We start from the raw sequence: 144179 nt of genomic DNA, 5'->3' as shown, positions 1-144179 counted from the left end.
ACGCCACCCCATGTTCCTCCCTCTTATTAAAATACATATTCACCACAGCCATGTCCATCCTTTGGCAAAATCCACTATCCTCTGACCTTCTTCATTCTCTCCTTGACACCATACCTACCCATCACCTCCTCGTCTCCACTGTTCCCTTCACCAACATGTCCATTGAAATCCACTCCAGTCACCACTTTCTGTCTCTTGGGTACACTGTCCATCACTTCATCCAATTCACTCCAAAAATCTTTCTCACCCATTGCACACCCATCTTGCAGGGCATATGCACTAACAACATTCATCATCACATCTCCAATTTCCAGCTTCATAATCCTCACTCTGTCTGACACTATTTTCACTTCCAAAACACTCTTGACATGCTGTTCCTTCAGAATAACTTCTACTCCATTTCTCCTCCCATCCACACCATGATAGGACAATATGAATCCCCTCTGATCCACCAGGCCTTACTTCGCTTCCATTTAGTCTCTTGCATGCACATATACGAGCAACCTTCCTTCTGTCAATCATATCTGCTACCTCTCTCCCTTACCAGTCATATTGCCAACATTCAAAGTTCCTACCTTCATTTCCACTCTCTTTACCTCACGTTTCCCTCTCTGTTTTGGCCAACAGTAGCCCTGTTGGCTAACAGTACTGGTGCGTGTTGTTAACCCAAGGCTCACATTGTTGTCCGATATTGATCTGCCAAATTTTATATCACCTTCCTGATGTAACTCTCCCCATTTATACGGCTTGGGACTGGCATGAAGAAACATTCTTGTTTGTGCATTCCCCGCTGGGTTTTATAGAGGAGACATTGATGTGGCAAAATAAAATTGAAATGATCAAAATGGTAACAGAAGTGCAGCTCTTAGCTTTGACTGCATTGCTAAAACTGATTAAAGTCAAATTTTAGCATTCCTCGAACAGGCTTATTTTAAAACTTGCATTAAACTTCAAATATCATCCTTGTTGTTCACAATGATTTATGATTTGATTGATTACATATTGAACATTAGAACAACTTAATGAAGAAAAGGCCATGTAACCCTACAAACCCACCAGTCCTATCCACTAATAACTTGATCCACTGTACTAATTCCTTCATAATTTTAAACACGTCAATTAGGTCTCCTCTTAATCTTTTGCTTAAACTGTAAACTCATTCCCTGTAGCCCTATATCAGCCTAGTCGCTCTTCTCTGACCTTCTCTTGTGCTGCTATGTCCTTTTGTATCCTGGAGACCCAAACTGCACACAGGACTCCAGATGAGGCCTCACCAGTGTGTTATAAAGGTTGAGCAGAACCTCCTGTGACTTGTACTCCACACATCAAGGCGCTATATAACCTGGCATTCTGTTAGCCTTCTTAATGTCTTCTGAACACTGTCGGAAGTTGATAGCTTAGAGTCCACTATGACTCCTAAATCCTTCTCAAAGGTGGACTCTGATTTTCTGACCGCCCATTGTGTATTTAAACCTCACATTTTACTTCCTATGTGTAATTCTTTACATTTACTGACATTAAATTTCATCTGCCACAAATCTACCTAAGCCTGTCTGCTGTCCAAGTCCCTTTGTGATGATTCAACAGATTCACATTATCTGCCAAACTACTTAGCTTGATATTATCTGCAGACTTAACCAGCTTGCTATTTATATTCTTATCCAAATCATTTATAGATATTAAAAATAGCAACAGTCCTAGAACTAACCTCTACTAGACACCACTGTAAACATCACACATTTCTAATAAGTCCTTGCATCATAATTTAAAATGTATAAAAACTGTAAATGACAAAATAAACAAACAAACCACAATCAAATTAGAATGATAAAGAAGTCAATAACAGAAAAATGCCTGTCACAAAAAATATTGAAATAATCTCCTCAATTCTTGCATGTTTACAACTGCTCCAAAGATATCCATGTTCATTTTAGTCTCCCAAAATTGAATTATTAATAAAACATACCTTTCAGGCTCATAAAGACTGCTGAATATGAATCTTCGAGTTGTTGTAAAGCCTTTTGTACTGTGTAACTGTGACATTGTCTTGACGATATTGTTTAAGAAAACTGATGTCACTGAAGTCACCTTCATACATTCTTTCCATCTCTATCAAGGCACCTTGTTTGAAAAGGTGCAAATAAAGAGATGAGCTGTGGAAGGCTGCGTGTCCTTTCACTTCTTCATACTGATTAAATAAATGACACATGGCCCAAAATGTTCTTTCATTGAAGTCATTTAGAAAACTAAAAGAAAAAAAAAATTAGGACAGAAAATTTTATATCATATTTTCCTCCTAAAGAAGAAGAAAAGAAAGAATTACAATTACAAAGAGAAACAATAAATTAAAAAAATTATACAAATAAAGTAAGGCTGCTGTTGGGTTAAAAATTTAATAGCAATTAATCAAACAATTCAAATTTGTAACAAAAAATTTACTGCATAAGAATAACAATTTATCATATTTCCATATTTATAAGTATATTTCTATTTTCTATAAAGCATTAATAAGTTAGTGATTCATTTCTAATTTAAAAAAAAACGCTTAATCACTTGCCAATGCATATTATTTTATTTAACAGTTTTTGTAACAGAAAAATGCCAAATGACACCAAACACCCACCCCAAGGGCTTGCTATATTAATTAGGAAGACCAATACACATGGTTTAGAGGGCTTGCTGTAAGAAAACATACCAAAAGCAGTAACAATTACACAAAGAATTAAATATTCCAAAAAACAGAAACATCAAATTCTGGTTCAGCGTTTGTGTTAGAGCTCAGGTTGTGCTTAACTGTATGATCCACACAAGTCAACTACGGAGCTGTTACATGGAGAAAAGGAGTCATTCATTAGATTGAAAATGTATATAATTAGGCTGTTAAATAGCAAACAATAGACTTAAAACACTTCTAAACATGTATCTGATAGAGCTATTCAGATGTTTTAATTTGCATATTGTTCTATAATGTATCATTTATGAATTATAAAATAAGTCTAACTATCTTAAACTTCAGCCCAAATGTATGGGGATATTACCATGATCAGTATCATATCTGCTTTGGGGGACAACTGAGTGAGGCACGGGAATGAAGCAATTCCACTTTGTGTCATCTGCTCTTTAGTTGTTCGAAATGGGTAGCATCTGTCCCATTCTGCTTCAGGTCAGATATGCCCCGTCGCAAACGTATTCATCAACAGGGACTGGGCCGACCCACTGAAAACATTCTGTCTCACGCTGAGAACTATAAATTGACAGCCTTCTAAGTTTCAAAGGCAAACTTGCATTTACAGATATCACTGCATGTAGAATCTTGTTCTGGATGATTCCAACGTACAGTGCATTGTGACTTTTTATCATCAATAAGTAATGTAGCATAAAGGAAAGGTGTGCTTGTCCATCTGCAATATTAGCACAACACAAAATGAAAACTCATTCACCCGCTTGCATAACTGGATTGATTTTAATTGTTCCCATGTTTCTCCTGCACTTTGAAGAGCTATTTTATATGTGAAATGATGTGTACGAATATATGGGTCAAATCAAGCCCTTAAAGATTCAATACACTATACTGTGCATTAAAAACAGCAATAGTGTTTTATGTTCCAATATGGAAACAATCAAGTGCTATTAATAGACATGGATTTATTTGGTGCTGCTTCCTTAAGTGTGAAGCACCTTCAAATTTATCTGATTAAATAAATGCATTTAGGGTTGCATTAAAAATGTAATTGTTGAAGTTCTTAATGCACTAATGATACACCTTTATGTCGATTAATCAGCAGCTCTAAAACAAAGAAATAAATAAAAGGTAAAAGAAAGAGTCCCTAACAGAGCTACACATATCTTATATCTCTGTTACCTACATTACTTTATTCTCCCTCTTTCCTTTGCATGTTTCATTTTAATAAGAGATGCTAATGATGTTTCTCATCAACCTGCTCAACTGTGCTTTGTCTTTTACTGGACTGGTCTATCAATTATTGGACTGGTCTGTGTAAGAAATTTAAACTGGAGCTCAAAAATCATAACAATGGAGGGAAGACAACATGAAATAAATGGAGGTGCAGGAGCTACATGAACAACAGGAGTGCATCTGGAACAAGAAAACATCTGGTGAGTGTTGGAGGAAAACATGACACACAATGGTCACAATGCTGCCAGTCACACAACTAGAGAGCAACACTGAAAAGAATACAGTGAGATCTAATGAATCTATAAAGAGAGAGAGAGAAGAGTATTGAGACCACCATAAAAATATCAGGTTCATTACCGTATTGAAGATATCATATCCAGGCCGTCTGACAAGAAGTGAACAAATCTTTCATTAATTTCATTTGTACCACCGCAGTCCACTATGATGTCAACTTCACTTGAGGAGCATTTTATAAAGTCACTCATGGTCTTTAGTATCTCCTTTGTCCAGTCTGGGTCCACGTAGACTTTACTATTGCTCAGCCTCATTGATTCAGTGAAATCCTCCTGGTTTCCACAGTCCACAATACGTTTAAAATACCAAGTGTATGTTATCTGATTCTCTCTGTAGGGATATAAAGACATTACACACATTCTGTTATTTTCTGTCTACGTAACGTTTCTGTAAAACATCAGCACAGGTCACATTCAGTGATTGTAGTTTCCTTCTATAAAGCACTAGCTAGTTTTAAAATATTTGGCCATTTCGCACATTGAAAGCAACAACTGAACAATTCAGCGGCAGCCATCAACTCACATGCAGAACCATAGGTGAAGGGTTTAAGCATTTCACTCTTCTAGTGCTCCTGTAGTATAATTATCTCCTGTACGCATCAGTCCACACCTTGAACCTGTCCCAGTCATTCAATACATAAGACACAATGTTCCTCCGGATATCAAGAGTGAGCCTGATATGGTCGCAATATGTAACAAAGAGAATGGACAAGGTAGGTGGTATCTCTGGGTATGGAAACCACTCGGTAAGTGACAGTTCTTTGATCGATGGTGATCACCTCGATAGACATGTTAATGGGGTTGGAATGATAAAGGAAATGGGTACCTGAGCAATGTAAAGTAAGTGTAAAATACCTATACAATAACTATAATCGTAATAAACGAATAATAAAACAGCGGAGAAGCGTGGATTAAATAAAAAAGGCTGTAGTTATCAGCAGGGAGACGTGAATCCGTGGCAAAGCAAGGAAGATAATGTAGAGACTGGAGCGACTGACGGCCTTATATGGCAGGAGCAACAACGTGAGAGGCGTGGGATGGGGACCCAAGCCGCCTCACATGGTGACCGAGCTGCAGGCTATGGATGTATATATGTACTTAAGTAGGATTCAGTTAGCGTTGGGAACCCGTGTACCACATTATTTGAAGATGGGCCCATAAGTAACAAAGACCGTTGAAAGTTCAATATGGCGGCCGACAGTGGCATCATACCACGAAATAAGTACCAAATTTCAGCCTCTACCTACACGGAAGTTGGAGAATTAGTGACGTTGGAAAGTTCAATACGGCTGACAGTGGTGTCATACCACGAAATAAGTATCGAATTTATTTCGTTAGCACAGGGAAGCTGCCTACCAAATTTCGTGAAGATGGGGCCATAAATAAGAAAGTTCAACATGGCTACGTTGTCAACTGTTATGACCATAGCCGTAGTATTTGAAATGAAACCTGCTTAACTTTTGTAAGTAAGCTGCAAGGAATGACTACCAAATTTCAGCCTTCTACCTACACGGGAAGTTGGAGAATTTGTGACGTTGGAAAGTTCAATTTGGTGGCCTAAACAGTGGCGTCATACCACGAAATAAGTATGTACATCGGTTTTGGTTAACAGGAAGCCACCACCAAATTTCGTGAAGATGGGGTCAGCCTCTACCACAAGAAGTTGAAGAATTAGTGACGCTTGGAAAGTTCAATATGGCGGCCAACAGTGGCGCATACCATCGAAATAAGTATCGATAACGGTTTCGTTGCGCAGGAAGCGCCTACCAAATTCGTGAAGATGGGGCCATAAATAAGAAAGTTCAACATGGCGGACTTGTCAAACGTATCGACGTATGACCATTACGCATAGAATTTCGAAATGAAACCTGCTTAACTTTGTAAGTAAGCTGTAAGGAATAAGCCTGCCAAATTTCAGCCTTCTACCTACACGGAAGTTGGAGAATTAGTGATGAGTCAGTCAGTGAGTGAGTGAGTGAGTGAGTGATGGCTTTGCCTTTTAATTAGTATAGATAACATCAGTGAGATTAAAATATTTTATTCTACAAAGAGCCACATGTTCAACACCAAATATAAAATGAATAACATATTCAATTAAACCTGCAAACTATAACATGTTTATTAATGATTTTATGCAAAGAGTAATGTACAAAAGTCTGAGTATGCTGTCTGTCAGGTCATCACGCACAGGTTATTTCTGCATCTGATATGGCAAAATACCCGCTTTGTAGCGGAGAAGTAGTGTGTTAAAGAAGTAATGAAAAAGAAAAAGAAAACATTTTGAAAATAACGTGAACATGATTGTCACGTAATGAATGTAATTGTTTGTCACTGTTATAGATAGATAGATTATAGATATTAGATACTGTATGTGTATATACATATCTCCTTTGGGTGCGAGCAGCTGTTGCTGGGGTGCCAGAATCCAACGAGGAAGAAAATGAAAACATTATTTGTACAAAATCTTAATTTATCTATCCGCTCCTAATAATTAAATGGGCAGGCTTCATATCAGTGCAATGCTGCTTGTTAAAACGGATGACTCCCGCTTCTTTAGTGCTGGGCTAGTAAGTATTATGAACTATCGTGATCTGTTCAAGTTCTATTTAAATTTTTAAATATAAGTAATTTTTATTTAGTCGATAGAAATATGTTTGGTAGGAATGAAAGTTAAATTTAGTTCAGCATTGCATAAATTTTTCTTCACCTATAGAAATTTAAAGAGTAAATTCAACATACATTCTTACCAAAGATATTTCTGTCAACTAAATAGAATACTTATATCCAAATTGAAGCTATTGAGCTGTCGCTTCGCCTGCCTGGATAAGTCACCCTCGCTTAGCTCTTACTTTTTTACCGCTCATTTAATCATGGCTAGTCGCAAAAAATTAGAACATGGAAGGAGGATTACACTGAGTATGGCTTTACCAAAAACTACTTATTGATGGCTTAATAAAGTATCCATTATTCATAAAGCTTCAATTGGTGATCTTTTTTCTGCATTAACCTCATATATTTTTCATACTTCTCTCAAACCAAGAGTAGTGCGAGGTAAAATGAATCGGAAGTGCTGATTTATATATATTGAATATACTGAAATAGTTTTACTGTCAAATAATGCAAACAGTACACGCACGTGTTTCACCCCTAATTCTGGGCTCATGTATGCGCATACACTCACTGCACCCCTCTAGGAATGAACCTCGGACGCCAGCACTAGAGGTGAAGCCTCTCGTGTTTACCTGCAATTGTGTTTCGCTTTATTTGACAGTATGTAGATTGGGTGTATATATATATATATATATATATATATACTCCTGTAACTACAATAAATGCCTTTATTTTATAGACAAACCAGGGATGAACAAGTTCCTTTCTACTGCAGCCACAGCCGCAACACACATAAAAACATCAATAACAATTCATAAAGCTAATATCATTTAGGAAAATCGCAACATTTTACTCACAAAAATTTGGATTATTTGTAAACAAAATCCATCGCCCTCTCTTTTCCTCAAAACAGTTCAATTACTCTGTTGTAATGGATTATCTGAGCGCTTCAGTTCCATCAAAACCTCACTTTCTATCGCCATCGAAGCTACGCTGAAAGGCTTAACGCCGCTTTTATGGTATTCTCTGGCATAAGTTTGAATTCGCTTTAGGGCTGAAAATGTCCGGCCTGGCAGAAGTAGCGCTACACAGGAATGCTCACTGCCAAATATACCAATGTGAACAGCTGCCCCATGCTCTCATTCAGATTTTTCTGATGAAGGGAAGTCAAGGAGATCAGTGGGAGATTCTCCTGCAAAATCATCCATGGCATACATTACAGTCAGTTCTGTTTTAGTTGAGACAGATCAAAAAGCGCCCGCGGCTGTTGTGTTAAAGTGTAGAAGGCTGCATGTGTGAAACTTTTCTTGTATTCCTCTAAATTCTGGGGCTTGATGAGAATGACAAACATCAGGTTTTCATGGTTTTGAAATCTGGTCTGGTGTCTGGCAAATAATATTGTCCAGAATCCTGCCATGGAGTTGGCCGTAGTGCACGCTGGCGATCTTTCGCCGAGTGTTTGTGGTGTGTTCAATGGCGTCCAGACTTCCTCATATCGGCTTCTATCCAATCAATGGGTCTGAATACGTGACATTGCCGTGCACCTGCTAAAGGGCCCTACTGACACCAACTCAAAATCTGATTGGTTGAAGCAACAGGTTAATCGACATTTATTCTGTATTAGAGTGCCTCCACAACAGATTCTGAAAGCCTCTCTGCCTGGCAACAAATGATGGCTGAAATGTGATTGGTAAAATATTTTAATACGAAACTCCGCCTCCCACGCGGAAGCTGCATTCTATTACAGTATATATGGACAAGTACGTTCCAGTTATAACCATTACGCTGTAGAATTTAGAAATGAAACCTACCCAACTTTTGTAAGTAAGCTGTAAGGAATGAGCCTGCCAAATTTCAGCCTTCTACCTACACGGGAAGTTGGAGAATTAGTGATGAGTCAGTGAGTCAGTGAGGGCCATCCATCCATCCATCCATCCATCCTCTTCCGCTTATCCCAGGTCGGGTCGCTGGGGTAGCAGCTTAAGCAGAGAAGCTCCAGACCCTCTCCCTGGCCACTGCTTCCAGCTCTTCCTCCGAGAATCCAGCATGCTCCTTAGGCCAGCCGGGAGACATAGTCCCTCCAGCGCTGTCCTGGTCTTTCCCAGGCCTCCCACCAGGGAGGCCCAGGAGGCATCCTGATCAGATGCCCGAAGCCACCTCATTTGACTCCTCTCGATGCGGAGGAGCAGCTGCTGTACTCTGAGCCCTCCCGGATGACTGAGCTCCTCACCCTATCTTTAAGGGAAAGATCAGACACCCCAAGTGGAAACTCATTTCAGCCGCTTGTATTCGGGTGATCTCGCTCTTTCGGTCACTACCCATAGCTCATGACCATAGGTGAGTGGTAGGAACGTAGGATCGACTGGTAAATTGGAGAGCTTTGAGAATTGAGAGAGGAACCTCCTCTCCAAACCCCTCAATAGACTTTTCCAGGGAGGCTGAGGGAGTGTGATCCTCTATAGTTGGAACACACCTCCGTCCCCTTTTTTAAAGAGGGGGACCACCACCCCGGTCTGCCAATCCAGAGGCACTGTCCCTCGATGCAACTGTGGATGTTGCAGAGACATGTCAACCAAGACAGTCCTACAACATCTAGAGCCTTAAGGAACTCCGGGCGATCTCATCCACCCCGGCCCCTGCCACCAAGGAGTTTTTGACCACCTCGGGTGACTTCAATACCAGAGATGGGAGAGCCCACCTCAGAGTCCCCAGGCTCTGCTTCCTCATTGGAAGGCATGTTAGTGGGATTGAGGAGGTCTTCAAGTACTCCCACTGACCCACAACGCCCTGAAGTCGAGGTCAGCAGCAGCACCATCCCCACCATATACGTGTTGACACTGCACTGCTTCCCTTCCTGAGACGCCGGACGGTGGACCAGAATCTCCTCGGCCGTCCAAAGTCGCTCTCCATGGCCTCCCAAACTCCTCCCATGCCCGAGTTTTTGCCTCAGCAACAACTGAAGCCGCGTTCCGCTTTGGCCTGCCGGTACTATCAGCTGCCTCCAGAGACCCACAGGACAAAAAAGTCCTATAGGACTCTTCAGCTTGGCGGCATCCCTCACCGTGTCCACCAAAAGGTTTGGGGATTGCCGCCAGCGACAGGCACCGACCACCTTACGCCACAGCCCGTCAGCCGCTTCAACAGTAGAGGTATGGAACATGGCCCATTCGACTCAATGTCCCCACCTCCCTCGACATGGTCAAAGTTCTGCCAAGGTGGGAGTTGAAGCTACCGCTGACAGGGGACTCTGGCAGCCGCTCCCAGCAGACTCTCACAACACGCTTGGGCCTACCAGGCCTGACTGGCATCTTCCCCACCATCGAAGCCAACTCACCACCAGGTGGTGATCAGTTGACAGCTCCGCCTTCTTCACCCGAAAGTGTCCAAGACATATGGTCGCAAGTCCATCACACAACCACAAAGTCGCATCATCAACTGAGGCCTAGGGTGTCCTGGTGCCAAGTGCACATATGAACAGCCTTATGCTTGAACATGGTGTTCAAGTATGGACAATCCAATAACAAAACACCGCCGGGTTCAGATCGGGGCCATTCCTCCCAATCACGCCTTCCAGGTCTCACTGTCATTGCCACATGGGCATTGAAGTCTCCCAGCTAAATGAGGGAATCCGCAGGAGGTATGCCCTCTAGCACCCCTCCAGGGACTCCAAAAGGGTGGATACTCCAAACTGCTGTCTCGGGCGCATACACAAACAACAGTCAGGACCCTTCCCCACCGGCGTGAGGGAGGCCACCCTTCGCCCACCGGGTAAACCCCAACGCACAGGCTCCAAGTCAGGGGGCAATAAGTATGCCCACACTTGCTCGGCGCCTCACCGGGCAACTCCTAGCTGTCCGTCGAGGTGAGTCCGACCATATCTAGCCGAACCTCTCGACCTCGCCAAGACTATATATATATACCCTGTAGCCACAATAAATGCCTTTATTTTATAGACAAACCAGGGATGAACAAGTTCCTTTCTACTGCAGCCGCCGCAACACATACATAAAAACATCAATAATAATTCATAAACGTGCAATATCATTTAGGAAAATCGCAAATATTTTACTCACAAAAATTCAGATTATTTGTAAACAAAATCCATCGCCCTTCTTTCCTCAAAAACAGTTCAATTACTCTGTCGCATCGGATTATCTGAGCGCTTCAGTTCCATCAAAACCTCACTTTCTATCGCCATCGGTTGTAATGCTGAAAGGCTTAACCCGCTTTATGGTATTCCTGGCATAAGTTTGAATTCGCTTTTAGGGCTGAAAATGTCCGCCGACAGAAGCAGCGCATACAGGAATGCTCACTGCCAAATATACCAATGTAAACAGCTGCCCCATGCTCATTCAGATTTTTCTAATGAAGAAAGTCAAGGAGATCAGTGGAGATTCTCCTGCAAAATCATCCATGGCATACATTACAGTCAGTTCTGTTTTTAGTTGAGACAGATCAAAAGCGCCCGTGGCTGTTGTGTTAAAGTGTAGAAGGCTGCATGTGTGAAACTTTTCTTGTATTCCCTAAATTTCTCGGGCTTGATGAGAATGACAAACATCAGGTTTTCATGGTTTTGAAATCTGGTCTGTGTCTGGCAAATAATATTGTCCAGAATCCTGCCATGGAGTTGGCCGTAGAGTGCACGCTGGCGATCTTTCGCCGAGTGTTTGTGGTGTGTTCAATGGCGCCGTAGACTTCCTCATATCGCTTCTATCCAATCAATGGGTCTGAATACGTAACGCTGCCGCATATTCCTCCCAATCACGCCTTCCAGGTCTCACTGTCATTGCCTACATGGGCATTGAAGTCTCCCAGCAAATGAGGGAATCCCCAGAAGGTATGCCTCTAGCACCCTCCAGGGACTCCAAAAGGGTGGATACTCCAAACTGCTGTTCGGGCGACACGCGACAAACAACAGTCAGGACCCCTTCCCCACCCGGCGGAGGGAGGCCACCCTCTCGCTCACCAGGGTAAACCCCAACGCGACAGGCTCCAAGTCGGGGGCAATAAGTATGCCCACATTCTTGCTCGGGCGCCTCTCACCGAGCAACTCCAAGCTGTCCGTCGAGGTGAGTCCCACTATATCTAGCCAGAACCTCTCACCTCGCCAAGCACTAGCTCAGGCTCCTTCCCCACGGAGAGGTGACATTCCACGCCCCAAGAGCCAGTTTCTGTAGCCGGTGGATCAGACCGCCAAGGTCCCTCGCCCGCCACCACCCAACTCACACTGCACTTGATGACTCTGATTCTTTCATACACTAACACAATGTCTTACTGGTATTTCTGAATGGATGAATAGTAATTTCTCAAACTAAATAAAGAGAAAACTGAAATTTTAGAAATTGGCAATAATGGATTCAATGAGGTTATCAGAAATAAACTTGATACATTAGGATTAAAAAAGTTAAGGCGAAGTAAAAGCTTAGGGTTAACTGTTGACTGTAATCTGAATTTTAAATAGCATATTCATCAGACCACTAGGACAGCATTTTTTCACTTAACAAAACATAGCTAAAGTTAGACCTCTTATATCACTGAAAGATGCTGAGAAATTAGTTCACGGTTTGTTTTCAGTCGACTAGATTACTGTAACGCACTCCTCTGCAGGACTACCCAAAAAGACATAAATCACTTGCAACTAGTGCAGAATGCAGCTGCTAGAATCCTAACTGGGAAAAGAAAATCCAACACATTTCTCCAGTTTTGATGTCACTACACTGGTTACCTGTGTCATTCAGGATTGACTTTAAAATACTGCTTATGGTTTATAAAGCCTTAAATAATCTCGCCCATTTTATATATCGGAATGCCTGACGCTGCTATATTCCAAATCGTAACCTTAGATCCTCAAATGAGTGTCTCCTTATAATTCCAAAAGCTAAACTTAAAAGAAGTGGTGAGGCGGCCTTCTGCTGTTATGCACCTAAAATCTGGAATAGCCTGCCAGTAGGAATTCACCAGGCTGATACAGTAGAGCACTTTTAAAACACTGCTGAAAACACATTACTTTAACATGGCCTTCTCTCATAACTTCACTTTAACTTAATACTGATACTCTGTATGTTCAATTCTTCATAATAATTATTCACAGTGGCTCTAAAATCTGCACTGACCCTCTACTCTCTTCTGTTTCTTTTTCCGGTTTTTGAGGTGGCGGCCTGCGCCACCACCACCTACTCAAAGCATCACCCTGGCCATCGGACCTTACTCTTATTCTATGTTAATTAATGTTGACTTATGTTTATTTTTTATTGTGTTCTATTTTTCTATTCATTTTGTAAAGCACTTTCAGCTACAATTTTTGTATGAAAATGTGCTATATAAATAAATGTTGATTGATTGATTGATTGACTGCACCTGACCTCCTTGGCCCTCTCCCATAGGTGGTGAGCCCATGGGAAGGAGGACCCAAGCTTTCGCTGGCTGTGCCCGCCGAGCCCCATAGGTGCAGCCCCCGCCACCAGGCGCCGCCATCGAGCCCCACTCCCAGGCCTGGCTCCAGAGGCTGCCCGTGACCCGCATCCGGCAAGGGAAAATGTCGCCCACAGTTTTTATTCTTCATTGAGGGCTTTGCCTTTTATTAGTATAGATAATTTTTATAAGTAATGATAAATCTCGTAACGTTGTTTTACCAACATGTTCAGACAATCCTTCATGCTAAAGTGCATTCAGTTAACGTTCAAAACTGTATAAGTACATTCAGAAATGTTGCTTCTAATTAATATATAAGATCTTTAAGAAAATAGACTTGGTAATAGTTACTTAAGTAGTGATTTGTCTGAGTCTGTACAGTGCCAACGTATTTGGTAAGTTTTATTTAGTGCCTTTTGCTAACAACAGCATGTCATAGCGCCTGTTAATTTCTGTTGCCATCTACTGACCCTTTGGGCATTACCTGTTTTAGGTTCTCTGAGCCTTTATTTTGTGAGTTATTGTATTTGTTCTGTTTCAGAAACCACATATAAATATTTGTCTGCAAATAAACATTTAGTTCTACAAAGCCATTGCAACTATTCCTTCCTTTGCAACGCTCAGCAGTTAATTGTGATCTTTCTAACTTAATTCTGGTCTGCCTCATCCTTCTTATCGAGATTAGGATTTGGTGCCACAGACACACGCCAGTTTGATGCACACACTGTTTAACAAGTAATGTTTTTCTATTTTTTTTTATTTGTAAAAATTTTATAAAGGAGAGGACATGCAACAGTATGGGACAATGTTAACAGGCTACCAGTAGAACACAGAATGGTACTTCTACTTCTTTACTGACATTGAGAGAACTTAAAAGAAAGACTGCAGTGACGTTGCTATCAGTATTCAAAGTTCTAGATAATCCTGTACAATTTTTAAAGTGTTTCTAAGCTTTGAGTTCCAAACTTAGTTTTTCTGAATATTGATTAGCGGTTTGGTCATCTAGTGATTTTTGTCTCTTCTGTTTTCTCCCCGCCTACATGTTTGATTACAATTCTCTTTCTTCAGTCCATTTCTAAATTATTTTCTTCTCAGCCTTTCCCTGTCACACAAACCATAACATGAACATCTGTCACAATGAGTGACCCTAATGTAAAGAGGGTTTACACTGAAAAGTGTAAAAGATGTGACATCAACATTATTTGTCTATTAATTAGCTGAAGACAGGAACATTTCTGGAGAAAATAAAGCTTTGGGAGAGTCTATCATTAGTTAAAGATTAATTTGGACATTGTGACACCTTGGCTAACTAGCAGCACACCCCCTGATGGTCATTTTGTAGTAAAGTCTGTACTGGATATCCAATCTGATGAAATAATCTTTCTGTCTGGTAATTTCCATGCCCCTTTATCTGGGATGACATGTTATGGGCAGGAGAGTAGCTTGGCAGTAGGGCAGAGGCACCAAATGCCACATCAGAATACTGGCAAGAGAAACAGAATAGAGAAGGGTTAGTAACTGTTTATACACAATGTATTACTTATGTTTTGTACAATGATGTAACAAACAGAGATGCAGTCTGTACAGTTAATCGGCAGCTCTAGTCAGGGTGTGCTAAATGAAGTTGTAAATCTTTACAGATTAAAGGCTTTAATCGTTACAAGAAAGCTTGGTGGGATTATCTTGATTTGGAATCAGCAAGACGACCTATTCCACATGGCAATGACGTTCCCATAATAGTGTTTACCAGACAACCAAACCAGCCACTGTCAGACTCTGAAGAGAGGCAGGGATTGGAGTGAATGGAAGGTAGTAACATTGGAAGTGAATTTGAGGGAAGCTCTTCATGCCTCAACCATTAAGCCAAAAAGAACTCAATGACCTTATTCGAGACTTACATCTGTCCATGCCGCCTGAACTTTTAGCGCTCAGACTTAATGAACAAATTCTTATAAAGACAGAAGTTAAAATTACAGCCTATCAGACAAGAGAAGAGAGGCTTCTCCCATATTTCAACCAAGAGGAAGAACTTGTATACTGCAGTGATATCCCAGGAATTGTACTTCAAATGGGACTAACAGAATATTGACCAGAAGACTGGCGTGCATTTTATAGATAGGTCCATTAGAAACTTGAAATGTGTCTCTTGCACAATGGTAACTGTTATGCGTCTCTTCCTATTCCTCACCAACAAAACTTAAAGAAGAATATGAAAATGTGAAAATCGTATACAGAAAATCCAAGTATCATGAACATCCGTGGTCAATTTGTGTTGATCTGAAGATGGTGAACTTCTTGCTTGACAACAATCTGGATACATGAAATACCCATGCTTCATGTGCCTCTGGCATAGCAGGGCAAAGCAAGATCATTGGACAAAAGTGTCATGGCCCAAAAGGGAAGAAATGATTGTTGGCGCTGCAAATAATAGCAACAAGTCAGCTGGTGGACAAGAACAAAATCATTTTCCCACAGCTTGATATTAAGCTAGGATTGATTAAGCAATTTTTAGGGCTTTGGACAAAATGGGTAATTGCTTCAAGTGCATTTGTAGATCCCTGACTGAGTATGGAAAACTAAAAGCTGGAATCTTTGATGGTCCTCAGATTCGTGAAACTCATCAACCATTCCAATTTTACCAAATGTATGAATGACACTGAGGCTTTGGCCTGTTGTGAAGAACTACTTGGGTAATCACAGAGCAGACAATTACGAAGAATTGGTGCAAGATATGCTTGCTAACTTCAGAAGTTTGGGAGTTAATATGAGCATAAATTAAACAGATTTCCAGATAACCTTGGAGACTTCAGTGAGGAACAAGGCTAGAGGTTCCACCTGGATATGAAGGTGATGGAGGAGAGATATCAAGGCAGATGGGATATACATATGATGGCAGACTACTGTTGGAGTCTCCATCGGATTGTCCTGATGACACACATAAAAGAAAATCGCATAAACAGCGTTTTTTGAAGCATTAATATTGTATTAATCAAATCATACATAACTTTTTCCCTGTCACTTGTACTGTAGATATTTTTAATTTCTTTTTGTATGATGTTAGACTGTTTGCTTACTAGTTGTAACTAAAATAAAAAATATTCTTGCAATTCTGAATGCTATTCAAACGTGTTGCTAGTTAATTAATTAACTATTAAATATCTCAGAAGAACAAAGTCATATTCTTAATCAGCACCATAAACTTAATATAAAACCGCTCAGACATCATTGGCACCAAAATCACTGTATACCAGTGTTATCAAATGATTTTGAATCAAAACTAAACTTATAAGTTGCCCCAAAACTGAATACTGGGTGGCAGCTACAGGATTGAAAGAGGTTGGATAAATAACAGCCTGCATTAAAGATGTTTGAATGTTTAAACGACAGCAGATACCCAACCTATCACAAGGCCCTTAGCATCAAATACTCTAAGATGCAGTCTTAGAAAACAATAAAGAATGCACATTTATTTTAGGTAAAATACTCATTGGGGTCTAGCTGGCCTGTTTTTGACCCTTAAACCACTGTAAATGTTGCTTATTCCTCCAACTTAACAGGAAGTTTTTTTTTCTACCAACCCAGGCAAACTGACCTTATCACTGACTGTAATTTAGAGACTTTATGAAAACAATTGTATAGATAAGGACTTTATTTATGTTAATTACATATCTGTCTTATGTAAGTGTGCATTATTTACTTTTCTATATTATGTATGCATTATTATTCTTATCTGAATTTAATTTGTTTTTCTTTTGCATGTAGCTACTTCTTTGACTTTGTAAAACAATTTTGAGCATTTCCTTTATATAAAAATGTGCAACAGAAAGAAATGGTTCTGATGTTGTTGAATGATGCTCTGATCAGTCAGCCAGTCAGTTTTTCTGCCATATTTTGGGATGATACAAAAGATCCCGTCCAGTTAGGATGAAGACCATCTCTCTTGAACAATCCAGGCCTTTCCCAAAAATCATCCCAATTGTTCACAAATGCATGGTATGGGGCCACATACAATTAAATTCTGACTTTTATTTTATTGGTACATAGAGAAATGAAGTTCCCTTTAATACCTCAGATTGCAGTAAATAAATATTGATACTTCATTGTCGCCAGAAGATCCAATTTAACCTTAATATCAGATACATTTGCCCCAGAGAGGCATTTAACATTAACTGCTGGATTAACATAGTTTGGAATTCTAACATTCTACACTAGGGAATCGCTAATTATGAGCACTTTATTGTTCTCAGGATCCACAGGTGCTACCAAATGCTGAGAATTCTGGTCTGAATTGGTGACCTGGGCCAAATAACCAATTGTTTACTTTTTAGACCCCCATCCCACTGTTACATACTCATTGTGGTGCTGATTTGGAGCTACTGATTTTGGCCAAAAACTGACTACACTGTTTATTCTTCTCTCAGTGAAACCAGGAGCCTCATGCATAACACAATGCCTAGAATTCTACAGTAAAGCATGGTGTATAGACAAAAGCAGAACTGTTCAGACAAAGACAAAAAATCCAGATGTATAAATCTGTGCTTTCATCAACTTCCACATTCTTCCACCCATAAATCCCGTCAGCGGAAAAGCAATGCACGCACGCGCCTTCGCTGCCACTCCCCAGCTCCTCCCAAAATTACGCCTTTGAATATGCAAATCAATATAAATAACCCTTAAGCTCAACATTCTGTGAAAAGACAATGGCAAAAGCAAAGGGGAAAAATAGAAGAATTTCATCAATACCAAGTGGAGGCAAAGTAATACTTACTATTGGTTGGTTTAAACAGTGATATAAAGAACAAAAAGGAAGTTGATCGAGTGATATAGCTTAGCTGGAGGAACTTGAAAGCTCAAGTTCACAAAGTCGCACAGTGCCTGAAATAAAAAAGTAGTCGCCGTGGAAAAGTCGAATCATAGCCCACGCCCTGAGTGTCATATGAAAGCTTATTAGAGAACAGAGAAAAGAAAAAAAAATAGGGACACAGTGGGGAAAAAGATGGAAATGTCAACTTAAATCTTAAAATTTCTACTTTAATCACATAGTTTATTTTTCATTAAAGTAGAACATCATAAACGCCATCTTAAAATCATTTAATTTACTAGTTTCACAAATCCCATCAGAATTCAAAGTAGCACGCTAAATGCTTTGTTTTGTATTTGATCTTCTATGTGCTCTATGTGTGTGAATCACTACTTGCTTCTGTTCTTCTTTTCTCCCACAGGACAAAAGAATCCATTACATTCATGAAATTACAGCTCTCTGAATAAATTAAATACTGAGATGTATACTTGATATCATTTCAGTATTCATATCATATCGATTAAAGCATTTATTACACATGGGAACATGATGTGGAGCAGTGATAGTGACAAACTGGAGCCCCATTCAGAGATTGTTTCTGCCCCCTCTGCAAGATGCTTGGTGCGCACCTTTGATGAAATAATTTACTGCAGCAGTGCTGTCTCTTTCAAACGTACTAACCCCCTAATTCCTGTCGTTACTTTTCTTTCTCCAAATGCCCAATCGCCATACAATCAGCTCTGTAATAGACGCTAAGCCATCTGTAAACTTAGAACATCAATTCTTCAAAACTTTTAAGGAACATTGAAATATCCATAGTACATGTTTAATTATTCTATCAATCTATCCTTCCAGTGTCGTGTCAGCCCCAGCAAGAATACAGCGCCAGGCAGGAACAATCCCTGAAGGCACCAGCTCCTTGCTAGCGATGCAGCACTGTGTCCTAACATGTTTAATTATTAACAATATAGATCATTTAAATGATGTTAACATTTTATCTGTTTAATGTAATAAACATATTTTACTGCATTTCATCTTAATAATGATATTGTCATCATATGTAAATACGTTTTATAAAGTGGCTCAGGTTGTGCAATATTATAACTGTAGTGTAAGTTTACAGTGAGGTGATTGTACTTATAAGTCCCAACAGTTCTACAAGGAGCACTTGATGGACTGATGGAGTGCATTTATAGGTCTTGTGATGAAACTCTTCTGAACTGTGAGGTCCGTGCACAGGAAAGGCTTTGAAACGCTTGCTGTGTGAGAGCAGTTCAATAGATAGCATGCCGGAGGAAGCATGTGCTTGATGCTGTATACCAATAATTCTTTACAGCTGTGATTCCCCACTCAGATACAGTGATATAAATAATCCGAGTGGTGCAGTGAGAATAATATGGAAAACGATGATCCACTGTGGCATCCCCAACGGAAGCAGCTGAAAGAAGAAGAAGAAGGTGCAGTGAGAGTAACAAATGCTAAAGCAGCTATGGTATTTGGAATAGTGTGGCTATTCTGTGGACCATTATATTGTTACAGGTTAATTACAATCAGATGTATTAAACTAATAAACAATATGCTTAATTTCAGTGTATTTAATAAAGCCACGCCAGGGATGCGGATCTAAAAAGAAAGGGAAACCGCTTTGGAACAGTAGCACTGCTTTGACACTGGGTGCCGCCAGTTTGCAAAACTGGAGCCGAGAACTTTCGTGACGCCAGGATTTGTGCTGGTTTGAAAATGTGTGGCTTTTACACCAGGTTTAGGTTTTATATGTCGCAATTTGAGCTGGAAATGGGCGATGCAACATTTTTGTGCATACACACTGTTTATACATGATGCCCAATGAGAGACTGACGTTGAATCAGAAACAGCTGAATTGTCTAAATAGATTGGGTTGATCCAATTTTTCGTTTATACAATCACTAGCAATTTCCTAATGCAGTCCTTTAAATCACGCTTTTCCTGACTAACTCTATATTAATGATATATTTTGGCAGTTGAAGCTTCATGTACTGTTTACATACTATTTACATACTGGAAAACAAACAACAAATAAACATGCCATGACAGGCAAACAAACTTACATTCAGCACTGAGAACTGAGTTCATCATTGTCTAGGTGTTTTCAGTTGCTTCTCTGCCTTTGGATATCAGCTCTTTTCACTAGGAGACACTTGTATTCAGGCTTTCACCACTGGCTTGATAATTGACTTTGTACCGTTTGTTTCTTCTTCTAGTTGGATGCTGGCTTTCATTCCAACAGTAATTTTTGTTTTATTGATGGTTTTGGTTACTTTTTCACTCCTGATAAGTTATCAGGCATTCTCCTCAGCTGCTGTAAACATTTCTGTCCATTTCTTTTGAGTGTGTGAAATGCTCCCGTGCCTCTCCTACCACTCTGTAATACCATCATATCTCAACAATAATTTGAATGAACATATGGTATGTTGTCAGGAGATGTTTATGTTAGGCAATTTAAAAGTTTCTTTGTCTTACGGTGTTTTAACTGAATGTGTATTTTCTGTGTGCACATTTTGTAGATGTTAAATTTTATTTTACCTGTAAACATGTTCCACTGCTCCTGGTTGGTGCTCAATAAGGAATATCATATAAAAAGTCACTGAATGTAATTAAATTGAAATGTTTTATCAAAGTACCTGGCAATATAACTCAAATGCTGAAATCGACATGTACACTTCCTAAAACATCACTCTGCACCCCTTTGATACCAAGTAAGAATAAGTCACTTTCCATCTGCCCATCGTAAGGAGGGTGGTGGACAATAACCCACGGATGTTGAGATATAAGGGACAGCAACAAGAATTTAAGATAATAAAACGGGCAGGGGAGAACTGGAAGAGCCTCACAAGTTTTACCATCTCCATAAAGACAGAACAGTTGGGGAGAGACTGATGACTATAGCGACATAAAGAAATGATAAAACAGAAAATACTTTGACACTAGCATATCTGAAGCCTATGAAAACTCGTAATCCCGACCACCTTAAATCCATCGCACCTATCCAGATGTGTCTTTTGTTTTGTAAATGTGTCGATCAGCATAAGCAGCAGGCAGCCTGCTATCCCGCTCCCCAAATCCAACAGCTCAAGCCAAGGCTTTATCTGCATGGTGGTATCTTCAGTTGTATAGGGTAAATAATACAGTATATCGTTATTTGGAATACATGCATTTCATGTGTGTTCTGTATCTACAAAGATCTGTGTAGGTGTAGGATGAAATGAAATGCAAGGCAAGAAATTCTGAACACATACCTAAAGCAGAAAATTTTTCCATGTTATACTAATAATGACATGAAGTGTATAATGTGTGACTTTAGTCCAAATATCAAATATCCATCCATCCATCCATCCATCCTCTTCCGCTTATCTGAGTTCGGGTCCCGGGGGCAGCAGCTTGAGTAGAGGCCCAGACTTCCCTGGCCACTTCTTCCAGCTCTTCCGAGAGAATCCCAAGGCATTCCCAGGGTCAGCCAGGAGACATAGTCCCTCCAGCTGTCCTGGGTCTTCCCCGGGCCTCCTTCCAGTTGGACATGTCCGAACACCTCACCAGGGATGCATCCAGGAGGCATCCTGATCAGATGCCCGAGCCACCTCATCTGACTCTCTCGATGCGGAGGAGCAGTGGTTTACTCTGAGTTCCTCCTGGATGACTGAGCTTCACCCTATCTTTAAGGGAAGCCCAGACACCCCTGCGAGGAAACTCATTTCAGCCGCTTGTATTCACGATCTCGCTCTTTCGTCACTACCCATAGCTCATGACCATAGGTGAGGTAGGAGCGTAGATCGACTGGTAAATTGAGAACTTTGCCTTACGGTTCAGCTCCTTTTTCACCACGACAGACCGATGCAGAGCCAGCATCACTGCGGATGCCGCACCGATCCGCCTTCTGTCGATCTCACGGTCCATTCTTCCCTCACTCGTGAACAAGACCCCGAGATACTTGCACTCCTTCACTTGGGGCAGGATCTCTCCCCAACCCTGAGAGGGCACTCCACCCTTTTCCGGCTGAGGACCATGCTCTCGGATTTGAGGTGCTGATTCTCATCCCAGCCGCCACACTCAGCTGCGAACCGATCCAGAGAGAGCTGAAGATCACGGCCTGATGAAGCAAACAGGACAACATCATCTGCAAAAGCAGTGACCCAATCCTGAGTCCACCAAACGGACCCTTCAACACCCTGGCTGCGCTTAGAAATTCTGTCCATAAAAGATATGAACAGAATCGGTGACAAAGGGCACTCTCACTGGAAACAGGTTCGACTTACTGCCGGCAATGCGGACCAAGCTCTGACGGTTGTACAGGACCTAACAGCTCTTATCAGGGGTCCGTACCCCATACTCCCGAGCACCCCCAACAGGATTCCCCAAGGGACACAGTCAAACGCCTTTTCCAAGTCCACAAAACACATTTAGACTGGTTGGGCAAACTCCCATGCACCCTCCAGGACTCAAGGGCTAAGGGTGTAGAGCTGGTCCACTGTTCCACGACTCAGGATGAAAACCACACTGTTCCTCCTGAATCCGAGGTTCACTATCTGACAGACCCTCCTCTCCAGAACACCCAAATAGACTTTTCCAGGGAGGCTGAGGAGTGTGATCCCTCTGACGTTGAACACACCCTCCGTCCCCTTCTTAAAGAGGGGACCACCACCCCTGGTCTGCCAATCCAGAGGCACTGTCCTCCTGATGTCCATGCGATGTTGCAGAGACGGTCAACCAAGACAGTCCTACAACATCCAGAGCCTTGAGGAACTCTGGGCGATCTCATCCATCCCGGGCCCTGCCACCAAGGAGTTTTTGACCACCTCGGTGACCTCAGTCGCAGAGATGGGAGAGCCCACCTCAGAGTCCCCAGGCTCTGCTTCCTCATTGGAAGGCATGTTAGTGGGATTGAGGAGGTCTTCAAGTACTCCCCACTGACCCATTAACGCCCAAGTCGAGGTCAGCAGCACACCATCCCTACCATATACGGTGTTGACACTGCACTGCTTCCCTCCTGAGACGCCGGATGGTGGACCAGAATCTCCTCGAAGCCATCTGAAAGTCGCTCTCCATGGCCTCCCAAACTCCTCCCATGCCCGAAGTTTTGCCTCAGCAATCACTGAAGCCGATTCCGCTTGGCCTGTCGGTACCTATCAGCTGCCTCCAGAGACACACAGGACAAAAGGTCCTATAGGACTTCTTCTTCAGCTTGACGGCATCCTCACCGCCGTGTCCACCAACAGGTTCGGGATTTCCGCCACGACAGGCACGACCACCTACGGCCACAGCTCCGTCAGCCGCCTCAACAATAGAGGCATGGAACATGGGATGTGGTCGAGCCTCTGCCGGAGGTGGGAGTTGAAGCTACTTCTGACAGAGGGACTCTGCCAGCCGTACTCCAGCAGACCCTCACAACATGTTTGGGCCTACCAGGTCTGACCGCATCTTCCCCACCATCGAAGCCAACTCACCACCAGGTTGGGATCAGTTGACAGCTCGCCCCTCTCTTCACCCAAGTGTCCAAAATATACGCAAGTCCACACACAACCACAAAGTCGATCATCGAACTGAGGCCTAGGGTGCCCTGGTGCCAAGTGCACATATGAACACCCTTATGCTTGAACATGGTGTTCGTTATGGACAATCCGTGACGAGCACAAATCCAATAACAAAACACCGCCGGGTTCAGATCGGGGCCATTCCTCCCAATCACGCCTTCCAGGTCTCACTGTCATTGCCCACGTGAGCATTGAAGTCTCCCAGCAGAATGATAGAGTCCCCAGAAAGGATGCCCTCTAGCACCCCTTCAGAGACTCCAAAAAGGGTGGATACTCCAAACTGCTGTTCGGGCGATACGCGACAAACAACGGTCAGGACCTCTTCCCCACCCGGCATGGAGGGAAGCCACCCTCTCACCACCGGGTAAACCCCATGCACAGGCTCCAAGTCAGGGGCAATAAGTATGTCCACACCTGCTCAGAGCCTCTCACTGGGGCAACTCCAGAGTGGTATAGAGTCCAGCCCCTCAAGGAGATTGGTTCCAGAGTCCAAGCTGTGCGTCGAGGTGAGTCCGACTAAATCTAGCCGAACTTCTCACCTCGCACACTAGCTCAGGCTCCTTCCCCTTCAGAGAGGTGACATTCCACATCCCAAGAGCCAGCTTCTGTAGCCGAGGATCGACCGCCAAGGTCCCAGCCTTCGCCACCACCCAACTCACACTGCACCCACTCCTTGGCCCCTCTCATAGTAGGTGAGCCCATGGGAAGGAGGACCCACGCACCTCTTCAGGCTGTGCCCGCCGAGCCCCATGGGTGGAGGCCCGCCACCAGGCACTCACCATCGAGCCCCAACTCCAGGCCTGGCTCCAGAGGGGGCCCTGGTGACCCACGTCCGGCGAGGGAAAACATCGCCCAAGGTTTTATTCTTCATCAGAGGTTGGTTTGAACCGCTTTTGTCTCATCCTCACCTAGGTTTTGCCTTGGTGGTTCTACCAGGCATAAAGCCCCGACAACAGAGCTCCTAGGATCATTGGGAACGCAAAACCCTCCACCACGATAAGGTGACGGTTCAAGGCGGGTATCAAATAAACAAGTGACAAAAAGACATGATTCAGCAGAGTTTGTGTGTCTGCTTATATCCCTTCAGGGATATCTTTACAGGTAACAAAACTTTATACTGGCTGGTACAAACTTAAATCAAAGGCTTCTTTTGGGCATACACCGCCAGCATGGCACTGTCAGATCTAACTAGCGTGGTGAATTGCTAGCATACCAAAGTGACTTTAGCTACAGGTGGAAGTCCCGCTTTACTTTATCATATCAAGCAGAGTTGTGTTGCAGTGCAGGAGTCTATTAGCCAGTGAAAGTGCTATGAAGAAGCTGTCTGTTGTGACAGTTCTGCCTTTGTCCAGAAACAGCTCCATATGACCACAGAATCAGAATGTCTTTGCCTTGGATTGTAAGTCATAACACAGTTCTGAACAAAACGCTGCCAGATGTCTGAAATTGCAGCAAGTCTGTTGTTTTTCACATGCTCTGCATTGGTGTCTTTGTTGTTAAAGCGCAAATACCAAATTATAGTCAGTTAGCAGTCACAGGACGTCGTGATCTTTGATTGCCGCTACAACAAACAGTTCTCAGTGGGCATCAGCCCTAGTACTGCTCTTATGAAAAGAATGGAGATAAATGCCATCAACTCTTAGACGGACAGGCAAGTTCATTGTACCACGGAACGCCACTGAGAGAATAAAACTGAATAATAAAACAACAAGCGCCTAACTTTTACAAGTAGCCAAAATTTACATCGCTCTTATAACAGACTCAAATCAAATGTATGTTTTTATTATATTATAGTAATAATAATGACAGCAGCTCACCACTCAAAACACAGAATGCCGAGACTTGAACCAGCAACATTTTGGTTATAATGCAGCAGTTCTTACCTTGCACCATTCAAGAATATGTATTAGCTCTCTGTCAATTGACATTTGAGTTTGGGCTTGTAAGTCATTGACAGCAACAGGTAAATTGAATGATTTCTTTTCTTTGGTTATATTCTTGAATAAAAGCGCATGTGTTTATTTGATATTTGACCAAAGTCTTCACACATCATACACTTCACGCCATTATTAGTATAACATGGAAAAGTTTTTTCAGATGCTTCAAGTATTCTTTAAAAGATGAAAGAATAAAGAAACAAAGGAGAATAAAGTTAGAATGAAAATAAATCAATAACAAAGAGTAAAATATCTTTTTACTCTTTTACTGACACAAAACATATTGAAATGTTCTCTATAATCCCTGCATATCTAAGACTGCTCCAAAGATGCCCATCCTTATTTTAGTTTGCCTAAAGTTTATTGATAATTATAATAAAACATACCTTGCAACCTCCCAAAGACTGTTAAATATGAATTGCCGGGTTGTTGTAAAGCATCTTTGTGTTGTGGATCTGTAACATTGTCCTGACGATATCGTAAGAAAACTGAAGTCACTTTCATAAATCCTCTTGATGTTTGTCAAGGCACCATGTTTGGAAAAGATGCAAATGAAGAGATAAGGTGTAGAAGGTTGTTGTCTCCTTTCATTTCTTCATACTGCTTAAATAAACAACATGTGGCCCAAAATGTTTCTTCATTGAAACCATCTAGAAAACTAGAAGAAAGAAAAGGTAAGTAGGACAGAAAAACAACATAAATTTCAATATCACATTTTCATACAGAAGATGTAGTTCAAAGTACTCTAGAAGAAGTGAAAGAATAACTGTTACATAAAGAAAAAATATAAAAAGATAAGGAAATAATACAAATAAAGAAATAAAAGGTATTATTATAATTATTACATAATAATAAATACACCTTATTTCATATAGCACCTTTCCCATGCTCAAGGTGCTTTAATTAAATATTAAAAGGAAGAGTCCCTAACAGAGCTACACATATCTTATATCTCTGTTACGCATACAATACTTTTATTCTCCTCTTTCCTTTGCGTGTTTCATTTTAATAAGAGATGCTAATAGTGCTTCTCAGCAACCATTTTTATCTTTCACATGACTGACTCCATAAACAACTTTTGGTTGTCGATTACTGGACTGGTCTTTGTAAGAAATTTAAAGTTGAGGGGGCCCAAATAATCCTGACAGTTCACATATCAATGTAAAGGAGACAACTTGAAATAAATGGTGGTGCTGGAGCTATGTGAACAATACAAGTACATCTGGAACAAGAAAACACCTGGGCCTCATGTATAACGCTTTGCATAGAATTCACACTAAAACATGGCGTACGGACAAAACTAGAAATCTACATAAACAAAAAAATCAGATATATAAAGCATTATGTAAGCAAAGTTCTGACACTTTATAAATCCCAATGAATGTAAATTTTAATACACATGCATGCGCTTACAGCCACATACCCAACTCCTCCCAGAATTGGCCTATTTGAATATTCATATCAATATAAATAGCCTTTTCCATTCAGTGTTTTGTTAGCAAAAATGCAAAAGCACATGGAAAAAAGAATATCAGCAAATGTGAAATGGAGATGAGGAAAAAATATCATGTAGTGATTCAAGTAGTGGTATAAACAACAAAAGAAAATTGATGGACTGACACAGCATGCCATGGGCACCTAAAGTTCAAGATCAGTAAGTTGAACAGTGCCTGAAATAAAAAGTGGTTGCATATCAAAATCAACATGAAAAGACATGCTGCAAGTCACAACCCACCATCTGAGTGTCATATGGAAGCATATTAGGGCTACAGAGAAGAAAAAAAATACCAACACAGTGAAAAAGGGAGATGTTGAGATTAAAGTCAAAATGTCAACTTTAATCTTGAAATTTTCACTTTAATCTTGTAGTTAGTTTTTGCCAAGTAGAACACCATAAACTTTATCTTAAAATTGATGTTTAATTTCCTAGAGATTTTCAAGCCACATGATAACTAAAGTAGCATGTTAAATGCTTCATACTCTTAAGTGTTTCCTGACTCAGTTGTTAACCACTATGTGCTTCTGTAAACAGACTTTATCTTACACTGACAGGAGTGTGCAGGCAGTGATCACCACACAGAATATACTCTATTCATGATTTTACAGGTCTCTGAAATGCATTAAAGCAGGTATTAAACATGTGGGGCACAGTGGCACAACAATGGCGATGAGCTGGCCCAGTCCAGAGATTATTCCTGCCTCAGCATTATGATACTTTCTGGGATTGGGTGACCCTCATGGAATAATTTATAGCAACAGTACTGTCTCTGTCAAATGTACCAACTTCTCCTTCTGTTTTCTTTCTCCACTTAACCAGCTGCTACACAGTAAGTGTCTGTTATACATGTAAAAGCAGCTGTATCTAACATCAACGTAATCTTCAAAACTTTTAAGGAACATTGAAAAATCTTCATTATACATGTTTAATTATTCCATCTATCCATCTAGGATTGCACCAGCCCGAGCGAGGCAGGATCAATCCCTGGATGGGGTGCTAGCTCATTGCAGGGTGTATACAAGCACACATATAACACTATTAGTATCAATTTAGCATTACCAAATCCCCAATTCAACACTCTTTTGGAAGGAAACAGAAGCACACCGAAGAAACCCAACAGGAAAACATACAAACTTCAGGAAGGGGCTCCTGGGACATGACTCTCTAACAGCAAGGCGGCAGAACTTGACACACCATCATACCCCATATGTTTAATTATTAACTTTATACATTATTTAAATGAAGTTAACAATTTATCTGTAAAATTTAATATACATACTTTAATGCATCATAAAATGATATCAACTATACATCATAGTATTCTAACAGCACACAGCTTCAAGAGGATAGCTCTTGGAACTCAAAATCGACTTAGAAGCCAGTCATCATCATCTATAAATATGAGGCGCCTCTTCTAATTCTTCCATTTTATGATGTGTTCTAACAACACTAAAGCAATCATGGCAGTTAGAATAGTCTAGTCATTCCATGCAACATTATATTGTTACAGAATGATTGCAATCAAGTGAATAATATGTGTAAACAATATGGAATTAATTTTGGTGTATTTGATAAATCCCGGTCATGGATTAAATCTGAAAAGGAAAGGGAGACCACATAGAGACAGTAGCAGTGCTTTGTTGCTGGGTACTTCCTGTTAGCAAAACCAAGCAGAAACATGTATACACAAGGAGGGAGGCTGCCATGAAAATGTGCATGGCTTTATTGCAAGTTTAGTTTTAATACATTGTGAAGAGAGTGTAGAAATGGGCATACGCAACATTTTTGTGCATATGCACCATTTACACATGAGGCCCCTGGTGAGTGCTGAAGGGTGAACATGGTGATGGGACAATGTTGCCAGTCACACAACTAGAGGGAATGTTGAGGAAATAAAACTGAGATCTAATGAGATTAAATAAGAGGGACAGAATTGAAACCACCTTAAACAGGTTATTTACCGTATTGAAAATATCCAGTCCAGACAGTCTGACAAGAACTGAACAAAACTTTCAATTATGTCATTGTAGTCCAGTATGATGTTAACTTTATTTGAGAAACTTTTTATAAAGCCGCTCATTCTGTTTAGTGTCTCCTCTGTCCAGATTGGGTCTACGTGGAATTCATTTTACTGAGCCTCAAAGATTCAATGAAGTCCTCCTGGTTTCTACAGTCCACTATACATCTATAATGCCAAGTGTAGCTTATCCAGTCCTTTCTGTAAGGAGATAAAGACATTTCACATTACATTATTTTCTATCTAAATAACATTTCTGTAAAATGTCAGCATTGCATCTCTAACCTCTCTCTCTCTCATTTCTCCTAGGGCACGAAGTAGAAAATGGCCGACAGTGGGGTAACTCGCGTTGAAATCGTAATTGAGGAACTCCAAGCACTTGATGAAAAGATTCAGAAACTCCTGTCCCGACGGAAATACCTGAGAAATCTGAAGGCCCGGCTGTTGGATAAACCGTCCTTGCCATCTGGAACCGCGAAACATCAACCCAGCGTTGCCGACCTCACCCCCGCTCTCGTAGGAGCGCGCTGCTGACCTCGGTGGATTTCAGCTATGCAGGCGGGGTTCAAGGCCAGAGCACCTCCATCGCACAGGCGAGCATTTTATCTCAGAACCGGTTTGACCCTCTCCGCCCCCATTTCGCCTTCATCTCCTGGTGATGTATTAGTGGTAGGTGATTCCATCGTTAGAAACCTTAATGTCGCATGCCCTAATGCAAAATCGTTTGTTTCTTGTTTTCCGGTGCTCGTGTCCGAGATGTAATGAAACGTCGCCAGCAGTCTACGAGAAACACAAGGAGAGGGCAGTTGGATCAATCGTCTTGCATGCCGCGTAAACGATATAAGGCACCGACAATCAGAAATCCTGAAGGCTGACTTCGCAGCTTGATTAGAGACACGAAGGAGAGGACCCCATCGGCAAAGATCTTCGTTTCGGTCCACTACCTCTCGCCAGACGATCCAACGAGTACTACAGTCGTCTGCTAGGGTTGAACAACTGGCTACAGGGTTTCTGCAAGAAGAAGGATGTCGGTTTCATCAACAATTGGAATCTCTTTTTGGAAAAGCCGCGTCTCTTCAAGCGTGATGGCCTGCATCCGAACAGTTTCGCGCCGGGTCCTCTCCGAAAACATATCGAAGGTAATTCGTTTTTCTTGACTATCTATCTCTGCTCTTAACCCCTTCCGAAATAATACTGCTGTGCCAGGACATGATGAATGTTTAATAGAGTCTTCCGTTAAAGTTCACACCATTAATACTGTAATAAGCAATCTCAATGCACGTAGAAAACCTAGGAAATACGGCATAAACTCCAATAATCTAATTAAAATCACTATTTTAGAGGAACAATGTATTAAAACTATAAAACAGATCACAGATTAAACAAAAATATACACAGAGCGCTAATAATAATAATTTAGTTCCTATTCCAAATAACAATAACGCATAGTACTCATCTCTGCACCTCCAAACATTAAATATGGCACTATTAAATGTTAGAGCTTTAACTAACAAAACGTTTTTATCAACGATCTTATTAGTGATAAAAAATAGATCTTATTGCACTAAATGAAACATGGCTGAATTCAGATGCGCTCAGTTTTAATCGAATCTGCCTCCGGATTACAGTTTTACTCATTCAAACCGCCAGGGAAAAGGGGCGGATTGGCTAACATTTACTTGAGCCGATTAAAATGTAAAGATGTCAGTTTTGGTAAGTTCAAGTCCTTTGAGTATCTCGCCGTTGTTGTTCATGGAGATTCTCAAGTTCTAGTACTATCCGTGTATAGACCTCCTAAATATAACGCGCTTTTTGAGGAATTCTCTGACTTAATGTCAATTTTAATTACTAACTATGACACACTCCTAATAGTTGGCGACTTTAATTTTCATATAGATAATCAGTGTGATCTAAAAGTAAAAGAATTTATGAACCTCCTGGATTCTTTTGATTTGAGACAACTCATAAATCAGCCTACACATAAAGCAGGTCATACATTAGACTTAGTGATTACTAAAGGACTGAAAGTTGATATAAAACAGATCATTGATATTGGTCTATCAGACCATTTTCTTCTACTTTTTAATATAGAAATAATGATAAAAACACTCATGAGAAGCATATTGTTAAAAACGCTTCTTTGATTCGCAGCAGCTTTAAAACTTACAAACATTTTAAGCAATCAGTCCGTTTATAGTGCCAGCTATAATAGCGAGGACAATGTAAATAGTAAGGTGGAAAGATTTAATTCTAAAGTGAGAGCTGCTGTTGACATAGTTGCACCTGAAAAGACAGTGAAAAAATCTTCTAGCATTGTATACCATGGAAGACCCAAAGAGTGTCTGATTTAAAGAGAACATGCCGTAGAGCTGAGCGTCAATGGAGGAAGACTAAACTTACTATCCACCACGAAATATTAAAAGTCAAAATAACAGAATACAATAACACTGTCCGTCTTGAGAGACGCTGCTATTTCTCAAGATTATAAATAACAATGCTAGTAATCCCAGAGTCTTATTTTCAACAATTGATCACCTACTAAACCCAGGTAGCTCAAAGGAATGCCTCCTAAGTGCTTCCAGTGAAACCTGTGAGGCTGTCGCTGTATTTTCAATCAAAAATTAATGATATTAGAAATAACATAGTATATCTCCCCAACACTAAGGATCCCCTAAACCCCAACATCCTGTTATAAACAAATTAAACTCTTTCACTAGGATAGATTTACCTGATTTACAAAAAATAATATCTCAATTAAAACCCTCCACCTGCCCTTGACCCGATACCAACAAGGTTTTTCAAAGAAGTATCAGGCGTGCTAATTGATAATGTTCTTGACATAGTAAATTCGTCACTAGATACTGGGGTCTTCCCAGACTGTCTTAAGACTGCTGTAGTTAAACCCCTACTTAAGAAACATAATCTTGACCCTCGCTCTTGAAAATTTTAGACCCATCTCTAACCTGCCTTCTTAAGTAAAGTTCTAGAGAAGGCAGTCATTATGCAGTTAAATGACCACCTAAATAAACATGCTATTCTTGATAAATTTCAGTCAGGTTTTAGAACAAATCACAGCACAGAAACTGCACTCGTTAAAGTAGTAAATGACTTGGGGTAAATGCAGACAGAGGCCATTTATCTGTTCTCATCCTCTTAGATCTGAGTGCTGCATTTGACACCATTGATCACAACATTCTTAGAAATCGCCTTAGTCAATGGGTGGGCCTCTCTGGCAGTGTCTTAAATTGGTTTGAATCCTACCTGACAGGGAGAAAATATTTTGTTAGTTGTGGGATTTACAACTCAAGACACATGATATCCAATATGGTGTTCCACAAGGCTCTATCCTGGGTCCGCTGTTATTCTCAATCTACATGCTTCCGTTAGGTCAGATTATCTCAGGGCACAACGTGAGCTACCACAGCTATGCTGATGACACACAGCTGTACTTATCAATAGCACCTGATGACCCGATTCTATTGATTCACTAACACAATGTCTGACTAGTATCTCAGAATGGATGAATAGTAATTTTCTCAAGTTAAATAAAGAGAAAACTGAAATTTTAGTGATCAGCAATAATGGATACAATGAGGCTATTAGAAATAAACTGGATACATTAGGATTAAAAGTCAAGACGGAGGTAAAAAGCTTAGGGGTGATTGTTGACTGTAATCTGAATTTTAAATCACATATTAATCAGATCATTAGGACAGCATTTTTCACTTAAGAAACATAAGTAAAGTTAGACCTCTTATATCACTGAAAGATGCTGAGAAATTAGTTCACGCGCTTGTTTTCAGTCGACTAGATTACTGTAACGCACTCCTCTCAGGACTACCCAAAAAGATATAAATCGTTTGCAACTAGTGCAGAATGCAGCTGCTAGAATCCTAACTAGGAAAAGAAAATCAGAACACATTTCTCCAGTTTTGATGTCAGTACACTGGTTACCTGTGTCATTCAGAATTGACTTTAAAATTCTGCTTATGGTTTATAAAGCCTTAAATAATCTCCCCCATCTTATATATCGGAATGTCTGACACCTTATATTCCAAATCGTAACCTCAGATCCTCAAATGAGTGTCTCCTTAGAATTCCAAGAACAAAACTTAAAAGAAGTGGTGAGGCGGCCTTCTGCTGTTATGCACCTAAAATCTGGAATAGCCTGCCAATAGGAATTCGCCAGGCTGATACAGTAGAGCACTTTAAAACACTGCTGAAAACACATTACTTTAACATGGCCTTTTATAACTTCATTTTAATCGTAATTTAACTTAATCCTGATACTCTGTATGTTCAATTCATCATAACAACTATTCATGGTGGCTCTAAAATCGGTACTGACCCCTACTCTCTTTTCTGTTTCTTTTTCCGTTTCTTTGTGGTGGTGGCCTGCGCCACCTCCACCTACTCAAAGCTTCATGATGCTCCAACAATGATGGACGGATTAAAAGGAAGAAGTCTACGTGACCATCATCATCATCAAGCCCTTCCGTGAGAACCCTAAATCCAAAGAGGACTGTTTCATTTATGTTAGGTAGAATGCCCAGAGGGGACTGGGCGGTCTCATGGTCTGGAATCCCTACAGATTTTATTTTTCTCCAGCCGTCTGGAGTTTTTGTTTTTCTGTCCCCTGGCCATTGAACCTTACTCTTATTCGATGTTAATGTTGATTTATTTTTTATAATTATGTCTTTCATTTTTCTATTCTTTAATATGTAAAGCACTTTGAGCTACTGTTTGTATGAAAATGTGCTATATAAATAAATGTTGTTGTTGTTGTTGTTATTGGTCACACTGAGCCACTGCAGTTTCCTTTTAAAAAGTATAACATCAGTGTGCTTTAATTATTTTATTTTACAAAGGGACACATGTTCAAAACCAAATACAAACTGAATAATATACTGAATTAAACCTCCAAACTTGAAATTTTGTAAATAATTGTATGCAGACCGCTATGTTTTTCTGTTTTTTAATTTGTAAAAAGTTTACAAAGGAGAGATAAAGAGGACTTAAGGACAACATTAACAAGCTACCAGCAGAACACCAGATGTGTATTGTGGGCAAAAAGGCAGAATGTGGCAAGACATTCTATCCTTTACTTTATCTAAATTGGAAACGATTTGCTAAAATGCTAGCTGGCTCCATATCCATAGGTGTACATGTAAGATACAGATAATGGTAGCAGACTTGTTTTACTGAATATTACTATTTCAACTAGAACATTTCTTGCCTTTCAATTCCATGTCACTTATTTGTATATTTGTTGAAATCAAGTACAACTCTTAATTATTGTGGCATAATCTACTAATAAAAATATGTATTTACCATTTGTAGTTAATGCATTTACACTTCTGGGTTGTTCCCAGTTATTTAATACACTCCACTTATGCATATGCACACTGTGTATCAAAGCACAGCTCTATGGAAGTGGTGTCTACATAATCATCCATTCCATGGGGATAAGCCATTAATGGTTATAAGTTAAGGAAATTGGATTTTGTTTTTTAAATTATCCAGATACAATAACACTGTTTTAGTTGTAATATTTGAGGAGGAGTTTGTTTTCTTTTATTAAAGTAGGATAATTGTTTAATTAATATAAATTAGTTTGTCCTGGCAGGGTGGAGATAAAGACATAGAGAGAACTCCTATGGGAAAGAATGTGTTTAGTGAGACCTAACCCTCAGTGTGAGAGGTATTCTAATATATCTTATGTAAATATTCTGTTTTGTTAAGTCATGTTGTTTTTGTGAGAGCACCTGTAAACAAATCTTTCTGCACTGACGTGCTGGAGTGGTGAGGCCATATTTTTGAGAACTTACCAAACAAAACACTCAAGATTTTTAATAAATGTGACAGGAATAGTTACTGCATTTTATCAGACTATTTTCAAACAAAAACTCCCTCTCAGTTCAGTTGCTGTTTTCTGCAAAATGGAGCTTTTAATTTAGCTGCTGCTTTTCTAAAACTATTGCAAAGAACACCACTCAGATGCTGCCTGATAAAGTATGGACTTTTGCAAGAAGAGTTTCTGTCTGTCTCTTTCTAAAATGGACACTTTCATGAAGCTCTTGCTTAGCCTCTGAACTCCTGATAAAAAGTCTTTCTTTTCAAGAAGATTTTTGTTGTTGTTTTTGATTAAAGATATATAATCTGCAAATGAAGAACTGGACTATTTTAGGATTGTCATCAGGGATTGAATGAAGACTGCATGAACCCACCCAGTTTGTGCAATAATTTGTATTGTTTATATTTACTGCTATCGGTTTGATATAAATAAATATATCTTTAAGTGAAACCTTAACCTGGTGTATTTGTCTGATTGCATCTGATTAGATGATTAAACAGAATGCAGCCATGAGAGTTAAAAGCTCAAGGCACCTTCAGGCATCTTTGAAATACAAACCTCAGTTTTATCTGTTGATGGTGTCCCAACTAGAAAAAGATGTTTAAACATTTATTACCACCCATCAGGATTATGTTATTCCATTAAGTTAGGTTGTTATATAATGAAGCTCCTACCTTTTTTGTTTTTATCTGTGAAACACAATATCTTATTTTTCAGCTTCCTGGCATAAAAGACACAACTCAAGACCAGTTGGTCTGCTTGGAATGTGAATAACTGTTGTAAAAATTATATCTCTCATTCAATCTTGTGCTATACCTTTTGGCAGAAAGATTATCCCCACAGTATTATATTGTCTTTTACTTTTTGCAAGTATGAATACAATCAACAGCATGATCAGATTGACAACATGTAGCATCAACATTAACATTACAATGTAATTTAGATTACAAAACTAAACCTACTAAAGACACATCACACTTTGCTTGAAAGGAATTGAGATATTTGGCAGTTTCAAAATAGGGCAAAGTGATTATTGTAAAAGAAAAGACTACAAGTTGAAGGTGATGTTAAATGGAACAGAAAAAGTCAAAGTTGGGAAAAGGCATGGATCAAAACCAGAAATCTTTGAGTAGAAAACAGTTGTCAAAAAGCAAAACAAAGCTAATAGTTAAAAGGACAAGACAAAGAATCAAAACCAAAAAGTCTCTAACTCATATTTTTCCTTCTAAATTATACAAAGCAAATGTTTTTCAGACATTTTACTGATTCACTCAGAAACTGAGAATTGAAGTAACTGGGCACAGATGTTTTATAGATGATGTTCATGTACTACTGTATGTTATTTACAGTCGGAAATGGGATCCAGATGACAAATGACATTGTAGCCTGCAGAAATTAAAAGAAACAGAGAATGGCATCCAGAACATTAGATGAGCATATTTTAATGTTTATAATTTAAATAATTAATCATAGGGTGGCATGGTGGCACAGTGGTAGCACTGCTGCCTCACAGTTAGGAGACTCAGGTTCTCTTCCCGTGTCCTCTCTGTGTGAAGTTTGCATGTTCTCCCATGTTTGCATGGGTTTTCGACGGTGCTTCGGTTTCCTCCCACAGTCCAAAGACATGCAGGTTAGGTCAATTGGCGATTCTAAATTGGCCCTAGTGTGTGGCTGTGTGTGTGTGTGTGTGTGTGTGTCCTGTGGTGGGCTGGCCCTGCCCGAGATTGGTTCCCTGCCTTGCACCCTGTGTTGGCTCGGATTGGCTCCAGCAGACCCTCGTGACCCTGTAGTTAGGATATAGCAGGTTGGGAAATGGATGGATGGATAATTAATAATACAAAATAGCATAAAACTCTGTTATTCTGATTTTTTATATGCTTATCAGCACAAAAATATATGAATTAGATTTTCTGATTAAAACAGAGTAACAAATAAAAAGTCTTAGATAAAACATTTTAAGATTTCTACTTTCAAAAATATAATAATAATAATAATAATAATAATAATAATAATAATAATAATAATAATAATAATAAATTTCCAAGGTCTACCACCTTGTCATGGTAATGGGGCTTGCAAGTCCTTACAATCCTTAGAGTGATGCCAGTAGGAGCTTTATGCTCTTGATAGAGTCACCTGTGCAGAAAGGTTGTGGGGAAGAGGCCATACTAAAGATAGATCACTACCCACCCAGAAGAGATATTAAATATAAAAAATGTTTTTATCAATAGATGGTATTCATACTGTCTCAGTCATCACCTAGGATAAAAAGGAGGTGGAGGTCCACATTCAAAACTGAGCTACAGTCTCCCTTGGTTACTGGTGGTGAAAGCAGCACTGGCCCAAGTCTGGTTAATGCAATGGTCACACCATGGAGTGGTAGGCTAACTAGACCACCAGACACAAACTGTTGTCTGTTTCAGGGACCCCAAGTCCCTGACCACTAAAGAAGATAAGATTTGCCAGTGAATGCAATTAACAAAATATCGCAACAACTTCATCATATGTACATATTATACAGTTACAGAATTAAAAGAGAAATAACATATTACAGACACAAATCACACACAGCTTTTACATTGAACTATGTGAACATACAAGCCACAGAACAAAGATCAGTACTAAACTATCCTACAAATCACCTCATCTCACAGACAAGAATCGAACAAATAAAATAGGAACTTGCTGCTAACGCATAGAGACATATATAGGAAATACTGACGGTATAGCATATAGATTATATCATCCTCCGCTCCCACCTTCTCCTGGTATGCAAACTGGTCTTCATCACATGTGACATCAGAGCAACAGGCCAGAAGTCATTCAGCTCACTAGGTAGGACGTGATACCATTAACAATGTGGATACACCAACAACTGATACTGTCACCAATGAACTCACTGAGATACTTCTATACAAACTGACAGAGGACACAGAGAGAACACTCATTCAATGCACAGATAAAGACTCCACTCAGTGTCCTGTTATACCAAAACCACTGAACAACTCTGGGCACCAAGAAGGAAATCAAAATGGCACTATAGGAGAACTTGAACTGTTTTTAACAATGTCAAAAACACAACTAATCAAAGATCATTTGATTCCTTGGTCTCATAAATCCCAAAACAATACTCTAAAAAACTTTTAAAAGACCAAAAAAAAAAAAGCTGAAAAAATAAACATTTAAATAAATAAACATTTAAACTTGACTAAAAGTCAAATCATGGCATAAGCAGATCATAACCTGGTTCTGCTTCAGCCTCAATACAAACCAAGAGTGAGGGTCCTACCTACAACCACACGCCATTCAGGAAGTGGTCCCGGAGGCAGAGCAGGCTCTGAGAGACTGGAACTACAGACTGGGATATCCTGCTGGGGTCACATAGTGAGAACATTGAAGAGGCTGTTGAATGCACAACTGATTACATCAACTTCTGTATGGACATTGTGTTCAGCAATATAGGGGCACCGCAGAACTGTACTTTCTCCGTCCTGTTCAATCTATATACATCAGACTTCCAATATGACTTGGAGTCCTGCCACGCGTGCAAAAGTTTGCTGATGACGCTGCTATGGTGGGCTGCATCAGGAGTGGGCAGGAGGAGGAGTACAGGAAGCTAATCAAAGACTTTGTTAAATGGTGCGACTCAAACCACTTACACCTTAACACCAGCAAGACCAAGGAGCTGGTGGTGGATTTTAGGAGGCCCAGGCCCTCATGGACCCTGTGATCATCAGAGGTGACTGTGCAGAGGGTGCAGACCTATAAATATCTGGGAGTGCAGGTGGATGACAAATTGGACTGGACTGCCAATACTGATGCTCTATGTAAGAAAGGTCAGAGCAGAATATACTTTCTGAGAAGGTTGGTGTCCTTCAACATCTGTAGTAAGATGCTGTAGATGTTCTACCAGACGGTTGTGGCGACTGCCCTCTTCTACGCTGGTGGTGTGCTGGGGTGGCAGCATAAAGATGAAATACCTCACGCCTGACAAACTTGTTAAGAAGGCAAGCTCTATTGTAGGATTAAAGTTGGACAGTTTAACATCTGTGGCAGAGCGATGGGCATTAAGCAAACTCCTGTCAATCATGAAGAATCCACTGCATCCACTGAACAGTGTCATCTCCAGGCAGAGGAGTAGCTTCAGTGACAGACTTTTGTCACCGTCCTGCTCCACTGACAGACTGAGGAGATCGCTCCTCCCCACACTATGCGACTCTTCCATTCCACCCGGGGAGTAAATGTTAACATTACTCAAAGTTATTGTCTGCTTTTTATTTTTATTTTTTCATTTTTATTACTATTTAATTGAATATTGTTTCTTTGTATCAGTATACTGCTGCTGGATTATGTGAATTTCCCCATGGGATTAATAAAGTATCTATCTATCTATCTAAGCTGAATGCAAAAAATGTATACAATACAATACAATAAAAACACACATAAGCAGAGCATAATGCACAGATGAAGGCCTGATGTGAACAAGAAGATTTAACTTTTCTCAGCCATTGGAATGTCTTTCACTGTAAACATTTCCTTAACCAAGACATGAACCACATCACATAAGAGAAATGGACAAACATTCTAAGGGCTAGAATCTTCAGTAAAGTACGAGATATTCAAACTAGATTGTGTGGAGGTAAAAACTGAAGAAGATGCAATAAAACAGTCAACTCGACCTAATGAAAATTCATTATTTCCTCATTTAAAATGTTTACTCCTTAATGCAAGAAGCATTAGAAATAAAATGCATGAATTAGAGGTGACAATATTGACTTGGGACTCTGGTATTGTAAGAATGACAGAGTCATGGATAAATGAGAGTGATGGAGGGAACATGTCAGAATCACTACAGGTTAAGCTAGTAAGGAAGAAAGGCAAAGATCTGTGGCTCATGTATGAAGGGCTGCATTACACTCCATTTCCTTGCTCAAATCGCAATAAATAAACCTACACTTGGCGTAAAGCCATGCACATTTCCACGGTACTCGTACCCTGTCGCACGCAAGTTCTGCGCTCTGTGTTGCAAACTGGCGGCATCCAGCATCAAAGCAGTGCTACTGTTTCTGTGTAGTTACCCTTTCTTTTTAGATCCACATTCCTGATGCGGCTTTATAAATACACTGAAATTAACTGCATATCGCCTATTAGTTTAAAATCTGATTGTAATTAACCTGTAACAATATAATGGTCCACAGACTGGTCAAGCTACTCTAAATACAATAGCTACTTTAGCATTGTTACTCTTACTGCACCTTCTTCTTTCAGCTCCTCCGTTAGGGGTTGCCACATTGATTGTCTTTTCCATATTCCTCTCACTGCACCACTCGGAATATTTATATCACTGTATCCGAAAGTGGGAAATCACAGCTCAGAAGCTGATTGGAAAGAGAATTATCAGTATACAGCATCAAGCACACGCTGCCTCAGCTATGCTGCATATTGATCTGCTCTCATACAGCAAATGCTTCAGAGTCTTTCCTGTACGGACCTCAGAGTTCACAAACAATTTCATCTCAAGAACTCTAAACGCACTCCATCAGTCCATCAAGTGCTCCTTGTAGAACTGTTAGTACTTATTAGTAAAACCACATCACTGTAAACTTGCACTACAGTTATAATATTACACAACCTGAGCCACTTTATAAAGTGCGATTTACATATGATGACGATATCACTTTTAAGATGAAATGCAGCAAAATATGTTTATTATATTATACAGAAAAACTTTTACTTCATTTAAATAATCTATATTGTTAATAAATAAACATGTGAGGACACGGTGCAAGAGTGCTAGTGAGGAGCTGGCGTTCCATTCATGGATTATTCCTGCCTCACGCTGTATTCTTCTAAACATGTACTATGAAAATATTTCAATATTCCTTAAAAATTTTGAAGAATCGTGATCTAAGTTTACAGATGGCTTAACGCTCTATTACAGAGCTGATTGTGTGGTGATTGGGTATTTGGAGAAAGAAAAGGAAGGACAGGAATTGGAGGTTAGTACATTTGAAAAGACAGTACTGTTGCAATAAATTATTTCATCAAAGGTCGCACATGACGCAGCAAGCATCTTGCGTGAGGCAGGAACAATCACTGCGCCACCGTGTTTCCATGTGTGCTTTAACTCCTATCATCATGAAAATGATATCACGTATACATCTCAGTATTTTAATTATTCAGAGAGTTGTAATATCATGAATGTAATGGATTCTGTGTCCTGTCAGAGGAAGAGAAAGCCTGTTTAAGAAGCACGTAGTATTTCACACACATAGAGCACATAGAAGAACATGCACAACAGAATGATGTTACACTTGGCAGGGGAGAAGATGAAGTAACTCAGGTTGTTATCCCATGAAACCCTCATCAACCAGCTAAACAAGTTAATACCCACAATAAATCAGACTCAGTCCAAAATGGCCTATCTGATTAAACATCATCATTGTCCAGACCTACATTAAAGAAATCAAGATAACAATTAACAATACAGCAATATAAAGAATTAATATGCTGCTTTTACTATGCTAATAATGACAAAGATTAAAGGTGGCATTATGAAAGCTACAAATCCTGTTTAGAGCAAAAAACATAGACATCTTCACAAACATGAACCCTAAAACATTGGTCACTCAACCGGGTTCAAAGTCAACAAAAAGAGGATCACCAAGATTGAACTTGAACAAATTCAGGCTGATGTCAAATGAACACTCCAAACAGAAGCCTCAGATACCTGCAATACTCTGATATATACAGCCACAACCGTAACAGTTGAACTGGAACAGTAAGTAACATCAGTGAGCAACATTGATGAGAAAGCACTGGTGATGGAGCAGCATATCAATCAAAAACTGCTCGATATAAAGAGCTTAAGACTATGTAGTCATAACACAGCAACAGGATGCACAAACCAGTGTGTCTTTGGGCCGGTCCCAAGTCCGGATAAACGGGAGGTTATGTCAGGAATGGCATCCGTGTAAAATTTTGCCAAATCAATATGCGGACAACAATACAAATTTCCATACCGGATCAGTCGAGCCCCGGGTTAACAATGACCACCACCAGTACTGTTAGTCAACAGGGTGCTGGCGGAAATTGGGCTACTGTTGGCCGAAGAAGAAGGAGAAGAAGAGGGGGGAGATGTGTCTGGAGTCAGGAGGAGAGGAGGAAGGTAAAGAGAGTGGAACTGAGGGTAGGAACTTTGAATGTTGGCAGCATGACTGGCAAGGGGAGAGAGTTAGCAGATATGATGGAGAGAAGGAAGGTTGATATATTGTGCATGCAAGAGACTAAATGGAAGGAGAGTAAGGCCGGGTGGATCAGAGGTGGATTTAAATTGTTCTATTATGGTGTGGATGATAGGAGAAATGGGGTAGGATTTATTCTGAAGGATCAGCATGTCAAGAGTGTTTGGAGGTGAAAAGAGTGTCAAGCAGAGTGAGGATGATGAAGCTGGACATTGGAGGTGTGATGATGAATGTTGTTAGTGCATATGCCCTGCAAATTAGGTGTGCATTGGATGAGGAAGAAGATTTTTGGAGTGAGTTGGATGAAGTGATGAACAGTGTAACCAAGGGAGAAAGAGTGGTGATTGGAGCGGATTTCAATGGACATGTTAGGGAAGGAAACAGTGGAGACGAGGAAGTGGTGGGTAGGTGTCAAGGAGAAGAATGAAGAAGGTCAGAGGATAGTGGATTTTTCCAAAGAGATGGACATGGCTGTGGTGAATACGTATTTTAAGAAGAGGGAGGAACATAGGGTGACATACAAGAGTGGAGGAAGATACACACAGGTAGATGATATCCTAAGTAGAAGAGCCAATCTGAAGGAGATTGAAGACTGCAAAGTGGTGGCAGGGGAAATTGTAGTTAAGCAGCATAGGATGGTGGTCTGTAGGATGACGTTGGAGATCAAGAAGAGGCAGGGAGTGAGGGCAGAGCCAAGGAGCAAATGGTGGAAGTTGAAAAGGAAGACTGCAAGGCTGAGTTTAGGGAGGTGGTGAGACAAGAACTGGGTGGTAGTGAAGAGTTACCAGACAGCTGGGAAACTACAGCAGATGTAGTAAGGGTGACAGCAAGAAGGGTGCTTGGCGTGACATGTAGAAAGAGAAGGGAGGAAAAGGAAACCTGGTGGTGGAATGAGGAAATACAGGAGAGTATACGAGGAAAAGGATGGCAAAGAAGAAGTAGGATAGTCAGAGAGATGCAGAAAGTAGACAAGAGTACAAGAAGATAAGGTGTAAGGTGAAGAGAGAGAGATGGCGAAGGCTAAAGAAAAAGCGTATGATGAGTTGTATGAGAGGTTGGACACTAAGGAGGGAAAAAGGACCTGTGGGCTAGACAGAGGGCCTGAGCTGGAAAAATGACCAGCAGGTTAGGGTGATAAAGTATAAAGATGGAAACATACTCACAAGCGAGGAGAGTGTGTTGAGCAGATGGAAAGAGTACTTTGAGAGGCTTATGAATGAAAATAATGAGGTTGGATGATGTGGAGACAGTCAATCAGGAAGTGCAACAGATTAGCAAAGAGGAAGTAAGGACAGCTATGATGAGGATGAAGAATGGAAAAGCCATTGGTCCAGATGGCATGCCTGTGGAAGCATGGAGGTGTTTAGGAGAGATGGCAGTGAGGTTTTTAATCAGGTTGTTTAATGGAACCTTAAGAAGTGAGAGGATGCCTCAGGAGTGGAGAAGAAGTGTACTGGTGGGTCAATATTTAAGAATAAGGGGATGTGCAGGACTGTAGAAACTACAGGGGCATAAAATTGATGAGTCACAGCATCAAGTTATGAGAAAGAGTAGTGGAAGCTTGGTTAAGAAGTGAGGAGATGATTAGTGAGCAGCAGGATGGATTCATGCCAAGGAAGAGCACCACAGATGTGATGTTTGCTCTGAGGGTGTTGATGGAGAAGTAGAGCGAAGGCCAGAAGGAGTTGCATTGGACCTGGAGAAAGCAAATGACAGGGTGACTGAGAGGAGCTGTGATATCGTATGATGAAGATGGGAGTGGCAGAGAAATATGTAAGAGTTGTACAGGATATGTACGAGGGAAGTGTGACAGTGGTGTGGTCTGGGGTAGGAGTGACGGAGGTGGGATTACATCAGGGATTGACTGAGCCCTTTCTTATTTGCAATGGTGATGGACAGGCTGACAGATGAGATTAGACAGAGTCCCCGTGGACTGTGATGCTTGCTGATGACATTGTGATATGTAGCGATAGTAGGGAGCAGGTTGAGGAGACCCTGGAGAGGTGGAGATATGAGAGAAATGAAGGTCAGTAGGACCACCAAGACAGAATACATGTGTGTGAAATGGAATGGTGAGGATGAGGGGAGTAGAGTTGGTGAATGTGGATGAATTTAAATACTTGAGATCAACAGTACAGAGTAATTGGGATTGTGGACGAGAGGTGAAAAGAGATCGCAGGCAGAGTGGAGTGGGTTGAGAAGAGTGTCAGGAGTGATTTGTGAATGATGGGTATCAGCAAGAGTGAAAGGGAAGGTCTACAGGACGGTAGTGAGAGCAGCTATGTTATTTGGGTTGGAGACGGTTGTACTGACCAGAAAGCAGGAGACAGAGCTGGAGGTGGCAGAGTTAAAGATGCTAAGATTTGCATTGGGTGTGATGAGGTTGGACAGGATTAGAAATGGAGAACATTAGAGGGTCAGCTCAAGTTGGATGGTTGGGAGACAAAGTCAGAGAGGCAAGATTGCTTTGCTTTGGAGATGTGCAGAGGAGAGATGCTGAATATATTGGGAGAAGGATGCTAAGGATAGAGTTTCCAGGGAAGAGGAAAAGAGGAGGTTTATGGATGTGGTGAGAGAGGACATTCAGGTGATGGGTGTAACAGAACAAGATGACGAGGACAGAAAGATACTGTATGGAAGAAGATGATCTGCTGTGGCGACCTCTAACAGGGGCAGCCGAAAGAAGAAGAAGAAGACTATGTAATCATAAGAAACTGAACAAGGTTAAACTCACTAGAGCTGTAAGGTATCAGATCACTTTAGTCAACATCACTTTAGTGACAATTGCCCAAGGTATCTTCTTGAACCTCAGTTAAATCAACCAGCTTATTTATGCAGTGAGATTAAAGAGACAACAATGGAAAAGACTGCTCATAAAGAACCAGCATGGAAGAAAACTATTCAGGAAACAATAGAATCATACATGAAAGATCTTGCTGTGATAAATGAATCCAAAAAGTAGTGCCAACACACCAAGGGCCTCATGTATGCTGTATAATGTCTTGCATAGAATTCACACTAAAACATGGCAAACACACAGAAGTGGAAATGTGAGTACGCACAAAAAATTCAGATGCACAAAACCATATGCAAGCCAACTTCCACACAGTTCTGCTACATAAATTCTGGTCAGCATGAAAAGTAATGTTCATGCATGCCTGCCCCCACCCGACTCCTCCCGAATTTTGCATTCAGTGTTTGGTTGAAAGACAATGCCAAAATCATGTAAAAAAAATTTCAGCGAACCTGAAGTTGACGCAAGGAAAACTGTAATTTTGTTGGCTTAAGTGATGGTATAAACAACAAAAGGAACTTGATTGAGTGATACAGAGTGTTCAAGTTCATAAAGTCGCACAGTGCCGAAATGAAAAGATGTGGTCAGATATCAAAATCACCATAAAAAATCGAGTTGTTATCCACCATCTGAGTGTCTTGCAGAAGCGTATTAGGGTACAGAAAAAGAACAAAAATAGGGACAGTGAAAAAAAGGTCAAAATATCTACTTCAATCTTGTATAATATTTTGTCATTAAATTAGAATACCGTAATTTACTAGAGTTTCTCAGATCCCATCATAACTAAAGTAGCAATTTAAATGCTTTGTATTGTACATGTTCTTCTATGTGCTCTATGTGTGTGAATCAGTATGTGCTTCTTAAATGGCTTTGTCTTACGCTGAGAGGACACAGAATACATTACATTCATTATTTTACAGCTCTCTGAACAATTTAAATACTAAGAAATATACTTGATATCATTTTCATGATGAAATGAATTAACACTAGAACTCCTGAAGCCTATGAAAAACCCAGCACACCTTAAATCTCTTCACACTTCTACCATCAGCATCTTTTGCTTTGTAAATGTGTTGATCAGCACAAGCAGCCTGCTGTCCCATCCTCTGCCTTGACGGAGCTCAGCTCTCCCAGCTGAAGACTCCTTATCTGCATGTGATGTCACTGGTGTTGTATAGGTTAAATAATACAGTATATGTTATTTGGAACACATGCATTTCATGAGTGTTCCGTGTCTACAAAGATCTGGGTAAGTGTAAGATGACATGAAATGCGAGAAATGCAAGAAATGCTGAACAAATACCTAAAGCCAAAACTTTTTCCATGTTATACTAATAATGATGTGAAGAGTATAATGTGTGAAGACTTTAGTTCAAATATTAAATAAACGTGCGCTTTTATTCAAGAATATAACTAAAGAAAAAAAACATTTGATTTACATGTGGCTGTCAATGAGTTAAAAACTCAAGCACAAAAGTCAATGGACCAGGGGCCTCATGTATAAACGGTGCGTGCACGCACAGAAATGTTATGTAAGAACTTTTCCACGCTCAAATCGCGATGTATAAAACCTACACTTGGCGTAAAGCTACGCACTTTTCCACGGTACCTCATGTCTTGTCGACGCAAGTTCTCCGCCGGTTTTGCAGACTGGCGGCACCCAGCGCCAAAGCAGTGCTACTGTTCCTGTGTGGTTACTCATTATTTTCCTGACGCGGCTTTATAAATACACTGAAACTAACCGCATATTTTTATTATTGTAACGATCTGATTGTAATTAACTTGTAACAATATAATGGTCCAGGGAACAGCCATAGTATTCCAAATACCATAACTTCTTTAGTGTTGTTACTCTCACTTCTTTCTTCTTCTTCTTCTTCTTCTTTCAGCTCCTCCCGTTAGGAGTTGCCACAGCGGATCATCTTTTTCCATATTACTCTCACTGCACGACTCGGTATTTATATCGCTGTATCTGAGTGTGAATCACAGCAGCAGCTGATCGGAAAGAGAATTATCGGTATACAGCTTTAATGACACGCTGTCTCAGCCACTGCAAAACGCTTTAAAGCCTTTCCTGTACGGACCTCGCGTTCAGAAACAGTTTAATCCCAAGAACTTTAAATGCACTCAATCAATTGCTCCTTGTAGAACTGTTAGGACTTATAAGTACAATCACCTCACTGTAAACTTGCACTACAGTTATAATATCTCACAACCTGGGCCACTTTATAAAGCGCGTAGATTTACATATGATGATCTATATCATTTTTAAGGTGAAATGCAGCAAAATATGTTTGTTAAATTATACACATAAAACTTTAACTTCATTTAAATAATCTATATTCTTCACTGGGAGTGTCGTAGGATAGAATAATTAAACATGTACTACGAAGATATTTCAATGTTCTTTAAACGCTTTGAAGAATCGGCGCTAAGCTTACAGATGGCTTAACGCCTATTACAGAGCTGATTGTGTGGCGATCGGTTACTTGGGGAAAGAAAAGCAAGGACTCTTGGGGCGGCCACGCCAATATATATTGAATATAAAACAGAAAGAGAAAATAACAACACAGCTAAAACACAGCGACAAATTTCTAAAAGATAATGCTTGTCATGAGCACGAGGCTCATGAAACACATGTTTAATAATGTGCTTTAGCTCCTATCATCATGAAAATGACATCATGATACATCTCAGTATTTTAGTTATTCAGAGAGCTGTAATATCACGAATGTAATGGACTCTGTGTCCAGTCGGAGGAAGAGAGCCAGTTTAAGAAGCAAGTAGTGATTCACACACACAGATCACATACGAGTAGAAGATCAAATACAAAACAAAGCATTTAACGTGCTACTTTAATTACGATGTAATTTTGAGAAACTGGTTAATTAAACGATTTTAAGATTAAGTTTATAATGTTCTACTAAATGACAAAATAAACTACGGATTAAAGTGGAAAATTCGAGATTAAAGTTGACATTTCGTGCTTTTTCCCCACCGTGTGCCTTTTTTCTCTGTACCCTAATAAACTTTCATATGACACTCAGACAGTGGGCTACAACTCTTCTTTTCACGGCAACTTTGATATGTGACTTCTTTTTATTTCCAGCACTGTGCGATTTTGTGAATGTGAGCTTTCAAGTTTCTCCAACACGCTATGTCACTCGATCAACTTCATTTTGTTGATTATTCCACGGTTTATTTGAACAAATAGTATGTTTTTCCTTTGCCTCCACTTGGTATTCGCTGAAATTCTTATATTTTCCCGTGCTTTTCCCATTGTCTTTTCACAGAAGGCTGCGCTTAAGGGCGATTTATATTGATTTGCATATTCAAATAGGCGTAATTTGGGAGGATTTGGGCGCTATAATAATGCGCTGCACGGCGTAGTTTTCACGCTGATCGGGATTTATTTAACGGAAGAACGCGGAAGTTGGAGTACACAGATTCCTGCATCTGGATTTTTCTGTGCGTAAAGCACATTTCGCTTTTTGTGCTTACGCCATGTTATAGTGCGAAGTTCTACGCGACGGCGCTATACATGAGGCCCCAGGAGTTTACATATTCTTGAATGGGGCACAACGAACTTGTCTCTCCCTCTCTGAGTTGATCGAATTTATCTCCATTCTTTTCAGAAGGGCACATACACCATTAGCACGACGCTGTCAGATCTAAAGGCAGGACTGTAACTACAGAGAGCTTTACAGCGCTTTCGCTGGCTAATAGACTGCTGCACTCTGCTTGGCATCATAAGTAAAATGGGACTTCCACCTGCAGTTAAAGTCGCATTAGTATGACAGTAATTCGCCATGCTAGTGTTTAGATCTGACAGCCGTGCTAATGGTGTATGAGCCCAATCTTTACACTGGCTGTTACAGACTGAAATCAAAGGCTTCTTCTTTTGGACGCATACACAATCATCATGATATTGTCAGATCTAAATACTAGTGTGGTGAATTGCTTGTGTACTGAAGTGACTTTAGATGCAGGTGGAAGTCTCATTTTACTTTTATTGTGCCAAGCAGGGTTGCATTGTGGTGAAGAGCAGTCTATTAGCTATTAGCCAGCGAAAGTGCTGTGAAGAAGCTGTCTGTTGTTACGGTCCTGCCTTTGTCCAGTCTGATAGTTGTCACGGGACATTGTATCTTTGATTGCTGGTACAACAAATAGTTCTGAGCAAGCATATATGTTGTATTATTTACCTTCTGCTACTCCAGGCAGCACACACGCAGATAAGATGCCTTGGCTTGAGCTGTGAGAATGTTTTGCCATTGACCTGAGCCATGTCATGGCGGGGATTTGATAGCAGGCTGCTTGCTGCTTGTGCTGTTTGACGTATTTACAAAACAAAAAACGATGATGGTAGTGGTGGGAAGGGATTTAAGCTGCTCTGGGATTATTAGTTTTTGTAGGCTTCAGGAATTCTAATGTTAAAGCATGTATTAAACATGGGACACGGAGGTGCAGTGGTAGCAATGAGCTGAACCTTGTCCAGGGACTGTTCCTGCCTCCTGCAAGATGCTGCTGTGCCATGTGCGACCTTTGATGAAATAATTTATTGCAGCAGTACTGTCTCTTTCAAATGTACTAACCTTCAATTCCTGTTCTTCCTTTTCTTTCTCCACATAATCAATCACCACAAAATAACCTCTGTAATAAATGTCAAGCCATCTATAAGTTTAGAATTCTGATTTTCAAAACCTTTAAAGAACATTGAAATATCTTTATAGTACATTTTAATTAATCTATCCATCTATCCATCCAGTCCCAGAAAGCATATAGCCGAAGCAGGACCAATCCCTGGACGGGTGCGGCTTATCATTACTGCAGTGCCAACCGTGCCCACATGTTTAATCATTAACAGTATACATTATTTAAATGAAGTAAAAAATGTATCTATATAATAATATAATATGTATATAAAGTAATATATACCCTGGCGGTGGGCTGGCACCTGCCTGGGGTTTGTTTCCTGCCTTGCACTCTGTGTTGGCTGGGATTGGCTCCAACAGACACACGTGACCCTTTAGTTAGGATATAGCAGGTTGGATAATGGATGGATGGATGTAATATACAGACTTTTACTGTATTTCATCTTAAAATTATATCAAGAGCTCCAAGAAGATAGTGCTTGGAAATCTAAATCGACTTAGAAGTCAGTCGTCATCATCTGTAAATATATCGTTCTCTTCATGGAATTGAATTGAATTCTTTTATTGTTAGTGCATGATATAATGAGATTCAAAATGTAGTTTATATGTCAGTTTATTTAATAGACAGAAACAAACGAAATTCAGTCTTGGGCAGTTATACATTGCGTTGTCACCATGAAAGTCAAAACACAGAATCACAAGTCAATGCGGTGTTGCCGAAATTTATTTCAAAAAATTATTTTTACTGAAGTTTTACAATAAAAGTGTAACTTTAAAAAGTTTTTAGTATTCATTTCAAAGCTTCTAACAGAATGAAATCATATTATGCAACAAACAACTCTAACGCAACATGAAACATAATTTACTTTCAAAGTATTACGCTTTTCTATTTTTAATATTGTTAATTACTTGCTGTAATTCTGTGAGTGGCAGAAAGAGGCTAGCGAGGCAAGGGGTGGCGAACCAGCGAGCAGGGGCAAAGCCCCTAGTAATAATAATAATACAATAAATACAATGAAAAATATTTAATATGAAAGCATAAGTACAACACGTATATACATATAGTGTAGATGGTTCATAAAGTGACTCAGGTTTTGCAATATTACAGTTGTAGTGTAAGTTTACAGTGAAGTGATTGTACTAATAAGTACAAACAGTTCTACCAGCAACACTTGATGAACAGAGTGCATTAATAGCATCGTTACAGGATGATTATAGTTTATTATATTATAATCTGGTTCTTCTTATACCTTTTGGTTTGAGCCACCACCGTTAATATTTCTGTGCATATAACAACTGTCCAATCTGTTGTTTACAGGACATCTGGTGACTTCTTAGTCATCTCTTAGTCGTCTTTCAGTACATTGTGTTGTTCACTTGACCTTCATCTGGTTTCTGATGAGCCTGAACAGGTTTCTGATGTTTATTAACCCTTTATGCTATTTCTTTAAGATGAATGCTGTTACCCTAAAATTATTCTTCCACAACACGGATATTTATGGAGATGGAGTAGGAATGTTTATTAGTGTTGTTTATGTTGATTCTTACCAGAGGAAGGTCTGATTACATCATCCACAAAGGTGACTGAACTGGAGTTCATGTTTTAAGCAGAAATTTTAATGCCAATTAACATGACTTTAATTTTGTTGCAGTTTATTTTTAACGGCTTTATTCAGATTTAATTTTTAGTGAGGCAAGTTGTGAGCTGAGCTCTGAGCAGGGGCAGTTCTAGCTTATTAATGGAAACTTAGCCCAGGCATTGTTACATGGTAGAAAAGTGTGTGTGTGTGTGTGTAATTGGGGGGTCCCCTGTGGGATTTTGTGCTAATTCTTCATGCATATCAGAATGATGACCATGAGGATGAGGAACACTGGGTTTATGAAGATCACGGGCTGGATGCCTAAGATTATGGGAACTCTTCATGATGAGGAACTAAACCCTGGAATCCTTGTCCCCTTAACGACACCACTGGCTCTGAGGAACTTCAATTTTTAACACTCCAATAAATCTCAGTATAATCCACATAAAAACAATAACCCAATAGTCCAAAGTTATGAATAATAAGGCCAAGAGTAGAGGGCTGATGACAGAGCCTTGAGGAACTCCTTGTGTGACTGGAATTGATCTGGACCAGCTGTGGCCTATCAGTCAACTAAGATCTAAACCACTGGGGAGACACTGGGGATACCCAAGGTGTTCTCTTCTGGATAAGAAAACACTCGAGCTCTTAAATTAGAGTGTCAAAACTGGAGCGCAGATGGAGAACAACAAAGCTACATGTCTTTAAAAAATGCATGGACAGAGAGTGTTAATAAATATAAAAAGCCCTCTTTAAAGCTCGCTCAGAATACAATTCTACAATAATAGATAGCAATAATAAAAATCCTCGGTACTGTTTAGAATAGTGGCTAATTTAACAAAATGGAAATTCAGATCTACAGTGTAAAATATAAACAGATATTAGCAGAACAGACTTTATGAACTTCTTCAATGAGAAAATTAAAAATATAAGATCCCAGATTTCAGCATCACAGTACAAACCAAATAGTAGCTTGCAGACCCTGTCGCACATTGCATTCTGCACTTTAATAATTTTAATCCTGTAAATGAGCAGGAAGTCTTAACTTTAATTACTAAAATGAAGGCCACTACTTGTTCCCTAGATCCAGTGCCAACAAAACTAGTAAAAGTGCAATGGATGTTCTTGCAGCTCCTATTCTAATCGTTATCAATAGTTCATTATTGCATGGCACAGTACCTGATGCACTAAAAGTGTCAGTCATTAAACCATCACTTAAAAAGTCAGACCCACACATACTAAATAATTATAGGCCTATTTCAAATTTACGTTTCTCTCTAAAATACTAGAAAAGTAGTTGCCAGTCAGCTTCAGTCACACCTTACAATTTATTTGAGAAATTCCAGTCTGGTTTTCGACTGGTCATAGTACAGAAAGGGCACTAACACGGGTTGTAAATGACATTCTGATATCCTCTGATGAAGGAAACTCCACTGTAATTATGTTGTTGGACTTAAGTTCAGCAGTTTGACACCATTGACCATTCTATTTTACTGCACAGGCTAGAAAATGATGTTGGGCTTACAGGCCCGTGCTCACCTGGTTCAGTTCTTATTTATCAAATCGATTCCAGTATGTACAGAAATGTGCTGACAGTACTCCATCATTATACACAGAAGTTCAATATGGTGTCCGCAGGGCTCAGTACTGGGACCTTTACTGTTTTCACTTTACATGCTTCCACTGGGATCTCTCATTAGGAAACATAATGTTAATTTTCACTCGACTGCAGATGACACCCAGTTGAACCTTTCATTTAGATCAAATGAAGTACTGTCTTTAAACACAGATAAATCAGAGATGTTAATTGTTGGAGGGAATGACGCTGATCACAATATTTTGTCATCATTTAACTCAGTTGGAATCACCATTAATTTTACTGAATCAGCCCGCAATCTAGGAGTTATCTTTGATTCTAGCATGTCATTTAAAGTGCACTATTACAAAGATATCCAAATGATGTTTCTTCCCCTTAAAAATGTTAAGAAATTAAGGCTTTCTAAATAAACAGGATTCTGAGAAATTAATTCATGCATTTATTTATAGTAGAATTGACTACTGCAATGCGGTGTTCACTGGATGTTCAAGCTGTTCTTTATTTAGCCTCCAGTTAAATCAAAATGCGACTGCAAGAATAATTACAAGAACAAGAAAATATGATCACATAACTCCAGTTCTTAAATCTTTACACTGGCTCCCAGTTAAGTTTAGGGCAGATTTCAAAATCCTCCTTTTAACATATAAAAGCGTTTAATGGCCAAGGTCCGACATACTTGTCTGAACTTATCATGACTTACAAAGCTGAGCGCACATTAAGATCTCAAGATGCCGGTCTGCTTAGGATTCCAAGAATTAATAAAATAACAGTGGGAGGTCGAGCTTTTAGTTACAGGGCCCCTAAACTGTGGACTGGTCTTCCTGCTTCTATAAGAGATGCCCCTTCAGTCTCAGCCTTTAAATCCCGACTGAAGACTCACTACTTCAGTTTAGCATATCCTGACTAGAGCTGCTGATTAACTGTACAGACTGCATCTCTGTTGTCAGTCATTGGCAGTAAAACATAAGTAACATGATAGTTATAATTTGATACTAACCCTCACCTATTCTGTTTCTCTTCTCAGTACTCAAATGTGGCACTTGGTGCCACGCCCACCTGCCAAGTTGTTTTGCCTGCCTAAGGTAAAGTCATCCCTGATGGAGGATCGCAGGAATTGTAGGAAAGAGGGTCCTTTCATCGGATTGGCTGGCCCAGCACTGACTCAGCTGTAGAATGGCCAAATATGGGAGTCAGCTTGATGGCCAAGGTCTTCAGCACTCTAAACAAATCCAAATCTTATTATGGGATTTCATCTACTGTTAAATTCTGCTCTGTACTTCTAAAATTTTTATTTTTATACTGTATTTTGTATATTTGTTCTGTTCTGTGTATTGTATTGTATTGTATTGACCCCTTTTTCTTTTTGACACCCACTGCACGCCCAACCTACCTGATAAGGGTCTCTTTTCAATTGCCTTTCCGGAGGTTTCTTCCATTTTTCCCTACTGGGTTTTTTGGGGAGTTTTTCTTGTCTTCTTAGTGAGTCAAGGCTGGGGGCTGTCAAGAGTCAGGGCCTGTTAAAGCCAATTGCGGCACTTCCAGCGTGATTTTGGGCTATACAAAAATAAATTGTATTGTATTGTATAGTAGAATATCATGCTTGACCATATCAAATGCTGCACTGAGGTCTAACAGAATTAATATGGTGGTCTGCCAAGAGTCTACTATTGTAAAAATGTTAGTTACCCAAAGCAGAGCAGTTTCACAGTTATGTTGTGCTCTGAAACCAGACTGAAAGGACTCCATCAGCTTATTAAGTTAAGCAACTGGGTGAGTTGGAAGGTCATAATATGTTCAAGAACTTTAGACAGAAAAGGTATTCAACAGATGGGCCAAAAAGTGTTAGAATGTCAGCATCAAGACCAGACTATATTAATGCTAGGGATACAGAACAGATTTTAAATGTGGATGGCACAGTGTTGGTGTCAAGGGATGTATATATTATTGTTGTACCAGTCAAGATTGTAGCATGAAGGCAGGAATTGAGAAGTGTGGTGGGATGGGGCTCAGTGCACAAGTAGTCAACTTCATCTTACAGAATCAGTCATTAATAGATGGAGATGAAACTGGTGAAAATATGGAAAAGGAGCTGTATGGTGAATGAAAATAGAAAAGGGGATGAACATGTATCATTTGAATTATTTAGGTTTTAATTTTGACAGAAAAGTGAAAAAGAAATTTTTACAGTCTTCAGTGGGAAATATAGTTTATTGACCACAGGGAACACTACTCTTGGGTTATCATGAACACTCTCTATTATTTTCCTATAATGTGTATTCTTGGCTGCAGGCAGTGGATCTCTATAAGCCCTTCGTGCTTAGAGAAAGCTGGTGTGTTCAAAGATTCTGATATTTCAGACAATATATATTTTTAATCAAATAAGACATATGTGTGATAAAGAAGGTTGGTGGTCATGGGTGAGTTAAACTTTCCAAACAATGATTGGGAAGACTGAAGGAATTGGAATTGGGATTGTGAAGGAAACTGAAATGGTGCTGATGGCAAATGACCATTTTCCATCATTAAAAATGGCAAAAGAACTGAACAAATATTTCACTCAAGTATTTATAAAGGAAGAAACAAATCGAATTTCACATGAAAACTCTGAGTTCATAGATTTTAAAATAGAAGAATCAGATGTGTTTCAAATCCTTAATGCACTAAAGATTTACAATACTCTAATCTGATGAAATTTTACCAATTGTATTTTAAAAATGAAAGCACCATCACTAAACCCTTATTAGGCACATTAGAGCAGTCACTTGAGAAAGGAGAAGTACCTGAGAACTGGAAACTGCAAATATGACTACAGTCTTAAAGTAGGGAGAGAAAATGGGTCCTGGTAATTACAGACTAATAACTATATTTTTAATAATTACTTTAGTACCATGCCCAATTATGAAAACTATAACAAGAAAATATATTAGAAAAGTACCAATATGAAAGAAATATATTAATAAACTGATGCTGGCTGCTATGAAAGGATGAGTTTTGAACAGGTAACTGAAGACTTTGACAAAATCAAAGCAGACGACAAAATTTACATAGACTTCAAGAAGATTTTGATACAGTCCCACTCCTAAGATCAATTTTGAATCTAGAAGTTGTTGGCTCAAAGGTAACCTATAAAACTGGAGCTCAAGTTGGTTAACCACTAGGAGACAAAGAGCACAGATATCAGGAGAAAGGAGTGAGGGTTTGAATAGGGTATCTCAGGGGTGTGTCATTGGACCCATCATTATTTTAATTTATATTAGTGACATTGATCCTATTGTTGTTAGTATATTTTGAAATTTGCAGATACTTGGAGTAATTTTAGACACTGAGAAGGCAGAAAAAACACTTAAAAATCCAGTTTAACTTTAAATAATGCAAAATACGACATAACATGAACATCAATTCTAAATGCAAGATGGACAACCTCTGAAAAGGATTTAGTGTTTTATATTGACATAACATTGTCATCATCTAAGCAATGTGCAGAATCAATAGAAAATCCAAACAAAATGTTATGTTATATCATAAAACTGTTGAATATAAATTAAGGGAAATTATGCTCAAACTATATAATGCACTAGTGTGCCCACACCTCTCCACACTACAAGAAAGATGTAACAGCTCTTGAAGCTGTGCAGAGGAGAATAACCAAGTGTATCATGGGACACAAGGACATGTCATACTGTGACACACTCAGAGAATTAAACCTGTTTAGTCTTCAAAATTCTCAAAAGCACTGATAAAGCAGATGCAGTCAAATTCTTTCAACTTAAGGGGAATCACATACTCAAGGACATCAGTGCAAATTAATTAGACTTAGTTTTGGAAATCAGGAACAAACTACCTATTCATAGAGTTAAATCAGAATCCTTGATAACATTTAAATAGAATCTGGATGAGATACTGGGACAGGTAAAGTATTTGTTAAATAAATTAACAACAAATGGACTGAATGGCCTCCTCTCATTTGTCATGTTTCTTTGTTCATATATTAAAATGGGTTGGACATTTAAGAGTGCATGGAAGTGCTGGAATCTTTTCTTTTAGTTTATTTTCTGCACCACTGTATAGGAAAGTCCCTGCAAGGTTCTTTCCCATTAATTAGGAAGGAAACACCTTTTCAAAGCATTCCCAATCTGCTTGTCAGGATTCCCTAACTAATTGGGCCTACAAAGCAAGAAATGAAGTTACCACAATGAATGGCAACTCACCGATATGTCCACATTGTCCCTGCCTTACTCCATGCTAGACAATGATCTGGCATACCTTGATACAGAACACCAAGGGGAGACCAGGAGCCAACTCCTAGTTCTACAGCCGTACTGCCACAAGATATGTGACCTGGCCCACCCAAACCTCTTGGGAGCGCATTTGGGTGCTGAAAAACCCTGGTGCAAATCATACAATTATTCTGTTAGCTTGGATTGCAAAAGGAAGGGTGTTGTTTTGCAGGTCCAGTCCTAAGTATCAGTTGGCACCTATACTTCAGTGTGACTGCACACCCCTTGTTCCGCTTTGCATTAACTGATATTCACATTGAGCATGAACATCGTCATCCCACTTGAACCTTCATGGGCACAAATATCCTTGTCCTGGAGGACAATGCCATCCAGTACCCATAGGCAGTACCCATGAATGGCTAACTCAAAAATGATTAGGTGGGAACTAGTAGGTATCTTTTCATTTGGCAGCATCCCAAAGGAAGATCTGATGGACCAAGGGACACCTTCAGGGAAGTTACAAAACTGCTCTAGATCAAACATCTCGAGATGTCTATTTACCTTCCACAGACGGACAGTCTGGTTGAACGCTTTAACCAAATATTCAAACAGATGCTGAGGAAAGTAGTTTGAGCAGATGGAATAGACTGGGACCAGTTTCTGACTGTCATCTTGTTTGTCTTTGAGAGATACCACAGGCTTCAATGGGATTCTCCCCTGAGATGTTACATGTTCACCAACCATGTGGTCTACTCGACCTGATCCAGGAGGGCTGGAAAGAAGAGGCTGTCCTTCTCTCCCATAAAATATTAGAGTACATTGATTTCCTGCATGAATGTTTTTGTGGCTCTGCCCCTTGGTGAAAGGAGCATTTCAAGGGTGCTCAACATGCAAAGGCCCAGCTGTATAATAGAGGCTCCCACCTTCATGAGTTTTGTCTGAGGATAGAGTCATGGTCCTAATCCCCACAACCAAAACATACCCAAGCACCGAGCTCACTGGCAGGGATGGTATGAAATTTGGGAACACAAAAGGCTTATACATAGATTACTTGGCCTGCAGGCCCAATTGATGCCTGAGGGAAAGCATGTACCACATCAACCTTCTGAAGTCCTGGGTTGAATGTGATCCCAGTGATGCAAATGACTAAAAGAAGGAACTGAGAGCTATCATATCCTCTGTTTCTGGGGTCATGGACTCCTGCTGATAGCCCACAAGACAGTGACTGAGCTGGGTGTGTTGGTTTGCAAGGGGCCCTACTTTTTCCCGGAAGCAAAGAAGGCAGAGGTTGAGTTGGAAGTATGCCAGAAGCTAGAACTTGGGGAAAACTGAAGCTGCCCATTGCCAATGGTACAGCCCGATCATATTAGTCCTACAGCCGGACAGAAGTTGGTGCTTCTGTAATGATTTCTGCCAGTTTAACCAAGTCTCAAGGTTGCTGCCATATGCAATTGTCCCTGGTGGTGAACCAAAAGGCAGGTACAGGCTTTAGTCGAACTGGCAGGGTACTACCACTTCCTGTTTCTCGGAGTGAGCTGCACCTCCTCACATGACTGATTAAAAAGAAGGTGCCCAAAGTGGTGATGTGGACCCCACTACTGAGTCCACATTTTGTGACCTGAAGATGGTCCTTATGTGAGTTCTGGTGTTGCTTCCCCTAACATCTCTCTTCCTTCTATCTCTAGACTAATGCCTCGGACACTAGCCTTTGCTGCACTGAGTCAGGTCGTTGATGGAATAAAGCACAATGTTATTTATCACAGGTGGAAATTACTGGACTGGTGAGATGAGGTGCGTGGTGATTGAAAGGGAGAACCTCATCATCAAATGGACCTCCACTTTGATCACAGTCCACGACCCCCTGCAATGTCTATGCTCCTATTGTGAATCAAACATCACTATCACAAGATGGTTCCTAGGCCTCCAGCCCTAAAAATTCAAGGTGCTGTACCGCTGAGGCCTTTTCCTGGACTTTCTTCAATTAAACAATATGACCGGTAGGTGTCTCAGCTTTTCATCCTTTCTGAGACTTGTCATTCCTGAACCCAGCCACAACTGTGATAAGCTTTGAAGTGTGGAGACAGTTGAGAAGAAGTGGAACAGGTTTAGAAACATTTTAATGCAGGACAGGTACAAACCTAAATTTGGACTAAGTAGAAAATTTTTAAAAAGCCTTAGTGAGTTAATAGAGAGTTAAAAAATAAGCTGCAAAAATAGCACAGAGACAAATGAGGTGTATTATACAAATAATCCAAATGAATAGTGAAGCGTATGAAAACATGAGGGCAAACCATTAAGAAGGATATCAGGGAGGCTAAAAGACCGTTGGAGAGGAATATAGCAGATAAAGAGAAAGACGACCCTAAGAGATTTGTTCAGTATTTTAGCAGTAAAAGAACAGTTAAGGAGGAGGTGAATAGTAAAGGGGAATTAAAAATACACAGTGAAATTGCAGATGCTCTAAACTCTGATTTTTGAGGAAATAGATAACCTCCTAGCTGTAAAAGGAACTGTTTTGGAAATTGTAGAGGGAGAAGTGCTGCTCAAATTAAATAAGCTGAAATCAAACAAATCACCAGGACCAGATAATATTTATGCTCATGTTCTTAAGGAGGCTAGTGAGTACAGATATAAACCCTTGACACATATTTTAGGAAGTCACTGCACACTGGAGAGATTCATAAGGACTGGAAAATGGCAAATATCATCCCATTATATAAAAAGGGTGACAGGGCAGATCAGAGCAACTATAGGCCAGTAAGATTAACATGAAACATCACAGGAAAATTAATGGAAGGAATTATTAAGGATAAGATTGAGCAACACATGGCAAGGACAGGAGTTATTCTGAACAGTCAGCATGGGCTCAGAAGAGGGAGGTCATGTTTTACTAACATGTTGGAATTCTATGAGGAGGCAACAAAAGGATACGATCAAAGTGGAGCTTATGATATTATTTATCTGGACTTTCAGAAAGCATTTGATAAGGTGCCACATGAGAGGTTGGGCATCACGTTAAAAGAAGTGGGAGTTCAGGGTGATGTTTTTAGATGGGTGCAGAATTGGCTCAGACACAGGAAGCAGAGGGTGATGGTGCGAGGAACCTCATCAGAACTGGTTGATGTTAAGAGTGGTGACCAGCAGGGGGCAGTGCTAGGGCCGCTGCTATTTTTAATATATATATAAATGATTTAGATAGGAATATAAGTAACAAGCTGGTTAAGGTGGATTAGCAGATAATTTGGAATCCATTATATCATCACAGAAGGACTTGGATAGCAGACAGGTTTGGGCAGATTTGTGGCAGATGAAACTGAATGTCAGTAAATGTAAAGTATTACACAGAGCAAGTAAAATGCAAGGTTTAAATATATAATGGGATGACTGATGAATAAGGAAACATACCTTCCTGCCTCCCATATACTACTGAATATGAATTGCTGAAATTTTGTAAAGCCTCCTTGTGCAGTGGAAGTGTGACTTTCTCCTGACGATATTGCTGAAGAAAACTGAAGATACTGAAGTCAATTTCATTAATCCTCTCATTTGTCAAGGGCACCTTGTTTGGAAAGGGTGCAAATAAAGAAATGAGGTGTGGAAGGCTGCCGTCTCCTTTTATTTCTTCATATTGCTTAAATAAATAACACAACACCCAAAATGTGTCTTCATTGAAACCATCAAGAAAACTAGAAGAAAAAATTAGGATAGAAAAATTAAATTTATTTTTATGTCACATTTTCATGCAGAACAGGTAGCTCAAATTTGCATTAAAAGAGGAAAAAGAATTACAAAGAGAAAAATAAAGAAATTAAAATAAGGAAGTCCAAGACAAATAAAGAAAAGACGGTGGGTTGAAGGGGGATGATGGTATTTCCAAAAATCATGACAGCTCACATAACAGTGAATATTAGATATCCTGAAATAAATGGAGGAGCAGGAGCTATATGAACAATGCAAGAACCAACTGGAGCAAGAAACAGCCAGAGAATATTGAGTTAGAACATGACATGTGATGATCACAATGCTGCCAGTCACACTACTACAAAGAAACATTGAGGAAATAACACTGAGATCTAATTAGTATAAAAAGAGAGGGAGAAGAGCATTGATAAACAACATAAAACATATCAGACTCTTTACCGTATTGAAAATATCCAATCCAGGCAGTTTAACAAGAAGTGGACAAATGTTTCATCTGAGTACCAGTTATCATAGTTCAGTATCATATCAGGTTTTCTTGAAGACTGTTTTATAAAGCTGCTCATTCTGTTCAGCGATTCCATTGTCCAGTTTAGATATATGTGAACTTCATTTTTCTGAGCAATTCATTGAAATCTTTCTGGCTTCCACAGTCCAGAATGTACTTCCAAACGTTAATGTGATTTTTCTTGTTCTTTCTATAAAGGACAGGAAGACATTGAACATGTCACACCACTTTCAAAAGCACAAAACCAACCAAACAAGAACTGAGTTTATTTATATCAGATCTCAATGGGAAAAAGAAATCCTCTTGGATATCTATACTGATATAGACTGGGTAATGCATTTGGAACGAAAGGATGCCACATCATTTGATGGGAATGAAAATGATCAACCTACAGAGCCCTGAATTCAAAGACACCCCAAAAATCAGAGTGAAAAATGATGTGGCAGGCTAGTCCATTTTGCCCAAATTGAATTGTAGCAACTCCAAATTGTACGCAGCACTTTGTATGGCCCCCTGTGTTCTTGTATACATGCCTGACAACATCGATGCATGCTTCTAATGAGATGACAGATGGTGTTGTGGGGGATCTCCTCCCAGATCTGGACCAGGGCATCACTGAGCTCCTGGACAGTCTGAGGTGCAACCTGGTGGCATTGGATGGACCAAAACATAATGTCCCAGAGGTGTTCTATTGATTTAGGTCAGGAAAGTGTGGTGGCCAGTCAATGGTATCAATTCCTTCATCCTCCAGGAACTGCCTGCTTACTCTCACCACATGAGGCCAGGAATTGTCGTGCACCAGGAGCCACTGTACCAGCATAGGGTCTGACAATGGGTCCACGGATTTCATCCTGATACCTAATGGCAGCCAAGGTGCCTTTGTCAAGCCTGTAGCGGTCTGTGTGACCCTCCATGGATATGCCTCCCCAGACAATCATTAACCCACCACCAAACTGCTCATGCTGAATGATGTTACAGGCAGCATAATATTCTCCACGGCTTCTCCTGACCCTTTCACTTCTGTCACGTGCTCAGGGTGATCCTGCTCTCATCTGCAAAAGCACAGGCACCAGTGGTGCATCTGCCAATTCTGGTATTCTATGGCGAATGCCAATCGAGCTGCATGCTGCTGGGCAGTAAGCTCAGAGCCCATTAGAGGACATGGGGCCCTTGGGTCACCCTCATGAAGACTTTCTGGTTGTTTGGTCAGAGACATTCACAACAGTGGCCTGCTGGAGGTCATTTTGTAGGGCTCTGGCAGTGCTCATCCTGTTCCTCCTTGCCCAAAGGAGCAGATACTGGTCCTGCTGATGGGTTATGGACCTTCTATGGCCCTCTCCAGCTCTCCTAGAGTAACTGCTTGTCTCCTAGAATCTCCTCCATGCCCTTGAGACTGTGCAGGGAGACACAGCAAACCTTCTGGCAATGACACGTATTGATGTGCCATCCTGGAGAAGTTGGACTACCTGTGCAACCTCTGTAGGGTCCAGGTATCGCCTCGTGCTACCAGTAGTGACACTGACTGTAGCCAAATGCAAAACTAGTGAAGAAACAGTCAGAAAAGATGAGGAGGGAAAAATGTCAGTGGCCTCCACCTGTTAAACCATTCCTGTTTTGGGGTCATCTCATTGTTGCCCTCTAGTGCATCTGTTGTTAATTTCATTAACACCACAGCACCTGAAACTGATTAACAACCCCTCTGCTACTTAACTGACCAGATTAATATCCCATAAGTTTCATTGACTTTATGCTATACTCTCATTAAAAAGTGTTCCTTTAATTCTTTTGAGCAGTATATATATATATATATATATATATATATATATATATATATGTATATAGCTTTAAATGTGTCACTGTTTAGGGGTTCATATCAGAAGACTGTTTATATATATAAGTCTTCTGATATGAACCTCTAAACAGTGACACATTTAAAGCAAATTTAATGCAAACAATAATGTTTTTCTGATGTGGAGGCACACATCATCAAAGGGGTTCACTGAGTAACTACCAGATGGACAAAGAGTGGATTATCTCCACATTTAAAAACAATGAGGGATTTTAAAAGAAAAGATAATAGTTATGCACACATTTTAGTTTTAAATATGTTCATTTTGGTGACATCTTTTCCTTAGATGTTTTATGAATGTGACAAAACAAGTAGTATTAACTAATAAGTAAAACACCTTTCAAGAATGAAGATTAACCTACAGCCCTGGAATGTTTGATGTTGTTCCTGAAGATGCCTTTGATTGAAATAAATAGAGATTCACCTGTTCAACAGCTGACCCTGCACAAATGTAGGATAAAAGCTAGGAGGAGAGAGACTGGAATGTTACTTGTTGTGTTCTAGTAGACATGGTTTTCAAGTGACTTGTTTTCTCATAAAGAAAAATGAAGAGTGGCTTTGAAAGTAAGTCAAGAGAAAAAAGTGAGAGTTGAAAGTTACAGTGGTGTGAAAACTATTTGCCCCTTCCTGATTTCTTATTCTTTTGCATGGTTGTCACACAAAATGTTTCTGATCTTCTGATGTGCTTCTTAAACAGGCTTTCTCTTCCTCCAACAGGAAACAGAATACATTACATTTGTGATATTACAGCTCTCTGAATAATTCAAATACTGAGATGTATACGTGATATCATTTTCATGATTATAGGAGTTAAACCATGTTATTAAACCTGGGAACACGGTGGCGCAGTGGTTGTTCCTGCCTCACACATGATGCTTGCTGCACCGTGCGACCTTCAATGAAATACTTTATTGTAACAGTACTGCCTCATTCAAACGTACTAACTCAATTCCTGTCCTTGCTTTTCTTTCTCCAAATACCCAATCAGCTCTGTAATAGACGTTAAGCCATCTGTAAGCTTAGAACGCCGATTCTTCAAAACTTTTAAGGAACATTGAAATATCTTCGTAGTGCGTGTTTCATTATTCTATCCATCTATCCTTCCAGTGTCGCACCAGCCACAGCAAGAATACCGCGCAAGGCAGGAACTATCCGTTAACGAAGCTCCAGCTCCTCACTAGCACTGCGGCACTGTGTAGTTAAAGTTAAAGTTTTATCTGTATAATGTAATAAACATATTTTGCTGCATTTCATCTTTAAAATAAATATAAATATGTAAATGTAAATACGCTCTTTATGAAGTGGCTCAGGTTGTGTAATATTATAACTGTATCACAAGTTTACAGTGAGGTGATTGTACTAATAAGTCCTAACAGTTCTACAAAGAGCACTTCATGGACTGATTGAGTGCGTTTAGAGTTCTTGGATTAAACTGTTTTGAACCGAGGTCCATACAGGAAAGGTTTTAAAACATTTTGCAGTGGCTGAGGTAGCGTGTCCTTAAAGCTGTATACCGATAATTCTCTTTCCGATCAGCTGCTGCTGTGATTCACACTCAGATACAGCGATATAAATACTCCGAGTGGTGCAGTGAGAGGAATATGGAAAAAGATGATCCGCTGTGGCAACTCCTAACGGGAGGAGCTGAAAGAAGAAGAAGGTACAGTGAGAGGAACAACGCGAAAGCAGCTTTGGTATTTGTATAGTTTCCAATTCTGTGGACCATTATATTGTTACAAGTTAATTACAATCAGCTGTATTAAACTAATAAACAATATGTGGTTAATTTCAGTGTATATGATAAAGCTGCGTCAGGGATGTGGATGTAAAACAAGAAAGGGAAACCACACAGGAACAGTAGCACTGCTTCGACGCTGGGTGCCGCCAGTCTGCAAAACGGAGCGCAGAACTTGCACAACATCAGGGTATGAGCTACCATGGAAATGTGCGTGGCTTTACACCAAGTTTAGGTTTTATACATCGTGATTTGAGCAAGGAAAGCGTTTATACGCAACATTTCTGTGCATACCTACCATTTATACATGAGGCCCCTGAACTGTTCCAATTCACAAGAGACAGTAACAATCTGAGGTTTATTTTTTTGTTTCCTTGGGAAGATGGACATCCTTGAGTGCAAATTTAATTTTAACATCTTTGTATTTATTATTGCCTGGTTATCACATGTAATTTCATTCAATCTGACTGTTATGTTACTTACTGAGAGATGTGAGAAATTGTGATTGAACACCACTCAAAAAAAAAGTGATTAGAGCAGCTGGGAACTCAACTGGGTTAATGAGAGCACTTGCAATGTGATATTAGAATTCTGAAAATAAGAGCAGAAATGGGGAGCAATAAAGCTACAAGCATGAACATCCAGTGTTAAAAGATAAAAAAAGCATATGGCTCACTCAGACTGCTATTCTAGATTAATACATAACAATAGTAATAATCCTTTTGTATTGTTTAAGACATCAATTGATAACATGATTATTTCTAATATAAATCATAAAACTGACAATATAAGATCCCAGATGTAATCTTGCAATCTAAATATTACATTGTCAACCCCTGTTTCTCATTGCACACAGAGTAATTTTAACTTCATAACAGGAAGTCATAACTTTAATTTCTAAAATGAATCCTCATAGCTGTTCCTAGGACCAGTTCCAACAAAACTAGGGAAAAGCTCACTGGCTATTCTGTCACCACCCATTCTTTACTTTCCAACTTTACTAATAGTAATACTGAATGTTTAATACTGAACGGCAGAGTTCCTGATGTGTTATCAGTTATCAGGCAGGTACTGAAAAATATCAGAGCTAGAACAAAAACACTTAAAGGATAAGTTTGGTATTTTTCAAATGAATGTTATTTTTTCACAATTGTGATATATATTAATTTTCTATAAGAAATTGTGTTCTAAAGTAATGCTTTTTATATTAATTTTAAAAATAACATGCCAATTCTTGCACTTTAAAATGTGGTTCAAGAGGCACAAGTCCAAACATAAAACAAAAGCTTTCAACTTACGGAGCACATCTATTTTGAAGTGAGAAAGTTTTGATTTAGCAAACATGCCTCGCATGTTTCTCAGGCATGCATGTGTGAACAAAAGAAACTGGAAATAATACAGTCAGTCAGTCATTATCCAACCCACTATATCCTAACTACAGGGTCATGGGGGTCTACTGAGTGAATCCCAGCCAACACAGGGTGCAAGGCAGGAAACAAACCCCGGCAGGGCGCCAGCCCATCGCAGGGCGTGCACACACACCAGGCGACACCTTACCTGCATGTCTTTGGACTGTGGGAGGAAACCCACGCAGACACGGGGAGAACATGCAAACTCCAAGCAGGGAGGACCCAGGAAGTGAACCCAGGTCTCCTAACTGCAAGGTGGCAGCACTACCACTGTGCCACCATGCCACCTGGAAATAATACATTTTAGTCTAAATTGTCGCATTATAGTTTTTGTGCCATGGGAATACATTTCATCTTCCACTGTTTCTGCAGGGGCCCTTGCTGGTGGAGATTTGACAGTTTCCACAGTGTTCTCTGCAGTCTTACTGTACCTTCAGGCTGATTATTTTTATCCATTTGTCTCCTTTTCTTTTCTCTTTTTTCAATCAGTTGTAGGTCCTTACAAAATGGTTCAATGATTATGTTAAATGAATCTTCATCTTCAAAGCCAGACATATTACAGTATTAAAATCACTAAATTTCTAAACAAGAACAGACAATTCAGCCCAACAAAGCTCACCAATCCTATCCACTTAATTCTCCAAAATAACATCATCATTAAGTCATGTTTTGAAGGTCCCTAAAGTTCTACTGTTTACCACACTACTTGGTAGCTTATTCCATATGTCTGTGGTTCTCTGTGTGAAGAAAACACCCTAATGTTTGTACCAAATGTACCCTTAATAACTTTCCAACTGTATTCTTGATGAACTCATTTTAAAGTCACCGTCTTGATCCACTGTACTAATTCCCTTCATAATTTTAAACACTTCAATCAGGTCACCTCTTAATCTTCTTTGCTTAAACTGTAAAGGCTCAGCTCTTTTAATCTTTCCTCATAATTCAACCCGTGTAGACCTGGAATCAGCCTAGTCGCTCTTCTCTGATCGTCTCTTGTGCTGTTATGTCCTTTTGTAGCCTGGAGACCAAAGCTGCACACAGTACTTCAGATGAGGCCTCACCAGTGTGTTATAAAGGCTGAGCAGAACCTCCTGTGACTTGTACTCCACACATCAAGGTGTTATATAACCTGACATTCTGTTAACCTTCTTAATGGCTTCTGAACACTGTTGGGAATTTGATAGCTTAGAGTCCACTATGACTCCTAAATCCTTCTCATAAGGTGTACTTACATGTACTGCTTTACATTTACTGATATTCAGTTTCACCTGCCACAAATCTGCCCAAGCCTACATTCTGGTCCTGGTGATTTGTTTGATTTCACGTTATTTAATCTGAGCAGCACTTCTCCCTCTACAATTTCCAATCCCTCAGTACCTCCTTAGTAGTCCCTGTTACTGACTCTGAGGTTATCCACTTGCTCACTTGTGAAGAACTCAGAAAAATGCAAATTTCAAGCATCCGCTATTTCACTGTCTGTATTTTTTAATTCACCTTTACTATTCCTGATGAACTTCACCTCCTCCTTGTCTGTTCTTTTACTACTAAAATAATGAAAGAATCTCTTAGGGTTGTCCATTGCCTTATCTGCTATATTCCTCTATAACTGCCTTTTAGCCTCCCTAATTTTTTGTTAATGGGTACCCTCATGTTCTCATATGGAAATATGACTGGCAGAGTGGTGGCTCGAGGCTAGGGAACTGCACTGGCAATCGGAAGGTTGCTGGTTCAATCCCATAAATGCCAATAGTGACTCTGCTCTGTTGGCCCTTGAGCAAAGCCCTTAACCTGCAATTGCTGAGTGCTTTGAGTAGTGAGAAAAGCGCCATATTAATGCAAAGAATTATTATTATTATATGCCCTACGATTCACATTGGAGTCATTAGTCTTATATGACTTAATTGTCTGATTTTACCTTTGCAGCTTCTTTTTCAACTCTTTATTAATCCACCGTGGAGTTTTTTATTTCCTATTAATTCCACATGTAGGTCTGTATCTGTCCTGCATTACATTTTTAAACCTGTTCCACTGCTCCTCGACTGTCTCCACAGTTAAAAGCTTATCGCAGTCCACCCTCCTTAGACTTTTCTGCATCTGCTCAAAATTTGCCTTGCCAAAGTTGAACTTAACAGTTTTGGCCTTTGCATCCACACACTTCCTAAACACAGAGAAGTGTTTTTTATTATGGTCACATAACCGTAGTGGTCCAATAACCTCTTCACCCTCAATTCTATCCTGATTATAACAAATTACTAAATCTAGACATGCATCCTTCGTGATGGTGTGTTAAAACAGTCACTGATTACTTCTAAAACTCCTGTTCTTGTGCTCCACTATTTGAAGGGTTATCCTAGTTAATATTTGGCTAATTAAAGTCCCCATGACTATAATATCCCCTGTAAACTTGCCTTTTGATATTACTAAAGATGTGTGTTGAAATTACTGTCTGAATTGGGTGGTCTATAACACACTCCTACAATAAGACCTCTTTTCCTAATATTTTCCAGGCGAAGCCACACGTCCCTCACTAAGATGGGGCTCATCATCCAACTGAAGATGACTGCCATTTAAACCCTGTTTGGCATAAACAGCAACCCCACCTCCTTTTCTGTTCTGTCTATCCTTCCTAAAAATGTGTATCCCGCTATGTTACACTCATCCCCATCTTTGTTATTTAGCCAGGTTTCTGTTATTGCTGTAATAAAATTATGCTCAGTTACAGACAACTCCAACTGACTTGTCTTATTTGTTATAGTTTTATTAATGCTTTTTTTGGTGATTCTCAGCTCCGCAAGAACATGATAACGGTTTGACACTTCTAATTCTGGGGTTGATGCCCCGGACAGTGTGCACCCTTTACCTTACGCCTTGTGACCGTGGACCTACCTATTCCTACCTGCCGGTCTGAAATCTCCTCCCGCCACTTTGGGGTGCACACTATCTCTCTAAAGGACACCTGGGCCAAGTCCGCCAATTCTCTATTAAAACGCAGGTCAGTTCAACAACCCTGAGCTCGAGGTGCTGGATTAGCTGGCATCTCCTGCAGATGTAACCCCTCATAGACAACTGGCTCTTCCAAACCATCATCTAAAAGTCCAACATCCAACAGGACTTGCATTGCACTGGCCTCATTATTAAAAGGACTTTGGATTACTAAAACTGCTCAACTTTTATTATTATTAAAATGAAATGATTGAACTTAAATGGTAGAACAAAAAATTAAAGCTAAAAATTAGATAAAATAACTACAGTTCTTTTTACTTCTTCTAGCCCCTGAAGCTCCTGTAATCTTGACTGCCTGCTGTTTGTCCTTCTGTGTATTTTTATATCTCTGTTCTCCTAGCTTTACACTCCTCTCGTTTCTTAACTAAAAGATCTCCACTCACACTGTTTGTATTCCTTAGTATTACAGACCCATTATGCTGACATCCTCTTTACTGTTCTACTTTCCTGACTACTAAGAACTGTTCATTGTAGTACATTTCTACACACTTCTTCCTTCATTATTACTAAGAAAAACTTGCTTACTGAATATCCGCTGCTCATTCATTTCTTACTGTCTTGTCTGCTCCTACAGCCACTTGTGCTTGATCAATATCTTAATGCTAGCCCCCTACCTACATTCTGCTGAGCTCACCTCTTTATCATTTTGAAGTCAGCCTTAAAACTAGAGCATACTTATTTTTGTTACTTATAACTATTTGTTGCTACAATACCTGTTATTTCCATACAGAAAGCCAGTTCCCCTACTACTGCTTACTTCCCTGCCGCGCTGAAGCTAGTTTGAATCCAAATAACAAGAGCAAGAACAAGTAACAAGTACAAGTAACTCTTCCAAAGTTCCTCCCAAACACTCAGCTGCTTTTGCTCCTGTGCTGGCATAGAAAGCTAAAAGTCCTTCTAAATGGAAAACCTTTAAAAATTCCTACATGGCTCCTTGGCAGCAACAAAACACAAAGTTTTCAGGAGCAAAATGTATTTTTAAAGTAATTCTAACACCTCAGAATGCAAAAACTCTCTGAGGCTTCTGTTCTGTCAGCACATCAGTGCATCTGTCTCTCTCAGTCTCATTTAATACCCATTCTTTCTCTCCTGTCTGATAAATATTTAACTGATTTACTATTTGTTATGATGTGAGATTTTGCATATAACTTGATACATTTTTGTATTTGTTTATTTATAATTTAGGCAAAACTAAGTCAGTAAAGTGAATTTTACGACAGAGTTGGGGAAGTGCTTGAAACAAATGTTTCTCTGCTAGTCTTTCTCTCATCCCCACACAAAGCCAGGCTGCCTAACTGCCAAGCTTTACCTCAACAAATGGTCTTGGGGGATGGCAGGTATGAAGGTGTTCTATCCCACGTTGGTCTGAACTATGGCTGTTTGGAATTGGCTTGTATCAGAAGCCTTTAAGTGTCACAATGCCCTATTGGCTCGAGGGGTTGGACAGAACATCTATAAATTTGCCCACTCCCTCACACTCTCTCTCTCCTACTAACATCTGATGAAGGAGCATCTCTTATCAAACTGATGAACTGAAAGGACAAAACAATGGAGAGCACAGCTCGGAGGCCATATGTGACTGAAAGCTGACCACAAATGAACTAGAGACATTTTAAGGACCTAACAAGTCTGTGTGCTGCCTGAAACTACACATCACCATTTAATCAGGTTGTATGGTTGTCAATATTCAAATGTACTTTTGCATATTGTTATTATTTATTAACATTACCAATAATACATTGTGTAACTTGTAATTTAACTCCTGCTTGTCTTTTACTACACCTAATTGCCTTAGGTTATAGATATAGAAGGGAAGGTGGGAAAAAGTTATATACTATAATACCTTATATACAGTGGTTAATTCTGTGATATCTGAGGCATTCTGACAAAGGCTACATATTAATAATACAAAAGGGAAAGAGTAATATATTATTCTACCAAGACAAAATGCTATTAATGGCAAAAGTGCTGGTTAAATATTTCTTTAATAATAATAATAATAATAATAATAATAATAATAATACATTTTATTTATGTAGCCCTTTCCCATGCTCAAGGCACTTACAGAATATAAGAAAGAATGGCAGGGTATACAGTATATAGCATGTACAAAGCAAATAAATAAATAAAGAAGATTAAGACAGTAAATTCAGAGAAAGCCTAACAGACAACATAATTGATGGTCTCGCACACACACAGGTTACATGAGCATCTTGACATGGAGGTAAACTGAGAGAAGGGTAATAAAGTCAAGTAGAGCTAAAAGCCTTCCTGAACAGGTGAGTTTTAAAAGAATTCATGGAGTCAGCTGACCTGATTAATTTCGGTAGGTCATTCCAGAGTCTGGGCACTCGCTATACAGCTGAAGGCCCTGTCACCCATGGAGTGAAGATTAGTGTGGGGCACAACAAGATTGCCAGAATCAGAGGACCTTAGTGGGCGGAGGCACATAGTGATGGAGAAGGTCACTGATGTAGTTTGGCGAGGTTATTTAAGGCTTTGTAGGTTATTAGTAGGATTTTATATTCGATTCTGTAAGACACAGGGAGCCAGTGAAGATGGAGCAGGATGGGTGTGATGTGCTCGCTGCTGCTGGTTCGTGTAAGGACTCTTGCAGCTGAGTTTTGAATAAGCTGGAGCTGTGATATAAGATTAGAAGGGGCACCTGCCAGCAGCGAGTTACAATAATCTATGCGGGATGTGATAAAAGCATGGACAAGTTTCTCAGCATTAGAAAAGGAGAGGAAGGAGCGAACACGGATATGTTATGGAGGTGAAAGTAAGAAAGTTTCTTAATGTGATTTATGTGGGCGGAATAAGAAAGGGAGGAATCAAAATGACACCAAGATTCTTTGCAGTAGAGGCAGGTCTGATGAGATCACCGCCAAGATGGACTGGGAAGGAGCTCATTTTATTAAGTTGCATTTTAGTCCCAATTTGCAGGAGTTCAGTTTTGTTGCAGTTTAATTTTAAAGAGTTCTGCTCCATCCAGGTTTTAATTTCACTAAGGCAGGTTGTGAGCTGAGAAAGCTCTGATGAAGTTCCACTTTTAACATTGAAGTAGAGATGAGTATCATCTGCATAAAAATGATAACCTAGTCCATAGCTACGAATAATATGGCCAAGGGTAAGCATATAAATACAGAAGAGAAGAGGGCCGAGGACAGAGCCCTGAGGAACTCCTTGTGTGACTGGTGCCGAGCTGGATCTGCTGTTGCCAAGACTAACAAACTCTTGCCTATCAGTCAGATAGGACTTGAACCACTGGAGGGCAGTGCCAGAGATACCCAGCATGTTCTCCATTCTAGACAGTAGAATGTCATGTCTGACAGTGTCAAATGCTGCACTGAGGTCTAATAGAATTAATATGCTGGTTTGTCCAGAGTCTGCTGCCATAAGCAGATCGTTGGTTACCCATAGCAGAGCAGTTTCACAGCTGTGCTGCACCCTGAAACCAGACTGAAAGGGTTCCATCAAATTATTAGACGTTAAGTAATTGGTGAGCTGGGAAGCTACAACACGCTCAAGAGCTTTTGACAGGAAAGGTAAGTGGGAAATAGGCGGAAATTGTTAAGATTGTCAGCATCAAGACCAGACTTTTTTAACATTGGGGTTACAGAAGCGATTTTAAAAGTGAGCGCACAGAGCCAGTGTCAAGGGATGAGTTTATTATTGTTGTAACAGTCGGGATTATGGCATGAAGGCAGGATTTAAGTAGTGTGCTGGGATGGGTCCAGTACAAAGTAGTTGGCCTCATCTTACAAAGCAGATGTGACTGGTGAGAACTTAGAGAAGGAGCTGGATGGAGTGGGAAAACAGGGAGAGATATAAACAGATGATGTATTTATGTTAGTTGAATTATTTAGATCTTTAATTTTGTTACGGAAAAAGTGGAGGAATCCTCACAGACTTCAGTAGAAGAGGTAGTTGGGCCAGATGCAGGTTCGAGTAGTTTATTAACTACAGAAAACAAAACCCTTGGGTTATTGTGGCCACTTTCTATTATTCTGCCATAGTGGGTGTTCTTAGCAGCAGTTAGTGCTTCTCTGTAAGCTCTTTGGTGGTCAGAGAAAGCCTGGATGTGCACGTGAGGCCAGTCTTACGTGACATTCTCTCAAGGCCAGCCAGCTGCTTTCATAGATCGCAATTCTGAGTTATACCAAGGAGCTGAACGTTTAAAGGAAACCTCCTTATGTTTTAAAGGAGCTGTTTTATCTAATGCTGAATGAAGGGCTGAGTTATAGTAGTCAACAAGACTATCTAGTGTTGACGGAATAGGTGCAGACAGTAAAAGATCAGAAATGGATCCAGAAAGGATAGAGGGACAGATATTTTTAAGGTTTCTGTAAGAAATTTGTCATTTACAGGTAAGAGGAGGTAAAGGCAGTGAGACAGTAAAAAATACTGCTTTATGGTCAGAGAGTCCCAAATCAGTGCTGTAAATATTGGCAACAGATAGTCCAGAAGTGCAGATCAGATCCAATATATGACCACCAGAGTGGGTGGGAAAATCAACATGTTGTGTCAAGTCAAAACAGTCCAGTAAGGATAGGAATTAATTTCTCAGTTTAGATGTGGGGATGTCAATATGGATGTTGAAATCACCAAGAAGGATAATTCTCTGAGAGTAAGAGCTTAGGTGGGTTAAAAGTTCAATCAGATCAGATAAGAAGGATGCATTGTATTTTGGGGGACGATAAAGAACAATGAGTGAGACAGGACCTGTTTCCGTTATTAGTTTAAGAGCCAGGCACTCAAAAGACAGTGGACAGTCAATTGGGATTCGTTTGATATTTAAGTCTGCTCTGATAATTACCGCTAGCCCACCTCCTTGTCTAGAGCTGCGAGGTTCTGTATGGAAAGTGAAACCAGGTGGAGTCGCCTCCGTGAGAGACGTCAATTCGTTTGGTTTTTGCCAAGTCTCCGTTAGACACAGTATATCAAGTTTGGTGTCAGTGATGAGTTCTGACAGCACCAATGCTTTGCCATTAAGAGATCTCGAGTTAAACAGAGCAATATTAGTTAATGAGGCTTCTTTTTGCACAGAGCCGTGATCAGGGTTTATTTCCACACAATGTAAATTTGGCACACTGACACTTGTATTTCCAGGGCCATGAGAAGGAAGGCTTATTCCTGAGCAAATGCTGCCGGTTGTCTTTTCATTCGCACCCGGTGTGGCGACCTGACCCGGATGTATATATTTCGGGCGCTGCAAAATACCAGCGTCTTTTAGGATGTTCCAATCAGACCATTTGCTCTGGACAAACTGTTTAATAAGAAGGAGTTTGTCATGAGAGTATTTTAGCATGATACTTGGCAATACTTATCTGAAAAGCAGTGGAGAAGCAGCACAGCACAGCGGAACCGTAGGACAGGCGGGTGTGGCAGCGTAGATTAGATGAACGGCGCTATCAAAGCAGCAGATAGCATAGCAGGAGGAGGTAGCAGGATTTGGAGGTTCCAATACACAGCCACAAACAGAAACACTTGGTAATTTCATGCGTGATTGCCCCGGAGCCATAAGCCATATTAGTATGAGCATCAGATCAGATCCCAGTCGTAGAGTACTATAAAATGAATCAGATCAGCATAGCGAATATAATCATGGAGACAGATCATCCCGAGGTCATATATGCCAGGTACAAAGAAATGTTCGATAGGTTTCGTCCCGCGATCCACAGACTCAGCTGTTCCCAGTCAAAGTAGAGTCCATAAAATCTGTAAATATTAAGCCAAATCCATGCAATTCAAGTCGGCTGTATCCACAAACTATACGTACAATAAAAGAAATACAAGAAGCGTGAGAAAGTATAGAATTAAAGGCGAATTTTGAAAAGTGTTGTTAACAGGGAGGAGCGGCAGCAACTTGCGTCGCCAGCGTCCCCTCACCTGTACAACAACAACATTTATTTCTATAGCACATTTTCATACAAACAGTAGCTCAAAGTGCTTTACATAATGAAGAATAGAAAAATAAAAGACACAGTAAGAAAAATAAAATAAGTCAACATTAATTAACATAGAATAAGAGTAAGGTCCAATGGCCAGGGGGGACAGAAAAAACAAAAAAAAAAAACTCCAGACGGCTGGAGAAAAAATACAATCTGTAGGGATTCCAGACCATGAGACTGCCCAGTCCCCTCTGTAGACTGTCACACCATAACAGCTGCTAGTGCTTAAACCAGAAATGTGTCAGGCTTGTTCATATGCAGAAGAAAATATAGCAAAATCTATTCTAAACAGAATGAAGTTATAAAAATATGCTGCGTGATTCCATAGTGGCAACCAAAAATAAAGTTTTAATTGCAAATGCTGTAATTATTTAAGTTTACACCAGAAATCACACAAACACTATGTTTGGCTCAACATGAGTACACAGAAATTACATATACAATTTATTTTTGTAAAGCCCAAAAATCACACAAGAAGTGCCGCAATAGGCTTTAACAGGCCCTGCCTCTTGACAGCCCCCCAGCCTTGACTCTCTAAGAAGATAAGGAAAAACTACCAAAAAACCCTTGGAGGGCAAAATGGAAGAAACCTTCAGAAAGGCAGTTCAAAGAGAGACTCCTTTCCAGGTAGGTTGGGTGTGCAGTGGGTGTCAAAAGTAGGGGTGCAATACAATACAATACAATACACAGAACAGAACATAAGAAATTCAAGTCAGCATGTCAATTGGATTGAAGGATGGCTTTAGCTGCCTCCCACCATTCTAATCTACTATATAGGTTTAGAGATTTTGTGCAATTGTTATTTTTCAGTGGGCAACTGGAAGTCTACATTCCACTGTAACTGTTCAGTTAATAAATACAGTACTTTAAAATTGTTAGCTTTGCTTGTTGCACAACTGGCCAGAACTGGCCACAACAGGAACTTATGGGCAACTAACGCCTTGACACCTTTAGCAGAGGCTGGAGCTTGCAAAGTCAGAGACACACATTTGCTCAACTCAAGGCCATGAACAGAACACTAATTGGTAAAAGGTTCAAGCATATAGGTCATGCATGATTAGGACTGGCTCAAAGGCACAAGGTTGGAACGTGTGAAGGGAGAGGTTTCCTGAATAATGATGCCCCCATTGGTTCAATGTGTACAGTCAGGAAGCACCAGACCAACATAAATATTGGGATCATCAGGAACGTGGCATCTCTCTCTGTCTTCTCATCCATCATCATCTATTGAGAGACCATGCTGAACCCAAACAGCTTAGAATTGAAATGAAAGACTAACAAAGCCACCTGATATCTGGGCACATTAGGTGCTTTGGTCACATTTAAGATGTTACATTTATTCATAGTGAATAAAAGTTTGGAACTACTTTTTGCTTGCTCTGAGGTCTATTAACACAAAGTTGTGGGAACTACAGGATTACACAAAAAAAGATCATCAGTGTAGTGAACCCTGGTTCCCTCTGATAGTGACCACATGTGGGCCCGCAGATTGCAGCTGCATCTTCATGACAGGTGGGCAAGTGTAAAGGTAAATAGCAGCAGAGGGCCATCACCAGACCCTTCCATGATAAAACAGTCTGATTGTGTGAAAAAAAGCTTTCAAGTTTAGTGTGAAATTTAGCCTGTACTCACTTTGATATGTGTGTGATCTAGATTGGAGTTCATTTTAAAAATGCAATTGGCACTTTACTAATAATTTTCTTCATAGCTTAAAACATCTGTCATGTCATCTGAACATTTAAAGTCTGAGAATTTAAAGTTTTGTACTCAGTCTACTCACTTGCCTCTGTACTTGTATTTGTGCTGTCATGACTTGTTAATATTAAGGAGTCAAAACTGTACTCTTTATACAAAATGAGGCCTCATGAGCATTAGGGGTACCCACACTTGTTTTGTACTCAACATATCATGGGTGTTTCATAACATAATGTCCAATTAGCTTTCTTAATCACTTTCTTTGTGAGTAGTCATTTGTCAATTGTACTGAAGTTTGTAAAAGTTTAAAGTGTTTTTAAAATCTTTGTATGATGACTTATTGCCTGTTTTTCTTCAAATGCTATGCTTGACAGACAGTTTATGCTTTAAGTATTTAAATAAAAATAAGCCTAGTGAAGAAATAAGCAATTTTAACTTAACAGGCCTGACAGCAAAGAGCTGAATACCTTGAACTGAAATAGAAAAAAAAAAATAAACAGTGATAAACTAGCATGATCTACTGCAAGATAGGGAAATACAGACTTGAAAAGGAGAAGGTTACCATTTTAACTGAGTAGATAATCTCCATGGAACATTAGATTTTACATACAGGACTTGGCTGTGTTATAATAAAAAGAACATAAGATACATGGAGAAATATGTAGAAAAGGACTGAACACTAACCAGTTGACTTAACTTTTATTTTATTTAAAGTTGGGTTATCAAAATGTCTAAACTATAGCAAGGGTTAAGCGTATTCATTAATAAACCTATTAAGATTAAAAGAATCACTTTGGAATACAACAAGAAGGGAAAACAATAAAGAAGAAAGGGAATTAAAAAGCCTGAGATTATTGTTAACATCTCCAAAATGAGATAAGAGGACAGAACTAATTAGCAAGTAGGTCAGAAAGAGAGACTAAAATTAGTGTAGAAAATGATGATTTTAAGGGGAAAAGGGAGGGAAAAACAAAGCACAACAAGACAATAATGAAAAAGACATCAATAACAGAAAGAAACATGCACTGTGGCACTAAACAAAAGAAACTGAAAAAGATCTACTCAGCTGCAGTACAGCTATAATCTTTTGAAATGTATTAATTACACTAAAAGGTCTTCCCCATCTTACCAGTCAGTAATAAAACATACCTTGCTGCCTCCTGAAGAGTGCTGATTATGAATTGATGAAGACTTTGTAAAACCTCTTTGTACTCTGGAGCTATGACCTCTTCCTGGAGATATCGCCTTAAAAACTGAAATCAATTACATCAGTCTTGTCTAACTCTGCCAAGGGCACATTGTTTGAAAAGGGTGCAAATAAAGAGATGAATTGTGGAAGGCTGTTGTCGTCTTTCAGTTCTTCATATGTGTATAATAACATACACAGCTTTTGAAATGTAGTATCATTCCAGCCATCTGGAAAACTGGAAGGAAAAATGGAAAAAAAGAAATTAATTGAATTCAGACAAGAGTATGCTGTTGCTGTGAGGCCTTTTTTGTGAACACATTTTCTGACATCAAAACAACAAGCAACAACAGGAACAGTAAAATCTGAAGTTGTTAAAATAACAATAAATTGGGAAAAAACTAATACAACCAATCCCCAAACACCACACTTCTCCATCTAACTCACCCCTCAAGTCAAGCCCGCTTTCACCAAGCTATATAGCAAAAAATAAAACCCAAAAGAATCAATCAATATTGACGCCAGTGAAAGAGCAGCAGGGCAAACAGGGTTACCAAGATCAGCCCAAAGACAACTCAAAACCAATGTAATGGCAATAGGGATCAGCCTGATGAATTATATACTTTCTGCTTTAACCATAACAGTTTAGTTTTTTGTTAAGTTTTATTGGCCAAAATGAGACAAGGTAATGCAATATACATTCAAATATACATAAACCATCTTCTTCTTTCGGCTTCTCCCATTAGGAGCTGCCACAGTGGATCATCTTCTTCCATATCTTTCTGTCCTCTACATCTTGTTCTGCAACTCCCATCACCTGCATGTCCTCTCTCACCACATCCATTACACCTTTGCTTAGGTCTTCCTCTTTTCGTCTTCCCTGGCAGCTCCATCCTTAACATCCTTCTTCCAATATACTCAACATCTCTCCTCTGCACATGTCCAAACCAACACAATCTCACTTCTCTGACTTTTTCTCCCATCCGTCCAACTTGAGCTGGCCCTCTAATGTCCTCATTTCTGATTCCTGTCCATCCTCGTCACACCCAATGCAAATCTTGGCATCTTTAACTCTGCCACCTCCAGCTCTGTCTCCTGCTTTCTGGTCAGTGCCACCGTCTCCAACCCATATAACATAGCTGGTCTCACTACCATCCTGTACACCTTCCCTTTCACTCTTGCTGATACCGTCTGTCACAAATCACTCCTGACCACCCATTCCACCCTGCCTGCACTCGCTTTTCACTTCTCTTCCACAATCCCCATTGCTCTGTACTGTTCATCCCAACTATTTAAACTCATCCACCTTCGCCAGCTCTACTCCCTCCATCCTCACCATTCCACTGACCTCGCTCTCATTCACACCACATGTATTCTGTCTTGGTGGTCCTAATGACCTTCATTCCTCTCCTCTCTAGAGCATATCTCCACCTCTCCAGAGTCTCCTCAGCCTGCTCCCTACTATCGCTACAGATCACAATGTCAGCACACATCACAGTCCATGGGGACTCCTGTCTAATCTCATCTGTCAGCCTGTCCATCACCATTGCAAATAAGAAAGGGCTCAGAGCCGATCCCTGATGTAATCCCACCTCCACCTTGAATGCATCTCCTACATGAGACCTCACCACAGTCAGACTTCCCTCGTTCATATCCTGTACAACTCTTACATTCTTCTCTGCCACTCCCGACTTCCTCATACAATACCACAGCTCCTCTCAGTCACCCTGTCATGTGCTTTCTCCAGGTCCACAAAGACACAGTGCAACTCCTTCTGGCCTTTTCTAAACTTCTCCATCAACACCCTCAGAGCAAACATCGCATCTGTGATGCTTTTTCTTGGCATGAAACCATCCTGCTCCTCACTAATCATCACATAACTTCTTAACTGACCTTCCACTACTCTTTCCCATAACTTCATGCTGTGGCTCATCAATTTTATCCCCTGTAGTTACTACAGTCCTGCACATCCCCCTTATTCTTAAATATTGGCCCACCAGTACACTTCTTCTCCACTCCTCATCATCCTCTCACTTTCCAAGATTCCATTAAACAATCTGATTAAAAACTCCACTGCCATCTCTCCTAAACACCTCCATGTTTCCACAGGTATGTCATCTGGACCAACGGCCTTTCCATTTTCATCCTCGTCATAGCTATCCTTACTTCCTCCTTGCTAATCCATTGCACTTCCTGATTTACTATCTCCACATCATTCAACCTCTTCTCTCTCTCTCATTCTCTTCATTCATCAGCCTCTCAAAGTACTCTTTCCATCTGCTCAACACACTCTCCTCACTTGTGAGTATATTTCCATCTTTATCCTTTATCATCCTAACCTGCTGCTCATCTTTCCCAGATCAGCCCCTCTGTAGCCCACAGGTCCTTTTCTCCCTCCTTAGTGTCCAACCTCTCATACATCTCATCATATGCCTTTTCTTTAGCCTTTGCCATCTCTCTCTTCACCTTGCCTTTATCTCCTTGAACTCTTGTCTACTTTCTGCATCTCTCTGACTATCCCACTTCTTCTTTGACATCCTCTTCCTCTGTATACTGTCCTGTACTTCTTCATTCCACCACCAGGTTTCCTTTTCCTCCTTCCTCTTTCCAGATGTCACGCCAAGCACCCTTCTTGCTGTCACTCTTACTACATCTGCTGTAGTTGCCCAACTGTCTGGTAATTCTTCACTAACACCCAGTGCCTGTCTCACCTTCTCCCTAAACTCAACCTTGCAGTCTTTCTTTTCAACTTCCACCATTTGATCCTTGGCTCTCCCATCACTCTATATCTCTTCTTGATCTCCATCGTCATCCTACAGACCACCATCCTATGCTGCTTAACTACACTTTCCCCTGCCACCACTTTGCAGTCTTCAATCTCCTTCAGATTGACTCTTCTGCATAGGATGTAATCCACCTGTGTGCATCTTCCTCCACTCTGGTACGTCACCCTATGTTCCTTCCTCTTCTTAAAATATGTATTCACCACAGCCATGTCCCTCCTTTTGGAAAAATCCACTATCCTCTGACCTTCTTCATTCCTCTCCTTGACACCCATACCTAAGCATCACCTCCTCGTCTCCTCTGTTCCCTTCACCAACATGTCCATTGAAATCCGCTCCAATCACCACTTTCTGCCCCTTGGGTACACTGTTCATCACTTCATCCAACTCACTCCAAAATCTTCTTTCTCGCCCATTGCACACCCAACTTGCAGGGCATATGCACTAACAACATTCATCATCACACCTCCAATTTCCAGCTTCATAATCATTACTCTATCTTGACACTCTTTTCACCTCCAAAACACTCTTGACATGCTGTTCCTTCAGAATAAGCTCCTACTCCATTTCTACTCCCATCCACACCATGATAGAACAATTTGAATCCCCTCAGATCCACCTGGTCTTACTCCCTTCCATTTAGTCTCTTCCACACACAATACTGTATATCAACCTTCCATCTCTCCATCATATCTGCCAACTCTCTCCCTTACCAGTCATACTGCCAACATTCAAAGTTCCTACCCTCACTTCCACTCTCTTTACCTTCCTCCTCTCATCCTGCCTCCAGACACCTCTTCCCGCTTTTGTATTCTTCAACCAACAGCAGCCCAGTTTCCACCAGCACCCTTTTGCTAACATTACTTGTGCATCCATTGTTAACCTTAGGCTGATCTTGTATCGAAATTTGTAGTCTGTATATTGATCTGGCAAAATTTTACACGGTTGCTCATCCTGTTGTAAACCTCTCCATTTTTCCCTACTTGGGACAGGCATGAAGAAATACACTGGCTTGTCCATCCCTAATGAAAAATATCCTCCCTCTGGCAGACTTCCAACTCCCCACCCCAAAATCTGCCCTGAAAAGAGACAGAGAGCTTGTTTCCCTAGTCATGGCTCACATACTGTAGGAATCAGAAACAGAGGCCACCAGGGTGCCTTTATCAGTAAAGACAGAAAGGATGAAAACATGATTCAAGGACCAACCACTGCCTAGTCCTTTATTAAGTTGTCAGATTGTATTACAGTAGACTAAGTTTGAATAATGGAGTTAGGCGAGGAATTGATCTGGGCAAGTTAAAGTTTGAAATGTAAAAGATTATAGGAAGATTTACAAGTGAAGGGACAGCACAGGTCAAGATATTTTCAGCATGCAGTTAATAGCAACTCTAAATATAATACATGAAATTAAATCAAATAGTCATATGAGGATGTCCTTGCTGTTTCAATTGTGCTGGAAGAGCAGGGTGGAGGAGATGGGGTTTTACAGTATTTTGGTACTTTAAAGTAACTGTTCATTGATTATTCTCAAGGTCTTACATGGAACTACATTAATTTAATGTAGCATTTGCAAATTAGCTCACAAAATCATACCATGCCTTATCAATATTTTTATCTACAGAAGTACTTTCTAACTAGCCCAATTTGGCAGAAAATCCCCACATCTGGAAACTTGAGGCAAAAGAAAAATATTGTAGAAATAATCAAAATGGACTACTGGAAATTAACACTGGGATTAAAACAATGACTGTTGGCCAACTAGTCACACAGCAGACTGCCACTTTTCAATACCAAAACCCGATGTCTTGTTGATCTGTGCCTCATAGAGTAAAACCAGAATAAGCAATGGTGTTATCAAAGTTAAAGAAGAGAATCATGGAATTTCAGTTGTGACATCAGCATTAATTTAGCAGTAGGTTACCCAGAGAAACTGTCTGTAGTGTTTATTGTAAGGGTTTATTTCCATATCTTGTATGCATGGTGTGCATGAGAATTTTGTCTGGACTTCTAATTTTGTGTTTCAGATTATTAACTTTTCGGAAGACCTCCCTTGTACTAAGTATTAAATACATGTTTTAAAATTAAATATTTGTAGCTGTGTATTAAAACCATTAAGTAGTAAAATTGTATGAATCTATATAAATAAAATGCTAAAAGTGGTCTGTCTGTTGCGTAAAAACTTGCAAACTCCTTGGCCTAAAGCCTTAATCATGATTTCAGTTGACAGCTTAGGCCATGATATTGGACATGTGGACTACCTCAGCCATGAAATTGGCCGTTGGATCCTTCTCATGCCATTATATGGTCACATGCCTCACAGCAAATAGTGCAATGGATGCATACTTTGGCCTACAGAAAAACCAGAGCAGCACAGGCATGATGTGTTGCTCCAGAAAAAAGCACGGAGCTCTCTGGAGGCAGTGAAGCATAGTGCACAAGCTGACTGATCATTTTAGCACACAGTATGTTTGTCAGGAAAAGAATGATGGTGGCCTTACATTAGATGGCAGAGAGGCATTGGAGAAACTTTGGTGGGGCGACTAAGGGTGCTTCATTTAGTCAGGTGTATAAGCACCTCCTTCCTTCGAGAACAGAAGGTCTGAGTATTAATAGTATATAAATCAAATAACTTTTTATAAATTAAAAAATAAAACATTTGATCAGGTGAATTTTTGTTATTGCAGTCCTTTTGAACATAAGTTATTGGATAATTTAACAAAAGGTTTAACAATAAACTGCAAAGACATTGTGTTTATCGAATTTAAAGCAAAATAATATGTTTAACAACAGATACAGTATGTAGATTCTGCTTTTTCCACAGATTTAACATTCTGACAGATGAATAGATAACATCAAATAGCAGCAATATTACATGCATAACATGCATAAATGACCTTGACAGACATCCTAATTATATCAGATTCATGACTGTTAAATGTGTAAACATAGATAAATTAATGTTTTCCTTGGAACTTTACATGGATGTATAAATGAGATAGAGTCCTGTTTGAGTCAAGTCATTTTTAGTAGTCAAAAGGAGCAGAACATTTCAAGGATTACAATGAAGTTTTCTAAATGTACAGAGTCAGAAAACTAAAATTAATTAAACTAAATTAATCTTCATTTTCACTTGTATTCAAAGGATATAATAAGGGTAAAATAGCAAATAAAACATATGAGTATTTAGGAAATACAAATGTTTCAATTAGAATAAGTAATAAATAATACAAATAAAAATCTGACTTAAATACAAGAATTCAAGTTATGAATGTCCATGGAAATGGGATTTATTTTTATTCTGAGATCCATCTGTTATTGTCTAAAAATCACAATGTTCTTCCAGAAGTATCCAAAAGCTTGGATACTGAAAACTGTGATTTTATAATGGTGATGTGGTGACGTCACATTGTTATAATAAAAAACACCTGCAGCCATGAAAAAATACTGCAATGGGAAAAATATTGCTAAACAAAGTGATGTTTAATTCATGAAAACTAAATAAAAGCAAAAATAACAGAAAAAGGTGAAAAAAGTGGTGAAAACTGCAGCTATCTGTCTTGATTGTCTTCTTAAATTCTGCACACAGAACTCTGGCACTGTAAAAATGTCCATAAATTTAATGGTAAAACACTGAATGGTGAAAGTAACATACCTTTTTGGAATAAGGAAATATACCTTACTTTAAACTGAAAATTACCTGTATATCTTAAACAAAACGTTCAATTATTTTTACAGCCAAGTTCAGTAAAATCGATATTTTTCTACCTTCAAAATATGCTAGATACTGAATACTGATATTCTGACAATTACTTGCATTAAATTTCACTGTGCATGCTTTAATATGGCGGGCACAGATTTAAAGTGAAATGTTCTCGTGTTCCTTTTTTCAAAATCATTTGGTAAGTGAGCTTTGGATTGTCATTTCTGATATTAGAAGTTAATTCAGTGTGTAGAAATGTGAGAATTTATTAAGGTAAATATCAGTAGGTGTTTTCTTTTTAAAATGCTTTGCATTTTTTTAATTCACTTGTGTTCAATTCCGTCCTTATTAAAAAAAATAAGTTGTTAGTTTACACTAAAGTGATTTCAGTTTTAATAAATGACTATTTGTAAATATAGCATAGTTATTTAATGTACTTAATTTTTAATTACAGTATTATTGTTTGCTAAGGGAACCATAACAATTTTCTGTGGTTTTAAGAATCTCAGGCGGAGTGAATCCACTATTTTAAGGATGCTGTTTAATAATAGCTTACATATATTTGTAGTGGTTATGCGTTACTGTTTAAGTCAGGTGTATTAGTCTTTGTAGTGTTTTGTTGACTTTGTGAAAATAATTTAGAATGATATTTACTTTACTTCGTTCACTAGTTCTATAGCTGGAACGTGTGTAATTAAAATCAATGTACAAAGTAAGTGTTTTGAAAACATTTTTAATTGTTAAGTGTGATTGTTGTTGTTCTTGGGAGAAAAACTGACTGTGGAACATAAATCTTCTGAAACATATCTTATAGCAAACCGTCTAGTCATAAAATTTACATGTGCAGACTCTGTAGTGAGTCTTTACAAACTGTGAAAGGGTATGTATTACACTGCAGATTACACCAAAACGAACCACACCACATGTTCACATGTTTAGCAACTGGTTCCAAGCAAACATTTTAACCTACGCTGCTTTCAATTCCCACTTTTATCAACAGCACAGTGATCCCACATGTAAAACAGGTTTTAAAAATATTGCTACAACACTATAATGGTATATTTCTTCATATGAAAAAGATTTTCAAAATTTACAAGATTTCCTTCATCATTTAAAAGAACATTTTGTCCAGGTTCACAGAGTCCCCTGCCCTATGAAGGGCTGTAATAAAGTGTTTACTGTTAAATCATCATTTACAGCTCATGTTTCCAGAAAGCATCGACACTGGTCAGTAAATGACATGTCCAATGCATATTCGGTGGGAACTCATCTACAATTGCATCAGAAAGTGGCTTCTACATCATACACACTCCCTATTGAGTCATTCACTGAAGATGATATAGAAATATCACATAATTTCAGTGACTTGTATCTTAGAAATGTCGGTATGCTATACTGTAAATGCATGTTTGATTTGTAGAAGCAGGGTTTGTGTAAATACTGCATATAGTTAACATTGTTATTGTTTTGTTTGTAAAACATGAAACTATTGATTATATAAGATGTGGTGTTTTCATTTCACACCATTTTAGACATGGATCTCTACGATCAAAGTAGTGTAAGCATTGCTATTACCAAGGTGCTGCCTGACCTTCCTAGCGCCATCCAAAGTTCACTTATGGAAATGCTGAAATGTCTTAGAGTGAAAAGCACAGAAAATCTAAAATATGTTCAAGAAAAGGACCTGTTATCTGTTTTGACAAGTAAGAACTATATTTTGTTATATAATTTACAGTTAGTGAAATTTGAATGGATTTTCTAGTTTACAGATAGTTGCCCTTTGACAAGCTCAGTATTTTAGAAAGATCTATGGTAAGCATTAGTATTTGTTTTGATTAAAAAAAAAAACTCTCAGGAATGTATGTACCTGTAATATAATTAAAATACAGTGTTCAGATGAGTTATTTTTATATATTTGATTTCTTTTTAGGAGACAGCAATGACAGTTGTTACTCTGCATCCATCATGGCTTCTCCTTCACCTTCACCTTCATCTTAAAGTTCTGCTTCTCCATGTCAACTGTATACCACTACCATCCCAAACTGGGCTGATGGTTTTCAGATACCATACTTGAAATTCCCAGAGGATTTAATGCAATCCCTGGAAAGGGGCAAAAGACCAAGCCCACATTTATGCCATGAAACGATCAGAATAATTATCAAAGAAATCATGAAAGTATGTCCAAACCCATCAAAAGCAGCATCACTGAGGTTGCTAAAACAATGGTTGCAACATATCATGAATCTCTTCAAGATGTAATTGAGGGAGAAGTTATAGGCACTGGCTATGACTCCTTTTGAAAACAACTTCAGGGTTAGGGTTGAAAATATAAAGTGATTCAGTCATCAGAAGATCAGGAAGAGAACACCGCAGTCTGATAATGATATAGAAGAACTGTCTCCTGAAAAGGAGCTGCTATGCAAGATACATATGGATGTATCAGATGGGAGTTGCCACATACAGTATACCTCTTCATGAAACAACAGAAAGTTTGTTAGAAAAATTGAATCAGAAACAATTACATAGAAGCCAAGTGGAGTGGATAAAGTAAAGAAAGATATGCAGTCAACTTATTATTCTCAGAGAAAAGAACCAGCACCAGCATTCCTAAACTTTTAGAGTACTGAACTTTTCTGTTTATTGAGATTGGCATGGCAGTTCATTTTAAAGATCTCACAGGTACTCAACTTAAAGAAACCTTTCTTAGTAGTCTTGAAAAAAGGAAAATGACTCTTTAACTATACGAGACATGTTGCAGCTGAAAAAAGACAAGTCTTTTAGACCTTGGGAAAGCTAGATGTGGCTCAGAGTTCTTTGCAAGGTTGCTTGGCTGAGATAACAAATATGATCCTGCTCCTCCTGACTTACTTTGATGAGAAGGAAGTGCGTGATTCAGAATGGTGGCTCTGAGGCTAGGGATCTGCACTGGCAATCAGAAGGTTGCTGGTTCAAATCCTACAAATGCCAAAAGAACTCTGCTCTGTTGGGCACTTGAGCAAGACCCTTAAACTGCAATTGCTGAGCGCTTTAAGTAGTGAGAAAAGTGCTATATTAATGCAAAGAATTATTATTATTATGTTGAAAAACAGCTCTCACTCAGGAATTACAAACAGAACAGCTTCATTTAACACCCTGCATTATTATTTGTGATAGGAACATCTCATTTTAAATATTCTGTACCTGCTCAATTAATGTCTATACATATATTAATTTTATGTTATATCCACATTACTTTTATATATAATGAAAATTCCTGATTGCAATTTTAAATGGAATTTAAAGTTACATATTAAAGGACTCTCCATACAAAGTGGAATAAACACTGGAAAACCCTGGGAACCTAAAGCAATAATACACAGCATGATGGCTATTACTGTTTTATGTTTTCTGATTTGCTTAATGCATATTTAATGTTTCCAGGATCTTCCATTCAAAGTGCTACTTTGTTCATGTTGAGCATTGACAAAACAGCTGTGAATGACAGCATAACCACTGTTCATTTATATCTGTACTTTGTATGATGTTTGCAAGCTACTTCTGTTTCAACAAACATTACCTTGTGTAATTACACACTATTCTTGTGTTTTTACAGAGGTAAGCCTTTGAAGTAAATATTGTTTACTTGACTAGATAAGAAATATAGTACATACAGCTGTGGTCAAACGTTTTCAGAATGACCCAAGTGTTGGTTTTCATAAGTTTGCATCTGAACTGCTTGTAATTTTACTTCAGTATACCAGAGAAACATCTGAGAAAAGATTTAAAAACACTGAAGCAGCACACTTTATAAAAAATTATATTTGTGTCATTCTCAAAACATTTGACCATGGCTGTAGTAGCAGAAATACAACAGCTAATATTAATGCATTAGGTGGAGACATGATGCTCAGATAGTAGTATTAGTATTTGAAACCTTAAAATTTAATTTACAAATTAAAAATATAATATAAAAAGCATCTTCTTTCCAAATGATTTACATCTTTAGAGCATAATATTGCATGCTGTAATAACTTCATCTGGAAGTTTATTAGTTTTACTTTGCTATTGTTATTTTACTTTCATCTTGATAGATGTTTGTTCAAAATTAATCCTGAAAAAGGAACAAAAGTGGAATGGAAAAAGTCCAAGAAGTACTGTAGTATTCTGAGAACCCCAGAGTGCTGCATTTAAGCTCTTACTGATTATAAATGTAAATAGATTATTTGATATGCATGAAACAAAAGCTTGTAAACTTAGAGAAAAGATACACTTAATATTAAAACTACATCATGTTTGGGAACTTTGTTAATTGTAGATTAATTTTTTGCCCAGTTGTTTTCATTGTGACTTTTAACAAAACTGCAAAAGGAATGAAGAAGTAATTCAAGAGTTCAAGAGTTACATATTCACTGAGTGTTAACCAGTCATGTTTTTGTAAATGATTGTTAAAATATTTAATCTTTTTCTGTATTATTGGTTAAAATGAGTACTGTTGTTTCATTATTAAGATACAGCTTTTGCATGGCACAAATTACAAAGATGATCAGAAGATAATATGAGGTATTTTTGCAACTTCTAATCTTTAGAAAGTTGATAAAACATAGGGGCCTCTTCTAACACCTGTAGTGTGTAACCTGGGCTCTTGCCCGGCTGGGACACATCCACCCTGGGAGAATTGAGGGAGCAAGTGTGGCCAGAGCATTACTTCCCGGGACACTAGATGACAACAACCATGGGTTGCAGCAGTGCCTCAGACTCCTGCAGGGCTTCATGGGAGTTGGAGTGTGGTGCAGCCCTGTTGGGATCCGAGGTGCTGCCAGGGGAGCTGCAGCAGGAGCTGCTGAGCCCTTTGAGCAGTTCTTCAACCACACCTGGAAGTGCTGCGGAAACAAGTAATCAAGCACCTGGAACACTTCCAGGTGCCTTATAAAAGGAGCCAGCAGCCACTACTCCGGGAATCAGAGTTGGAAGGAACAGCAACGAAGCTTGACATGAGCAGTGAAGGAGTGAAGGAAAAGACTAAAGGAAGGGATTAATTATTTGTGCATTGTGCTGTGCTTGGACTTTGGACTGTTATATTTGTGGGGAACGGGAAGGCGTTTCCCACAAAGAAAAAAAAATAAACCATGTGTGCCTTGAACTTGTGTCCCACATTTGTCTGTGTTGGGTTCAGCTGGCAGTGCCAACCTGGTGGGCCACAAGAGGCATAGTCAGCAAGATACCTGGCCATCCACAAAGCAGGAACCTGCATTGTAAGACTTGTGGCAACCCAACACAGCAGCGAGGTGCACACATAAGGCTGCACAGAGGCAGCGCACACCTGCGCTGCTTGAAGCACGCTGAGGCCGCATTTGAAAAAAAAAGAAGGAAAAGGGGAGCCGCAGAAGAGGCTTGACACCTCTCTTACTCAATGGGGAAGAAGAGATCCAGGAGGGTTCCTAAGGCAGAGTGCGTGTACACATGCCTGCTGTCGCCAATGAAATCCGGATTGGTGTGCTGTTGAGAGAGGCCACCCTGAAGGCGGAAGCTCCGGGAGACAGGGTCTGTAAAGAGGTAGGCCCGGCCCCAGGGATGGCGAAATCGAGATCGCGTTGCTGGCCTAAGCACACGATCCCTGGGATGACAGTGGGGAAAGCTCGGCGAGTGACTTGACCTGGGCCCACTGCTCACCGAAAGACAACAGCTGGAGGAGAAGCACCTGGAGTCTCAACACGATGGCATCATTCCAAAGGAGGGTGGTGGAGGGCGGGAAGGCCTCCACAAAGCAGGTAAGAGGGGAGGGTGTGTGCGGATCCTGCCGCTAAAGGGGTAGAGGCGGGGACAGCAAACCTCCTCCCTAATCACCGAGAACACCTGGCGGGCCTGCACTGGAAGCACATGGCACCAACGGCTCTCGGCCAGCGGAGGTGAACGAGGTAAGTCCGAGTCTGCTCCCAGCCGAATATATTAAACTGATGTGGGCTGTATGTGAGCTGGAGGACATGCTTCAGCCTGTACAGGGACTGGCTCTGCTGAGGCAGAGAATCAAGTGGCTGGAGAGGAAATGTGAGGTGCCCCTGAAGGAAGCGCAAGAAGAGCAGAGGAGCCGTGGCGCTAGACTCTCTGGCCGACGTGATGCGGTGGTACAAGTGAGTGTTTCCTGTACCGTAAATGAGCAAGGAGATCTAAGCGAATTGCATCCTGCAGCTTTGTGTGAGGTGCCAGCTTGGCACCTAACTCTTTGAATTTGGATCGCAGAACTGACAGACTACCCTTATGTATGTCATTTGTTCCAACGTGGACAATGACAACTGGATCCACCCCCGCTCTGGCCAAGAGCCTATCCACCCTTCCAGGGAGGTCCCCCACCTGAGCTCCCAGAAGGCAACACACCGTGCGAGACTCTCTCTCTCTGGAGCAAAAATGTGTTTCAAACCTCCTAACGATCATCAAAGAAGCATGAAGTGCAGTAGTGAAAGCCAAAAGGAAGCTGCAACACTTGAAGGTGTCTTGACAATGGGTAACAGGAATATGAGAACAATGAGCTAAGCAAGGCAGCTAAGTAGGCAATAGAAATGCTCAACTACAAACTATCACTTCTCAGTCTTTATGAAACCAGGTGGACACAGTCAGGACAACACAGACTAACAAAAGGTTAGCTGATTCCTTCCATGAATAGGATAAAGCCCAACATACAACACAGGTGGTCCTCATGCATGCAATGGAAGCACTAAAAGCATTGATAGGATGTAAAACACAATGATGTCAACATATTTCTGCATCCTTCACACCTAATAATAAGAATGTTAAATTGAATGTAATAATGTGTATCCCCAACAAATGACAGTAACGATGAAGATAAAGAAAACTGTTATGACCTTCTATATAACATTTTAAACAAATTAAGCAACAAAGATATCAACATCTCATGTGCAACTTCAGTGTTAAGATCAAATAAGAAAGGCTTTGAAGAGATAATAGGTCGACATGGTCAGGGAGTGATGAATGACAAAGGTGGAGAAGCTTGCTGACACCTGTGCACTCAACACCTTTTTGATAGGTGGAATTACATTTCAATACCAAAAACTCCACAAGATAAAATGGGTCTCCCTAGACCACTACACAGAGAACAAAATTGACCATTTTGTATTTCAATGAAGTTGAGTCTGTTATTGTTGGACAAAGGTGGAGAATTTGAAAGTTACTTCTTGGACTTGAGTTGACTTGAGTCACAATTTTCATGACTTGTGACTTCACATGATCAAAATAAAAGACTGGGACTTGGCAAAAAAAAAAAAAAACTTGGCTACCATTTTCTTCCTTGTTAGTTTCTGAACACTCTGTGGAATGCTTTCAGATCAATCAAGAAGTTTTTACGTTTCAGATTTTTGGAGTGGTGCATCAGCCAAAAGGAACAGCTAAGATATATGAAAAATGTAAACGTCAGCAATCTAATGTAGAGCTAAGTATTTCAATGTAAATGCTGACAATACAGGGAGAGAAGAGACAAAACAGTATGGTTGTGCCGAAAAATAATAGCCTATGGCTTTTTAAATTTCAGAGTTGAAAAAAACTGAAGTGCAGTTTGTAAAAGATGTGGAATTACAGACAGGATTATGACAACTTCCATTTTGCCAGGCATTACAAAAGCAGCATTTGGCATGGTAAGTAGGCTTACCAGCCATCCAGTAAAGGATGACATGTCCTTCGTCCGGCAGGCATTGCCTACAAAGGTGAAAATGCCTGGCTTTCATCAATCACTGACTTGACTGTGTTATTGGTTGAAATCACACGCTATCATCTCTGTGTTTTTCTTGTAGTCACTTCAACGATTATTTCTTTGGTTAGTTCAAATTATTCACCCAGATGGCGTATTCGATATGAAAACAGCGAATAAAATTGACATAAAATGCAAAAGATTTACATCGATTCACATCTGACCTTATAGAATTTTATTCAAATCTTTTGCATTTTGTGTCAAACTTACATTACACCACATTAAATGATGCTGCATAAACAAGCCATAAGTTGTGTATGTTTCAGGCTTTGTAATAAAAATCTCAGCCCCCTTATAATTTGGTGAATGTCCCTGTGAACTTTTTCTGCTTATGGCTTTCAGGCTTGCGGCCCTGAGTAAACTAAACAGTATATAAAAGTAGTAACAACATATTTTATGTACCTACTATCAGTAGATATGTAGAAGCCAAGTGACATGAGCCTAATGAATCACTTGGAATCACTATTGTAATACCAAATCTGGAATTTTCATTAACACGTGGTTTATGCTGAGTGTGTGAGAGAGAAATAGCAAATGCTTTTTGCCTGTGACTGAGCAAGACAGCGGAAGCTGTAGAGATGGGCAACATAAATGTGCCGCTGAATTTATTTAATGTATATGGATGTAAATTTTAAAAAGCATTTTATATGGCCTTTTCAAAATAATACTGAAAAATTTGTAAATATTTGGTTGTTATTTCTTCTGTATATACGCCTGACTGCTGCACCCTAGGCCATGGCCTAGGTGGGCCTTATGGGAAATCTGACCCTGAACATCAAGAACAGTGCTTAAATGAAAGGTCTGAAGTGAAGGGTGAACAGCAGTGCATACACTTAAAAGTCAAAGCAAACTTGATAATACAAGCTCTTTTTGCTAACATTAAATGGGAGAATGTTACTGAATCCAAGGAAATCCACAGGAATTTCTGCAGTTGAATTGGATAATACGAAAATGACATACTGCATCCTCTACATGAAGACAACACACCATTAGCCTATTCTCTAATGTAATCAACTGAAGTAAATACTCCCCAACTGGACCACCATCAATCCCGCAATCTATAAAAGCATGGACAGTTATTTGATCACAAAGCCAAATTCAGTAGCTAACCCAGCATTAATAAAGTTTTCTGTTGAGGACAATGATGAACAAGATGGACATGTTACATATATAGCTCAAAAATTTGAAACTAATAATGCTGTGTACTATCCTCACATACTTGGCTTTCTCTTGCCTTGTGAACCATTAGGCTTTTGTGGCTGAACTGGAAAATCTGTGTTCAGAAGCTGGAGAAATGCACATATGAGATGGATGGATGGAGGTCACAATTTTGTTTCATGTTGGTGGTTCAGGTTTGATAATTATACATTGATTTCATTACAATACTCTTGCATTACTTACCGTATGGAGGATATCTTATCTAAGCAGCATGATACACAGCAGATAAAATCATGCACTTTGTTAAATATGGAGTCGAGTATTATGTCAGCCTTAGCTAAAAAGCACTGTGCTAAGTTAATCATTTTCTTCAGTATCTCCTTATTCCATCTACAGGATACAAAGACTTGTTTATCTGATAGTGTCACATTTCTGCTCTGCTGTACATATTGGCAGATGTACTTGTAACAGCCAAGGCCATCCCTGTAAATTAAATGAAAAAGAGTTAAGAAATATAATTTTAGGAGAGGCTGTAACTCTTGACAGCACATGGTCGTGTGATTGAATAGCTCTTGGGGACCAATTGTTTTTTTATCTGATTGGTGTTATATTTTTCTCCCATTAACAACAAATAATTACCTTTAATTACCTAATTACTTTTATGTTTCATACCTCTCATAGGGTTAACAGCTATATTCTCTTTCAGAAGCTATCATTCACACAATTCATGGCAGACAAGGAAAGCATTCTGCACTGAGGCTTCCTTTGGCACTAAAGCATTAATCTTACCATGGCTGCTTTTGTGAAGACATTAAGAAATTTATCTAGGACAAAATAGCTACTTTGATTAACTAATTTCAACAAGAGTTAACTATAATCCATCTTGAAAGGGCCAAAGTCAAAGATGAGAAAAAGTTCACAAAAGTATTTTGCGTTTTACTAAATACAGGGAACCGCCATGAAAATAAAATACAAGCTCTGGAATGCCAAGTTAAAAACCTTTTTTCTAAACTAATAGACATGGAGGACTAGAACAGAAGAAATACTATCCATTTTATTAAGGTAATTGCTGAGAAAATAAATTCAGTACAGTTCTTGAAGAAACTGTAGCCAAAAGTTTTCCCAAATTCATAAAGTTTTGTGTGATCAATGAAAGTTGCAACGGGATTTATTTTCCCAAGGCTGTCTTGGGCCATGTATGGCCTCTTATAATGTGGTTTCTTAATTATGCAGACCAGGAAGAGGTTTTGTTTTGGATTCTCCATTATTATGGATTGAACTTAAGAAAGTCTTAGACACCATGAGCAAACAAACATCACCAGGTACTGACTGAATTAATACTAATGTTTTTTCTGTTTTCTGGGATCATTTATCTGGCCCACATCTTCAGATGCTAAAGTCTGTAGTCACATCAATTCAGATGAACTCATCCAATACAACCAGGTCCCTTTCCTTATTGCGTGTTATGCAGCTGACAACATCTGTCCTCTTCTGTATTCATCTGATGTAGCCCCTACCTTAACCTCACCAGCTGTACTCTTTAGATATTGTACCAAGTTTACTAGTATAATTAAAACAATATACGCCTTGCCTTCATCAGTAATTCTTACTAGTTTGGATATATCTCAACCATTTCAAATTCACAAAGGCACTAGATATGTCCGTCCCTTATCCCTGTTCTTTTCAATCTCTCCCTTGAACCTTTGACCATTTCACTCTGCAAAACAGAGTTAATTTCTCTATGTAGAGAATGTACATAGAATGTAGAATGGGTGAACCACAATTTGCAAAATAACTTGCAGCATATAATCAATATTGTCCAATATGATTTGAAGTCCATGTTTGCTTACATTTGGTAATATTTGGACTCCATTAAGTAAGAACCTGCAAATGATCGAGACCTCTGCCAAATGGTTTGGATTTAAAGCTAAATAAACAAAAACTCTCAGAATCCCAACTTTGAAAACATACACTGTATTCATGTTCAGTGTGATAAGACTGGCTAAAAATAAAAGGCCAATAACATGTAATATTTTAGCTAAAAAGTTTAAAGTAACTCCTGTACAGTGGCAATGCCTTAAGAGTGAAACTGAATTCTGCCTTGAAGGAGACATTAAACATCTGAGCATGATGAAAAGAACAGAATATGTATAAATGGACCTGTACAAAGGGCCATTGTGTCCTTTGACTTTTTAACTTCTATATAAGAAAGAACATAGAGCAAGAAAAAAGAACAATTAATATATGTAATTAGTTAGCCATATTGTTCTTAATACTCAAACTTTTAATTTCTACTTCTATTTAAAACATCCATAATGTACATGGCCATCAATCCGCCTTTCTGATTTGTGCTGATATTTTTAAATAACATGTATTCATTAATATTCTAGACATTCCCATTCTCAGAATTAAGCCAGGTATCTGTTACTGCTGCAATATCAGAATTACCTGGTGGTATATATAACTCCAGTTCATTTTATGCTTATAACTTCAAGCATTAAGAAAGGCGGTTTTATTATTACTAATTATACATCTGTTTTTGCCCTTGCTGAATGACAATGTCAGAGTTATTATTGACATCTGATACCTTGCATGAAATTTTAAGCCAGGCCTGACTTAAAATCCTAGCCCTGTCTCCCCATTCACTAGCTGGAACAATTTTAGCCAAGTCCAACAATAGGTCTTCAAATACATCAGTGCCCAACATCACTGTGCTACAAAACCCATCTGTGTCAGGAGGTCCCAATGCCACATTAACCTATGTCCCTCTATCCTACACCAATATTTAGGCCATGTGTTAAGCCTTCTAATTTCCTTTGTATTAACTGGACTGACACATGGAACAGTCAGACAACACCATTTTGTCAGTTTCTCACCTCAGCTTGGCACCTAACTCTTTAAATATGGATTGCAGAAATGACACTCTGCCCTTATGCATGTTATTTATTCCATCATGAATGATGAACAATGGATTCACCCATGCTCTGACTACAAGCCACTCGTTCAGGGAGATCTTCTACCTGTGCACCCAGAAAACAACATACTGTATGAGTCTGTCTGTCTCTGGAACAAACATATGTCTCAAACCCCTAGTAATTGAGACTCCCATTATCACTACTTCTCTTTTCCAGGGAACTGGTTTGGAGGTGACCTACTGGGACTATTCTATCCTGCCAACCACGTCAGCCTTATCAAACACCATCCAAGAGTCACCAATGAAACCTCAAGTCTCATTCAACCTTTCCTCTGTCCTACTGTTAATGTGACCTAAAAGTGACATGCTTGTCATAACTAGCAGCTTCCATTATTCAACCAGCTTGCACCATGAAGCCTACCTTCAGTGTTCTGGCATGTGTAGAGTTACAGGATTGAGTAACATGTTTTCACAACTACTACCCATCAACTACCAGTGGAAATGGCAATTAGATACAAAGAGCTGAGCTATTTACTGGTAGCTTAGAGTACGACAACTGGTTTTGAGATGGTCCTTAACGGCAAAATTCTTAATCTGCTGCCACCACTCCTCTGGCTTTTCTAGGGGTTTTAGTTTGATAGAGAGCAACATTGATTCTCTCAATTATATTGTGATATGTCAATGCTGTTTTACCCTGACATTACCTTACCAGGTAGGCAGTCTGCCATGATCAGTAACAGAGGCTTTTCCACCCTTCCCTCTGAAGATATTGAACCGACTTTCTGTTGTTGCATGTCCTTCATGGAAAAAGCACGAAGGGCACCCTCACCTTCTATGCAGCTTTTTTGTTACTTTCTGTGATCAGAAACAGTCAGTCATAACCCTTCAGTGGGTTAGGACTGAAACTATTCATTTTGCACCATCTGCATTCCTTATATTGACTTACTTTGAACTGTTGAGGAGAGTGCCAATGATGAATCGATCTAGAGATGGACAAGTGTCCACATTAAGATATTTCCATAGGAAACTGAAGTCCACTTGATTAATCCATGAACTATCTTTAAAATCCATGTTTATTGGAAAGGGTTCAAAGAGTGCAATGACCTTATACAGACTGTTGTCTCCTGTAATTTCATCATACTTTTGACACACCTCCATCATGATTATGCACGTTTTTTTCATCAAATCCTGTAGAAAAACTTCAAAATAAATAAATTAATTAATTAATTAATTGAAAGTAGAAATGATGAAGAAATGCATGAAAATGACTTTTATTAGACCCTTTACACCACCGAGCGTTATAAACTGGAGTCTCATGAAATAGAAGTGGACATTAAGGCATGCAGTCAGGGCAATTTTTCAAAGTACTACAATGACTATTTAGTTCAGTGTTCTGTGCTTGTTACAGCTCTCTTATGGAGCTCCTAACAGAATATCATCCAAAAAGAAGACATTAATATGGGAAATATTAAAAATCAGTAAACATGGTGGTGTACTTTAGTGAATGCAGGACTGATTAAGGAAGCATGGCACTGTAAATGCACAGAAGCACAATTAATATGGTACTTAACCACCAATCAATTTGCATGGCCTTCTTTGATTAATACTACATTTTACAATCCAACTAACAATCTGATATTGGACATCATGATTCCAAAGTTTACATCTGGCTTGTTTCTGGGGCTCTATATGTGTTGGGGTCTCTTTAAACCCTCAACATCCTCTCACTATAGCAATACACATTATTACTAGTTGCAGCATTGATCTGATTGATCTGATTACTAGTTACAGCATTGATCTGAGCATTGATTTGTTCCTGGTGAAATTGTGCCCCAGATTCCACAATAAACTTTAAAGTCTATTATAACTGCCACACCTGAAAGGACAGACAGGGTCTCCTGATTTTAACTGTCCGAAGGATCAAGTTTGGCTTGGCCTCAATCCATCAGCATATCAAGAATGGCTGCATTGTTATCTCATAGTGAGAAATACAAGATCATATTGTCTTAAGACACAGTCCAATGATTTGAGTGAAACTTAATTTCAGTTTACCATATTGTTCCTTTGATCTTTGACATAAAAATATAATAAATTATCTAATGAAATCAGGCCTAGTACTTCTGCTAAACACACCAATTTACAGTTACAAAACTTTCCTAAACTATTCACTTCAACAAGAAAAAGTGCAAAATATTTTATTCTGATCACTCGGTCCTAACACTAACAGTACTGCTCCCTCTGTTATCCTGCAATCATTTAGGATTTCAGTACGATTCTCTGTAGTTACATGGACATGTTCATATTCTTCACAGCAGAAGACTGCATAAAGGTAAAAGCTGAGGGGCAGTAGCCATTTGCTTTTCTGTAGCTGAATTCCCCTTAATAATGCTTAGTGCCTGTCACCTGCTCTTGGTTGTTATCTTTTGTTGAAATTATGAGTGAACATCTTAGGACTGGCTTTTGCTTTTTCACAGATATTGTACTGTAATGGTTATTTTATGTCTAATTTCCCTCTTCTCTTTTCTTTCATGTGCTCCTGCACTCAACAGTTAGCACTAACATTTTTGACTTTGATGCAAAATACAGCTACTTTGTACTGTATTCCATTATTTCTTCTTTTACTGTATATACTGTGGATATGTTCTCCTGGGATAAGTCAGAACTTGATTTTACTGTATAATTTCCAGCATTTTATAATGTCAGTCGTAAGCTGAATGCAGACAACTATTGGTCCAAGAGATTACGATATGCTAACACCCACCTGACAGAGTCACCACGAGCACACAGCCTTTTTTTCTATGTGGGTGCAGCAGTGCGCTGTACCAGCGTGTGCTCTAACCTCTCTCTATGTATTGTGCCTACGTGACCACACGGTATTTAATACCAAAACTATTCAAGCAACTATTGCACTAATTTGTGTTTTTGTATCTCACATCCTCAACACCTTTATTGAAAGAGCATCCTTTATCTACGATTAAGTGTACGATCAGAAGAAAATATGAAGCTGGTTTTAAATTAAACATCATTGAAGTAGCTAAAGAAATTGGTAACTGCGCTGCTACAATAAAATCCGATGTGTCTGAGAAACTGATTCGAGATTGGAGGAGGCAGGAAGATGTTAAAAAAAAATTATTAAATGTCGATTTTTGAATGGGTGTATAAATTGTTGTCTGATTTTATGATTGATTTTTGGGCTTTAAGACCCAACTTATACGTGAGTATATACCTTAATTCTTTACTCATTGTTACTCTGAATATTTCATTCAAATTTTCTACTGTTTATAAATTTTGAGATGTACTAGTCTTTCATGTATGAAGCATAACTTTAAACTGACCCTACTGCTCCTTGAGTTTTTCCTAGTTTATCTCTTTCAGACTTTATTGTATCACTTGGAGCAAAGGTGCTTACAGTCAGAAATATCAAAGACAGTGTAAAAGTTAATGTTAAATTTGTGTATTTGGTTAACTTGAATAGAGGGCTAGCTTCACATGCTAAATTGCTAATGAAAAGTTCTGTAAAGATTCTATTTTATCATAAATAAATTAACATACTAATATAACATTCCTGACACAATGCTTAAATTTGGATGTAACATTTAAAAAGAATGGATTAGATTATTTCTTTACAAATGGAAAGATACAAAGGAAAATTGATTTCTGATTGCATATACTGTACTAGTGCATACTGACCTATAGACATAGCTTGACCAGCCCTATCCACTTAATTCTTCAAAAATATTATCAAGGTTTGAAAGTCCCTAACGTCTTACTGTCTACCACACTACTTGATCTCTTATTCCAAGTGTCTATCGTTCTTTGTGTAAAGAATAACATCCAAATGTTTGTGCAAAATTTACCCTTAACAAGTTTCCCACTGTGTCCCTGTGTTCTTGATGAACTCATTTTAAAGTCTCCGTCTCGATCCACTGGACTAATTCCCTTCATAATTTTAAACACTTCAATCATGTCTCCTCTTAATCTCCATTTTCTTAAACTTTTAATCTTTCCTCATAACTCATCCCCTGTAGCCCTGAATCAGCCTAGTCGCTCTTCTCTGGACCTTCTCTAGTGCTGCTATGTCCTTTTTGTAGCCTGGAGACCCAAACTGCACACAGGACACCAGGCGAGGCCTCACCAGTGTGTTATAAAGGTTGAGCAGAACCTCCTGTGACTTGTACTCCACACATCAAGGCGCTATATTACCTGACATTCTGTTAGCCTTCTTAATGGCTTCTGAAAACACTGTCGGAAGTCGATAGCTTAGAGTCCACTATGACTCCTAAATCCTTCTCATAAGGCAGCGGTCCTCAAACTGTGGGTGAAGTAACAAAAAGGGGACACAAATGTTGCCATATGTGGCGTAATTTCACTATTCTTAGGAAATTATAAACTTGTATGTGTATCGGCAGAAAAAATATAGGAATAAATTTTATTAGGGTTTCAAAAAACGTTAGGGGCATGATTAAAACTGTTATGAAAACTCGGGTTGCAAATACTTAAAGGTTAAGAAACACTGTCATAAGGTGTACTCTCGATTTTCTGACCACCCATTGTGTATTCAAACCTCACATTTTTACTTCCTATGTGTAATACTTTACATTTACTGACATTAAATTTCATCTGCCACAAATCTGCCTAAGCTTGTCTGCTGTCCAAGTCCTTCTGTGATGATATAACGGATTCCAAATTATCTGCTAATCCACCTGTCTTGGTATCATCTGCAAACTTAACCAGCTTGTTACTTATATTCCTATCTAAATCATTTATATATATTAAAAATAGCAGCAGCCCTAGCACTGCCCCCTGCTGGTCACCACTCTTAACATCGGCCAGTTCTGATGAGGTTCCTCGCACCATCACCCTCTGCTTCCTGTGTCTGAGCCAATTCTGCACCCATCTAAAAACATCACCCTGAACTCCCACTTCTTTTAACTTGATGCCCAACCTCTCATGTGGCACCTTATCAAATGCTTTCTGAAAGTCCAGATAAATAATCTCATAAGCTCCACTTTGATCGTATCCTTTTGTTGCCTCCTCATAGAATTCCAGCATGTTAGTAAACACGACCTCCCTCTTCTGACCCCTTGCTGACTGTTCAGAATAACTCCTGTAATTTTTGCTATTTTTAGCGTTTTGCTGATTTTAAATTTGCATTTTCCTGCTTGTGTATTATTTGGGTATAATTTATTTTCTTTCTACAACTACATATGATGAAAAATATTTTCCTACATTTTACTTGAACTGTTCAAATTGGCTATTCCAATGTTCCTACTGTATATAATTTAAAAATACTACATTCATTTTTGATGTTTTCTGCATAAACAGTTTGTCTTTGTGTATCAAAAGCTCAGCCCTTGATCTCACATTCACCTGATGGCAAATGATCACATGATCAGCAGACTGCAAATCATTTGGACAGTTTCATGGTGAAACCGTCAGCAGATTTGTTACTTGTTTTATTTTTACTGTGTCTTATTTTATATTTATTCTTCACCATTTTGTTTGTCATCAAGATAGTAGAACAGAAAGTAGTAAAATATTAGAAATAGACTAATATGCTCTGTGATACTAACAGAACTGAAAACAATTGAATAGGTTTACTTCTTCTGTGTGTCTTTCATGAGTCCAAACCTGTTTTATGCAGTGAACTGCTTTTGTTGTTCTGGAACTTTTAGACTGGAGAGGCCACAACGCAACCTGACTCTTTATACTAAGTCTTTATTTTATTTGTATTTTATTTGGAGACAAAGTGTCTTTAAAAAATATTGCCATGTCTTTGAATTGCCACCTCAATACACTATTGAATATTAATTACTTAAGAGTGATAAAATAACACATACTGTATGTCACTTACCGTATGGAAGCCAACTTTTCCAAGCTTTCTGACATGATAAGGATGAATGTTTTGTGTGAGTCATGACCAAATGCTGAATCCAGTATGATATGAACCTTCTTTTCGAGTGTTTGATCAAGTGCCCCAGTGTTCTCAAAGTCTCACTATGCCAGTGTAAAGATACAAAGAGTCGAAAATTCATGATTTTCAAAAATTCATTTAGATCTTTATATTTCGATAGACAATGAATGCAAATTGATTTCTTCTTCCTGTAATATTCAAGAAAATACAATGTTACAGATTAATTATGTCAACAGAATATTTACGTTCTAAATTACATGTAAAAGTGGCCCTGATTATTTGAGAGTGTTGAGGGGTTAACTGAACTGAGTAACTGTCATATGTTCAGGAAATTGTAGCAAGGGTTGATATCAAAAGTCAGAGAAACCCTTTGCAAAACTAAAGTGCAAAACCATTAATGAATTTGAAAGGAGAATTGCTTTGAATCAATAACCAAAATACTCTACTACTGGAAACACTGAAATTCATAATCTCAGGCATGCCACCAAATGCAATGAGGGTTTACAAAGCTTAGCATTAGTTACATGATGCTTTTTGAATTCTGGGAGTATAGCTCCTAGCAATAATGCCTTGCATCCTTAACTACTAGATCCAAAAACTTTAAAAAGATGATATGTCACTGAAGGGCAATAAAAATAATCTTTATTTAAAGCAAAGGGTGTCGTAAAACTGAAGCCTATCCCAGAAATTATTGTGCAAGGCAGGAACAATCCCTGGATGAGCTACCAGTCCATTGGACTATTAGTGTTTTGACAAACATTTCATTTATTATTTTGTTCAGCTCTCCTAATCCAATGAAATGGTGGTAGGACTTGCAGCACTGGCTTAACATAGGAACCAACTCTGGATGGGTTTCCAGTCCACTGTAAGGTACATCAATACACTCAATCACATTGACTGAAATCTGAAGACTTAATGGACGAAATAAGCTTTGCTATGTTTGCATTATGTTCTGTATCTATACTAATAAAGGCAAAGCCCTGACTGACTGACTGACTCACTGACTGACTCACTCACTCACTGACTCACTCACTCACTCACTCATTCACTCATCACTAATTCTCCAACTTCCCGTGTAGGTAGAAGGCTGAAATTTGGCAGACTTATTCCTTACAGCTTACTTACAAAAGTTAAGCAGGTTTCATTTCGAAATTTTACGTACGGTCATAACGGTCGATAACGGTCGACATACTGAACTTTTAACGGAAACCGATGTCCGTACTTATTTCATTGGTATGACACCACTGTCGGCCGCCATATTGAACTTTCCAACGTCACTAATTCTCCAAATTTCCGTGTAGGTAGAAGGCTGAAATTTGGCATGCTCATTCCTTACAGCTTACTTACAACAATTAAGCAGGTTTCATTTCGAAATTCTACGCGTAATGGTAATAACGGTCAACAACGTCCGCCATGTTGAACTTTCTTATTCATGGCCCCATCTTCACGAAATTTGGTAGGCGGCTTCCTGCACTAACCAAATCAATGTACGTACTTATTTCGGTGGTATGATGCCACTGTCGGCCGCCATATTGAACTTTCAACAGTCTTTGTTACTTATGGGCCCATCTTCAAGAAATTTGGTACACGGGTTACCAACGCTAACTGAATCCTATTTACGTACATATATACGTCCATAGCCTGCACCTCGGTCACCGTGTGAGGTGGCGTTGTCCCCATCCCATTGCCTCCACGTTGTTGGCTGGCTGGCTGCCTGCCTATATAAGACCGTCATCGCTCCAGGCTCTACATTCCCTTCCTTGCTTCGACACAGGATTCACATCTCCCTACTGATAACTACAGCCTTTTTATTTAATCCACGGCTTCTCCGCTTATTTTATAATTCGTTTATTACAATTATAGTTATTGTGTAGGTATTTTAGACTTACTTTACATTGTTCAGGTACCCATTTCCTTTATCATTCCAACCGTACACCCATTAACATGTCTAGCGAGGTGATCACCATCGATCAAATTACTGTCAGTTACCGAGTGGTTTCCATGCCCGGAGATACCACCTACCTTTTCCATTCTCTTTGTTACATATTGCACGGCCATATCAGGCTCACTCTTGATATCCGGAGGAACATTGTGTCTTATGTACTGAATGACTGGGACAGGTTCAAGGTGTGGACTGATGACGTACAGGAGATAATTATACTACACAGGAGCACTAGAAGAGTGAAATGCTTAAGCCCTTCACCTATGGATCTGCATGTGAGTTGATGGCTGCCGGTGAATTGTTCGGTTGTCGCTTTCAAGTGTACGAAAATGGCCAAATTTTTTCCCCCTTTGGACACCCGCCAATGCCTCTTAAACATCTTAGATTGACAGGTGACGATTTCAGTAGTGGACACTGATGTTTATGAATGTTTAAACTCTCAAAAGCTGGATGAGATTTTATCGATGAAACCGGTTGTGTGCTTACAACGCTTGACAGATGCCGAATGTCACTTCAACACAACAAATCCTGCAAACACTGTCGTAATTGAAACAAACCATGAAACTCAAACCGATTATGACAGCAGCAATCCAAGCTGTGAGATTTGAGACAAGATTACGGTTCACATGGATATGCCTAAAAGATCATCACTGACCCACCACCAAACCAGTCATGCTAAATGATGTTACAGGCAGCATAATATTCTCCACGGCTTCTCCTGACCCTTTCACGTCTTTCACATATACTCAGGGTGAACCTGCTCTCATCTGTGAAAAGCACAGGACGCCAGTGGTGGACCTGCCAATTCTGGTATTCTTTGGCAAATGCCAATTGAGCTCCCGGTGCTGTGCAGTGAACACAGGGCGCAGTAGACATTTGGGCCCTCAGGCAACCCTCATGAAGTCTGTTTCTGATTGTTTGGTCAGAGACATTCACAACAGTGGCCTGCTGGAGGTCATTTTGTAGGGCTCTTGCAGTGCTCATCCTGTTCCTCCTTGCCCAAAGGAGCAGATACTGGTCCTGCTGATGGGTTATGGACCTTCTATGGCCCTCTCCAGCTCTCCTAGAGTAACTGCTTGTCTCCTAGAATCTCCTCCATGCCCTTGAGACTGTGCAGGGAGACACAGCAAACCTTCTGGCAATGACACGTATTGATGTGCCATCCTGGAGAAGTTGGACTACCTGTGCAACCTCTGTAGGGTCCAGGTATCACCTCGTGCTACCAGTAGTGACACTGACTGTAGCCAAATGCAAAACTAGTGAAGAAACAGTCAGAAAAGATGAGGAGGGAAAAATGTCAGTGGCCTCCACCTGTTAAACCATTCCTGTTTTGGGGTCATCTCATTGTTGCCCCTCTAGTGCATCTGTTGTTAATTTCATTAACACCACAGCAGCTGAAACTGATTAACAACCCCTCTGCTACTTAACTGACCAGATTAATATCCCATAAGTTTCATTGACTTTATGATATACTCTCATTAAAAGTGTTCCTTTAATTCTTTTGAGCAGTATATATACTGTGTGTATATGTATATATATATATATATATATATATATACTAGCAGAATACCAGCTTCAGAGCGGAGAAGTAGTGTGTTAAAGAAGTTATGAAAAGAAAAGCAAAATTTTAAAAATAATGTAAGATGATTGTTAATGTAATTGTTTTGTCATTGATATGGGTGTTGTTGTCATATCTATCTATTTATATATATATATTTATATATATCTGTATATATATATATATATATATATATATATATATATATAGCAAAATACCTGCGATTGGCAGCGAGAAGTAAAAGAAAAGGAAACATTTTAATAATAACGTAACATGATTGACAATGTAATTGTTTTGTCATTGTCATGAGTGTTGCTGGCATATATATATATATATATATATATATATATATATATACACAGACACATATATAAACATATATATACATATATATAAATATATATATATATATATATATGTATATACACATATATATACAAATCTACATATATATATCCACATATATATATATATATATAGGGTGGGACTCGATTAAAAAATTAATCCAATTAATTAGAGGCTGTGTAAGAATTAATCTTGATTAATCGTATGTAATCGCACGTAAATTTGCCCCAAATGCAAATGTTTTTTTTTTAATTTAAAAGGGTTTTAGTGGGCTTACAGAATCAAATAATAGACATGGACATGAATATTGTAAACTGAAGCTGTTTTAATTTCTGAAAAAAAGCCTTTAAACTGCATTTGAATTCAAAACAGAAACAAAAATATCATCCCTGGTTAAAATTGGGCAGACTTAAAATAAAGTGGTAGTTTAAGTACTTTAAGTACATTTTCAGAATAGTATTGTCTTTAAATAATAATAACCAAAATTTCAACATAAAGTGCAGTTTTCTTCTTAAAAAATAAGTCAGAAACATAAAAGGTAATTTGACCAACTTAATCTTTAAACTCTGAGTAACATTAGCCAAAATTATTTTGTACATTAGGCTAAAACAGTGTGATCATTGAACATTTTGTAATTAGATGTATTTAGAATTACTAACGGTCACGGAAGTCCAATGATCCCCAGTAAGAGCCACAAAGTCCGCTTTCTGTAATGCATCTAATTTTGCTTGCTTTTCAGTGTGCACAAAACCATGCTTTTATCAAGGCTTCGGGAAGTCGAAATGATCAGTCGTAGGAGCGGCTTTATTCCGACTCTAACATTTTTGTAGCTGTGATGTGTGCATCAGTGTAATGGATGTACCAGGAAATCATGCATTGACAAAAGTTCCGTTTGCTTGGAATTGAAAGTGTGATTAAATGCGTTATTTTTAACGCGTTATGGAGTACATGCATGAAGCTTCTCAGCTGTGCTTGTGCTAATAAAGGGAAACATTTTAAAAATAACGTAACATGATTCTGAGTTAACCTAATATTTTTCATACGTCCCAAACCAAGGAGATCGAAGGTAAAATGAATCGGGTAGCGCGCATACATAGTCAGTACACCCCTTCTCGGAATCGAACCTCGAATTTCGGCATTAGAGACGAAGACTCTACAATTGCGCCACAGCGTGTGGCTTGTCTATGCTAGAGTATGTACTGTAGATCGGGGTATATATATACATTTATATATATATACCGTATATCGAGTGGAGAAGTAGAAGTTATGAAAAGAAAAGGGAACATTTTAAAAATAACGTAACATGATTGTCAATATACAGTAATTGTTTTGTGAGTGTTATTGAATGTTGCTGTCATCAAGGATTTGATTATCATTATTTCTTTCAATCAGGTCGTATTTGTAGGATGTGTTGTGTTCAAGTTACATTCCGTGTTTGTCAATCGTTGTAAAGATGACAGGTTTCATTCATCGATTAGTTTCTTACTGCATCAATAAACAGCTCGTCTTCTTCTTTATCTGAGACCTGACACACTGCATGCACGGGTTTTTACACTGTCTTCCTTTAGCGGGACATTACTTTTTCCACCGTGTGCTTTGTTTCCACAGTAGCTGCATTTATGAATATGCTTATCAGGCGCTTCATATTTTTGCTGCCTTTTCAATTGTGTAATTCGGTTTTGTTCAGCTCTTTGGAACTGTTGCTTTTATCTGTGCACTGCGTCAGTTCCGTGAGCCACTCGGTGTACTTGCATCGAAGGTTCCCAGCTGTGCTGGTGCCATCTCGTGCTATGTCCATAGCTTTATTTAATGTTACCTTAGTCCTGGCACTTAAAACTTTCTCTCGCAGTTTCGCTGAGTTTGTGTCAAACACCACCCTGACCATCTCATCTTCCTCTCCATAAGCACAGTCCTTCACCCGTGAATATTTAGTGGCAGTTTGCTATTGGATTGCCGCTGACGGACGGCCTTATATGGGCAGGCACTAAATTACAAACGCCAGCGCAGCCTGTCTATGAACTTAATTTAAAGTGTAGGTTTACATCGTGCTTTGTTTCAGTAGCAGAACTCATCAATATGGTTGTATATGCCACTCGCTTCGCTTCTTATTGTTTCGCTGCCTTCTCAATTATATAATGCATGTTTTCTTGAGCGCTTTTTGAGGTCTTCCTGGTTTTCTATGTACTGCGTGATTACGTGGGAGGCGTGATGATGTCACATGAAACTCCGCCCCACGGCGTTGAAGCTCATCTCCATTACAGTAAATGGAGAAAACTGCTTCCAGTTATGACCATTACGCGTAGAATTTCGATATAAAACCTGCCCAACTTTTGTAAGGAAGCTGTAAGGAATGAACCTGCCAAATTTCAGCCTTCCACCCACACGGGAAGTTGGAGAATTAGTGATGAGTCAGTGAGTGAGTGAGTCAGTGAGTCAGTGAGTGAGTGAGTGAGTGAGTGAGGGCTTTGCCTTTTATTAGTATAGATATATATTACGAAGCGTATTAGGGCCACGGTGAAAAAATACGGACACAGCGAAAAAAAAGACTAAATGTCGAAATGTTGACTTTATTCTCGACATTTCCACTTTATTCTCGCCATTTACGTCGAGATTAAAGTCGACATGTTGACTTTATTCTCGACATTTCCACTTTATTCTCGCCATTTATGTCGAGATTAAAGTCGACATTTATACTTTATTCTATTGTTTATTTTGTCAGTAGAATGTCGCAAACTAAACTTCATCTTTAAATGAATGTTCAATTTACTAGATTTTCTCAAACCCCTTCATTAATTAATGTAGCACCTTAAATGCTTTATATTAAGTGTTCCCCAACCCAGTTTTTAATCTCTATGCGCTTCTTCAACTGACTTCCTCTTGCACTGAGAGGCAGACAGCGATCGCCGCACTTTGACTTCATGATGTTCCTGCTCTAAGAACATTCAGAATACTAAGAGAAATACTTGATATCTTCTTCACAAAGAAATGCAATAAAGCATGTATTAAACATGGGTGGCGGGGGACGCGTGGCGTAGCTATAGAGCTGCTCCCTTGTACCTAAATGTCGAGAATAAAGTCAACACGTCGACTTTAATCTCGGCGTAAATGTCGAGAATAAAGTCAGCATGTCGACTTTAATCTCGACATTTAGACTTTTTTTCTTCGCTGTGTCCGTATTTTTTTCACCGTGGCCCTAATACGCTTCGTAATATATATATATATATATATATATATATTTACATACACACACACACATATAAACATATATATACACATATACATATACATACACGTACATATACACATATACACATATATATATACTAAAACATTATGTTTTGGTCCATCCAATGCCACCAGGTTGCACCTCAGACTGTCCAGGAGCTCAGTGATGCCCTGGTCCAGATCTGGGAGGAGATCCCCACAACACCATCTGTCATCTCATTAGAAGCATGCACCGATATTGTCAGGTATGTATACAAGAACACAGGGGCCATACAAAGTGCTGCATACAATTTGGAGTCGCTGCAATTCAATTTGGGCAAAATGGACTAGCCTGCCACATCATTTTTTCACTCTGATTTTTGGGCGTCTTTGAATTCAGGGCTCTGTAGGTTGATCATTTTCATTTCCATCAAACGATGTGGCATCCTTTCGTTCCTAACACATTACTCAGTCTATATCAGTATAGATATCCAGGAGGATTTCTTTTTCCCATTGAGATCTGATGTGTTTTCAAAGTGTTCCTTTAATTTTTTGAGCAGTTTATTTATGTATATACACACACACATACATATATATATATATACACACACATATAAACATATATATCATCATCAGGTCCTTCCATGAAAACCCTAAATACAAAGAGGACTGTTTGACTTATGTTAGGTAGATTGCCCAGAGGGGACTGGGTGGTCTCTTGGTCTGGAACCCCTACAGATTTTATTTTTTCTCCAGCCTTTGGAGTTTTTTTTTTTGTTTTTTCTGTCCACCCTGGCCATTGGACCTTAATCTTATTCTATGTTAATTAATGTTGACTTATGTTTATTTTTATTGTGTCTTCTATTTTTCTATTAATTTTGTAAAGCACTTTGAGCTACATTTTTTTGTATGAATATGTGCTATATAAATAAATGTTGATTGATTGATTGATATATACATATACACATACATATCCATATATATATATAGTACAGGCCAAAAGTTTGGACACACCTTCTCATTCAATGTGTTTTCTTTATTTTCATGGTAGATTCTCACTGAAGACATCAAAACTATGAGTTATGTACTTAACAAAAAAGGTGAAATAACTGAAAACATGTTTTATATTCTAGTTTCTTCAAAATAGCCACCCTTTGCTCTGATTACTGCTTTGCACACTCTTGGCATTCTCTCGATGAGCTTCAACAGGTAGTCACCTGAAATGGTTTTCCAACAGTCTTGAAGGAGTTCCCAGAGGTGTTTAGCACTTGTTGGCCCCTTTGCCTTCACTCTGTTGTTTTGGGGTTCCCGTTTTACACCAGACGATCGCCCCACGTATTTTGGTCACTCAGACCCCAAATTAGTGCACAAACCCCAAAGTCACAGTCCTGGCCACAATGCCTTTCTTGGGCCTCCTCCACTCTCCTCTCTCTTGCCTCGTCCTCTTCCACCTGACTCTAGCCTCGAATGAAGGGAGACGGCCCCTTTTATATTCTCCCAGATGAGCTCCAGGTGGCTCCCGGCATTCCCTCATTGGCCACGCCCTAGCGTGGCGGAAGTGCCGGCTGTTCTCCGCAGCTCTCCGGGTGCCCTTCTAAATCTTCCCCCAGCACTTCCTGGTGTGGCGGAAGTGCTGGGGTCACAAGTCCCAAGGTGGGGCTTCCATGCCCTGAATCCCCGTGATCCCAGATGGGCACACACCACTTCCGGTCCTCCAAGGCGTCCCGGCGGGTCGTCGGCCCTGGCATCCGCGACAACACATATATACATACACCCTTTGGGGTGCGAGCAGCTGTTGCTGGGCGTGCCAGAATCCATCAAGGAAGAAAATGAAAAACATTATTTGTACAAAATCTTAATTTATCTATCCATTCCTAAATAATTAAATGGGCAGGCTATTTCGTATCAGTGCAATACGCTGCTTGTTAAAACGGATGACTCCGCTCTTAGTGCTGCGTGGGCATTATGAACTATCGTATCTGTTCAAGTTCTATTTAAATTTTAAATATAAGTAATTTTTATTTAGTCGACAGAAATATCTTTGGTAGGAATGTAAGTTAAATTTAGTCATCATTGCATAAATTTTTCTTCACTGTAGAAATGTAAAGAGTAAATTCAACTGACAATCCTACCAAAGATATTTCTGTCGACTAAATAGAACCCAATTATATCCAAATAGAACTTGAAAAGATATATTTTTCGAATCTGAGCAGGCATTTTAGATCGACTTAACGCGCACTACATCGAGCCCGGCACTATTATGCTCCCTCTTGCCTGCCTCAATAAGTCAGCGTCACTTGCTCTTACTTTTTACCATTCATTTAATCATGGCACTTTGAGCTACTTTTGTATGAAAATGTGCTATATAAATAAATGTTGTTGTTGTTGTTGATGGGCCTCTCTACAGTTTTGTTTATTTTCGGGTTGTAATGCTCATTAAATTTACGTATCATCTGATCCATTGGCGAACCGTGCATCTCACACCTAGGCCTTCAGTAGTGCTCCGTCTGAATCAACCCGCCCCTCAAAACTAATTTATGGTTATAAAACCATCTTAATATGCAGAAATACAGTATAAAGAGCCACTGCATCGCAGATAGATAACTCCTGTAGCCACAATAAATCCCTTTATTGAATAGACAAGTTCCTTTCTACTGCAGCCACAGCCGCGACACACATAAAAACATCAATAATAACTTGCAATATTATTTATGAAAATCGCAACTTTTACTCACCAAAATTCGGATTATTTGTAAACAAAATCCATCCTCCTCTCTTTCCTCAAAACAGTTCAATCACTCTGTCGCATGCGGATTATCCGTGCGCCTCAGTTGACGCCGTCGCCTGCTAGAGGGCCGTACTGACACCAACTCAAAATCTGACTGGTTGAAGCAACAGGTTAATCGACATTTATTCTGTGTTAGAGTTCCTGAACAACAGATTGTGAAGGCAGATTGTGAAGGCCTCTCTGCCTGGCAACAAATGATGGCTGAAATGTGATTGGTTAAATGCTTTAATATGAAAATACATGCCTGGAAGCAGCACAACCATCGGAAAAGCTATGAAAGGAAACGGGCAGACTATTTGGAATTATTTAATAAGTATTCATGGACAAAATATAATTAACATCAGTTTGTGATTCAGATTTACCTTATATGGGCAGGCACTCAATTACGTGGGGGCGTGGCGATGTGAGAAGCAACTCTGCCTCCCACGGCCATCGAGTGGCAGTCTATTACAGTATATGGATGAAAAAATACCATTACGTGTAGAATTTCGATAATGAAACCTGCCCAACTTTTGTAAGTAATCTGTAAAGAATGAGCCTGCCAAATTTCGGCCTTCAACCTACATGGGAAGTTGGGGAATTAGTGATGAGTGAGTCAGTCAGTGAGTGAGTGATTGAGTGAGTGAGTCAGTCAGTCAGTTAGTCAGTCAGTCAGTCAGTCAGTCAGTGAGGGCTTTGCCTTTTATTAGTATAGATATGTGTATATATATATATATGCGTGTGTGTATATATATTTATATATACACACATATATATGTATACTAGCAGAATACCCGCACTTGCAGCGGAGAAGTAGTGTGTTAAAGAAGTTATGAAAAGAAAAGGAAACATTTTGAAAATAATGTAACATGATTGTTAATGTAATTGTTTTGTCATTGAAATGAGTGTTGTTCTCATATATATATATATATATATATATATATATATATATATATATATATATCAGAATACCCGCTTGGCAGTGGAGAAGTAAAAGAAAAAGGAAACATTTTAATAATAACGTAACATGATTGACAATGTAATTGTTTTGTCATTGTCATGAGTGTTGCTGGCATATATATATATATATATATATATATATATATATATATATATATATATATATACATACATAGATGTGTACATATATACACACACACATATACTATGGGGTGCCAAAAGGCAAATACATTGATTTTGTGAATATATAAAGTCGGCGTCAGAATATATAAAGTAAAACTTGAATATATAAAGTCATTCCCAAATATATAAAGTCAAAACTTGAATATATAAAGTCAGCGTCAGTATACATAAAGTCAAAACTTTTTCCTGAATATATAAAGTAAGCTGGAATATATAAAGTCAAAACTTGAATATATAAAGTCAGCGCCAGAATATATGAAGCTGACTTTATATATTCCGACGCTGACTTTATATATTTAAGTTTTGACTTTATATATTCCAGCTTTACTTTATATATTTAGAAATATTCCAACACCGTCTTTATATACTCAGGTTTTGACTTTATATGTTTGGGAATAACTTTATATATTCAAGTTTTGACTTTATTTATTCCGACACTGACTTTATATAATCAAGGTTTGACTTTATATATTGAACTTTTGACTTTATATATTGCAGCTGACTTTATATATAAAACTTTTGACTTTATATAGTTAGATTTAGTCATCATTGCATAACTTTTTCTTTACCATAGAAATTTAAAGACTAAACTCAACTTCCATTCCTAACAAAGATATTTCTGGCGACTAAATAGAACCTACTTATATCCAAATTGAGCTATTGAGCTGTCGCCTGCCTGCCTGAATAAGTCACCCTCTTCGCTCTTACTTTTTACCGCTCATTTAATCATGGCTAGTGGCGGAAAAATTATAAAATGGAAGGAGGATTACACTGAGTATGGCTTTACCAAAACAGTTATTGATGGCGAATCGATTATTCATAAAGCTTCAATTGGTGATCTGTTTTCTGTGTTAACCTCATATTTTTCATACTTCTTCTCAAACTAAGGTGGTGCGAGGGTAAAATGAATCGGGTGCGCTGATCAATGTAATCGGTGTACCAGGAAATCATGCATTGACAGAAGTTCTCCTTTGTTTGTAATGCAAAGTGTGATTAAATGCATTATTTTTTAACGCGTTATGGAGCACATGCATCGAAGCTTCTCAGCTGTGCTTGTGCTAAGAAAAGGAAAGTTTTTAAAAATAACGTAACACGATTGTCAATGTGACCTTTGTAAGTAGTGCCTGGAGGATTCAGTGTGTAGAAACTCTAGAGACAGCGTGTGTATTAACTTGTGGATTTTTCTGTGAGTATTTGGTGGCAGTGTCACAAAGTCACTTCTGTAAGACTGCGTTAGCCGCAGAGCTCAGCTCAGAGCGAAATGAGGTGAATGGAAGGGGAGATGATGACGTGACTCCCCACCCGCCTTAACTGTCAATCCCCACAAACACAGTCTCTGAATTTGCATAAGCACAGTCCTTCACCTACAATTTTAACTTAGTTACAAAGTGATCAAAACTCTCGTTTATATCCAGCATCCTCTCATTAAACTTGTATCCCGCATTACCCGTGGGCATGACAAACACCAGCGCAGCCTGTCTATGAACTTAATTTAAACTTTAGGTTTACACGCTTTGTTTCAAGTAGCAGCACTCATGAATATGGTTGTATATGTCAGTCGCCGCTTCTTATTGTTTCGCTGCCTTCTCAATTATATAATGCATGTTTTCTTCAGCGCTTTTGTAGCTCTTCCTGGTTTTCTATGCACTGCGTTGACAGTCAGTTCACGTGATTACGTGGGAGACGTGATGATGTCACACGAAACTCCGCCCCCCCACGTCATTGCCAGCTCAACTCCATTACAGTATATGGTGAAAAATACCTTCCAGTTATGACCATTACGTGTAGACTTTCGAAATGAAACCTGTCCAACTTTTGTAAGGAAGCTGTAAGGAATGAGCCTGCCAAATTTCAGCCTTCTACCTACACGGGAACTTGGAGAATTAGTGATGAGTCAGTGAGTGAGTCAGTCAATCAGTCAGTCAGTCAGTCAGTCAGTCAGTCAGTGAGGGCTTTGCCTTTTATTAGTATAGATATAATGAAACCTTTTGGAGTCCCTGGAGGGGGTGCTAGAGGGCATACCTTCTGGGACTCCTCGTTCTCCTGGGAGACTTCAGTGCTCACGGGCAATGACAGTGAGACCTGGAAGAGCGTGATTGGGAGGAATGGACCCCGATCTGAACCCGAGCGGTGTTTGACTTTGGACTTCTGTGCTCGCCACGGGTGAAGAGAGGGACAGAGCTGTCAACTGATCACCACCTGGTGGTGAGTTAGCTTCGATGGTGGGGGATGCTGGTCAGGCCTGGTAGACCCAAACATGTTGTGAGGGTCTGCTGGGAACGGCTGGCAGAGTCCCCTGTCAGAAGTAGCTTCAACTCCCACCTTTGGCAGAACTTCGACCACATCCCGAGGGAGGTGGGGACATTGAGTCCAATGGGCCATGTTCCGTGCCTCTATTGTTGAGGCGGCTGACCGGAGCTGTGGCCACAAGGTGGTCGGTGCCTGTCGTGGCGGCAATCCCGAACCCGCTGGTAGACACTGGCGGTGAGGGATGCCGTCAAGCTGAAGAAGGAGTCCTATAGGACCTTTTGTCCTGTAGGTCTCTGGAGGCAGCTGATAGGTACCGCAGGCCAAGCGGAATGCGGTTTTGGTGGTTGCTGAGGCAAAACTCGGGCATGGGAGGAGTTTGGGAAGCCAAGGCTCTGGATGTTGTAGGACTGTCTTGGTTGACACGTCTCTGCAACATCGCATGGACATCGGGGACAGTGCCTCTGGATTGGCAGACTGGGGTGGTGGTCCCCTCTTTAAAATGGGGACCAGAGGGTGTGTTCAAACTACAGAGGGATCACACTCCTCAGCCTCCCTGGAAAAGTCTATTCGGGTTCTGGAGAGGAGGGTCCGTCGGATAGTCGAACCTCAGATTCAGGAGGAACAGTGTGGTTTTCATCCTGGTCGCGAACAGTGGACCAGCTCTACACCCTTAGCAGAGTCCTGGAGGGTGCATGGGAGTTTGCCCAACCAGTCTACATGTGTTTTGTGGAATTGGAAAAGGCGTTTGACCGTGTCCTCGGGAATCCCCTTCGGGTGCTTCAGGAGTATGGGGTACCAGACCCCTGATAAGAGCTGTTCGGTCCCTGTACAACTGGTGTCAAAGCTTGGTCTGCAATGCCGGCAGTAAGTTGAGCCCGTTTCCAGTGAGAGTTGGACTCCGCCAGGGCTGCCCTTTGTCACCGATTTTGTTCATAACTTTATGGACAGAATTTCTAGGTGCAGCCAGGGTGTTGAAGGGGTCCGGTTTGGTGGACTCAGGATTGGGTCGCTGCTTTTGAAGATGATGTTGTCCTGTTTGCTTCATCAGGCCGTGATCTTCAGCTCTCTCTGGATCGGTTCGCAGCTGAGTGTGAAGCGGCTGGGATGAGAATCAGCACCTCCAAATCCAAGACCATGGTCCTCAGCTGGAAAAGGGTGGAGTGCCCTCTCGAGATCCTGGCCCAAGTGGAGGAGTTCAAGTATCTTGGGGTCTTGCTCACGAATGAGGGAAGAATGGACCGTGAGATCGACAGGTGGATTGGTGTGGCGCCCACAGTGATGCGGGCTCTGCATCGGTCTGTCATGGTGAAAAGGAGCTGAGCCGTAAGGCAAATCTCTCAATTTACTAGTCGATCTACGCTCCTACCCTCACCTATGGTCATGAGCTATGGGTAGTGACTGTAAGAACGAGATCGCGAATACAAGCGGCTGAAATGAGTTTCCTCCGCAGGGTGTCTGGGCTTTCCCTTAAAGATAGGGTGAGAAGCTCAGTCATCCGGGAGGAGCTCAGAGTTGAGCCGCTGCTCCTCTGCATCGAGAGGAGTCAGATGAGGTGGCTCGGGCATCTGATCAGGATGCCTCCTGGACGCCTCCCTTGCGAGGTGTTCCTGGCACGCCCAACGGAGAAGACCCGGGAAGACCCGGGAAGACCCAGGACATGCTGCAGGGACTATGTCTCCGGCTGGCCTGGGAACGCCTTGGGATTCTCCCGGAAGAGCTGAAAGAAGTGGCCGAGGAGAGAGAAGTCTGGGTTTCTCTGCTTAAGCTGCTACTCCCGTGACCCGACCTTGGATAAGCGGAAGAGGATGGATGGATGGATAATGAAACCTGTTATCTTTACAACGGTTGACAAACACGGAATGTAACTTCAATACAACACGTCCTCCAAATACGAACCTGATTGAAAGAAATAATGATAATCAAATCCTTGATGACAGCAACACTCATAACAGTCACAAAATAATTACATTGACAATCATGTTATGTTATTTTAAAAATGTTTCCTTTTCTTTTCATAACTTCTTTAACACACTACCTCTCGCTGTGAAGTGCAGGTATTTTGCTAGTTAATCACATAAGGGATGACATTTCTTCTGTATTTTACATTTGGTTATTAAAAGCAACATTTATTAATCAGTTTTACACAGATATTTTAACTTTAAGACCTGCAAATTAGATTTGGAACAATTTACAACACAGAAGTAAAGCATGCTTCACCTCTTCAGATTCTATATAGTAAGTGAGTTAGTAGTTTCTGTGAGTAAACTTTTGCATTGCATTAGCTGTTTCTTCTAGCGGAGTACACCCCTAAAACATCCACTTGAATGAATGTAGATGTCATTTATTTGCTTTGTTTTAATGTTGCTAGGCTTAACTACTTTTGGGTGGATGAAATTAGAACAGCAGCACTCACATAGTGTTATGGTAATAGGTATGGTTTTAGTGCAGTTGTATCAAGAACAACAGCATTGGTGTAACCGCTGTTTTGTCCTACCACCTACAATACCCTTATACCAGTAGTCCTGTAGTGAGATGCTAATTTTCATGAGGGCTTAAGAATGGCTACCACAAATTATGCATGGCAGTAAGTATGGTATGTTCTGTAGTCTGTTCTGTATGTAGAGTAGATGTTTCTAAAAAGTGGCTGCTGAGAGTATGCTAAACTAGAATTTCGGAAAATTTAGGCCACAGCAATATCCTATTATGAATTGTTCATGGCATACACTATACATGTAAAATCAAGTAGCTTTATTGTCATATCATCGATACACAAAAAATAATAGGTAAGTGAATAGATAATAATTTTCAATTTTCAAGTAATAAATGTATTGCATATCAATAAGGGCAGGGGTTAGCACAGAGTTCAGAGTCTGGACCCCAAGGGGTAGAATCTAATGCAGTATCTGACAGAACTGGTTCAGATGCTTATTACCTTCTGTCAGATGGGAATGGGACAAAGGAACCTTTAAAAAATTAGAGTTTAGAACAGAATGACTTTTAAATAACAAATAGTTGCAGCAGGATATTTGTTTTCATGAGTTTTTCTCATTGCAGATTGACATGAGTGTCATAACTGTCATGAGTGATGAAGAACTCAGAGCATATATCCTCAAATATGGAGATTATATTGCAGTAAGAGCTTTTTGTCATCGAAACGCTGCTCTAGGTGCCACTGGGGGAGAATCAACTGCAAAATCATTGATCATGCAAAGATTAAAGGCAAAGTTTAAAAAAGCAGAAAAAGAGGTTACTGATAACCAATATATATCCAAAAGATCATTTGTCTTTAGAAATAAGTATGCATCAAAAGATAATCAGCGTCTGGAAATGGGGTGGTTAAATTTCCAGGATGGAGTGTATCACTAAATAAGAACAAAAACAGAGGAGGAACAAGACACCTGGCTGCCAAAAAAAATACAACAGTTGAAGAACTTCTTGGTGTTGGAAAGGAGCTGTGTTTCCCAAAAGTCATTTCTTCAAAAGGGTCTTTAGATGAATTTGCTTTTGAAATTCGTGACTTTGGTCAAAGATATTGTGTTGCCAGAAGTCACACTGTGTCAGCTTTATGAAAAGGAAAAGAGGAACGTCTAAGAGAAGGTTTATGGATGTGGTGAGAGAGGACATGCAGATGATGGGGTGACAGAACAAGATGACGAGGACAGGAAGATATGGAAGAAGATGATCTGCTGTGGCAACTAACGGGAGCAGCCGAAAGAAGAAGAAGAAGGGGTAGATAATGATTCAGTTTTAATGGGGTATTGTTTTTAAGAAGGGTTGCAGGAGTTAATGAGAACTAGGAAGTATTATAGGTTTGTGTGTGGACTGATAAAGCTGTGGAAAACACAGTTTTCTTACCATGTCTGTTATAAAGTTTCATGTTATAATTATGGAAATATATAACTTGGAAAGTAAACATTGTTTCATTTACACAAAATTGATTGGATGAATGTGAAACACCAAGGACTGGACACGTAAGTTTTGCAGCAGTTACACATTGTTTTGCACATACATTAGTAAGAAAACCCATATCCAAGTGGATTTAAAGGTCAAGAAAATGTTTGTCAAAGAAAGTAATAATCAATTTGGCACTCCTGCATGTGTATTCTAACTTGCTGGCAATATTACTGAAGAAAATAAGAAAAGTAAAGAATGTGTTAATAGACTTAATTAGCTATTGGGTGTGCTAATAAGAGATATTACAAACCCTGTTGTATATATAGAGTACATAAAATGGGAATCATGGAACAAGGAAATAATTCAGTCACTGGGGAAATGGCAAATGAAATTAACAGCCAAGGCTATGGAGGATGCTTTATAAAGGCAAACAAGCTCAAGAAGGTTTACATTGAGCTTACAGAAAAAGTGAATTAAATATTTAATTTAATGGATGACGATTGTAATTTGGATGTGGTCAAAACCAGACTGATAGAGTTTAAAGAACTTTTGAAGAATTTCATGATTTAAATACCTCTATTAAAACACTGTTACATCAGGCAATATCAGAGGACAAAAGGAATATGAATCAGCAATATTAGTTCGAGCCCAAGGAAATCTCATTTACAAATTTATGAAGGAAGTTAATTTTCGGATTAATGAGGTATTGCAACGCAGAGAAGAAGCAAAAAAAAAAAAAATGAGTGAAAAGTCTGTGCTAGAGAGAGCATATCAGTGGTATCATTTAGAAAGTCTAAAACAAGTTCTGTGCGTTCTGCAGCATCCGTGGCTTTCTCTGCGCTTAAAGGTAGAGCTGGAAAAGGCAGAAGCACTGATGAAAAGGCAGACTTTAGAGGAACAGGAAATTAAACCTAAATCTGAAAAGAACAACTTGATCTACAGGCTGTGCTTGCTGCTACTGATGCATAGCGTAAGGTTTTGCAAAAATATGTTACAGACAGCAAGTAACATACAAGGTAACACCAATTAAAAGAACTGTTTCTGTGTAATTGAAATTCAACAGCAGGATTCATGTGCTGCACTTTATTTACTGTCTGTCTCAATTAAGGCGTGTCCACCTAATAACACAGTGAGAGGTGATGCAGACAGACCGGTCTTAGACAGTCTGATGGCTCTGCTAATTCTATAGCTTTGTTTGCTTTAATACAAAGATAGAATTATATTACAGAATCTCTAGTAAAGCAACAAAGATTATCTACATTACCACCTCAAAACATTCTCATCTTCAAAGGAGACCCTCTAACTGTCAGAGCATTTGAACACGGCATACAAAGTAAAACAGACAACAGCAGGGATCGGCTGTACTTTATGGAGCAGTACACCAGTGGCCAGCCCAGGGAGTTAGTGAGAAGTTGTCTTCACATCGACCCAGAGCAGGGTTACTGTGAGGCCAAGAGACTCCTGAAAGGGCATTTTGGAGATGAATATAAAATCTCTGTTGCTTACATAGATAAAGCTTTAAGTTGGCCTACCATTAAAGCAGAAGACAGTGATGTATTTAACTATTATGCCCTTTTGTAACTAGTTGCTGTTGTTCAATGACAGATATGGAATATATGGAAGAGATGGACAAGGCTGCTGATATGAGTGCAATTGTTTCTAAGCTGCCATATAAGCTGAGGGAGAACTGAAGGAATGTGATCTGCAATATTCAACAGAAACAAAAGCGCAGGACTAAATTTAAAGGCAAGGTTGCATCACACCCATTGTTTGGGGTGTCTCCATTAGACATCAAGTCAGAGAAAACAGGGAATAAAAGAAACATTATCACCGCAGCAACACAAGTGAGTGGCCATATGATTGTCAGCACAGATTTAAGCACAAACAAAGAGGGCAAAACACTCCAAATGTTGTTTTAATAAGCCTTGACATTTTGTCAAGGCAAGCATATAATGGATCAGTGTAAAACCTTCAGAAATCATCTTATAAAGAGAAGTTGGATTTTCTCAGAAGCAAGTGTGCTTCACTTGCTTGAAGACTGGGCATACAAGTAAATCCTGTAAGGAGAAATTATGTTGTCATCTTTGTTCATTTATATACCCTACATTGGTGCACATAAAAACTAAAGATAAAGTAACACATAAGGGGAGGAAGCTAAGCCAAAAGTGATCAGTGGATCTGTAGATATAGAAAGTAAAGACTGTGCCGGGACTGGGGTCTTTGTGGACAAAAGGTTAAAATTCTGTTGACTACCATGGGAGAGCAAAACATTGTTCAGAGTACTGTTGCAACAGATCCGAATGTGAACAGTCTGAATGATAACAAATTCATTGGGCTCACTGAAGTTTTCTCTCAAAACGAATTCCAAAACTTAAGAGCACATTGTTTAGTGTCATTACAAGGCACAATCACATACTGTCTCAATTGCATCAAAGGTACTGGATTCCGTGCATACTAATTCTTTAATCAGAAGAGTCCTGTCCAAGTATACAACCTGTCGCAGCTTCCATAGTACAACAAGTCATCAACTTATGATGGACCTACCTAGAAACAGAGTCCTTCCAGATGAACCACCACTTACCAGAACTGGAGTGGACTACTTAGCCCCATACCAAATCAGACATAGAAGAACTACAGCAAAGAAAAAATGCTGGCATATTTACCTGCTTAGTCATCTGGACAGTCCATTTATAGTGGATATAATAAGTCTGCACATCTCTGCCAAAATGGCAGTATTGTGTGATACAAAATAAAACCAAGACAAATCATGTTAGAACTTATTCCACCTTTATTGCAATCTATACAAAGAAGGTGAAAACAAATTAAAAACTGTTTAGTGAAAAGGAAATCAAATCCTACAAAACCTGGTTGCATTAGTGTGCAGACCCTTTAATAATCAAGGATGTGGCAGTGTTCAAAATGAAACAATCACAATGAGGCTTATCTCAAACAGTAGTTGCTATATAGCTGTCATCAATTAAAGTAGCTCTGATTGAGCTCAGATAAAGTTTAGCTGTTCCTATAGGATTATTCTGATATCCTTTTGGTTGCAACACACTCCAAAAGCCATGGCCAGCAAAGAGCTTTTATAACATGAACAGAATCTCATCATTGAAGGTATCAGTCAGGGCAGGGTATAAAAAGTATCCAAACCATTAAACATCCCATGGAGTGCGGAGAAAACAGTCATCAACAAGTGAAGAAAGTACTGTATGGGTCAAAAGTGACCAAGAGGTATTATGATTGCAAATCTCTTTGAATGCATAAGTTCTCCATAGTCGGACTCTCAAAAACTCCGATATTATGCAGTGATTGAATGTTGATATTGCATCATTTGCATATGTGAGAGAAACAGTAACGAGGAAATGTTTGAAGATAATTATTATATGTCAATTTCACAGAATTTTGTGATTAAACTAAGATAGTAAGTTTATTTGAGAGATGTTAAAGTAATTTATATTTTGATAATTGGGGTTGCATAATAAGGTTATAATTATGTTATCGCCATCACACTCTAGTGGGCACACTGGGGCTGTAGGGTTTTGTTCCAACCAGATTTCTAATCAGATACAACACCTGATAGCACTCATCTCATTTAATCAGCTGGCATTATTTTTCTTTTTCTACATTCAGAAAAGCACAACAGTGTGATCTTTACATTTATAAGACATTTAGACATATTTCTGCTTTTGCGATAGATTTAAATTCTTAACTCTCTGTTGTTGATTTCATTATATTTTGTCCTTTCTCTGTGTAGTTTTTCCCTTCGTTTGTATGTTATTAATGACAACTAAATCAGAGCAGACTGTTTCCTTTTAGGGGCGATAGCTCCCTAGTTGGAATAAGTTCTTTTGTAATTGCGGCATTTTAAGTAACCGAAAACTATATAGATATGATATTAAAAGGCTTATACTTCTCCCATAGTGATATGGTGGTAAAATCACATAAGAGAAAATAACTTAGCTTTATTTACTGATGATTTACGCGCCATTACAGACGGGAAGCCATAGCAAGACAATAGCAAGGTGGGATCTTGATCTAAACAGTCTGCCATTTTTCATCGCTGCGATGGAAGGATTTTCAGGACAGATGACGATATCGTCCATCTGTCCGTCGGCTTCAAAGTATTTGGCTGCTGTCCAAGTCTTATATACTGGTTCCTCTACGTGCAGGCCCTTACTTAGTTTCCAAACAAGGGAAGGAGAGGATGCCATTTCATCTCTAACATACAGAAATAGTACAATGCCCATTTTCGTAGTTGTACCTTCTCTCTTCAAATGCATTCCTAGCAATTCTAAATGCTGACAGCCCCTGTGTGCTAACTTTGGCCTGGCCTGTACCTGTGAATTGATTTATAAAATAATTTTTGTGCAGAGCACAGTGACATTAAACTTATATTCTTATTACACAGACACACTGGCAAACAACACTGAATAATCAAAGGCTGTAACTACTGTAGAATCAGACTCACTAATTAGTAAAAATGGATTACTTAAACAATTAGAACACCTAGAAAAGTAGAATGAAAATCAAGATAAAAATATTATTCCTATATAACTGCTTGGTACATTTTAATATATATATATATATATATACTAGCAAAATACCCGCGATTCGCAGTGGCTAAGTACTGCTTTAAAATTTTTATTAAGAAGAAAATTAAACCTTTTAAACTGAGGGATAATATACCAATAATTAATTGTTAAGGATCTCTTTGTATACCACATTGTGAGTTCGGCCCTCTGGTTGTAATATGACGACGCTGTGCTGAGCTTACTCTTGAGCATGAGTTTCATGGTTTCATTCAATGACGACAGTATTTGTAGGACTTGTTGTGTTGAAGTGACATTTGGCATCTGTCAAGCGTTGTAAGCACACAACCGGTTTCATCGATAAAATCACATCCAGCTTTTGAGAGTTTAAACATTCATAAACATCAAAGTGTCCACTACTGAAATCGTCACCTGTCAATCTAAGATGTTTAAGAGGCATTGGCGGTTGTCGAAAGGTGTAAAATATTTGGCCATTTCGGTACACTTGAAAGCGACAACCGAACAATTCAGCGGCAGCCATCAACTCACATGCAGAACCATAGGTGAAGGGCTTAAGCATTTCACTCTTCTAGTGCTCCTGTGTAGTCTAATTATCTCCTGTACCGTCATCAGTCCACACCTTGAACCTGTCCCAGTCATTCAATACATAAGACACAATGTTCCTCCAGATATCAAGAGTGAGCCTGATATGGCCGTGCGATATGTAACAAAGAGAATGGAAAGGTAGGTGGTATCTCCGGGCATGGAAACAACTCAGTAAGTGACAGTTCTTTGATCGATAGTGATCACCTCGATAGACATGTTAATGGGGTAATGTTGGAATGATAAAGGAAATGGGTACCTGAACAATGTAAAGTAAGTCTAAAATACCTACACAATAACTATAATCGTAATAAACAAACAATAAAACAGCGGAGAAGCCGTGGATTAAATAAAAAGGCTGTAGTTATCAGCAGGGAGACGTGAATCCCGTGGCAAAGCAAGGAAGGGAATGTAGAGACTGGAGCGACGGACGGCCTTGTATAGGCAGGCAGCCAACAACGTGGGAGGCGTTGGGATGGGGACCCAACCTCACACGGTGACCAAGCTGCAGGCTATGGGCGATATATGTACGTAAAGTAGGATTCAGTTAGTGTTGGGAACCCGCGTACCAAATTTCTTGAAGATGGCCCCATAAGTAACAAAGACCGTCGAAAAGTTCAATATGGCGGCCGACAGTGGCGTCATACCACGAAATAAGTACATATATTGGTTTTGATTAGCAGGGAAGCCGGCAACCAAATTTCGTGAAGATGGGGCCATGAATAAGAAAGTTCAACATGGAGGACGTCGTCGACCGTTATGACCGTTCCGCGTAGAATTTCGAAATGAAACCTGCTTAACTTTTGTAAGTAAGCTGTAAGGAATGAGCCTGCCAAATTTCAGCCTTCTACCTACACGGGAAGTTGGAGAATTAGTGACATTGGAAAGTTCAATATGGTGGCCGACAGTGGCATCATACCACTGAAATAAGTATGTACATCGGTTTTGGTTAGCGCAGGGAAGCCACCTACCAAATTTTTTGAAGATGGGGTCAGCCTTCTAGCTACACGGGAAGTTGGAAAATTAGTGACGTTGGAAAGTTCAATATGGCGGCCGACAGTGGTGTCATACCATCGAAATAAGTATGTACATCAGTTTCGGTTAGCGCAGGGAAGCCACCTACCAAATTTCGTGAAGATGGGGCCATAAATAAGAAAATTCAACATGGCGGGCATTGTCGACCGTTATCGACTTTTATGACCGCTTCGTGTAGAATTTCGAAATGAAACCTGCCCAACTTTTGTAAGGAAGCTGTAAGGAATGAGCCTGCCAAATATCAGCCTTCTACCCATACGGAAGTTGGAGAATTAGTGATGAGTCAGTCAGTCAGTCAGTGATTCAGTCAGTGAGGGCTTTGCCTTTTATTAGTATAGATATATATATATATATATATATAGTGGAGCCGACCGGACACAGACAGGCGGACATGTTGTTTTTCACCACCACGCCTTTTATTTACAATATTTACAATAGTTATTGGTCACTAAGACCCAGTCCAAAAGTGCACAAACCCCAACACTCACAGTCCTGGCCACACAATGCCTTTCTTGGCCGCCTCCACACACCTCTCGTGCCTTGTCCTTCTTCCCCCCGACTCCAGCTCTCGACTGAAGGGAGGCGGCCCCTTTATTCTCTCCCGGATGAGCTCCAGGTGGCTTCCAGCATTCCCTCGTTGCCACGTCCCAGTGTGGCGGAAGTGCCGGCTGTTCTCCGCATCTCTCAGGTGTCCTTCCTAATCTTCCCCAGCACTTCCTGGTGTGGCGGAAGTGCTGAGGAACAGGTCCCCAAGGCATTGGGGCGCCTCCTGGCAGTGACCACGGGCCCCTGCAGGTGGGGCTTCCATGCCCTTAACCCGTGGCCCCAAAGCAACCCGGAAGGCAGCCCCACATGATCCCAGTTGGGCACACGCCCACTTCCGTCCTTCAAGGCCCCGGCCGGGTCATGGCCCCTGGCATCCTCGACACTATATATATATATATATATATATATATATATATACAGTAATCCCTCCTCGATCGCGGGTGTTGTGTTCCAGAACCCCCCGCGATAGGTGAAATCAGCAAGTAGAAACCATATGTTTGTATGATTATTTTTATATATTTTAAGCCCTTAGAAACTCTCCCACACTGTTTATAAATATTCTCCGCACAGTTATACAGTAAACCCTTGTTTATCGCGTTAATCCGCTCCAGACAGATAAATGAATTTCCACGAAGTAGAATTCTTTATTTATAAATCTAATATTTTCGCAGTTAGAGCATAGAAAACATGTTTACGACCTTCTAAATACGTTTTTAACATTATTAGAGCCCTCTAGACATGAAATAACACCCTTTAGTCAAAAGTTTAAACTGTGCTCCATGACAAGACAGAGATGACAGTTCTTTCTCACAATTAAAAGAATGCAAACATATCTTCCTCTTCAAAGTGCGCGTAAGGAGCGGAGAATGTCAGAGAGAGAGTAAAGTAAACAATGAAAAATCAATACGGGCTGTTAGAGCTTTTATATGCAAGCACCGATAAAGCAGCGGCAATGAAGGGATCAATGCGAAGGTAGCCTTTCAGCATTTTTACAGGAGCGTCCATTATCTTCTAAGCAAACAGCCTCTGTGCAAAGCCCTCTGCTCACATCTCCTCCGTCAAGCGCAGAGAACGCCAGAGAGAGAGAGAGAGAGAGAGAGAGAGCCGAGATTAAAGCAAACAATCAAAAATCAATAAGTGTGCTTTTGGACGCACCTCGATAAAGCGGCATTTCTTAGAGGAGCGTCGGTATCCACTAGGCAAATAGCTTCTGTGCAAACAGCACCTCTGCTCACACCCCTCCGTCCAGGCGCAGAGAATGTCAGAGAGGGTGAGATAGAGGCAGAGACAAGCAAGCAATCAAGCTCAGCGCAGGAGGCATATCTTATAGCATTGAGGAGTTTTAGTTAATATGTAATACGTGCTCTGATTGGGTAGCTTCTAAGCCATCCGCCAATAGCGTCCTTTGTATGAAATCAACTGGGCAAACAAACTGAGGAAGCATGTACCATAAATTAAAAGACCCATTGTCCGCAGAAATCCAGAATCAGCTTAAAAATCCATAATATACATTTACATATGCTTACATATAAAATCCATGATAGAGCAAAACCGAAAGTCAAAGCATACAGCAAGGGATCACTGTATATATATATATATATATATATATATATATATATATATATATATATATATATATATATATTTTTACCAAACTTAGTTTTCTAATTTCTATATTGTTCCCAAAACACAAAACTTGGGAAATAACACATCACTTAATTAGCCCAGGAGTTCAATTAAAACAGAAGCTGATGAGAACAAAAACCTGCAGCCACAGGGGTCCCCAGGACTGAGGTAGGAAACACTGGCTTAGAGTCCACTATGACTCCTAAATCCTTCTCATAAGGTGTACTCTCGATTTTCCACTGCCCATTGTGTATTCAAACCTAACATTTTTACTTCCTATGTGTAATTCTTTACATTTACTGACATTACATTTCATCTGCCACAAATCTGCCCAAGTCTGTCTGCTATCCAAGTCCTTCTGTGATGATATAACGGATTCCAAATTATCTGCTAATCCACCTATCTTGTTATCACCTGCAAACTTAACCAACATGTTACTTATATTCCTATCTAAATCATTTAAATATATTAAAATAGCAGTAGCCCGAGCACTGAACCCGGCTGGTCACCACTCTTAACATCGGCCAGTTCTGATGAGGTTCCTCGCACCATCACCCTCTGCTTCCTGTGTCTGTGCCAATTCTGCACCCATCTAAAAACATCACCCGGAACTGCCACTTCTTTTAACTTGATGCCCAACCTCTCATGTGGCACCTTATCAAATGCTTTCTGAAAGTCCAGATAAATAATATCATAAGCTCCATTTTGATTGTATCCTTTTGTTGCCTCCTCATAGAATTCCAACATGTTAGTAAAACATGACCTCCCTCTTCTGAACCCATGCTGACTGTTCAGAATAACTCCTGTCCTTGCCATGTGTTGCTCAATCTTATCCTTAATAATTCCTTCCATTAATTTTCCTGTGATGTACATTAAGCTTACTGGATATGCCCTGTCACCTTTTCTTTATAATGGGATAATATATGTCATTTTCCAGTCCTTCAGAATTTCTCCAGTATGCACAGTGACTTCCTAAAAATATGTGTCAAGGGTTTATATATGTACTCACTAGCCTCCTTAAGAACATGAGGATAAATATTATCTGGTCCTGGTGATTTGTTTGATTTCATCTTATTTAATCTGAGCAGCACTTCTCCCTCTACAATTTCCAAATCCCTCAGTACCTCCTTAGTAGTCCCTGTTACCACTCTGAGGTTATCCACTTGCTCACTTGTAAACACCTCAGAAAAATGTAAGTTTAGGGCATCTGCTATTTCATTGTCTGTATCTTTTAATTCCCTTTACTATTTCTGATGCACTTCACCTCCTACCTTGACTGTTCTTTTACTACTTTTTCCTGGTCAATTATACTTTTTCTTCATATTGTTTTTCCTAAGTATCTAAGATTAGTAGTTCTCTTTCTAAATAAAGCCTCCTCCCTTTGACTGGTATGCAGTCTATTTGTCTTCAAGTGGCAAGTGCCAGCTTCTAATTGGCAACACTGTTGGGTGATGGCAGGAAACTGGCAAGCAGCAAGCTGGGCTATGAATTGGTGCCATGTGTAAAGCTGGAAGTTCATGTCAACAGCATCCTCCCAGTGTCTACAGCATAATGACACAGAGCTTGTGGAAGAATAATTTAAGGTAAAATAGCATTCGTTTTGTTAATAAATGTCAGAAACCTGTTTAGGCTCACCAGGAAACCAGATAAAGGTCAAGTGAACAAATAATGTACAAGAGGAACGGTTGATGTAATATACAAAATGAACTGAAGGATGACTATGAGATGACTAAGAAATCAGCAGATGTCCTATAAATGAGAATGGACAATTGTTATACACACAGAAATTTCAAGGGTGGTGGCACAACTCAAAGGTATAAGAAGAACAAGAATAAAACATAACAGACTTTTATTTTATACAAATCATTTGGGTGTAAACCAATGAACCAACCAGAGTATAACCAACCAATATATACATTGATTGACACTGTATGTAAATTCAGTAGTTTATAAAATGAACCTCTATTCTTTGTTTTCTTGGATCATTCTGACCAGGCTGTAACAGACTGCTTTTTGAAGAATACTCCGCCCAAGGCATTTTGCGAGGAGTAAGTAAAAAGATACAATGAACAGCTTTTCTCCTGCCTGAATACTGAATTGTCCTGTTAGATGATGTTTCTTTCTTTAATAAGATGTTAAATTTCAACCACAAGCTGCAAATTGTAAACTTTTATCTTCTAGCCTGGAACTGAGGACAACTGAGGATTATATATTTTTATTAAAAAGCTTTATGCCCATGTTGCTGTTGAACATTAAACAGGGATTTCTAGTGATGTGTCATTGCCAATTATTATCTTGTGAATTATATCAAGGAAGAGACTGGGAGGCATGAGTTTATTGGAATCTCCTGCAGTTTGAGTAGATTCCTTTGATTTTAATGTAGATCATTTTAACTGGGTAAGGCAAGAAAGAAAAATCACTAAGCTACCACTAAATGGAAAGGACACCAGACTAAAATTAGATTTAGAGAGAATACAGAGAAACATAGGATATACTGTAGAACAGCAAAATTGTGTCCATCTCCTCAGATACGAAGTTATCAATGGTGTAACCTCAACTTTTTTCAGCAGGTCACATAACACACTTTTAAGAAACGCGTCTCTTCCTGGAAGAGATTGAGCCACCCCATGTCTGCAATTATTTCCCTATCAATATTAGAGTATCACCAGTTGTCTCAGCACTTAAACTTCTTACTATATAAGAACATAATCTTTTCAGAACAACATTTAAAGTATGCACATTCCTTTTAATTAATGACTAATTTAAGTGATTGTTAAATTGTTTTCTCATTTCTGCCTTATCTGGAACCTGTGGTGGCACCTGAACTTAGAAACGCCATCTCAGAACAAGAACCCAGCTGGTTTATCTTTGTGGAATTCTTTTGCAAAGCATGTTCAGCATTATATTAGCATGACTGATTCATGTAATCATTTGACAAACTTACCCAAATGCTCTGGAACTTTCTGTACATTCAAAAAGCAGTTTGTAGCCAAGGTTGAGGAGACCAAAGTCAGTAATTTCTAAATCTGAATACTTTTCTTTGAATGCTTCATTCACTACATAGATCACTGCATGGCTCTGGTATGGATCAATGTCCTCATCCTTCAGACAGAACTCAGAATTGATGGCCTCCAAAACCTGCACACACCCTTTGTTGACTGGGCCTCATATAAGCACTGGCAAGCAAACAAAACAATTTCTTCTTCTCCAACGTCCACTTCTGCTGATTGAATAAACTCAGTTATGTTATGGAATAGAGGCTCTGAGATGACTTTTGGGAGGTCTTCCTGAAATAGACTTGTCATTAATTTAAAATTCTTTCTATCAAGAAATCCATACAGAAAAAATATAACATACTTAAGGTGATTTTCACCAGCATTAAAGTAACGCTGAAACATGCCCCTGATGTTGTTTTTATTTTCCAAAATCCAAAGAGCAGCAAAAACTCTTGCATTGTGTTATGGAGGAAGGCAAAGCAGGTTTCTTTGGAGGTTAGTGTATCATCAACACTGGTGGATACTAAGAAACAATGTTTGATGGACTCACAATGCATTTCTTCCAGTTGACAATCAATAAGGTTTACGCTTTTACTTATTATGCCATCAAAAGCTTTTCTGGCTAAGATCATTACGCCAAATTTATTTTGTGTAATGTAGTTGTCAACCTTTCCCTTTTAGAACATGCCATCTTTAACATGTGCTGACCAACACAGTAGCGGAATATGTGCACATAGAGCTTGGTCACAGTGCTTGGAGGCATCATGGAGGAGATTTTCTGTTGTAATCCTATGCAGTCTTTATTGAACATGCAGCATACAACTACGAATGCATACTGTGGGACATGACAGAGACTGAAGACATTGATGTTTTTCTTGTAGATTTCCATAATTTCCTCAAGCACTGATTGCCCTTCAAGTGTAGTCTTGAAATATTCAGAAATGGATTTTTCACTAAATCCTTGCACTTTCATTGTACAGTCTGCCCAGTCTGATAGCTCACATTCATCTGCAGAAGATCGACAAGTAACAATAACCTTGGCTTCTTTCAGATAAGATTTTTCTAATATTCTATCAATAATTTGTTCAATCTTCTGATCATGAAATGTCTGCTGTATTTCATCAAAGCTATCAAATATGATTAGCACATTGGCTTTTCCATTCTCAATATCATTTAAAAGGTCATTTTCAATCATTTTGTCTGGTTTACAGTAACTGAACAGTAATGATCTCATATCTGTAGAGTCCCCAACTTGGCGACCTTTTTGCATCAAAATAAAAACATAGAGAGTGTCCTCATCGCTCTCAGTCCACAGATTCAGTAACTGGAGGACACAGAAGGTTTTCCCAATTCCAGGTTTCCCACCAGTAGGATCTTCTTTTCTTTCATGGTCAGCAGATTCATAACATTAATTGGCTTTTCTTCTTTAGGAATGTACCTTTTACACTTCTTTTTACGTGACTTTTGGTATTTGCTTTCAGGGTAAATATCAGACACATCACTCACCAGAATAAGTGGTGTATATTTAAACTGAAGCTCCTTCACATAATCGGCTAGTAGCTTTCTGCTCTCTTTCCACTTTGATTCCACAATTTCTCTAAGCTGCTAATTTAAGTTGTGCTCTATAAGGTCCTGAAGCTGAAAATGAAAAACATTAGAGTTAGTTTATTTATTAAGGACAACACTTGGCAAGCCCTATTTTCCTGTGGCTTAATCTTTGAGACTATCCGACTACCTAAAAGGCAGTCGAGGACCTCATTTTTCTTCAAATTCCCACACAAACTCACTTAATGACACAGACTCCATGACACCATTTACAGTAAATGCACAGCTGACTGGATTGCACTTGTTTGGAACTATGGGAGATTCTGCACACTGCTCACACAGAGCTCATAATTTAGCGCCAAAGAGAAAATTCTACCACAAGCAATCACTTGCTATGTTATACCAAAATACAGACCACTCTGTGGTCAAATGTCAGACTGTCACATTCACTCAGGCTGGCTCTGGTGTCAAAATCAGGAGAGGCCATGGTAAAACAAAAACCTAGAAAATGAAAAAAGGGTACGAAGGAAGGACAGACAGACAGAAATTTGAAAACACAGTGAGGAAAAGGTAGCTGAACATGGTAGATGATTCATAAATGATTAAAAACAGCAAAATAAACAAGTGAACATGAAACTGACACATGCTTGATGGTGCTGACATGGGCAGGGAGGCACAGTGCTGTGTCAAGAAGCGCAGGCCTTAATCTTTTAAATGTTTTACCCACAATCATATGACTGTTGCTTATGTAAGTAATAAGAAGCATAGGTGAAGGGCTTAAGCATTTCACTCTTCTAGTGCTCCTGTGTAGTATAATTATTTCCTGTACCGTCATCAGTCCACACCTTGAACCTGTCCCAGTCATTCAATACATAAGACACAATGGATATCAAGAGTGAGCCTGATATGGCGTGCAATATGTAACACAGAGAATGGAAAAGGCAGGTGCCATCTCCGGCATGGAAACCACTTGGTAAGTGACAGTTCTTTGATCGATGGTGATCACCTCGATAGACATGTTAATGGGGTACGGTTGGAGTGATAAAGGAAATGGGTACCTGAGCAATGTAAAGTAAGTCTAAAATACCTACACAATAACTATAATCGTAATAAACAAACAATAAAACATCGAGAAGCCGTGAATTAAATAAAAAGGCTGTAGTTATCAGTAGGAGACGTGAATCCCATGGTGAAGCAAGGAAGGAAATGTAGAGACTGGAGCGACGGACGGCCTTATATAGGCAGGCATCCAACAACGGGAGGCGCTTGGGATGGGGACGCAACTCGCCTCACACGGCACGAGCTGCAGGCTATGGACGTATATAAGTACATAAGTAGGTTCCAGTTATGACCGTTACATATAGAATTTCGAAATGAAACCTACCTAACTTTTGTAAGTAAGCTGTTAGGAATAAGCCTGCCAAATTTCAACCTTCTACCTACACGGGAAGTTAGAGAATTAGTGATGAGTCAGGAGTGAGTCAGTGAGTCAGTCAGTGAGTCAGTCAGTCAGTCAGTCAGTGAGGGCTTTGCCTTTTATTAGTATAGATCGGTAAGTTTAGTGTTCAAGCATTGGGAGATTAGGGTTCAAAATGTTTTCTTATAGGAAGTCTGTTGCTGTCTCTCTCTTGCTCTTTCATGCTGGAAGCAGTTGTGCTGGAGATGCAAACGGTTTGTGACACTCCACTGATTCTGGCAGTTCCTCTTGCTTTTAGACATGGTAAAGTTTTTTTATAAATCTTGTTCTCTTTATCCAGTTTTCAAAAAGAGTTTGTTATTGATTTATATTTGTTTGTGTTTAACAAGTAACAGTTGAGTAATTATTAGATGTTTTAAGCAGCAGCACTATAAATGCAGAAGAAATGTAAAACAGTTTGCGCCATGGTGCTGATTCTGAGAGTTTCTGTTTGCTTTATAGCCTCCCAAGCATTATTGCAGCTTGAAACAGGCAATACATTAAAAGGGAATTTGAATGGTGATCTTTGGTTGTGGTTTAGTTTATTTGACCAGAAAAGACAGAGCATGCCGCCTGAGTTCACATGCATGTGTGCACACCTATTATTATGGCATACAGCAGGAATTGATGTACCTGTGTAAAAGAGAGGGGTTACATGTGCACCCTTTTGTTTCTGCAAAAGATGGCTCCAAAATATGATTAAGTGGTCAAAGCAATCCCTCAAAACTGACATCTTAAATCTTTGAAATGTATGTATCTCTTACATTTATTTAAAGTATATTTGAGGATATGCATAGGTAATATGCAAATACTAATATTTCAGTATTTCAACTATTTAGTTGGCAGGTGTCAAACACGTGTGCTTGGGTGGCAAACAATGGGCTTAACTGGGCATAAAAAGGTGAGTCAGGGATTGACGTTGTGTACTAACGCATCTTCTCCTTCCTCTACAGAGCACTGGAAGGCAAGGTGAGCTAAACCCTAGCCAACTTCCTCATTCCTCTCCAGACCACGCCCTCCTACTGACCTCACTTCTGCCACCAATACCTCTTGCACTTGCCTCTTCCTTTCCACCGCCTATGAAAACCCAGTCTCTGCCCTGTTCTCTCAGTCCCGTATTGGACACAGCCTCTTGTGACTACTTTATATTCCTGCAATATATGGGGTGGATGCCCAAACCTTTTTCATTTTGTTTGCTATACAGGTTAGTTAAGCATAAGTACACCACATGAAAAATGCTTAACTTGACTTTGTTTTTATGATAATTTTGTAAAGTTTGTTTCTTAAAAGGAGAACAGCTGAAGAATGTGAAATAACTAAAACACACTCTGAGCAACATTTCTTTCAAATACTCAACTTCATTAATAAAAGTTTCCTAAAAGTTTTTTTCCTTGTTTTTATAAGTAAAACAGTAAAACAAAGCTTCTGTTTCATTTGAGACTGAAGTGCATTTTCCGTCACAATTTAAATATGTTTAACTTGTTATAACATTTCTACAAACTAGGCTATATATCAATTCCTTAAAATATTTGAAAACTATACATAAAGTATTCAGAATAAGTTACACATTTTGAGTGTTCAATCAAAATACAAATCTGAATATGTTAAGGGCCTTATCAGTATTCAGTATCTGAATTATTTTTAGAGTTTTCTGCCCCACACTGAAGATATGAGTCTGTTATGGAGTCACTGCCCATTGGACAGCAATAGAGAAAAAATCCTTGAGCTGAGATTCAGTCCACTGTTATGCAGACAGTTTAAAGGAGCACACACAGGTGATCGTGGTATGTAAGCAGTTTGAATGTATTTGCATTGATTACATGATCAAACACAAGATTGATTGCATTATCACTGATATTTTAAAAGCTTATATTTAGAGAAGGTACTGACCAAACATGAAACTTGAAGCTTTCAGGCACAAAATTACAGACTTGCAAAACTGAGACTTGGTCTTACCTATGTAAATAACCAACATAACAGATGCAGATAGTTAAAAAGTGAGAGGGGATTTAAAGTGTAAAAATAATTCCTAGTTTAGCAGTCTCAATGGCCATTTAGAATGAGTTTCTTTACCGTACAGTATACATCCTACATGAGGTTGAACTGCTCTACAACTGGATGGCACCACAACCATAAAGATAACACTACTAATATATTTAAATACAGAACAAAACTTAATAGAACACACTTTCAAACTGTTTACATAACTTTACTTGACAAAAGCATATATTAAACATTAAAATTCTACCTTTTTTTCCTCTAGTGGGAGCACTGGTTCTGTTTCAGCCTCACTACAAACCAAGAGTGAGGGCGCTACCTACAACCACATGGTTATTCAGGAAGTGGTCCCTGAGGCAGAGCAGACTCTGAGAGACTGCTTTGGAACTACGACTGGGATATACTGCTGGGGTCACATAGTGAGAATATTGAGAGGTTGTTGACTGCACTACTGACTACATCAACTTCTGTATGGACATTGTAGTTCCAGTAAGAACAGTACGCTGCTATGTTAACAACAAGCCATGGATTACAAGTGACATCAAAGGCCTTTTGAACCAGAAGAAAAGGCTTTTAAAGGCAGTGATCAGCATGAGCTGCAGAAGGAACTCCGAGTCCAGCTCAGGGCGCGAAAGAGCAGTACAGGAGAAAGCTGGAGCAGAAGTTGCAGAACAACAGCATGAAGGAAGTGTGGGATGGGATGAAGATTATCACTGGCTGCAGCTCAAGCGGAGTGCCACCATTAAGAGAGACATAGAGAGAACAAACCAAATGAACAACTTCTTTAACAGGTTTGACCACCCTAACCCACTCTCACCTCAGAGTACTGCACCTCCACCCATCCTTCTGCTGATACCAACATAGGTGAGACATCCCCACCCACAATTACAGCAGCGCAGGTGAGGAGAGAGCTGAGGAGACTCTGTGCCAGCAAAGCAGCGGGTCCAGATGGTGTATTGCCTGTGTGTTGGAGCTGGGGAGTCCTCTACAGTGAATCTTCAACCTGAGCCTGGAACAGGGAGAGTCCCGAGGCTTTGGAAAACATCTTGTATCACCCCAGTCCTAAAGGTATCACGTCCTAGTGAGCTGAGTGACTTTCGCCTGTCGCCTGACGTCACATGTGATGAAGACCATGGAGAGGCTGCTGCTCCACCACCTGAGACCACAGGTCCGCCACGCCCTCGACCCTCTGCAGTTCACATACCAGGAGAAGGGGAGAGGAGGATGCCATCATCTATATGCTACACCGATCCCTCTCCCACTTGGAGATAGACAGTGGTGCTGTAAGAATTATGTTTCTGGACTTCTCTAGCGCTTCAACACCATCCAACCTCTGCTCCTTAGGGACAAGCTGATTGAGATGGGAGTAGACTCACACCTGGTGGCATGGATCGTGGACTATCTTACAGACAGACCTCAATATGTGCGTCTCGGGAACTGCAGGTCTGACATTGTGGTCAGCAGCACAGGAGCACCACGGGGACTGTACTTTCTCCAGTCCTGTTCAGCCAACATACATCAGACTTCCAATACACTCGGAGTCCTGCCACGCAAAAGTTCGCTGATGACACTGCTATCGTGGGCTGCATCAGGAGTGGGCAGGAGGAGGAGTACAGGAAGCTAAGCAAAGAGTTTGTTAAATGGTGCGCTCAAACCACTTACATCTTAACACCAGCAAGACCAAGGAGCTGGTGGTGGATTATAGGAGGCCTAGGCCCCTCGTGGACCCTGTGATCATCAGAGGTGACTGTGCAGAGGGTGCAGACCTATAAATACCTGGGAGTGCAGCTGGATGACAAATTGGACTGGACTGCCAATACTGATGCTCTATGTAAGAAAGGTCAGATCAGACTATACTTTCTGAGAAGGTTGGATCCTTCAACATCTGCAATAAGATGCTGCAGATGTTCTACCAAACGGTTGTGGCGAGCACCCTCTTCTATGCAGCGGTGTACTGGGGAGACAGCATAAAGAAGAAGGACGCCTTTACGCCTGGACAAATTGGTGAGGAAGGCAGGCTGTATTGTAGGCATGGAGCTGAACAGTTTGACATCCGTGGCAGAGCGACGGGCACTGAGCAGGCTCCTGTCAATCACGGAGAATCCACTGCATCCACTGAACAGGATCATCTCCAGACAGAGGAGCAGCTTCAGAGACAGACTGCTGTCACCATCCTGCTCCACTGACCCCACACTATGCGACTCTTCAATTCCACCCGCTGGGGCAGGTAAACGCTAATATTATTCAAAGTTATTGTATGCTTTTACATGCATTTTTATTACTCTTTAATTTAATATTGTTCTTTATCAGTATACTGCTGCTGGATTAGGTGAATTTCCCTTGGGATTAATAAAGTATCTATCTATCTATCTATCTATCTATCTATCTATCTATCTATCTATCTATCTATCTATCTATCTATCTATCTGTCTATCTATCTGTCTGTCTGTCTGTCTGTCTGTCTGTCTGTCTGTCTGTCTAACAAAGTCTGTTTTCTGTACAACCATTGCATGCCTGGGATGCTGCTTTACCCCTCCACAACAAGAGAAGAACACATAATTGTCTCTGACATAATGTGAAACTGACAAACGTAATCAGCACCCATTGTTTATTCCACATGTAAGAAAAATCTTTAAAGTTTGGATTTAACAGAATATTTCAAATAATAACACAAATGAAAATGGCATTGGCAAAATTAACGGACTGTAAGAGCCATTTTCCTAGTTCTATAAAATGTATGAATATTTACTAGATGATAATGCATAAAATATGGGAGGTTCCTATAACCCCCGTGAATAGAATTGAGTTGGTATTTTCCTGTCATCTCTTAACAGTTTTGACTAAAACAATGTTCTCCAGTTAGTGTTTAGCCTCGCCTTGTGTAAGGTACAGAGGCATACGGTTTTTTAAACATGTTCTTGTTTGTGCTCGTGTTCGTTTGAGCGCGCGACCGTGTCTGGGCGCATGTCTATGTGCCAACGCCTATGGGTCTTTTGAGTGTGAAGTAACCAAAATAAAAGATTTAAGTGTTGAACCGTATGTTTAAGGCATACAGAAGAAGAAATTAAGAACCTTTAAGTATAGAAATAACCAAAGCTTCTTAAGAAAAGCTAAGTTTATAGAAGATAAATTTTTCCTTTTTTGCCTTTTATTCTGTGTGTAACTATTTTTTGGTTTTATTCTTGTGTGGATTATTTGCTTTTAACTTTCACTAAATATTTTAAAACAAACTTTTGACTGTGAGATTTCTTTCACACGCTGCCTTACCCGTGCCTGACTTCGCTTATACATCGGCGCTACAGGGACCTTTAACCTCATATTTTGTTGCACCCCTGCAACTCTTGAATTTTCAATAAATCTTTACTTGTTATTTGTTCTTTAATTGTTAATGGAACTTTTTTACACTATCCCTTTGTGTATATTTTTGTATGTACAGTAATCCTCTCCTCGATCAAGGGGTTATGTTCCAGACCCCCCTGCGATAGGTGAAAATCCGCGAAGTAGAAACCATATATTTGTGTAGTTATTTTTATATATTTTAAGCCCTTATAAACTCTCCCAAACTGTTAACATTATTAGAGCCCTCTAGACATGAAATAACACCCTTTAGCCAAACGTTTAAACTGTGCTCCATGACAAGACAGAGAGGACAGTTCTTTCTCACAATTAAAAGAATGCAAACATATCTTATCTTCAAAGGAGCCATCAGGAGCAGAGAATATCAGAGAGAGAGAGAGAGAGAAAAAGCAAACAATCAAAAATCAATACGTGTGCTTTTAAGTATACAGAAGCACCGCGATAAAGCTGCATTTTGTGGAGGAGCCTCCGTATCCTCTGTGCAAACAGCCCTCTGCTCACACCCTCCGCCAGGCAGAGAGAGTGAGAAAGATAGAGAGAAGCAAACAAGCGCCACGCGGGAAGCATATCTTATATCATTGAGGAGTTTTAGTTAATATGTAATACATGCTCTGATTGGGTAGCTTCTAAGCCATCCGCCAATAGCGCCCCTTGTATGAAATCAACTGGGCAATCTAACTGAGGAAGCATGTAACCTAAATTAAAAGACCCATTGTCCGCAGAAAGCGTGAACCAGCTAAAAATCCATGATATATATTTAGATGTGCTTACATTTAAAATCCGCGATAGAGTGAAGCCGAAAAGTCGGCAGCGATATAGCGAGGGATTACTGTAAAGCCTTAGTCACATTATTGGGTCTGTATAGGCCATAAACATGAATCTTGGTTTGGGGCTAAGCTGCTTTGGACTGTTATAGCCAAAACTTTTAGATAACACCTCTGTGGGAGTGTAGGTCTGACTTTTATTCCTGAGACCTTTCACCTCTTTCCATCAGAAAATAAAGTATACATTGTTTCAAATGTCTGAGCAAATTCTGCCTTCAAGCACTGTTGACGAGAATCAGGGACAGAAGAAGGAAGGACCCATTGTTGAAGATTCAGTCCTCCGAAATCCTGCCAGCTAGATATGTAGCAGAGATTAGTAGTCAACCACAGTGTGCTGCTTACCATGATGAACAGCAAGGTTTCTCACATAACCTAAACAGTGAACCAGTTACTAACAATCACAGGTGAGCATCGTTTGGTTAGGGTTCATATTGGAACCAATTAAATTGGAAATACCAATGCATATTCTCCGGAACAAAATTAAGGAACTTGGAGACAAGCTAAAGGTCAAATCAGAATCAGTAATTTTTCAGAGCATAAGTTCATATTCAACCCTAATGCCTGGATGAAGGCCTTGTGTGAATAAAATGTTTTATTTTACTCAGCCACTGGAACGTCTTTCACTATAAACATTTCCTTAACGAAGAGACAAACCACATCACACAAGAGAAATGGACAAACATTCTAGGAGTTAGAATCTTCAGGGAAGTATGCAGACATTCAAACTAGATTGTGTGAAGGGAAAACATCCAACTTATTTAAAGAAAAACACAAAAAGTAACTTTCCTCATTTAAAATGTTTTCTCCTTAAAATGAGAAGCATTAGAAATAAAACACATGAACTACAGTGATACAGTTGGGATGACAGAGTCAAGGCTAAATAAGAGTGATGGAGAGGAATATAATATTAGCGGCTACACCTGCTTCAGCAGAGACAGAGAAGGAAGGAAGGAAAAGAGAGGATGTTGTGCTCTAAGTGGAAAATAACATTTAGGCCCTCAAATTCATGTAAAAATCACTGTAGGTTAAGCCAATAAGGAAGAAAGCCAGAGATCTGTTTATTGGAATTTGCTACAGGCCACTAAATTCTGATATGGTAGATAATAATATTATTTAATCTAATAAGATATAATGTATGTACAACAAAGAGGACGTGAGTGGTCATGGCTGATTTTAACTTTTTTAAATATTGCTTGGAAAGCCGCTATCAGGAATACAAAAGAGGAAGCTGAAATGGTGCAGATGGCAAATGACTGCTTCTTCACCCAGTTTGTCTCAAGCACAACACATGGCAATGCATCTGCAGATCTTATGTTTTGAAAAATAAAGACAGAGTTAACAAGAACAGAAGTTACTGAGAAATTAAGCAACGGTGATCACAACATGGTCAAGTTTGAGATAATCTTTGAGAACACACAAATGTACAATAAAACAAAGACTTATAACTTGAGGAAAGCAGACTTTATGGGGAAAAGGAACTATCTACAAAAAATCAAATGGGAAAGTAAAAACTCAGCAATTATAAAAACAGTTGGTGTCACTTCAGAGATCTTCTGAACCAGGCTCAAAATAAGTTTCCTCCAAAAGAAATGAAACAAAACCTAAAATAATCTGCCAAAATGGATGAGATATTACTTATTTCTCACTTCTGCTGTCCCTTTAGTAATATCAAAAGGCAAGTTTACAGGGGATATTATAGTCATAGGGGACTTTAATTATCAAATATTAACTGGGATAACCTTACAGATGGAGGAGCACAAGAGCAGGAGTTTTAGAAGTAATCAGCGACTGTTTTTAACACAGCATGTTAAAGAGCCAACACGGGTGAAGCCTGTCTGGATTTAGTATTCTGTAATAATCAGGATAGAATTGAGGGTGTAGAGGTGATTGAACCACTAGGGTCAAGTGACCATAATGTAATACAATTCTCAGTATTTTGTAAGAGTGCAGATGCAAAGACTAAAATTGTTAAGTTGAACTTTGGTAGGGCTAATTTTGAGCAGATGTGACAAAGTCTAAGTAGGATAGACTGGGATAAGCTTTTAAATGTGGAGACAGTCGAGGAGCAGTGGAACAGGTTTAAAAATGTAATGCAGGACAGATACATACCTAAATTTGGAATTAATAGGAAACTAAAAAACTCCACGTTGGATTAATAAAGATTTAAAAAAGAAGTTGCAAAGGAAAAAAACTGCTGTATAAGGCATATAAGACTAATGACTGCAAAGAGAATCGTAGCGTATGAGAACATGAGGGCAACCATTAAGAAGGATATCAGAGAGGCTAAAAGACAGTTGGAGAGGAATATAGCAGATAAGGTGAAAGAAGACCCCAAGAGATTCTTTCAAATAGTAAGAGAACAGTTAAGGAGGAGGTCAAGTTCATCAGGAATAGTAAAGGGAATTAAAAGATACAGACAATGAAATAGCAGATGCCCTAAACTTACATTTTTCTGAGGTGTTTACAAGTGAGCAAGTGGATAACCTCAGAGCAGTAACAGGGACTACTAAGGAGGTACTGAGGGATTTGGAAATTGTAGAGGGAGAAGTGCTGCTCAGATTAAATAAGATGAAATCAAACAAATCACCAGGCCCAGATAATATTTATCCTCGTGTTCTTAAGGAGGCTAGTGAGTACATATATAAACCCTTGACACATATTTTTAGGAAGTCACTGTGCACTGGAGAGATTCCAAAGGACTGGAAAATGGCAAATATCATCCCATTATATAAAAAGGGTGACAGGGCAGATCCAAGCAACTATAGGCCAGTAAGCTTAACAAGCATCACAGGAAAATTAATGGAAGGAATTATTAAGGATAAGATTGAGCAACACATGACAAGGACAGGAGTTATTCTGAACAGTCAGCATGGGTTCAGAAGAGGGAGGTCGTGTTTTACTAACATGTTGGAATTCTATGAGGAGGCAACAAAAGGATACGATCAAAGTGGAGCTTATGATATTATTTATCTGGACTTTCAGAAAGCATTTGATAAGGTGCCACATGAGAGGTTGGGCATCAAGTTAAAAGAAGTGGGAATTCAGGGTGATGTTTTTAGATGGGTGCAGAATTGGCTCAGACACAGGAAGCAGAGGGTGATGGTGTGAGGAACCTCATCAGAACTGGCCGATGTTAAGAGTGGTGTTCCACAGGGGTCAGTGCTAGGGCTGATGCTATTTTAATATATATAAATGATTTAGATAGGAATATAAGTAACAAGCTGGTTAAGTTTGCAGATGATACCAAGATAGGTGGATTAGCAGATAATTTGGAATCCATTATATCATTACAGAAGGACTTGGATAGCATACAGGCTTGGGCAGATTTGTGGCAGATGAAATTTAATGTCAGTAAATGTAAAGTATTACACATAGGAAGTAAAAATATTAGGTTTGAATACACAATGGGTGGCCTGAATATCGAAAGTATTTAGGAGTCATAGTGGACTCTAAGCTATCAACTTCCTAACAGTGTTCAGAAGCCATTAAGAAGGCTCACAGAATGTTAGGTTATATAGCGCTTGATGTGTGGAGTACAAGTCCAGGAGGTTCTGCTCAACCTTTATAATGCACTGGTGAGGCCTCATCTTGAGTACTGTGTGCAGTTTTGGTCTCCAGGCTACAAAAAGGACATAGCAGCACTAGAAAGGTCCAGAGAAGAGCGACTAGGCTGATTCCAGGTCTACAGGGGTTGAATTATGAGGAAAGATTAAAAGAGCTGAGCCTTTACAGTTTAAGCAAAAGAAGATTAAGAGGTGACATGATTGAAGTGTTTAAAATTATGAAGGGAATTAGTACAGTGGATCGAGACTTGTATTTTAAAATGAGTTCATCAAGAACACGGGACACAGTTGGAAACTTGTTAAGGTAAATTTCACACAAACATTAGGAAGTTTTTCTTTACACAAAGAATGATAGACACTTGGAATAAGCTACCAAGTAGTGTGGTAGACAGTAAGGCTTTAGGGACTTTCAAAACTCGACTTGATGTTTTTTGGAAGAAATAAGTGGATAGGACTGGCGAGCTTTGTTGGGCTGAATGGCCAGTTCTCGCCTAGAGGGTTCTAATGTTTTGTGTTTCCATTCTGTTACCTCTGGTGAGTTTTATTTTATTTATTTATTTTTTGTCATTAACCACTTTCATGCTGATCTTTAACTTTTGTTCTTGGTTTTTGAAACACTTGCATTTGCTTTTTAGTACTTAGCTTATTTATCTTTGAAATTCATTATTTATGTGTGTTATTTGAAAGTGTTTCTTTGACATTTTTAAATTCTTGAATTAATTTGAATTTTGCTTTTTAATTTAAGAAATTAAATATGAATATTTGTGTTTC

At 39.4% G+C, this 144179-nt stretch overlaps 1 protein-coding gene across 1 annotated transcript; it reads right to left on the bottom strand.

Annotated features, from left to right (window-relative positions):
* Nucleotides 1–26005: 26005 nt before the first annotated feature.
* On the bottom strand, nucleotides 26006–131860 carry LOC120522452. The gene is made up of 10 exons (XM_039743384.1): nucleotides 131374–131860; nucleotides 130614–130827; nucleotides 102165–102412; nucleotides 97257–97509; nucleotides 93640–93879; nucleotides 77984–78258; nucleotides 61126–61382; nucleotides 60391–60671; nucleotides 28992–29248; nucleotides 26006–26190 (listed from the first exon to the last, which is right to left on the bottom strand). Exons 1-6 carry the CDS (start codon nucleotides 131858–131860, stop codon nucleotides 78081–78083), a joined length of 1620 nt encoding a protein of 539 aa, XP_039599318.1. The 3' UTR covers nucleotides 26006–26190; nucleotides 28992–29248; nucleotides 60391–60671; nucleotides 61126–61382; nucleotides 77984–78080.
* Between the last annotated feature and the right edge of the window lie 12319 nt (nucleotides 131861–144179).

This window comes from Polypterus senegalus, unplaced genomic scaffold (assembly GCF_016835505.1).
Source record: "Polypterus senegalus isolate Bchr_013 unplaced genomic scaffold, ASM1683550v1 scaffold_5094, whole genome shotgun sequence".
NCBI classification, from domain to species: domain Eukaryota; kingdom Metazoa; phylum Chordata; class Cladistia; order Polypteriformes; family Polypteridae; genus Polypterus; species Polypterus senegalus.
This window is presented reverse-complemented; position numbering and strand designations above follow the sequence as displayed.

Coding starts and splice junctions, on each gene's coding strand:
- LOC120522452 (XM_039743384.1), bottom strand. CDS start 131,860: ATGATTGAAAATGACCTTTTAAATGATATTGAGAATGGAAAAGCCAAT. Junction 102,413..130,613: donor GAAAGTTCCAGAGCATTTGG/GTAAGTTTGTCA, acceptor TGAATATTACAG/GAAGAAGAAATCAATTTGCA. Junction 93,880..97,256: donor ACTCTCCTCAACAGTTCAAA/GTAAGTCAATAT, acceptor TTTAATTTACAG/GGATGGCCTTGGCTGTTACA.